The sequence below is a fragment of the Triplophysa rosa genome, linkage group LG21 (assembly GCF_024868665.1).
Source record: "Triplophysa rosa linkage group LG21, Trosa_1v2, whole genome shotgun sequence".
NCBI classification, from domain to species: domain Eukaryota; kingdom Metazoa; phylum Chordata; class Actinopteri; order Cypriniformes; family Nemacheilidae; genus Triplophysa; species Triplophysa rosa.
Window position 1 is genome coordinate 4,325,421 of NC_079910.1, and position 140,967 is coordinate 4,466,387.

Below are 140,967 nucleotides of genomic sequence, written 5' to 3' on the forward strand. Positions count from 1 at the left end.
GTGTAATACACACTGTGTATAGATTTGCTATTCATTGTAATCATGTATATTCTCTAAAAGAGATAAATCCTGAAGGAATATGCAAATATCTAAACGTTTCTTACTTCGTGAGGGTGTGTCTGTCTATGTTTCACACTGTATGAATACATAACAGTACAGTTTGTGTTTTTGTACAGTTATGCGCTGGCTTGTTTGTGGTTCTGGGCGTTTGCTGGTTCTTCCTAAAGCTTTCGTTATTCACTGGCTTTGGTTAAAAAAAAACATAAACCTCAAAGTGAAGACACACCTTAACTGGCTCCCCTCTGACGGTGCCATCTCAGAGTCACGTAGATGGTACATCTGGTTCGACACTGGGTCTGGATGAGAGATAAAAAACAATGAAAACGAATGAAATCAAAAGGAACACAGTGGCACTAAGTTATATGTACAGTTTGACGATAGTCTAATGTCTTAACGGGTTAGTTCCATATGAAACAAGTCCAAACACACAGCGCACTAAAGTCCCATTCAGGTTGTATTGGCTACCCATAGGTAATAAAAAATAAGTTATTCTCATGGGAAAAGAGAAAGTAGCCACAGATGTCTCAGAGTTTTAGAATAGATATCTCAAGGCTGCAACTACACATCAATGTTATCTGAATTATTTCTTTTTTCAGCTTTATCCTGAGACAGCACTGATAGTTTAATGCAATTGACAACTCCATTATGTCTCCTAACCTGTGAAGAAGCAACCTTTGAGGTCCTTTGGGTAAAAAACAACACTTATTAAACATTTTGAATTAAAAAAATCTTTGACAGTACATTTATTCATTTGGCAGACGCTTTTATACAAAGCGACTTACAAGTAGGAGAGCATACAAACATTTTGTCAACACGCTAAACGGTACTGAAGCACATGTCAGGTATGTGTAGCACAGAATGCCTCAGTAGGGCTGGCATTAGATCTCAATACAAGTCAACAGGAAGTGGTTTGTGTTGCCACACACACACAACCCTACATCATATCATAAAAACATGCTAATTGTCGGTCCAAAGCTCGAAGCTACATATTTCAAATATTGCTCTTTTGCACTAAATCTACTTTAATAAGGCTGAGAGCTACATTCATTTGTTATTTATTTCTTATTGTGTCATTACAGCACATAATTTCAAATAAGATTACAGTACATACTGTCATTCCCTGTATGTGTGTGTGTGTCCGAGTGAGTAGGTGTCTGTATGTCAGTAGCAGCAGACAGGTCAGAGGTCAGCAGTGTTTGTGTTTCATTGTCAGTGAAGTGTGTTGGGGGTTGAGATTTATGATCTCTGTGTTGGGAGACTGCAGAGTGGAAGATAATGAAGACAGATCAGACCGCTATCTTTCTCTCACTCGCTTTCTCTCCTTCCTTCTCTTTCCCTCCGTCTCTCGCTCAGTCTCTCACTCTCTTCCTCTTTTCTTTTACACTACCTGAGTAGTGTCTCTCGTTCTCCCACAACATTTCACTTTCAAAATTTTCCGCATTTATACTCTTTCTCGCCCGCCCCACCGTTGCCCCTCCCCTTTCACCCCTAATGGTTTCTTCATCACAACAATTTCATTTGTCACACTTTGCTATGACATCATAAGTCATTCTAAGGGCCTCTGACATCATCCATTATCTCCCTTTGTCTTTTTTTCACCCGTTTTTGACTTTCATACATGACATGCTTTTCCCCTGTATTAATTCTCACAACTGTATGTATGAATTAACGTAAGAAGAATCAAAATTCCACTATGAAGTGTATTTCCTTCTGCCAGGGCCTGGATGGAAAAGGCAAAAAGGAGCAGAGAGAGACAGAGAGAGGCTGGTGGCCACGGCAGGTTTTAATCAGCAACAAGATGTCTGTAATGAGATCACTATTTCCTTGCATGCAGATTGATGTCATGTGAAGTTTTGTGCTACAGTGAGACGTGCAGAGCGCAAGGCGGACATGTGCATACACACACCTCTCACTCACACACGGCACACAAACAAAAACAGAAACGCATTTACTCAGTTCTGGTCATGCACACGCAAACACGGACTCGAGGTTACAGGCATACACAAACACTCACGCCTACATAAAGTCGCATACGTAAACACGCAGTCACGCACACACGGAAAGCATACGTCTTGGCTTTCAAAGTTTAACGCACGGCCCGGCCCATGAAGGGCTCATTCATTCAGCCTGGCAAAACGTACACATTTGGACTCCAACTGACATGAAGAAATAACACACACTGGGAAAAACAACACGGAGGGTGTATCTGGAAATAGCTGGAAGAAAGGGTCTAGTTACGATGTATATTTTTTGCATGAATGTTCATTTGCACAAAGCCACATGTCGTATTTAATCTGTGGTTGCAGGCGTGTACTTATTTTTGTATGTTTATGCGTGTGTGTCAAAGAAGGGAAGGTCGGAGCAGAGCGTCCAAACAGAGTGCCAATAAGCTCATGCAAATGAGCACACTGCCTACCCTCCAACATATGTGTCCAATGAGAGGTGAATGGCCCTCCTGTCTATACTTCCCTCACAATCAGCCATGATGTCACCGTGAACCCTCTCTGAACCGACCTCTCTGTCAAAAAAGCCTCTCTTCTTATTTTCCACCTTTTCCTATTCCACTCACCATGCTGCCTCCAAGTCCAAATTCTTTTGGTAAAGCCGCATTTTTTCTTTCTTCTTTTCACCCCCCACCCCAACTCTCTCTCTCTCTCTCTCTGAGGCGCATTATGTGCCTGGCTGTCTCGCTCTAATTGAATCAGCACAAGTAAAGCCCACTGCCAAAAGTACCAGGATGTTCTGATTAAGACAGACTTTGTTTAAGAAGTGGCCTTTCAAAAATTGTTCACAGGGTACGGAAAGAAAGTTTAGGTGGAAAAAAGTACGGATAGAAAGTCGGCAGAAGTCAGGGAAGGAAGTTACTTAAAGACAGGGAGTTAGGAGAGGGAACGCTGTGAGAAGAAGAAGAAGGGTTGGTGGGGGCAGCGGGAGAAGCTGTCTGATCCACATATGGAAGCAATTCTGTAATTGCAGCAAAGCTTTGTGCTCAGAAGGAAAGGTCTCCTCAATGCTTTCGCCTCACCAAATAAAACTACCATTGTGTCCGAATGGCATATGTTCTAACACCATTCAAAAACAGCATGTGACACTACACCATTATATAATTGTATGGGTATCAAAGTAGAGTGGCTCTTTGTTCTTTGTTAGAAAACCAAAACTCTGGCATGGCAAAATAGCTAAAGTGGCACATGATGTACTTTTAAAATGCTACAAATTGTGCAAAGAGGGTCTCCATAATGCAACTGAAACTAAGTTTTCAAATGTTTTTACATTGTTTCGGAACTTTCCACCGCTAGATCTACTCCACCGCACTCCCAGCGCCTTTCGCAGGGAGCTGGGTATAAACTTGTTAAATTGCTCATCAGCCTTAGAGAATTTGGCACGACTTCACATGCACAATCTTTCAATAAAGGAGTGATAGAGTTCGAGCAGGTAAGTGTTGGTGGGCAGGAGGGAGAAACAGATAGATGACAGACACTGATGGCTGTCTGCCTAGCCCGAGGCACAAGGTGTTTCTACAGCGAGCGTGTTGGCAACAGGCCCCGTTCAGTTCCCAAACACTCCACTCTGCCTCTGTAATTATCAGCGTGCCATGCCATAACATGTTCCTCGGTGCGCGACTTGCCCACAGTTATGGGTTCATAGCTGCAGAACAGAGCTCCAAATTTAACACAGCCAATTAACCCTGGCAACTGTCAAAACAGCACAGAAACAGGGTTTATGTAAGGCGCCGCATTCTGTTCGAATTATCTCTATCTGGTGCAAAATGTATCATTTCAATCAACGTGTCAAGAGCACAAGCTGTAATCAGGCTTTGTTATGGTTTCACAAAAAATGAAAGCGAGCATGAAAGTGCATGTCTTAAAGGAGATAGGCTACCTCTAATGTGGCTATGTACAACTCGAGATCATTTGTTACTTTATAGACGTAAACAACGCTGGTTCAACGCTGGTCCAGACGCACCCCAAAATACAACCAACAGAACATTTATAACCAAAACAAAATGATAATATCTTTAAGATTTAATCATAAATGAAAGATAAAAAATAACTATATTAAATAAATAAAAATCATAACCCGATGTGCTTCTGGACCGGTGTTTACATCTTGCGAAGCGGTCTATATTTGTATACAGACTTGGCTATAATAGTGAGGGCCAAATGAACGATATATTAATATAATTGTGTAAACAGGATTCCAGCACAATGAGGGGGACCTACACAATGAGGGGGTTTCTCGAGTATTACATTAGGAATTGTGGTTTTGGACTTAGTATAGACGGTAAAAATGAAACATTCTACTCTGTATGTTTGCATTTATAAGTAAGTTGACAGGCCACTTTTTGCATTATTGTGGCCTCTAGTGGTAAACAATAGAACTGCAATGCAAAGCCATAATAGATGCTTGACTTTAAAGAGGTCATATGACTCGGCTAAAACGAATATTATCGTTTGTTTTAGATGTAAAGCAATGTGTATACACGATTTAAGGTTCAAAAACGCTGTATTTTCCACATACGCTTGTATCTCCTCTTTGCCCCGCCTCTCTGAAATGCGCAGATTTTTACAAAGCTCATCGCTCTGAAAAGCGAGGTGTGCTATGATTGGCCAGTTAACCAGTGTGTAGTGATTGGTCGAATACTGCAAGGGTGTGACGGAAATGGAACGCCTCTTACCATATTTGGAACATCAGGTCTTAGTCAAATCGAACGTAGATTTGTGGGGGTGTGGTTCCACGAGGTGTTTCAAGCAGGTCTGGGTGAGCATTCGCTTTTAGATAGAATACATCTTTTGTTCCGACACTTTAATTTTTGGAACTTTATGTGTCTAAAACATGCATGGGCAACTTATTACACACCAATACACAGAAAAACACGTATTCACGCCATATGACACCTTTAATGCTGACTTGTTAATTCATCAAGCAGCGTGTTGATTTACTGTATAGTATTTTGGTAGCACAAATTATTACATTTTAAATATATTATTGCTAAACAACTATTTATATATTTTGCCATAACCCTAAATCTGATGCAACCAAGAGCAATTACATCAACAATAGCCATCAACAATAAAGACTGTAGAAAGTGATATCAAATCTTTTCACTTTATGCAATGTATCAAGTGCATTGAAGTGTCTGGTTGACACAGTTTTACATGATAACCCAGATTTTATTCTCAATCTAAAAGAAGAGTTGCAATGTCCTTCTAATAGTCACCAGAGGTCGCTGTTTCACCATTATTTCCGTTAAAACGGGAAACATCACACCCCACACCCCAAATATCAGTTGCGAATCACAGCTCTAAACATCATCTACAAAGTAGACGGGGAAATCATTTGTATAATCTATGCATTTTCACACATCGTTTCAACACGGCTTTCATCTTAAGTGCAGGTATTCAACAAAAAGTACAATTGAATAACTACTCCAAGGTACGTCACAACAACAACAATCTATTCGCATTTCGGGGCAATTGGGAACGAGCATATTTATCATCTTGTTATGCATAAGCAGCAAACCGCATTGTCACTTACTTAGTATATATGTATACAGACACTGCGTCTGTTTTCCATGGTGCGCACATGTCGGTGGGGATTTTAAAACAACCGCGCCAAAAAAGTCACGCAGAGCCCCGCCCCGTCCATGTGCATGCCGCTCATGTCTTCTCGTCTCACGCTGCGTTTTGAATAAAATGTGTGTCAGTAGGACAGCGCTTTCCACTGCACATGCAGAGGGCACATGCAGTGTGGCTTTACCAGCGCATATCACGCTCGAATAAGCGCATCCAGCGCAGCGCTTACACACCCGCCAATGAGAACGCACGCCGGGATAAAGAGGAAATAGAAACCAAGGAGATAGTGGGGCACGTAGAGTGCGATAAATCACCGTCAAAGAGAACAACAACAGAGGTTGACGACGCCCACTAAATCCAGTCACATTTGCCAATGAGTCACCTGAAAACGTGATAGAAGTGGGTGTGTACGGGTGTGAGCATAGTCAGTACGAGTGAGTTTGACAGCCCCACAGTGATGCTATGGTACTCCAGTGAGACATCATCACAGCATAGCTAATGCGTCTTTCATACTAGATAGAAAGCAGAGTGTTCAGGTAGCTCGCGCTGAAGGTGCAACTGTACACCTGTGACCGTGTCGGACGTGACAGTTACGCGAGTGTATTTTTACCCACTATTTGGCTGGACTGCCAAATGCTCTGAGAGATACTGTCTTGCCTCTTTTGGGCTGCACGCTGTATGCGCAGGTATTTCTTGACTTTTTCACCTTTTTTCATTCGACTTTTGCTTCCACGTACTGAGACACGGAGATTTTTTTGAAGACAGAGACTCTGAAACATATCAAGGATGGACAGCAGTCCTGGTAAGTAACTGCGAGTGAATGCTTTTGCATATTAATAATGATGTTATTTGTATATTGTTGTTATAAACAGAATCATATTATTGATCATGTTTATGTTGTACTTAATTATATCTAAAAATGATCACTGTAATAATTTTTGTATTCAATGCAGATTTGCGCATTTATAGACTGTTTTTGACTTGTTTTGAGTTATTTGCCTGTAAACGCACAATGCAATTCATAGACTCATTATCTTGGATGTGTCATATGATGTTTTGATGATTTTTTTACAGTCCTTCATTACCTGTACTCATAGCGAGCCTATTAAACACTATTACAATTGTTGATATAATGCAGACTGGTGTCTAATGGATCATCTATACTGGGCATATGCATTGTCATGCATGATTGCGCGCTGTTGACTCATATCAATCTGTTTAAGGTCCATCTATTTATAGTCTCGGCGTGAATCATAAATGAAGGCTATACAGTAACGTACTTGAGTAATTGTTGATATCTGTTCTGTCATAAACTCCGTGCGATTGCTTTCGTGGAATCTGCTTAGAAACCACCATATGCGTGCGCGCGCCTGCGCTAACAACTTCCTGTTCCAAGCGATGAAAACAAACTCACGTGTAGATAGTCCAAGCTAGAGATAAGACCGCTGTCAAAATAGCCTCAGGCATATCAGCACAGTTTACCAATGTAAACTATAGTGTGATCATTAATCTTATAGCCTAAGTTAGTAAAAGAAAATGATAATGCAGCCGTTGTTTAAATAAAGCAACGCGCAGTCGAGAGACGTTACAGTCTTATGCTGGAAATATTCGACCGACACGGGAATTAATGCATATGAATGCAATAACTTTGTTTATTTTGTCATACATTTCGTCTGTATCTGTACTCGTGCTTGCTTCAGCTTTCATCGAATGAGGTTAACCGGCTAAGCGGATTTAGGGAAGTGGACTGGGGTTAGCCAAGGGCCACTCACATGCTGGTTCAGTCAACCAAGTCCAGTTCAATGTTAATTGACGTCTGATTCGTATACAAAAGCTGAAGTCACGTTTCGGGACAGGTGATGAAAACAACGTCTCGTGCTTGGCGCACCCTCTCAACTGTATGCATTTGACAGAAAGCTTAGTATGTGAAAGGAAAAATCTAAATGACGCGACACGCCTCAACAGAAGATGACTTACGGAAATAATAACATTTCACGTGACTTTTAAACGATAGAGTATATGTATTAATAAATGGATACATTAAATAAACGTTGCGAGTTTATCGGGGATATCAGATTCTAGAGATAGGCAAACCAAGACTGAAATTTAATTTGATAAAATATTGCATTTGTTTATTTTTGACACCTGACATTCCCTGGCATTTAAGTTGCTTACACCTTACATTCCTGGCATTTAAGTTGCTTACTGTCACTTGTTTTCGAAACAAAGAAGCTGTGTCCTAAAAAAAGAGTATTGTCTACTTTTAATATATGCTCATTCAGCCTACAGGAAACGTGGTACAAATGGATGCCAATTTCCCCCAGTTTCTATTTCTATGGTATAGTGGTGTGGAGCTTTTCAAATGAAAACGATAGCCTGACATTTAGCCTACCTATTAGCCTATACACCTTCAAACTGACAGGAAAATCATTATGCAAAACCTTTGTGAACTATTGGAATTATGGTCTGGTTTACTAACCTACTGACATAGACGCTGTAGAAAAAAACACATATGAAGGTTTTTTTGATAATTGTATAACAAAATGACCTTAAATTATGGAAGGAGGTTGTATAACATGCTGGCCAAGAGTTTTTAATGTGTAACATGCTGTTAAGCAGCCTTTATTTTTGTATATACAGAATGCTATTATCTGGTCAGCTTTATTTTTATACTTCCTGAAAAACAATACTGTGCCTTTTATGGGGCTTTTGGATAAAGTCCAAGAGATGAAATGCACGTAACCAGGGGCATTATTGACACAACACTGTGCACATACTACAATAAATCCAGAGCAAGCGAGGTGAGCGCGCTTCAACATTCTACATAGCAGCATGCTCTATTTTACAGCGATTTTCAATTATAGCGGAGGCGCGGAGTTTCATTGGGGCGCTCCAGGGCTTCGCCCGCGTCTGCTTCTTCCCACGGAATGTATCCTCGCGCCTACAATCGTCCTCACGTGCATGCGCTCGCTCAGCCGCGTGCGGCGCGTGATTACACTCGCCCACCCCTCGGTTGCTTTCACTGACTCTGTTTTGATGCAGATTGCGCGGCGGAAAGGGGGAGGTTGGTCAGTGGGTCAGCGATTTCATGCAGTCAATGTAGAGCCTCATCACGTTTTCCTGCCTCATGCAACTTTTTCTTTGGAGCCTTTTACATAAACACAGCCTCATGCCAGCATTGCATGCACAAAATCCTCTATTCACTTGTATGTTTTAGTGTTTGCTTTTTGCAATTTTGAGGTCAGGACTTTATAAATGAAACAAATTTGAATATGCTTTTTTGCTTTATATCTCAATCTCAGCTCAGGTGGTGTGATCATGCGCTTTTAGTACCAAATCACTTTTGTCAAGTAACCACGTGCTTCATGTACTGCACACACACAGGTGTTATTTTATATATAATTACATTTCACAAATTTCATGCATCTCCTGCCACTGAAATGTAAGGCAAAGGCATTCAAGGATAACTATGTCAGGTCTTGTTTCTGTAGGGAGGGAGTGAGACAAGGGCAGCGTTTGAGACCAGAGTTCAAGGAATTACTGTCCCTGTAAAGTCCTCACGTTTCTATGCCCTCCGTTAGTCCACCAGCAGATTAGCGTTCGCATGGGCAGCATAAGCTCACAATGAGCTACCAAGACTGGCTGATTCTTCAATTAATGCTGTGTTTCCACTGACCTCAGTTTATACTTGCTTGCAAAAATGTCTCTTCAGTTAGTTTATTGAAACAGTACTGTACAATTGTGGTATTATTGTTCCACACAGAGTAAAGCAAGCTGGTTATCTTAATTATGGACAAATTCCTTATCACACCTTTTTTGGATAAATATAATTATAATTAATGTTTTTGATTATTTTATATAACCATGCCGGAGAAGGAACTCAAAAACAGCCGCGCCTTAGAAACTACCATTTTCTGTTTTTAATTAAGGCATTTATTGTTATTCATAATGCCATGCTTGTTTTAACCTCTGCGGACTCACATGCGTGTCCAGGTGTGAGTATTTGTGTGTGTTTGGGTGGGGTACTAAGCTGGGCAGGTCTAAGTAACATGCTCAGGTAGGGCTCTTTATCACAAGGATGTAAAATCCAGCACTGTAGTATGTCAATAATAAATCCTGCTGCACGTGCCAGTTGAGGGATCACAAAAACACTCGAGCTAAGTAAATACCATGTGCCGGCATGAGAAAACACAAGCGGAGGAGTAAGGAAATAGGCGGAAGTTTGAACTTGTTTACCACAGAATGGTTACTCATGGTATGTTAAAAGGAAATGACAGATTCACGTGGAGGACGGTGAAAGAAAAACTGTTTATGCAAATTGACAAATTGAGACTGTGTTAATGCTTTTTAGTAGCCTAGTAGACTTTAGTGTGGGCCAGTGTTGTACATAAAAATCATCCCACAGATTTAAATTACCATAGATTCCCATAATCTAAAAAAATGTTTTTTTTTTCTGACCCATGGCTGTAAGCAGCCAAAGCACACCCCCAAACTCTCTAGGGACATTTAAGCAATGTATTAGCATCCACTGGGAAATATATCAGGTCAACTTCGGGGATATGACAGAGACTTAAATGATCAAGTGCTACTCAGATTTTATTTACTTTTTCACATCAGGCAGATGCTTTTACCCAAAGTGCATTTCACTGCATTCTTATGCTATGCTTTATTAGTTTTAGACCCTGAAACCCGAACCCACAACCTGTGCATTGCTAGCACAAGGAAAAATTCATAGCCTACATATGGCTTGGTTTAAAGTGGCCTGTTGGTGTGTGTGTGCGACTTAACCGCACGTCCCTGGCCCAGTCCTCAGGTTGTTTAAAAAGTCAAACCAAAGCCACCGTGCACATTCTACCGAAACGTGACTCTGAGTTGCCCCTCTCTCACAGGAAACGCGCGCGTGTGCGCTGGAACCGTAACATCATCTCAAAGGCGACACACGGCATCCTGCGGTGCGCGCGCTCCCCGTGATCGATTGTTGTCGATGTTTACACGGGACTGCGGATTTGGTTTTGGGAAGGAACGGTGTCAGGAATCCATGTGAGGTGGCGGTCAGGTGTTGTGCAGTTGGCTGGGGCACTATGCCAGCGGAGCCATGCAGAGCTAGCTATTATTGGAGTGGAGAGGCGGGAGAGCGCGCGAACACGTGAGACCGTGCCTCAACTCATCCTGAGCGCATGACCGGAGAGGATGCGATAGGATGGTGAAACCCAGAGGGAGAGAAAAAGAAACCAGCGGGGGGGGATGAACATCAAACACGCACATAGTGTAGGGATGCTTAGAGAAACCATAGGCTACAACACATCTAGGGCTATTTCTACGGTTGTTTCAAATGGGGGAAATGGGATCATGTCATTCTATATGTGAATGTACATATCACATCATCGATACATTGCATTACCCCTTGCACAGATATACACAGATTTTTTTAAATTGTATATCCATAGAATACATTTGTACAATTTACATTTTTAATTTTGTTTTAATTTTAATACATTTATTACGTAAGCATTATGTTTTTTTTTTGTCATTTTCTGTTAGTATGTGTGTTCCCTGGAAATCAAACCCACAAACGTTTGAGCAATTGAGCTACATGAAATTTGTATTTTTCAACATGTTTTGTTTCCGTCTAAAAAAAGTTGTGTCTATTGCATTTAGAGCAACGAGGCAACTCCCCTGAAAGAGCAGAGCTCACTTACATCATTACATCACCTTCAACTTGACCAGTCTTGCAACATCAAGCTCAATCAAATCTGTATGATCAGTTATAAGTACATTTCGACTTCTATATCTCTAAAAACAATCCTTCACTCATTCGGTCATTGACTTGGGGAATTACCTTGTAAAAAGTTACCAGCTTCCAAAAATTCATCATAATTATAAACTTGATTTAATTATAAATGTAATTCAGTGTTGCATAACACGGTTTTGTAAATGAACAAACAAACTGTGATTATGTAACATAATTACGTTTATACTCATTAAATTATTCTTTCAGACTGGCAGATAATGATAGGAATGAATCATTGCTATAACATTTTTGTGCGTTAATGATCCAGTGTATGAAATTTAGCGGCTCACTCCACCGCTTCCTTTTCGAAGAACCACGGTGGCCGACACAGAACTAAGATCACAAAATGTAGTCACATTTTCACTTGTTTACCGAAGGAGATAACGTATTTATGAAACTCTCTCTAGAGCAGTTTGTCCGTTTAGGGCTACTGTAGAAACAACATGGCGAATTCCATGTAAGTGGACCCGTGCTGTATGTAGATAGAAATAGCTCATTCTAAGGTCATAAAAACATAACGCTACATTATGTAAGGTCTTTATGTACCTCTGAAGACATAGTTGTGAATATTATATTGCATTTTTGTCAATAGATCCTCCAAAAAATTACACATTGGACCTTTTACAGATTTAACTAATTATTGTAACCTTTAATATTTAAATGTCATTTTGAAAAAATGATCATTCATTTAAGTGTTTGGTTCTGCCTCAAGTGTCTTTACACGCCTTCTATTTCTGTTTCTACAGGGAGTGTGATACTGTATGCTGGTTCCAATGGTAGTCCCAGCCCAAGCCCGGGAAGCCCTTCTAGTGGTTATCAAACCCAATCTCCCTCCTCTCACTCCCAGCCCTCCTCCCCAGAAGAGGTCACCTTCACTGAGATCGGGGCCCTCAAGCGGCAGAGAGGTACTCCATCTTCTCCAAAACTGGTCTTTCAGTTTCCTGATGTCTACAACAACTCCTCAGCAAACTCAAACCAGCACAACTACTCCCATCCCATCGCTGGCAAAAGGCCTTGTGGGTTCACCGGGACGTTCACCAGTAAGTGACCTCCATTTTTGGTTTACCTGTAATATGGAAAAACATCATCATCTTTGTTACTCGGAAAGCGTGTGCATTCATGTCCTGACCTCTGTATCTCTCTTTCTGTGAACAGAGACGGGAGGCATGGTGCTCTTATGTAAAGTGTGTGGAGATATTGCCTCAGGATTTCACTATGGTGTGCATGCATGCGAAGGATGCAAGGTAAGAAAAACCCCAAAAGCAAAAAAAGGATTTTCTGTCAAAGCATGGATCATCATATGACGTTTGTGTTGTTGTTGTTGCAGGGGTTTTTCCGGCGAAGCATTCAGCAGAACATAAACTACAAGATGTGCGTGAAGAACGAAAACTGCATGATCATGCGCATGAACCGAAACCGTTGCCAACACTGCCGCTTCAAGAAATGCCTGTCTGTCGGCATGTCCCGTGATGGTAAGGATTCTGAAAGGTTTCGCATTGATACGTGAGAAATAACGAAAAGCCGTACTGTCGCCCAGCGGCACGCCATGCCCTCTCAACCTACTTTCCTCTTTTAGTCCTGCACCGTAGGTAACTTTCAAGAGAGCCAGTTTCTTTTAGTTCTGCTGTGGGCTCCTTTCACCCCCCCGCACGTTCCCGAAGCTCAGCCTCCCGATCCCTCCTAAAGACAGTGATTTATGAGGGATGGAGTCGTGCGGTCCCTGAAGCTATCTGTCATCTGGAAAACTGCAGCAAATACAGGAATTATTTTGAGAAATTGGAACGAGGGCGACTTGATTTCTACGCGCGTGCCCTTATAACATCCTCAGCAATTAATATAGCGCTGCGGCGAAAATTAAGCAAGAGATGCAGAAAAGCCAAGTACGGGAGCTCATTCGGCCGTCGGTAGAACCGTATCGCAGCGTTAAGAGAACATCGAGGCGAATAACTTTGATGAATGGAGGACGTTTTTGGAAGACCCAAATAACTGACACCCATATTGTACTCGTACATTGTGACCTATTTAAGCTGGGTTTGACTTTAGCGTCAGATTCTCTGCATTTCTCGTGCTGTTACTGGTGCACCAGTGAAAACAGATCTGAGTGTAAGCTCATGGTGGGCTGTGTTGGCGGATTGCACTGATGTTGCTCTAAGAGGGCACCACCAGCAGAAATGAGTCCACTGGGTGCACAGCAAACAGTCATTTTAACCGTGGTTCCTGAAAATGTTAGGGCCCGCAACCTAGAAACCTCTTTCTTTGACGGGTCTTATTGCACAAACAGGAAAACCTCATGTAACTGCCTCAAAACCACAATAAAGCAGATGCCCCGATTTCACTGCAGTCAAAGGTGTAATTATGGTTGTGATACAAACAAATGTTTGGTTTGACACGATGGCATGCTTTCACTTCCGACATCGTTTGGTAGACGAGTTCCTTTGATCTGTTTGTGATTAACTTTATAGATGCTGTGAAATTCATACCAACAACTGACCGAATTCTAGTTCAGGTCAAATGCAAAGGTTGCAGGTCAGCAATGCAAAATATTTGAGAGAAGATGCTGAACGTGCTGAAGACGTGTCCCTCATGTTCTAGGCTTATCTCAGATGCAGGTGCTATAGGACGTAGATGATATATGGGGCAGCGCTGCTGTCTCTCTTCCTTCCATTTGCGTCTTGTATACCAGCACCACAAACCTCACTGTCACCCTGAATCGTAAAATGATGTATTGTTCTCCTCTCTTTTCCTCTCCTCTCCCTCTTACCACACTTATTAGTTTCTCTCCTAATTACAGTGGCATTGTCATGACGTTCAGCCTGACCCACTGCCCTACTTACAGCTGGAGTTAGAGGGAGAGGAAAGGGATGAAGAGAGGAGGGGGAGGTAGTGATTGAGAGAGAGATGAAGAGTGGGGGGACATATAGTACCATAGATGCTATTTTTAAACTCAACAGCTGACAGGTTTTTAGAGGAGGGGGTTTGGGATGGAGAAGAGAGTGCAGAGAAGTTATCTAAGCAGCATATTTTATATTCATCCATATTTTGAACAAAAGTTGTGCCTTGCAGAGCCGCTGTGCTATTTGCGTTTTTCCCACCTCTAGAAAACAAGATTTTATTTATTTTATGTGCTAGGTTATTTCTGATACTCCCAAGTGTTTTGTTATGAAAAAAGCCATTTGTCTCACGCTTCATGAAAATGTTGATGACAGGTCGGCTAGATTATTATAAATTACTAAAACTATTAAAACAAGTCTGTTAATTGAAATCAAATAAAATATCCACATAAATATTATTTGAAAGACTTAAAAGAGAATTAGACATTAAAGTCACTAAAATTAGTCACTAAAATATTAACTGAAAAATACATGAAAACTAAACTAAAACTGAAAATAAATTCCACTTAACAAAAAAAATAAAAATAATAATAAATAATAAAATTGCCAAACTAAAATTAACATGAAAACTACAAATATAATACTAAAAGCTAATTACAAATAGTAATACTTTTAATATTAGAAATATTAAAACTATTAGTAACTAAAATAAGTTGATAAAATTCTTAAATGAAAATGCATGAAAACTAAACTAAAAAGGAAATTAAAATAAATTAAACTTATAGAAAACATAAAAAAAATTAAATGACAAAAGTGCATAATAAAATTGATCAAAATAAAATTAACATCAAATTAATGTATTAGTTCATTTTAATATTATAAATATGAAAAATTTGAGGTTGCATGTCAGAAGGATCTTGATTCTCTAGTTTATCTTTGATTGTAATGGTAAAACTAATCCTTTTATATTGTGTTTTTGTCACTCATGAATTAAGACCAAGGATAATAATTATGAAACTAAGTAGTGTGAGCCGTGATTTCATGTTGTCTTTCTTATCTCTTTTTGACCCCCAGCTGTCCGTTTCGGCCGCATCCCTAAGCGAGAAAAGCAACGTCTGTTGGATGAGATGCAGAGCTACATGAACAGCCTCAACGAATCATCCACCATGAACATGGAAACCTCTCCACCACAGGAGCCGCCCACCAGCCCTAATGAGAGCCAATCCAAAGAGGCCATTGGTGCCTTATCCCGAGCCTACCAGGACATCTTCACAACCACACAGGACCGCATGAACAAAAGAGCTGGCAACATCAACACTAGCAGCAGATCAAGCACCTTTCAGAACAATCCTTCTCAGGACGTCAACTACCCTCACGCTGACCCTCTTCTGGGGTACCACTTGGCCCCTCCCACCGAGAGCAAGTGTCCAGTACTAATGGACAACAATCGGTATAGCTACGCTTCTTCGTTCAATCAAAATCACCAATCTAGCTCGCCCCCGGCCCCGCAACCCACTCAGGCTAACTACAACAGCTACCCGGTTGGCGAGACCAAAAGCCAGACTTGCCCGTTCAAGCTACCTGCCGGCTCCAAAGTGCTGGTGAGAAATGTTTTGAGATGCCTCTCACGATGCTGTTTCATTATATACAGCAGTAATATTACCTTTAAGGGGCCCTGTGTGGGGTCATATGAAGCGAATGCAATTTAAGATCGTAATTAAGGAATAGTGAGCACGTGAGCCCGTTACGGTGTGGTAATACAAATCTCTCTCTTGTAGGCCTGTCCGTTGAACGCGTGCCCTGTGTCAGCACCTGGCATCTCCAGTCAGCAGGTGTGGGAATCTTTCTCACAGTGCTTCACCCCAGCTGTGCGTGAAGTGGTGGAGTTTGCAAAGGGCATACCAGGGTTCCAAGAGCTTTGCCAGCATGACCAAGTCATGCTGCTGAAGGCGGGAACTTTCCAGGTGACTACACAACTCTCATCACACTCCACCCCTTTTAGTATAAGAATGACATTAGTTCAGCCAAAAAACAAAAATTCTGTCATTATTTATTCATCCCCATGTCATTCTAAACCTGAGAAATGTCTTAGTGGGTTTGTGTCCATACAATGGAAGTCAATGGGGGACAATGTTGTTTGGTTACCAGCATTCTTCAAAATATCATCTTTTGTGTTCTGTAGAAGAAGTAAAGTCATACAGGTTGGTAATGACGTGGGGGAGTGAATAATAAAATAATTTTCATTTTTAGGTAAAAATGAACTAATGTGATGGTTATGGATGGTTGTAACTGTTATCTGTTGACTTTTATTGTATGGAAAAGACAAACACTCTAAAACATTTTTTTCTCATCCTCTGAAAAAAAGAGAAAATGGTGAGGAAACGAATGTCACATTGTTTCTTAACTTTTTTCTTGCAGGTGCTTATGGTGAGATTTTGCTCACTTTTCAACTACAAGGAAAGAACAGTCACTTTTCTAAATGGGCAGACATACCCACTGGCGACTCTCAGGGGACTGGGCATGGGCTCCTTGCTAGATGCCATGTTTGAGTTCAGTTCGAAGCTGTGCTCTCTTGGTCTGGAGTCGGATGAGATGGCACTTTTTATGGCTGTGGTGCTGGTTTCTGCAGGTAAGGAAAACACATTTCAAATAATTGCAACGCAACCATCTAACAACCATCTAATAACCACTTAGCAACATGCTAAAATGAACTCTGAACACCTTAAAGGTCCAGTGTATGAAATTTAGCAGCCTCTAGCGGTGAGGTTGCGAATTGCAACCAACGGCTCACTTCACCGCTCTCCCCTCCCTTACGAAGCACTACGGTGGCTGACACAGAACAGCAGTTACACATTAGATCAGATTCTAGAGTCAGGAAATTTTTCAGGTTTAGGTATCAGCTGTGGCATGTCTGCACATTAGACTGCATTCATGATACATTTGTTACTTGATTTACAGATTGCCCTGGCATTTCGGACACAGTGGCTGTCGAACAGTTACAGGAGAGCCTCATCCGGGCGCTGCGCACCTTAGTGACCCGTCGTCGTCCTGACGACAGCTCCCTCTTTCCTAAGCTGCTCCTGCGCCTGCCAGATCTGCGCACCCTCAACAGCCTTCACTCTGACAAGCTGCTGGCCTTCCGCATCGACCCCTGAGCTATTGATATTGGTCGATGCAACCGCCGCTCAACCAAAAGCTGCAACCGGCCAATAACAGCTTACCTACTTTTATGAAGAGGAAGAATGAGCATTTAGATGAAAAGCAAGTTTCCATAGGAACCATTCGTTACGAATTTTGTTAATAAGGAACACGATGAACAGACGCTCTCAGCGAGATCTAAAGAAGACTGTATCTCCATTTAAGCTTTTACTGATCGTTTGCATTGGACATGAATCCTCTGGCCTTCTGTTCGGCTAGCCTCAAAAACATTGTTGTTTATATTTTTCCCAGGGGAAGGGTTGCCAGTCATATCATCATGAATAAACTTACCACTGAACTTTTACAGACCAAAAACGGGTCATTCCTTTGTACTTCCTGCAATGAAAGTACACAGGGTTTTTAGTTAGCAAGTACACAATGTATGCAGTAATTTTAGGGACCATTCTAAGCCAGGTGAGTGTGTGTGCCTATGTGTTTGAGAAAGGGACAGAAATACTATGTATATAAGACGTAGATATCCCTTATGATCACAGATTTCAGTTTCATTAAATTAAAGCGTACATGTATCACCCGTGATAGTATGGAACATTTCATGACACAAATGTACTGTGTCTACGGAATTGCTATATAGTTATCATTTAAGTTGAATATGATAAATAAACCGGTTTTAAATGTCATTTCACGTTTGAAATTTGATGTCATATTTGTTAATTTGCATTTTATATCACCGTCAAGCTAAAAACTGTATGTCAAGTATATATAACCATCGGTTCTTCCCTATGAGTATATCTGAAGCTAAAAATACAAAACCAGCAAACATTCTCCAACGCATGTCATGTTTTAGTTTCTTCCTGCTGTTTTATTACTGTAAATATTACAAAATGACAGATCTGGCTAATGTATCTGTAAGATCAGAGAATGAGGGATATGAAGTTGTGTTGTTGTGCGTTTGACTGAGATGGTGCATGTGGTGCCTTGTAAGCAGTGGACTAATGTTGTGGGAAAAGGCCCCTGAACGTCTGGCACCAGCAGAGTATCTTCACAGCCTTTACTGACATCACTGAGCATGTCAGGAAGACTGGATGATTTTATTGAGAAGCTAATGATTATGTTTGTTAAAATAATGTTATTCAATCATACAACAATGTATATTTTGTAAATTGTTTTCTTCTGTAGAAGCAATATACATATGAGATTATCTATCTTGTGTCCTTTTGTTTTTGTTTTTCAATAACTTGTCCATTAAATCTTTTGACGAGGCTTTATAGGGCACGATCCAAAAGCCAAAAATCACATAGAATATCTGAGTGTTTTTGTTTGAGCCAGGAAATAAACGATTAGATAAACCGAATGTAAAAATATCAAACAAAAATGGCTTAATATTTAAGATATTGCATTATTTATTTCTAGGCAGATCTGTGACATTGACCACAAGGTGTTACGTGAATAACGAATGTAACATTGAATCAATGTTAAATTGGTTATCAATGTAATTCAACATTCGATTATCTTCTTAATCAGGGATACGAACTAACTTATGTGTTGAAATATTGTGCATATGTTGGTATTTTAATATATGATTTACCCCCTCTAAAGATAAGCCACCAAGTATCCAAACCATTCGGGCTTTCCTGCTTTTTCTCAGATTTTGTCTGAAGCTTCTCGGAGTGACGCAGAAATAATTGTAAATGGCCTGAAACTGTCAGTCACGTTTAGGTTGTGAAACAGACTCTGTTTATCAGTTTCAATTTACTGGACAAGCGGGAAATGTAATCGTTCTTTACAGCAGAATGATGAAAATCGCACGAAAATACACAAAGTGATTAAAATGTTTGTATTGTAAAATATAAGTTGAAACTATAACATTATCGCGCTAGTGTTTTGTACAGCTAGTGCGCTTCGTCTCTGCATTACATTGCAAATGGCATTACAGTGACATCCTGTGGGCACTCGTGGTGGCGCAGTTACAATCCTAAAATAGCAGACCTACCTTCTAAATATTAATTTAGTCATGCCGACGTTGCATTTAAATGCGTACCTTTATTGGTTTTGCCGACGTTCTTATCCAAATCTACTTACAAATATATAAAAACAACAGCAGAACGATTATTTCAACGTTGTTTGGTTACCTTTGTTAAGGAGCGTCTTCGCGGCAGAGAGTAGCTCAATCAACATTCATGAGGAAATGCCTCGCGGTGTCTGCCGTATACCAATCAAATTAGGCGTACTCTGTAAATGTCACCGTGCGTAATTAATATTCATAAGCAAGTACAAAACGTCCTACATGGTTTTGCGTCATTACGTTTGAGTAACCCGGAAACGCACACGGATGTTGTAGAGCATATGAGCAAATTTTGCAGGTTTTCTGCTTTATAATCGTCTGAAGTGATGAAATGGAAGTGTTGTGCTCCAAAAACCAGCGACGACTTGAAATGAAGAGAATGAATGAGTGAGGTGTGTGAAATTCAAGTCTTTTAAACGTAGAGTATCGACATTTTGAAGCTTTGCCAACATCACCTAACGAATTAAGTTAAATTTGAAAACGACACTTATTAATTATACATTTTATATCGTATAGAATTATTATAAACATGAATAAAAATAAATAAATAAAATATATATGTATATTCAGGGCTCGACATTAACGCTTGTCCGGGACAAGTGAATGTTTTGTATGGGCAAGTGAGAGAGAATTTTACTTGCCCGACCGGACAAATAACTTGAAAAAAAAACAGTGCGACACATATGTAGAATAATAAGAATATGTGCATTAGACAGAGCTGCGTGTTTGTGCTTGTTTGTGTGTGATAATAATCAATGCGCACCGCACTGAGTCCACGCGGACGCGGAATCCTGTTATTTCAATGTCATCTGGCTGTTCTGAGTGAATTATGTGCACAGTTTAACATACAACACGAGTGATGGTCGAGGATTTATCTGCGTCTGCACTGTATGAGGATATGTACACATGAACTTCATCTCCAGAGTTGCTCTGGGAGTTTATTCTATGATCGTTTTACTGTTTGAGTGAAGCTTTCCACAAACAAGCGTCTTCCCGAAGACCCGTCAAAATAAAAGTCCCGTTAAATCGAACACTAAACTAAAAATACTGTAGTGTACTATAGAATTTGCTATTGAAAATTGAAGTGCCCTTGTAGTAAATTGATAAACACTGTATACTATAGTAAAGTTCAAAAACAATATAGTAAGAATTTGACTGCAGTTTACTATAGTAAATACTATAGTATACTACAGTAATTTATGTGGACAAATATACCACTATTGTATAGTAAAAAAGGAAAAACACAGAACTTAGAAATATTAAAACAGTTTACTATAGTAAAAACTATAGTCTATTTTTATAACCTGTCCCAATATTCAGAAGTAGCATAATTTATATTTTCTGGTTAATGTCCCTTTTGGTTGTATATTTGTTTTGGCGAGACATTTTCATATTTCATATTATGCCATTTCTGATATTTATTTTATCTTTGCAGATGAACCATACATGTGATCGGAGCATTTTGTAATTGGAGTAAAGGAAGATGATGGATCATTGAGGATTAAATAAGAGCTCTCCGATCACTAATGCACAACTGAAGACATCTTTGTCCATCATGTTTGTGACGGCATATCTGGCATTTATCGTATTGGTGGGACTGGTTGTGGCTCTAGAAATCACAGCTCGTCGACTCGCCTCATCCCAAACCACACAGACAGCTGTCGCCAACCCCGCATTTCGACGTTTCCAGAACCTCTTTCTAAAGGTGTATCTGCTGGCCCTCTGGGCAGACTGGTTACAGGGACCTTACCTTTATAAACTCTATCGGCACTATAACTTCCTGGAATCTCAGATTGCCATCCTGTATGTGTGTGGCCTCGGTTCTTCTGTGCTCTTTTCTCCAGTGGCCGGGTGGCTACCTCAGTTTTTGGGTCGACGACAGACCTGCGTCCTCTTCTGTGTGGCTTATTCTATCTGCTGCTTAACTAAATTATCACAGGAATATTTTATGCTCATACTAGGACGTGTTTTGGGAGGGCTGTCCACTTCCCTTCTGACCACCACCTTTGAGTCCTGGTACGTGCATGGTCACATTGAGGTCAATGACTTTCCCAAAGAATGGATCCCTGTTACTTTTAGTAAAGTTGCAAACTGGAATCACGGGCTGGCGGTTGCCGCCGGGCTAGTGGCGAACCTGTTTGCAGAATGGCTGGGGCTGGGACCAGTAGCTCCGTTTCTTTTGGCTATTCCAAGCCTTGCTGTCTGCGCCTGGTTTGTGATTTTCGAATGGGGTCGAGAAAACTCGGAAGGCTCACATGGAGACAAAAACGGGCCCCTTTTAAACCCTTTTAATGCGGCTAAGTTGCAAACAACAGCGCGGGCACGTTTCTGGCGGAGCTGTTTGGATGGCCTACGCTGCTTGCTGTCGGACCGCCGCGTTATGCTGTTGGGTGGCGTGCAGGCGCTCTTCGAAAGCGTCCTTTACATTTTTGTCTTTCTATGGACCCCCGTGCTGGACCCACACGGTCCTCCTCTCGGCATCGTGTTCTCCAGTTTGATGGCGGCCAGCATGGCTGGTTCCACACTTTTTCGGCTAGCCACATCACCTCCTTATCGACTCCAACCCGGTCACCTGCTCTGCTTGGCGGTTCTACTGGCTTTCTTTTCCTTCTTCATGCTGACGTTCTCCACCGTGCCCGGCCAACCCCGTCCCAGGGAATCTCTACTTGCATTTCTCCTGCTTGAGCTGGCCTGCGGGCTTTATTTCCCAGCAGTGAGTTTTCTCCAGGGTCGTGTGATCCCCGTGGAGCGCAGAGCCGTGGTGCTGGCCTGGTTTCGTTTGCCTCTTCACCTCCTGGCTTGCCTGGGGCTGCTGGCTCTGCACGGGGAGGTTTCTGGGACGGGTGCGGGCGAGGCCGGCAGTGGCACCAGACACATGTTTATAGGCTGTGCGACGATGATGTTGGCTGCTCTGCTTGCTGTGGTCAGCCTTTTCACTGTGGGCAGGAATGATGCAGACTTGAGACTAGAGGGGACCAGATTAGAGGGAGAGCTGGAGATATGAGTATAGCAGAGATGGACACTGGATTTCAAATTAATCACAGTAAATAAGACTTTGTATGTGCTTGGTATATATTGTTTTTCTCTTTAAAAGATGACATAAGTGGATTTATGTTTTTCCCTTATTTCAATGTTAATGAACCAACCAAAGTTCTTTTAATTTGTTGCTCAACATTTTGAGTCTAAGCCAAAACTGCAAGAACTTTCACATAGGGACATGAAATCGATTATGTTTCAAACAATGAATTTTTTAGACAATGTTAAGGAAACAATTTTGCTTTCAGCTATTAGCATTCCAGCCAGCCACAAAAGACCAGATGCTTGAAATTAAAATAAATATTAAATTAGGTGGAAATTCTTCATATGTATGTACACCAAATCAATTAAATATACCGTATTGTTGTAATTATGGCTTGGGTGTGTGTTTTAATAAACACTTGATAGGTACGTTTCATGCAAACGCTGTAGTTTTTGTAATAAATAACACAATTGCTATATCTTCTGCAACAGACCATACATTCAGGTTACTGTAAGCATTGTCTTTTATTGAAATTGATGGCAACTGAATAGATTAAGGCTCATGAGCAAACATTTAAAAGCATTGTTAATAAATGTGTCTTATAGAATATAAAAATAAAAAATACAAAACGAAACAATCTATTGTGAAGTCTAATGACCGCAGACTAAATTTTTCATGTATTAACCTCCAGTTTTTCTGTTTTAGAAAAACGCAGAGGGAAGCTCACCCAACAGTCTTTCTACATCAGATTTCTCTCATGTCACGAGATGTATTGAAATATTCACCTCAGACGTTTGATTGTATATTTGTTGTAGTTATTGAAAATGATGACATGAACAGAAGTATGTAAAATTAATTCAGAGTATAGCATTAATACATCTATTAAGCTGTATATGGCTTGTATGTGAGGTGGTAGAACGTTTATATATAATTGTTTAGTTATATTCTACTGACAAACATTTAATGGTTTCTCACAGTCTTTTGTAAGTCAAAATAAGATAAATCTACATAAACTCTCGTTTTCCCTCGGAGCAGAGTTGGAAAACCACAAAAACACCCCCTGCAATAAAATAACTTCAACTCTTTAGTGGCATGCTCGAAACAAAATAGATTACTAGTGTAGACAGACATTTGCTTCTTAATATGGACCTTCTATAGTTTTTATTGAATTTGAGGTGTATTTGATTTCATCTTTTACACTCAGAACTGGAACTTTACCACCACCTCCATTTGAAGAAAGTACAACCTGTGGCTCAGTACACTTTGCTTGTGGTATTAAAAGATAAAAACATACAATTTCACAGAATTCTGGGGAAACAAAAAACAGTACAATAAAAGCTCAGATTGGCAGTCTTGAGGAAGTGTGACATATAAAAAAATAAAAAGCACATATGTTAAGTGTTTTTAAAAACCTGTGTCAGATTCTAGACTCTGTGTGAGTTTCTTAAAACCTTTGCGTATCAAAAATGTTTGGATGAAAGCCTTCAATGGCAGAAAGGTCAAAAGAAAATGCATAGGAATTGAAACTATAAAAATAATTCTTTTTAGGCTTTAAATTTATAATATACTTTAATTTTGGCAATTGTGCTATACCACAAAATCAATCGACCGGTGTTCTATATGGCAAAAACAACAAAACATTATAAATCAATAAAATAAAGTCATGACCAGAGAAGGTGCTGTTAAGTAGAATTCCTAATCTTGGAATGTTCTTATATATTATTTTTATTATTCACCCAAGTACGTAATGGTGTTTATCTCTGTACGCTTCCTTGTTCTCCTGCTCTCGTAAAACAGTGTTACCAAAATCTCCAAACATCACACAGATACACGGACACAAAATACTACAAGAGCACATTCACTACATGTATTTCTTTTTTAAAAACCAATAGGCAAAATAGCCCATCCCCCCGAGAGAGCCCATTAGGAAAGACGCGCCAAAGAATGACGGAGGCTTCTTTTTTACCATTCGGAAGGCATTGGGTAGAACTGCAGAGAGCAGGGTCGTGTGGACGTCCCCCAATACCTTACGGAAAGCGTAGCGCTTCTGCACGCTTTCAAAAAACGTCTGGATGTTCGGCCGGCTCCCGTCTTCCCAGTATTTCTTTGAGAGTCCCAAGAACTTGAGCCTGTGCAATGTGGCTCCGAGATAAACATCAGCTAGTGTAAAAGTAGGTCCACAAAGCCATAATTCACACTTTTGACCTGCAAAAAAAAAAAAAAAATTCAATGTAGTTATTCTGAAAAAAAGATTTAACATATATTTGAATAAAAAAATACATTAAATTAATTTCAAAATTCTAACAACTTCCAACTACTGTTACTTTAATAAATATGTAGAGTGTAAAAAAACTATTTAATATGAAGTTTAATAATTAATGCATTTTCTAGTTTTCTAAAATTATTTTAATTTAATTAGAACATTTTAATTATATACTCTGACATTTTTTATTTTGAAAACCAAAATAGTTTTGAAGAGCAAAACATTTTTAAAGTCCCCGTGAACCGGAAGTTGCGATAGTTTTTACTTCCGTATTCTGACGCATTTCTGAGTGAAACAGAATTTATACAGAAAAATACACTCAAGAAAAATAGTGGGCGTGACTTGTGTTTTCACTGCGAATTGATTGGATGTATAAAAACAGCCGTTACATTTTGAAATGGAACTGGGAGCAGACGCAGAGTCATTGAGAGAGAGAGTTGCGACAACTCCATTGACTCCAATGGAACAGTTTTTTCACAGCAATGGCGGTTCATGGAGCCTCTCAATAGTTCCCAGAAGTTACTAGTAACGCATGGAGATGCGGCTAAACAGACCAATTGAGGTAAACTTTTAACCTATTTATTGACGCAAGTCACTTAACGATTAAAAAAATGAAAGAAATAAAGCATTTAAAGAGAAAACATAACTTCCTGGAACTATCTGAAGGCTCCATGAATCGCGTGACATGCTGAAAATTTGAACTTCAGTTGTGGCGACTCGACGGCTCTGAGCAGACTGACAGTTGAAGGAGAGGAGTTAACGGATGCTCCACCCAAGCTGTCTAACATACGTCATTTATGATGGATAGTCACTAGAGGGCGTAGATGCATTTTCAGATTTGAATTGAAGATTATGAGGGCACATGAATTTTAAAAAGAGAATGACTCACACTGGTAAGCTATTTACAACAAACGCTGCAATATTTCATGAAAAATAGGAATTGTAATGTTTAATTTCACTGGGACTTTAAGAGAAAACGTACCTTGATATTCCAACTTTCTTTTCTCCAGCTCTGCTTCTACTTGGTCTAGTACCATGACCAACTCACCAAGGATTTTCTTCAGGTAGTTCACATTGTCATGGTCCAAGATCTTTGCCTACAAACATAAAGATATTTAAGATAAGGAAGGAAATCCACATTTTATTACATTTATACATTGGGTATACTATGCATGACCCATGACCACAAACCCATGACCTTTGTGATGCAAATGCAATATTCCATCAATTGAGCTACAGTAACATAATCTCTTTATTTGATATCTAACTCCAAAATCAACTTCATGCAAATAACGAGTATAATACAGTTGGCTTTACTGCTGGCTTACCATGAGTTTTTTCTGCTTGGAGAGGTATGGTTCTGTCAGCTGTGGTTCTTCATGGTCGAGTTTCATCAGTTCAGAAGCAGCATTGGCCAAATGCCCTGATAGAAACAACCCAAACAGACTCCTTCATCTGCATTGCATATTCACATTGTAAAACCCCAGACATCTGTGTGGTAATCTGAATCTTGTAGCTTTAGCAGTTCCATCATTATGAGTTATGAGTACATAATATTGTAGGGAACAGGCACTATTTCTATTATATATAACAGGCACTATACATCGTTTTAATGTTCCTGACAACTAATAAGATTCCACACATAAAATCAAAGTGACTTTGATAAACATCACCTATCAAAGGAATTTCTTCCAAGTTATGCACCGTAAAAGAGATTTACTGTATATGTAATTATGCTGAATTTCCATTACATCATTTATTCTCCTGCTATACTTTGGCTGCATCAACTCATTGCGTTGGTTTTCTCTGGACTGGCACGTTGCGTAATAGGTGAGCAGTGAGGTTTACAGCTATTCGCTGGATTTATTTATCAATGAACTGTATGAATAGGCCAGTGCTTGAGCGTTTTAGTGTGACAAGGATTTACCGTCAACATTTGAGACAACAACCTGCATTTCAGTGTCAAATGTTTAAAGAAATAAAGAGATTGTCAGACTAAGCAGGTTATTGCGAAGAATCAAATGTTGTATTTTTTACATCCCACGAAGAAAAATATTTTCGTAAGTTGTGCAATATACATAAGGGGAGACCGGGGCTAGTTGTCACATGGGTAGGTTTTCACAAGGGTTATATCACAGAATGTTTTTGACTTTGTAAGTGATTTTGGATGTTTTTTTTTTATTACCATTGAAACAGATTGTGTTACCTTTTTCGCAGTTTAGTTTTGTGCTTTACTGTTTCAATTGACTGAAAACTATAAATAGACTGTTAAATAGGTTTTTACAGTGACAACTTACCCCATATACATATACCCCTGGTCTCCCCCGTATATACTGTATTTTTATTTCTCTAGTATAATAAATGGTGATCCTCAGAGATGCACTTACTACGTATTTCAGCTGTGGCATACTTTGGGATCATGGAGTCGGTTGTCAGTTCGGGATGAAGGATGCATCCGTGTGTGTAAGCATCCATGGGCAGCCCATCTAGCAGTTCACGGTACTGCTGTATCCTTGCATACATGGGAGTGCCCTCATCCGCGATCAGCTGAGGTACTGTGTCTAAAAGAAAAATAAACACAGAAAGACAGTACTGTTTTCAAAATCACCTCCTTATCCTTATATAGTGCACTGTTGTGGGTGTCCGACATTTTGGACAAAAGTGGAGAATATCTAGTGCACGCATTCATTCTCATAATCCCTCCTGATTAAGAGCGTGTACCCTCAATGACTGGTGAATACCCATAATGCACTGTGAAGGTCATGTCAAACGAATTCTAGTGGCACGGCTGAAGATGACTTCCGCAGAAACTTGCTCACTCCTTTATAATGAAGAGGGTAATATGTCATCTGATATTAAAGGTACGGTTCACCCAAAAGTACAAATTGTGTCATCATTAAAACCTGTATGACTTTCTTTCTTCTGTGGAACACAAAAGAATATAGCTTGAGAAATGTCTCAATGGTTTTTTGTTCATACAATAAAAATCAATGGGCACCAATGATGTTTGGTTACCAATGTTCTTCAAAATATCTTCTGCAGAAGAAAGAAAGTCATACAGGTTTGGAATGACATGAGCGCGACTAAATGAAAACATTTTCATATTTGGGTGAACTATCCCTTTAAGGGACTAATGAATGAAGACATATACACATTACTCTTCAACATCCTCTAAGATTGATTTATGACTAGTCATAACATAAACGTGCCTGTCCATTTATTTACCAAGTGCTCAGTCAATGTTTCATGCAAAAAACAAATATAGGAGGAAGCCACGGAAAATAAAAAATATTATCATAACACTAGAAATTAGATGTCAAAATTCACTTAGAGACTCAGGACCAGACTAAAGAAGTCATTACAGTCAGATGAAGTGAATCACTTTGTGTCAACAGCACTGACAAAGTGAGATGAAGCTGCCATGCCGGGTAATAACAGACCTGGTGCTTTTGTTATTCAGAAAATGCTTCCATAATACACTGCATCTGTGGAGGACAGGGCAGCATCTGGCTGACCTCCAACATGCTGACTAATCAGTTATTGGGCCAAAGGCTGACCTGCATCTCTTACTGTAGCCTACCAAGATCAATTTATCCAATAAATGCAGTGTCTCCATTATCCAAACACACAACCAGCTAAAAACAGGCCCACAGACTACACACACAACACTGGATGCCTGTTTCTGATAATCATCTGATAGAGCATGGCGCTTGCAACTCAAGGGTCAGGGTTTGATTCCTTGGGAATGTGTGACGTGAGAAACATACCAATTGTAACTGTACTGACTTTTTCATTACTCTTATTATAAGCATTTATATACACGTCTTTACGGTGCCTAGCGACTAACAGTTAATCTCGACAGACAGCAAGACACAATGCCAAGACAACCACGAAGCAGCTCCAATGCTGCATTTCAATGACACCGAAAATAAATGCCTGAAACCTGAGCTCAATCTGACATCTTTTTTTTTTTTAATTGATAATATGTTACACAATTTGTATTACTAAAAAATGTAAGTCCGAATGTAAAATACAGTTCAGAATGGTCAGACTAGAATTCTTGAGACATGCTGGTCGCGCTCAGCTTTCATCACTTCAATAGACGCGAGCTTGGATCAAAAGCAGAGTTTAAATGGATCAGTGAAAACACTTCACCTCCCACACTCAAACTGTGCACACATTACAAACAACACATAGTAGCTGTTTGAGAGAATATATATTAGTCCACAGCAGTGATTTATGCTCATAGTGGTTACAAAGGACTCTGGGAAAGCGATGAAAGTGAGACAGACTTTTAATTGCTACACAGTTTCCTTTGAGCACACTTAACCGTGAACAATCAAGTGTTTTGTCAAAGGGAACAATGGTGCTTGTTTAGGAAACTAATTACCTGAAAAACTGTCTTAAAGGCACAGGTCACGTTTTAATTCTATTGTTTCTCACTGTCATGTTATTTCAAACCCATATGACTTTCTAACTTCTGATGAACACTCAAGGCAAAATTTGGGACTGACAACTTCAGTCGCCATTTACTTCCATTGTGTTTTTCCCATCCAATGGAAGTGAATGGAGACTGAGCTTGTCAGTATACAACATTCCGTCAAAAACCCCTTTCTGTGTTGTACTGAAGACAGGATGTTTGGAACAAGAAGAGGGTGAGTAAATGATTCGATCATTTTTTATGTCTGTCGAACTACTTTACTTTAAGAAAACAAAGCAATGTATTATGAGTTATACCTCCTACAAAGTTGGTCTCTATGTAGTCAATAATTTGATTGTAGTCACTGATGATAGTGTCTCCGTGGATGAAAACAGGCACTTCCTCCCCTAGGTTGAGCCTCATGAACCAAGGCTCCTTGTGCTCTGTGAGTGGCATACTGACATCTCGTTCTTCACACAGTAGCCCTTTCTCATTGATCACCAGACGCACCTGCAAAAAAACAAAAACAGGTGACATCAATATGACATCACCAAACACAGAATGAGAAGGTGCTCCTGGTGCACGAAGAATGCATTAGGTAAACAAAAAATATAAAAGGTGACAGAGATACCAAAATGACAAAGGAGATCAAAGGAATCTGAATATAACTTATAACAGATTGACTGGATACCAGGTTTTGTTTGTGATGAGATTTTGTACTCTATTTATAGTTTCATATTTTTATTTATTAAGAATGAATTGTTTTAGGAATCAAAATATGTAACAACGCAAAGCAGATTAAACTAAATATTTTCTTTTGTAGATCTAATATCTTTTTTACATTGACAGACCATGTGACACGATATAAGGGCTGTCGAACGATTAATCACATTCAGAATAAAGGTTTGTGTTTACATAATATATGTCTGTGTACTGTGCATATTAATTTTGTATTTATGAACACATACACATATTTAGGAAATATGTATTTATTTATATTTACCAGTCATTTAAATTATATATAAACATTTCTTAATTTTTATATTATATATATTTTTTTTTAATGTATGCATGTGCTTTTTAAAAATACAAAATTAACATGCACAGACATATATTATGTAAACACAAACTTTTATTCTGGATGCGATTAATCATTTGACAGCTCTACAAGATATTAAGATGTGAACAAAAAACCTCACAAGAATACGCATGCAACGTTTAAAATGCATGTGTGTACTCTTCATAAACAGATTATGAGGCACCATAAAGTGGCCCTCCAAACTTCCCTTAACTAACTGGATTAAAAAAAAAACTTTACTAAAGTCATAGTTAGACAGGTTTGTAACCTTATTTTAAGTTACACTTGCATTGAAGCGACGATAAAAAAAGAAACAATGATTAAAGGTCTCCTTAAATCAACATGGATTCGTGGACAGGAATGATCCTATTTTCTTCCAGATTGAAAGGATATAATCCTGTCGCATACTATTAATCCAGGGTAATCGATCAAGATAAGGCAATGAGCGCAGACTGATGAGTGACAAGCGTATCAATCAGCAGGCTGAGGAAAAGAATGTCAGCATGCATTCAACATCCTCTGTGCTGAGGCCATAAAATGTGTTACACATTAGACACATCTAATGAAGTATTTAACATCAACTGTGCAATGTCACCAAATAATCTACACTCTGCCAACATGCAAAATTTTACAATAACATAAATGAACCAAACCTAAAATCCCCCATGCTTTGGAAAAAACAAACAAACAAAGGCCCTGTCAGTAAAATGAAACACTAATCTGTACTAACGCTAAATGTCGGTCAAGAGAATAATTTCTCAGGAGCATTGAGAGAGAGAAGCACACACTGGTGCAGAGCTTTGCCATGTTTATCTCTCGGTTCTCTGCTGAGTGAATGGGAGAGGGATTTTGGCAGACCATTGGTTTTCTGCTCAGCTTTCCATACAAGCCTGTAAATACTGTAATCAGCATTGAGATTTCAGCCTCACGAATGTTCAATATAATGTTGTTGTGAGGAGTCGGGTTTAGCTTGAGATAAAACGTGACATTCATTCAGATCATTCTAGCAGACTGAGCAGTGCACAGTAGCCTAACGATACACCTGCTTCAAATGTGCACGAAACAGCTGACAGCAGAATCTAAATTCTCCCTTTGTTTTTTTCACAAAGCTTCCTCGTTTCAATAAATAATTTAGACCGCATCCAGAGCACGAGGACCAATAAACCAATACAAAAGCTTAAATTTACGCTTTTGTTTCGTGTTTACAAACAAATCACACACATATGCATGTAACTGATGCGGTTGACTTTGAGCCTAGTAAGTGAAAATGAACAGCATCTCCTCAGGTTTACCAATTCATAAAGGACGCGATAGACAGGTAGGCCGATATAATGCACATGAACCAACAGAAAACGCAATACTAAACTCTCCTGTCCAACGGCACTGCACTGAATAGACTCCTATACATTCAACCGGAGCTCCACCATTTTCAAGCTGTCATGTTTTTTACCTTTTGAGAGCTGAAGGACTGAGTCCAGTGGTACAGAACGAGCCTGTCTTTTGAGTATGGCTTATGTTCTATCGTCGACTCGTTGCTTTCCTCTCCGTCTGTGATTTTGCCATCTTCGTCCATGGCTGATATGGGCCACCAGCTACAGTTGGTGGGAGTAACATTGTTGGAAGACGCCATGACAGAGGATTTTGTGCGTGTGAGAGGGTAACTGAGAGAGGGAGAGAGAGCGCGGGAGGGAGGGGGAGATGGAGAGCGCGCGGGGGGATTTCAGCACCACGAACAGCGGTATCAACAACACGACTGTTTTAATAATGGTTATTTGTGTGTGCGTGTATGGACATTTATCAAAGAAACCCATATCGTGCAAACAAACAAAATATTGGGCTATTCCTATTTCATCAGAGAAGGAGGCGAGGCATCCATGCAGCATCTGAAGCGGCATTTAAGGGAAGGTCACAGTCAGTCCAGACGCCCTGGAAGTTACACTTTAGCAAGGATGTCAACATATTATTCATGTAGCCTATATCGTTTACAGTATTTTTGATCTTTGCATTATAATGCGTAAATGCATAGGCAATCAATTATTGCACATATTATAGCTGTATTTAAAGGATCAAAATACATTGATAATGTAAACTTGTTTATGTGGTTCGCTTTAAGATGTATTAATCTGACCTAAAGAATTTTGATATGACCAAAGGGCAAAAAACGCAATGGCTAATTGTTGCCACCAGAGGACGCACTTTAACCTCGACTCATATATATCGAATAAAGCACTTCTGTCAGTGTGTTATCAGCTCATGGACAGAGATCAAGTAGACGTTGGTCACTATTTAACAATCCACTGATTTCAAGAGTGCCAGATCATTACAGAAAAAGATCTATGGATATTTGCTTATTTATTTATTGACTTAACAAAGTTCCACATGTCCAACTTGCTCATTAGACAGCAGCCAGTGTGCCAGGCTCACTTTTCGTCTCTTATCTGTCAAATGTCTTCCTCTCCTTCCCTTATCTCTTTCACTTCGTCCCTATGTTATTTACTCTCAAACAAAACACTTTTCTGAAAGTTAGTGAGCACTCCAGAAAAGGGTGCGATTGCAGGCTCATGAACAGTTTCCAGAATTCTGACTTTTCTAGCCCTGAAAACACACACGCACATAGAAAAACGCAAACTCAACCGACCCCCGATATGGACATCCAGTCCAAACCCTATCCTGCAAGTGATCTGGCAGCGCTTTTTGGTGCCGAGGGGCGATTGGGCTGTATTTTTGGAACAGCGTTGGGATCTGGTAGCCTTGTTGGGACTGCTAAAACATATCCAGCAGCACCAAGTGCAAAGAGGGGAGGCAGGGAGAGGGGAGAGGGGTCGAAGGCCATGAAAGACCACTGGCTCGACGATTCAAATAAATAGTTAACTGGGAAAAACATGTAACTTAAAAAAGCAATAATCCCTCTCCCAAGCAATTTAAACAACGACACGTTTTAAATGAAGTGTATTAATTTACGATACAATAATAATAACTAAAGCAAAAGAAGATTTTAACATTGTCAAGGATATACTTCTCAACAAACGATGCGCGAATACTACGCCTTTGTAAGTTCAACACAAGTGAAAGCTTTTTCAAATTACGCATTTATGGAAAAATATTTAATTCTCTATTATGATCTTAACGCAGGGGTTCAGTTCCTCTTTCTAAGTCGTCAGTGTTCATTTTTACATTTTAAATCGTAAAGTTCGTGGCAATTTCACTGAAGAGTGATGAGTGGAGGTCGCTTTGAATTTGATGATGGCGGAGCGTATTGTGGCGGATGGGAGGGAGGTAAAGCGCACGGGCACGGGATCTGTACCGGACCTAAAGGACAAGGAGAGTTCTCCGGATCCTGGAATTACGGGTTCGAGGTGGTGGGAGTCTACACCTGGCCGAGTGGAAACACCTTCGAGGGGTACTGGTCGCAGGGAAAACGCCACGGTTTAGGTGTGGAGACCAAGGGACATTGGGTTTACAAGGGAGAGTGGACCCACGGATTTAAAGGGAGGTACGGAACGCGTTTTAGCCAAGGCAGCGGTGCCAAATACGAGGGCACTTGGAATAACGGATTGCAGGACGGTTATGGCACGGAGACATATGCGGATGGCGGTAAGTCTGGAAAATTATCTTGAATAAGTGTTTTTCCAGCAGTGTGTGAACTCGCATTTTAAAACTTGGATTATGTGAGACTTAAAGCATGTTATTACGCACGCTTTAAGGATTCTTGTAAACGTGTCTTTTCTTTAGAAAATCGGTTTTTATTCAATGTAATTATCATTGATTCACGAGTGTACTTTAGTCGTGTAAATTTATGGCTTACAATCACGGAACCCTGGTGTTGCCACAGATGGTCTTTTGGGCACATGCCCATTGCTAAGCAACATTGGCCAGTGGAGGGTGGGTGGTTACAAATTCGTGCCCGGTTTCACAGACTAAAATGAATGTTTGACCTGTCTAAACTGAAAATAACTTGCCCTGACATATCTGAAAATATGTTTATGTTTTTTCTGCGGCATTTTTATAAAAGTGCCTTAAATATCCTAATTTAACTAAGGTCTAGTCCTGGTTTAAGCTAAGCCTTGTCTGTGAAACCGGGCCTAGGTGTCGCAAATCCTTTTCTTTTTGAATGTGTGAACGTAAAAGAACCCATTCACAAGTGGCAATTATGTCCTTAGTGTATCCTCATGCTTCCATTTCTCTTCAATTTCCAGACTTGCTTTTGTTCTTTCAGGCATTAAGTGTCAGTTTAGTCACTCTCTTGCGTTTCTTTCTAATACGCATTTTTTACATACAGATAAACATTAGCATGCAGAACTTCAAAAAGCAAACAAAACAATAAATCTGCCTGCGTCAGAATTCACATACTTTTATGTAACGCTTTTAAGTAACGCTGCCTTCATTTACTCATCCTCGAGTTGTTCCATATCTGATCTGTATATTTTTCCTACTATGGTAGTCAATGATGGCTAAGAATTGTTTGGTTACAAGCATTCTTCAAATATCTTTCTCTGTGTTTATCAGAACAAAGAAATTTATACAGATTTGGAACTCGAGGGTAAATAAATGATAACAGAAGTTGTATTTTTTGGTGAACTGTCTCTTTATGGGTGTGCCAATAGTGTATGTCTTCTGTATATTGTGTCTATTGACCTGGTAGCTGAGTCATCACAGTTAGCTATGTGATTAAGGCACAATAATAGCCGGCCTGTCCCTTAGGACTAATGGAGCTCAGACATGTGTTGCATGACAGGGCCGGACCCACAAGCCCCTATGACATAAATAACTGCACGTGGTTTATTTCCCCAGACAAAGATAAGAATAAGATGGTTTGCCAGTTGTACTGCCGTAAATACCACCATCTCACCATGTCTAAAGTTACATGTACAGTAAGTTTAAAAGTAGTTTAGAATTTTTTTAAAGGGCATTTGAGTAATGCAAGAAGAAGTGCTCTCGTGAACACACGCCATACACTGACAAGAAAGAGGAGAATATATTGATTAAAGTTGGTATTTTGGTTTGTTTTTCGCACATAAAGTATTCTCGTCGCTTCAAAAAATTCAACTGAGCCACTATGCGCGGACGGACCAATTTAACAATGTCTTTAGTACTTTTCTGGACCTTGGCAAAAACTGACACCATAATGTCTATGAGGAGGCCTGGAAATCTCTCGGATGTCACCTAAATATCTCTATTTGTGCTCCGAAGATGCCGGAAGTTCTCTAAACATGTTTAACGTCATGTGGGTGAGAAAAAAATCACACAAAGTTGATTTTTGGGTGAACTTCCACTTTAAGAGCTTGTTGCATCATGCAAGTTCCTGTTTACTAAACATCATTGTTTCTTATAAGTCATCTGCTGTCTTCAAATATTGGTTAATGTCTAACATACATTGGTTATTGTCTCTGCAGGAACCTTCCAGGGCCAGTTTACAGGTGGCATGCGACATGGCTACGGCGTACGCCAGAGCGTCCCTTACGGCATGGCCGCCGTGGTGCAGTCTCCTTTCCGAAACTCTCTAAGCTCCCTGAGAAGTGAACACAGCAATGGCACACTACTGCAACAGGACATACCGGTCATCACCACCACAAATGCATCCGGCCAGGAAGCCTTGGTCAACACGCCCCTTGGGCCATCCCGTGGTGGCTTTGCCCTCACCCTTCACGTTGACCCCGACGCTGTCAAGCCAAAGAAAAGAGGCCTGTTCCAGCGTGGCTCGCTGCTGGGCAAGCTGAAGAAATCTGACTCGAGAACATCTCTGTCCAGTCAGAAGAGCAAGATCAGCTTTTTACGCAGCGAGTCGGCCCTCAGTTCCGCCGCCAGCGATGCCAATTCAACCATTAGTCTGGGCGAAAGTGAAGGGGAGGGCGAGGGTCATGAGTTTCCCCCCGTTGAGTCGGATATCGACGCCACCACCACTGAAGTCTACATGGGCGAATGGAAGAATGACAAGCGCTCGGGTTATGGGATCAGCGAACGCTCGAGCGGGCTCAAATATGAGGGCGAGTGGATGAACAACCAGCGTCATGGGTATGGATGCACCACGTTCGCGGAGGGCGGAAAAGAAGAGGGCAAGTATGTTAACAACATGCTGGTGAAGTTGGTGAAGAAGAAGGTCATTCAGTTGAAGGGCACCAAGATAAAGCAGAAGGTGGAGCGAAGTCTGGAGGGAGCTCAGAGGGCGGCTGCCATAGCCAAGCAGAAGGCAGAAATCGCCAACTCAAGGTGAGGAGTAAATCTGTAGATTGGAATGGTCAAAGCTGGTTTGTTAACACTTGAGAGCAAGCTGCGTCTGTAACCGTAGATAGATGGACGTATGAATATCAAATGTTACTGTACTGTTGTGTAGACCCAAACATAATAATTGCAAAAGTAATACAATACAACAAGACTGTTGCTAACACAGTTACCATAGTTTTAAAACTTGTCATATTGAGTTAATACAACAAATAAAAACACAAACCTAGACATTCTCTCTTGTGAAAGGTTATCCCATTTCTTCAGGATTTTAAATCTCTACAATTTTTGCCACCAGAGGCTGCGCAATGTTGTACTATTCTGGAAAATTCATTGACAGCAAGAAATGTTGACCTTTCCAAGATGGCAGACATGTCAAATGTAGCATTTATGTGATATGTATTCATATCTGTATAAATCCTTTGACTCTGACCTCGTGTCAGAGGCTCAAGTATAAGTGATGTGAACTACACAACACTGTAATACTAAAAAGGATTTTGCTATTTATCTGACATTTTTGTTTAAAATGTACCTTACATGGCTCTTTACACACCCTCCAATGGAAGCTTAAACTGTTATGTGTGTCAAATGTTCCATCTGAGCTTTGTCTAGTTTGTAGAATGTTCTCATCCATTCAACACATACAGTACATTACCCAAAAGCAACTCTGGATATTTTTGTGCGTTTTCTTCTTCTAAACTAAACTACAGTTTGACTACTCCTGAGTTTGACTAAGTTGTAGAAATGTTCATTACCGTTAACCATTTAGCAACAGTTGGAAAAAGGAATTTGTGTTTCTGCTCTTTGTGTCTACTGTTGTGGTGTGTCGCAACTGTACTGTCATGTTTGTTGATGTTTTGGTGTTGATTTTTCTCTCTCCTCACTGTCTGGCTTGGTGTCAGGAGTTTTTTTGTCTTTATTTGTCTTAGCCCATAATGCTAAGATCAGATTTCTGTCTACAAAAAAATGTCTGGTTTTAGGTAAAACTTTTGAAATATGACATTGATGTGTTTAGGAACAATAGGCCCTTTATTTGAACAACGTTTATGCAACCCTCCAAATGTATGCTACTTTTTTGTTATGCTGATGTTTTGGTTATTTATTTGGGATGAGAACAATGAAGCCTTTTTCAAGGTTATCATGTGCAATCTGATTTAAGTCCGCTGTCAGGATGTCATCTTTAATAACGCACAAAATCATTTTAATGGGACGAGCACCAACACATCGGCGTGCGTCTAATGCCTGAGAGAACCCAGGGCTGTTTGTCTTTGGTTTGTGCATCTCCTTACAAGGAGGAAAGATTTTATCAAAGTCACCGCACCTGAAATTGCCCCGCTGTTTATACGAGTGAGCATACAAAGGATAAACTGCAGATGCTGTCAGGAGCGTGTGGAAATCTAAATATTTTTTCATGGAGGCAAGCAGTATTATTAGCGTCAGTGTCTTAGACTCTTCTTCATGATATGTGGAGCCGGGACCAGCCATAAAGACGCCATGAATAGAAAAGACATTCGTGGCATGTGCTCTTCTAAGAGTCTGTTTGTTTTTGCATTTGGAAGAACATTCTGGAGACTAACAGTGAGGTGGCATGATGTTGATTTTTCACACCACGTCTCTGCTCTGGCTGGCAAATCCATGTTGTGTTGACATTAGTTTTTTGGCGATTCAGTAAGGCCTGATGTGAAATTTGGTTTGCAGGGTATTCTTAACATGATTGCGCAAAACGTGTCTTTTTCACCTTCACCGAAGTTTAACGTGTAATCCAAGAGTCTTTTGTTCATCTCACATTATTGTTAGTACGGTATGCCAGGAATGTGCATTGATGCTGGATAATAGTTGTCATAATAACAAAACTACAGAACAAACATGATATATAATATTTTATGAATTTTGAGATTGACATTTTGTATGCAAAACTGTACCACGGTTTTACTGTAATGGTGCTTGAGGTTACATTTACCTTACATAATGTGAAACCCCCTGTCTGTACCTTAATGGCCTCCCGTTCCCAGTTCCACCAATGTGGTGAGATCAAAGTTAAAAATAGTGGACGGCGTGCGGTTTGTTCATTGGGGTCCAGAAGCAGGTTAACTTCTTTGCTCTATCATGGTGTATTTAGAACCGCAGAGGGTCCTGTGTGGAAGTCGAGGCTCCTCGGGGGCCGCGGCACTGGGTGTAAATGACGCACTTGGGTCTGGTGTCAGAAAGGAGGCCTGCCTAAAAAAGGACAGGCACTGTTGCTATATCACAATCACAGAGGAATGCGACAGCTGATAGGTCCCTTCTGTCCTCAGCTTCTTAGACAGTAACACAGACATGCCTCATTCTTCAGTTTAAAAACTCGCTAGATGACGAAACATGGCTGGATTAGATACATATCTGTGCATGATTTTATTTAGTATTGACTTCAATAAGAAAATCAATACTGTTGGTGAGAAGCAGACTTAAAGAGTAACATATTCTGCTATAAGTATTAGTAATTTGATTGCTTTTCTTAAAAAATGTAAAATAAAAATGAATCATGGTTATTTTAATCTTTTTTTGGATGTTGTTTGTTTTATAGGTTTAACAAAACAAAATCTTTTCCCCTAAAATCTGTAAGATGCTTTACCATTATTGCATTATGTAATAATTGATATGAGTAAACCCTCCGGTTTTCATTTGAGCTTGTCTGGGTAATGAACTTTGACTGAGATGTGCGTCAGCAATGGTGTCAGATCATTTTGAGGATATAAATATTGTCCAGCCGCAAATAAGTGAGAAGGTATATAAGTGTACAACACCCTTGCGTAGTTTTTCAGCTCAGGCATTCAACACTGAGAGCAAATGGTAGCCAGTTGCATAAAGCGATTAGAACGCGATTTTGAAGAAGCATGCTTTCTATGTGTTTTTATATGGATTTACATGGGGATTTTGACATAAAGATGAAGTTAATGCTTTAGATTAGAGAAGTGGTTCTCAAACTGGGGCCTCGCCATCTATTTTGTGGCATTTTGTGAATTATAGAAATCTATCATACATTTTATGCAATCAAACGTCAGAAAAATGAGACTGCCAACCAAAAGAATTGATGTTACAGAATTGTATAACTAAAAATGTTTTTTGTTTAATTAAAATTCCAAGTTTAAGATTAGAAGTCTTTATTTTGGGGGATGCAAAGCGGTTCACCCTACACAAAGAGGGCCTTACAACAGTTTGAGAACCACCACACTGGTGGTGTGTGAAAGTGGCCAACATTGTGTAGGTTTATCTAGTAAAAAAGATAAGACATGTCAGTGGGTGGATTCAGGTTAAAGGAGCAATGTGAAGCTTTTAGCGGCATCTAGCGGTGAGGTTGCAAATTGCAGCCAACGTCTCACTGCACCCCTCCCTTTCGAAGCACCAAGGCAACTGAAACAGGACAAAGATGTCGGCACGTTTTTCGCTTCTTTGCTTAATGAGATAACATATTTACGAAACGCGTTCTGTAGAGCAGTTTGTCCATTTAGAGCTACTGTAGAAACAACATGGTGAACTTCATGCATGGGGACCCGCGGTGTATGTAGATATACAGTAACTCATTCTAAGGTAATAAAAACAAAACGCTTCATTATGTAAGGTCTTTATACACATCTGAAGACATAGTTATGTATATTATATTGCATTACTCTCAGTAGATCCTCCAAAAAATTACACACTGGACCTTTAAACAATATCTTGTATTATCATTCAAGGTACAGCTTCGGTGCGGTCAGTGATGTGATTCTGCTCAGCTTGATTTAATGTTAAAGACTGTGCAAACAGATTATAGCAGTCACATAATGTTTACTTTCATTTGGGGAGGGAACAAATATGCTGTTTTTTGTGAAGAGAGAGTCGCGTCAACTCCGTTGACTCCAATGGAACAGTTTTTTCACAGCAATGGCGGTTCATGGAGGCTCTCAATAGTTCCTCAAAGTTACTAGTAACGCATACCTTTACTGAGGTAAACAAGTCATTTAATGAATAAAAAATGAAAGAAATTTTAAAGAGCATTTAAAGAGAAAACATAACTTACAGGAACGATCTGAAGGCTCCATTAATTACGTGACACGCAAAAATTTTGAACTTCCGTTGGCGCAACTCTCTCTCTCAAAGGCCCCGGTTGTGAACTTAGCCAGTGATTTACAAGATATCTGTCTTCCCCCATTCAAGGAGATAGGACTTGGTCTTGTATGACTGAAATAGCTGCCTAGACTAGAGGCATTGCAGAGATGTCCACTGAGTGTCTGAAAGATTTTGAGGGTACATAATAGAACAAAATATATGTTCTACTTTTTCTAGTCTACTACTATAATACTAAAGTATATTACTATTATACTAAATATACTGTATATTGTTAGATGTTTTTGATGGTTGTGCACATTATACTTGCAAGTCAAAACGACTGATTTTCATGTATGAATTTGTAACTCTCTTATCTAGTCTTTCGATCACATAATTTTCGCTCTGCAGTAAATCGAGATGTGTATTAGATTAGGTTCTGCACGAATAAAGCAACGCACGGCAACAGTCTGTCTAGTGAATGCTATCCATCAAAAAAAAAGAATACTAACGGTATAGAGTATAGACCGATACATCTGTGCACATAACTAGGCTTCACAATTTATTCCAAGCTTATTTTTAGATATTGATATTTAATATTGATAGTAGTAACTTGTGAGTGCTTTTAATCAATTAAATCAAAATCTTTGTTTGCTGATTTGGGTATAGCAAAGTGTTTCACATTTATAATACTGACTATACAGTACTTGCTTGTCTAGACTGTAAGCTAGTTGTGGATGCACCTGTTTGATTCAACACTCGTTCCTTTGAGAACCACGTTCAGTACAGTGTCTGTAAGTGGTCACGCTATTTTAGACGCAGGGTAACATTACATTACAGTATGGAAAATAACACCGGGTAAATACCGGTGCACCGAAAAATAAATAGGGGGTTTCTCTTATATATTCGTTGAATGAGCAAATGTGTGAACATCACAATACACAGAAATCGTTTTTTGTTACATAGACAATAATTTTAATCATTTATGGCAGTTATTTTTTTGTGCCATATCTGGAAAGATATGGGTAAATATGAAGAAACGGCTAATATTTATTGATCTGCTGTGTGGTTTTGTACTGAGGTACTTTTTCTTTGGCATCAACAGCATATGACATACATAATTTACCATAGCTCGTGAATAATTTTGTACTTGTAAATGCATGCAGTGTGTGCGGTAGAGAATATAGCGTGGCTTTCCTTAAAGTGGCAATGTGTCCTAGCACAGCAGTATTCGTATCTCTCTGTGAGGTGCTGGGTGTTAAAAGAGCGATTTATTTTAGTTCCTGCTCAATGGGAGAAGAGGACACCCTCTTCTGCTTTAAATAACTCCAGGCCATACGACCCTCGCCACACGTCTTCCTCCAGGAGTTGTTTCAAACAAACTGCAAGTAACAAACTCCTTGGTTCGGTGCTTGGTTTCTCTTGAATGTTTTCATGTCTTTCCAGTACTGGAATGGTTAATGCATAGGCTTCTTCGAGGGGATATTAATGTTGCTTTCGTTTAGTGCAGACAACTGCTAACCCCTCTCTCCAAATAAAGACGAGGCAGGAATGTCTCAAAGTGCTCTGGGAAACATTATTCCAGATGCCATAAAGCAAATACTCTGATGTCTTATATCGAATCAACAATACAGTTGGACTGCGTCAGACCTGCTGGTGTCTTTGTCATCATGGGACATTATTGTTGTCACTAAATCAAATGTCAGAAATAAACACAGCTTTCTGTTCTTAGCGTGGCACTGAAGCGCTGCCAGAATGGGTTATGTTTGTATCTGTTGTTGGTCACATTACATGTTTCTTGATTTCTATTTTGGTTTTATTGATGCTACATGAACTGGTATAAAACCTCAATCACAGAGCGTGGTGCTGGCAACCCCAGTGTCATGGGTTCAAAGACTTTTTGGAACTGTTGGTCTTTTTTCCTACGCACCTATCCATTAACTACAGGTGTGCAAGATTAACTGTTAATTTACTAATTCAATATATACCATGATTGTATTATATACAATTTTTGTACTTTTGTACGTCACATATAAAAGTGTAGACCGAGATTTATATGAACGTGTCTTTCAAGTTTGTTTAAATTCTTAGGAAAACATAATTTGTCAATGCGCTCCTATCCTAGTTAAATGTGAGAAATCATTAAGTCATTCGTAGTGACGAACTTCCGATGTTGTCAGAAGTCGGGATATCAGTTTCCGGATTAATTTCTAAAACGACTTAACATACCCAAACGGGGAAACAACATTTCTGTCAAAATGTACTTTTAATAAACACTAGCCACTAAAAAAACGAGCTCTTATTCCATGGATAAAGTGAATAATCTCACGTTGAGCATTTTCTCCCACATGAGTCCATTAGGCTATACTGTAAGGAAGAGAAGGCTTTACGTTCCTGAACAACGACAAATTATTTTTTTTATCACCGATAACAAACATAAGCATGATATCAGAAAAATGTCATGTTCTCAGTTTGAAATCTTAAAAAAGATTGACTTTGGATTGCAGACTTGGCAACACTGAGCTCAGTTAGGGGTATTGTTGAAGCAGGACACTTGAGCAGAAATTTCCATTTGCTGTCCATTTAATCTCATTTATGTCTACAAGAAATATTAAAGAGATGGGTTTGATTAAAAAACCAGTTTAGATCTGCAGGCACATTACATTTACTCAAAACTACAAAATGAACCATATTTTCACAGTATTTGAGTAAATATCAACATTGAGAATAACTATACATGACTTTATCTCATTTCACAGAACGGCTCATGCCAAAACCAAAGGAGACGCCGCAGAACAATCCGCGCAAGCAGCCAACAACGAATCTAGCATTGCCCGCGTGGTTGCCAGAGAGCTTTCTCCATCTTTTTATCAACCAGGTAGGTAGAAGACTCTTAGTGTAGCAGGTACAAACGTTGATCCAGGAGAAAGGTCAGATTTACAGTACGGCAGCTGAACAGACACTGCTGTTTATGGCCTCATAGCTTGTGCTCCCACAGGCCGCATGTAAACATCGTGTCCCGTAGCGGTTCACTGTGTTACTGGGTCTTTTTCAAATTAAAGGCACTGCTAAGCTCTTGACAGGTTTATTTTGGCTTAATCGAGTGTCTGTAACAGGTTATGAAACTGCTTTTTTGCAGGGACAGCACCAACCCGGCAATTGAAAAATAATTTTCAATCTCCAAATTGTTCAGTTGTCAGCAGCCGTATGTCGTTCACATTCCTGGTAAAATAAAATAGATGTGATAAGGTGACAGATTCAGACAGACAGATGACAAATTTAAGTACAAACCTTCAATTACATTTCTGCATGCACTAATAATATCTCATTATTGTCAGCATTTAAAGAATTTTAACAAAAACCTTAAATAAAATAATGTAGTGCAAAATGCCTTTAATAGCTCACATCTGCTGTGACGTAAAATATATTTTTTAATTTTTTATCATGTTTGAGCATTTAATCGGAGACACATCATATTAAAGCCAATAGGAACTTCAGAATAACACAGGTGTATTGAGCTTGTATTCTAATGCATGTGTCACATCGTGTCTCAGGTCCAGAGTATCTGAAAAAGCGAGCCCTGCAGGAAGTGGCCGAGAGTAATGAAAACGCTGACACAGGGATGCACGAGCCCTTGTCAGCCGAAGATTCCGCACCAACACCCCCGGACAGCCCATTCATGGATAAGAATGAAAGCCTGAGACCAGGCTCCGCCCCTGCGCGCACCCCCTCGCCGACTCCCGCCATCGTCCCTCAGGCCTCCAGCAAGGAAGCTCCAAACCTACTGAGTCCTGGTAGCTGGAACGGAGACAAGACCAGCAGAGGCAGCAGTCGAACAGGTAGCAGGCCGAGCAGCAGACCCAGCACACCGTCCTCCAACCATGCCGCTCCACCTGCCCTCGCCCCCGAGGACCGGGTCCCGTCCCGTCCCCCCAGCCGCCAGAGCACCAAAGCCGAGCAGGGATCCGACATGGAAATCAAAGCCCTGCAGAAACTGAAGATGGAGTCAAAAGCGGCGGAAGCCGCCCCTGCCGCCACACCGGTAAGAACCAGCCTCGTCGTTTCTACCAACGACGAAGAACCGCCTCGCCCCGCCTCCAAGCCACCGCCTAAAGCGGTCACTCCTGAGATGAAGCCAACTGAAGTCAAAAGCAGGGCTGAAACAAAGGAGCTCGTATATGAGCTTCCGGCCTCTGTGATGGAAAGCAAGCCACAGTCCAGGACAGAGGTCAGGGAGGAGAAGAAAGCAACCAACAAATTAGAGTCGAAACCTTCACCGAAACGAGAACCAAGCCCTGCCCCTAAAGCTGCTCCGAAGCCTGAGCCCAAGCCAGAGCCTAAACCAGAATCTAAACCTGTTCTCAAGCCGGTTGCGAAACCAGTTGGCAAGGTGGAGGCCAGGAATGAAATGAGGCAGAGGTCAATGGTGAAAGCCCCCAGTGAAACGACACAGGAGTCGATGGAGCTGGATGAGGTATGGCAAACAAGTCGAAATGCTTTAGTATTATTTGGGGTTACAAATGAGGTCTCATGTGGGTATTTAAAGTGTCCATGGACATGGAGGGTAGTTCAGTCCTGACTACAAACATGTTCTGAATTTTTATCATATTGGTAAAAAAATCACACTGTTCATCCAGATAAAAATGTTTCTCTTTAGATTTCTTTCAAATGATAGCGTCCATATTTTTAATATTTTTATTCATTGCCCATTTAAAGGGATAGTCCTCCCAAAAATGAAAATTTTGTCAACATTTACTCACCCTCTTGTCATTTTAAACCTGTGTGACTTTCTTCTGCAGAACACAAAGAAGATATTTTAAAGAATGTTGGTAAACGGCACCCATTCACTTGCATTGGTTTTGTGTCCATACATAGAAGTGAATAGGTGCCATCGCTGTTTGGTTACCATCATTCTTCAAAATATCTTCTTTTGTGTTCTGCGGAAGAAAGAAAGTCATACAGGTTTGAAATGACAAGAGGGTGAGTAAATGATGATAGAATATTGCATATTCACTCCATGCCCCGTTTAAAGTCTGAAACATTAAATTATGATTCACACTCAACTATATCCCTTTAAGACTCATAATCTATACATTTATATTACGGTATATACAAACTTAGAATGTGCATCTTTGAAATAACCATGGTGCAATTTGCTTTCATTAATGACTGAATGTCGATTCAGCGTACAATGGCCATTCTGTGTTAGCATCAGCTGTCCTCCCAACGGGCCGTGTTATGAGAGAACCCATTCTTCTTAACTGAAAAGCAGACTGGAACATGTCTGCTCTGGCAACCACAGCTGAGAACGACAGATTGTGTTTCTTGACATTCAGCCCTGGCTCTAGTCCGTCGGCCGCATTTTTCACAATCTATGCAAGGCTGAGCCTCAAAATGACAAATTCTCACCTTGAGAAAGTCCGTTGTGTTCCTTAGAAACCCAATATCGCTTTGCATCGCAGTGACATCTTGTGGCTAAGCATACATTCTGGTCAGCTGTTGTCCGTATAGAACACTCAGTGTGCACATAAAATCAGGGTGATCTTACAGCGATTGGTTTAAACAGGTTTTTGTTTTACTATAAATGTTTATTATCAGTCATTTCTACAGTATTATTTATGATACTTGAAATAAAGAACACTAACAGACATTTTTTTCTCAGGGGCCGAACACGATTATGATCTGCATGGTTATATTCCTGAACATTGGTTTGGCCATTTTGTTTGTTCACATTTTGTCTTGAGGCAACAAAGCCTAAGGTAAGCTTCGTTCCTCACATTTAAGCAGTACAACAATAATATAGGTACATGTATTTTGGAAAAGTTCTAAATATATATATATATATTAGAATGGTGTCTCGATTTTTTCCACAGCTTTAGAAATGTTCAATGCACTGATAGACCCTCCGATTTCATTCTAAGAATAATGCTTAAAAAATAGTGTTGTCTGATCTACCTTGTGACTTTATGGGTATCATTACACCTTTTTCCAGCCAAAACCACCCAGGTGAAAGAATGTAGCGTGTGGAGCTGTGAGGATGCGGCGCGCTGCATTAGCAGCTCTGTTGTTGTGATATCGAGTTTCAGAAAGGCCCTCCTGAGCTGCTCTAAAGATGGCCGCCATCTGCAGTTGGACTGAGTTGTGCGTCTCCGTGTCTGACCGTGAGAGAGAAAAGCATTTGTACACATTTGCTTCGAAGGACACCGCTGCATTTAACAGTTCTGTGGAAGTCCAACTCCATTTGCTTGTCGGTAGAGAAACATAAAATTAAGGAATAATCTGTTGTAAGGGCTACTTTGTATTGTGTACATTTTAAAAATCGCATATCTAATAGGATTTCACTTGGCATTTAATATTCATATTTGGAGAATAAACATAAATACAGTTATGACATAAAATGGGTCAATCCTGTTTTTTATCCTTGAATTTTAGTGTAAAACTTGCCAGTACACCATTATACCAACGTTTCATACTGTTTGGTTTTGAAATTCTATATGGAAATGCACATTTGATAAAATGTCTTAAAATCCCCCCTCCATAATAAAGAGCAACATGACTGTAAAATAAAAGTGTACCATTAAAACCTGCAAGTATTTTCACAGTGAAAGAACAAATAGTTGTACAGTATTCATTGATATGGATACTTTGATCAACTTTGCTTATGAACTATATCATGAAATGCTTACAAAAATGCTGTGGGAAAGTTCTACTGAAAGAAAGGTATAATTAAGACAAACACCATGAAGGTATCATACTTTCTGCAACCGTCCTCTACAGATCTAATGGGTCTCCAATAGTTGGTCTGAGACGTTGAACAAGCATCTAAAAAATACAACCTTTTACTGAATGGAACATGACAAAGTGTGTTACTGTGAATTTGTGACACTTGTAAAGATGGTGTCAGTTTGTGCTTGAAGTTCTTCCGCATTTTTCTGCCTGTATTAGAAATAAAATAGTATGCAACAATGTTTAAACCGGGCTGTGCAACAAACTCAGTGAAAATGTATGTGTCCTAAATTTTATATGCATGTGCGCACATTTGTGTTTTTGTACATTTCTTAATTATTAACTTTCCATCAGCACATTTGTTCTGGAAATGCAAATTTCATAGTTTTATATTGTAGTTTAACCAACACAGAATAGCAAATAATACATCGCACGTGTGAAGAGATTATATTTAATGAAACTCGAGGTCTTACAGATAGTAAGAACTCTCCAACAAAATGTTATTTGTTTAATAAATAAAGGGATATAAATGTATCTATCTAAACTCAGTATTAGGTCAAATCTTTTTTGTTTATTCTATAGAGCTCAAGTTACAAATATAGGTTTTTCGATTAAACATCCCCAGCGAAATATACGTTGCTGTACAGTATGTACTAGCTTTAATATCATTAGACTGTTTTAGTGTTATTTTATTCATATTGTTTCAAGATGTTCTAACAAAAAGCTCATGTATAAAGTAAAAAGAGAATTGTAGACGCACAATCATATTGCAATAACCATTTCACTTCAAACATCAAATTCAAATAAATGTTTTTCATCTGCAAAGCCGTCATTTTCTTGACTTTTCTTTTTTTACAACTTGACATTGTTTCAACGCATCTCTGAATTGTCTGCAGTTTGAATTTTCCTTTTGACCATTCAAACCCTTGAGACTTGACTACCGTCAACGTTGTATCTTCTTATATCCAAGGAGAGGCAAACAAGGGAGAACAAAGAATATATATTTAAACTCCACCTGTCCAATAGTTTGACATATCCTCCCCTGACAGGGTCTGAATGCCAAGACCAATTTTAGATTAGGGTGGTGGACTGGTCACTCTTCACGTCTCTTACCCTGGAACAAGGTAAGTACATTTCCCATTCACTTGGATAAACCTAGTGCTCTTTTGCCAAGACTGTAGTATTAACTGTTTGCCTAAACAGTAGTATTAAGTAATGTTATAAGCAATAGACAGCCTACACCAGAGACTGGATGAGAACTGACATTTACACTGCAACACTGCCCCCTGCATGAAACACTTCAAAACAGACAAAACTGAACTGTGATGTGGGGCATTTCCAAGCTTAACTATTTTAAACAGTTAATGAAATAATATTTCTAGGTTAGACTCCTGTATGAGCCTAGAAACAATTAGGGAACAACAAATGTTAAATAAATACCTAAAACTAGAGGCCAGTTGCATATTCACTCCATGTCCCATTTGAAGTCTGAAATCTTAAATTATGATTCACACTCAAAATTCTTGTGTTTCAATTACATACAACTAGTATTGAACGAGTTGGGCAAAGTTTTGCTTGAGTAGTCTGTTGTCTTCAATCCAATCATTGGGTTTTTAGTCATATTATAGTGATAATTCTCCTAAAACCAAAGTAATGACAACAAGACACATTACAAGCTTAATTTATTAGGATTTAAGTGGAATTGACCTTTTAGTTAAGTTCAGAACTGAAAGGAGAGTAAAGAACATACAAAAGTGAAAGACAGGAAACATTAAGAAGCAAAAGAAGAAAACCTAATATTCTTCCCCCTCATCCTCCCCTTCCACAGTATCAGCGCCAACCTCCTCATAATCTTTCTCCAGGGCAGCCATGTCCTCTCTGGCCTCTGAGAACTCGCCCTCCTCCATACCCTCGCCCACATACCAGTGCACAAAGGCACGCTTAGCGTACATCAGATCAAACTTATGGTCGAGACGGGCCCAGGCCTCAGCGATAGCTGTGGTGTTGCTCAGCATGCACACGGCCCTCTGAACCTTGGCCAGGTCACCACCTGGAACCACAGTGGGGGGCTGGTAGTTGATACCAACTTTAAAACCAGTGGGGCACCAGTCCACAAACTGGATGGTGCGCTTGGTCTTGATGGTGGCAATTGCAGCATTCACATCTTTGGGCACCACGTCACCACGGTACAGCAGACAGCAAGCCATGTACTTGCCGTGACGTGGGTCACATTTCACCATCTGATTGGCTGGCTCGAAGCAAGCGTTGGTGATTTCAGACACAGAGAGCTGCTCATGGTAAGCCTTCTCTGCTGAGATCACTGGGGCATATGTAGCCAATGGGAAGTGGATACGAGGGTAGGGCACCAAGTTGGTCTGGAACTCAGTAAGATCGACATTGAGGGCACCATCAAACCTGAGAGAGGCCGTGATGGAGGACACAATCTGACTGATCAACCTGTTGAGGTTGGTGTAAGAAGGACGCTCGATGTCGAGGTTCCTACGGCAGATATCGTAAATGGCCTCATTGTCTACCATGAAGGCACAGTCAGAGTGCTCTAGGGTGGTGTGGGTGGTCAGAATGGAGTTGTAGGGCTCTACCACAGCAGTAGAGACTTGAGGGGCAGGGTAGATGGAGAACTCAAGCTTGGACTTCTTGCCATAGTCAACAGACAGACGCTCCATCAGCAGAGAGGTGAAGCCGGAACCGGTTCCACCACCAAAGCTGTGGAAGACCAAGAAACCCTGGAGGCCTGTGCACTGGTCAGCCTGCAAGAGATCAATTGGATCATCAATCCAAAAATGTATATACATTTATTTTTAAATATATTATTTCATTAATATATAGGCACTGCTTGCTACTGCTACCTACCAGTTTGCGAATCCTGTCCAGCACCAGATCAATGATTTCTTTGCCGATGGTGTAGTGACCTCGAGCGTAGTTGTTAGCAGCATCTTCTTTTCCTGTGATGAGCTGCTCGGGGTGGAACAGCTGACGGTAAGTTCCAGTACGTACCTCGTCTGGATGAACGGATCATAAAAAATGTTCAGATAAACTGACCTCAGTGATAGAACTTAAATGATATTAGAAATAAAATTAAATGCAGTGCTCTTACCAATGACAGTGGGCTCCAGATCCACAAACACAGCCCTGGGAACGTGCTTTCCTGCTCCGGTCTCACTGAAGAATGTGTTGAAAGAATCATCACCTCTACCAATGGTCTTGTCACTGGGCATCTGCCCATCCGGCTGAATGCCGTGCTCAAGACAATAGAGCTCCCAGCATGCATTGCCGATCTGGACACCAGCCTGACCAACGTGGACTGAGATACACTCACGCTGTGGAGAAAAAGGGCACAGCTTTAAATCAAAAAGCACTCGCACTAGAAAGAGATGAAAAGATTTACACAATACTTATTTGTACTGTATTTACACAATGATGACTAATGTCTTACCCGTGCAAATGATTAAGCTCTACAAAGCTAACAACAGGCTCTTTGAAGTGCATGTCATTATGTACATTTATAAAAAAATAAAAAAACACACACCTTTTGTATTAAGGAAGCAGGCATAGAAAAATGTCTTTGATGCAAATCAGAAACTGCTGTAGATGCAAAAACCCTGACCACACAAACAGCTGATGAAACAGATCAGGCCTTATTTCAAAGGGGCGCCTCTATTCTATCGTTTCACTAATGCATTGAATTGTAAAACCAGGCGCACACAGGCAGTGTAACATGATGTTATCTGTCATTAAAATAAGATCCCCGATTACTCCTAAAAACGAATTTCTTGTTATACACTTAAGTTAAGGTGAAACATAACCACACTTGTTCATGACAGGTTTTGTAAGGTACACTGTTAAACTTATTAATTACCAGTCCGAACAAAGTGATGACATGAGTCTTAAAATGAGGAGGTTGGGTAGGGTGCATCAAAGCCAAGTTCAACTGATTATCCAAACCTGAATTGGTAAAAAATATATCTCGCAGCTTTAGACTGGTCACACTAATGGACAAACTGACCAGACCCATGCTAAGTCATGAGGAACATGTTAAGCCCACTTAAACCATATGACACAACAGCGCAAGAATTTCGAGAGAATTTCATCAAGTTTCACCCGACCCCACGTGCGCCTGACTCACTTCCGGTGCCGGACTCACTTCTGGCGCATCACGATAGAGAAGTGACTTCGCATAATCGTTGGAACAAAGGAGGATATTTCTACAGTTGCACATCCTCTTCACGTTAGACGTTTGCGTTTTATCTATATTTTTCGATCGAGGAAAAAAACGGGATATTTTCCACAAGCTTCGTCTATATTTCCTTTTAATGATGAGACTTTTTTCCCCTTAAATGTTTAACCGGCAAAACTCGTAAAAGCAGTCATTTGTGAAAATAATGATAAAAATCAAGTCACGAGTTACAGTGTCTAGCCAACTGAAAATAATGACATCAAGCTGTTTTATATTTAAACGTACAAAAACAAAATACCACTTATAGTAATTAAATATTGGTAAAATACTGAACTTAAAAAGCAGTTAAAAACATTTTTCTTAATAACGACAGCTCATGACATCACTTTTAAAAGCTAACGTTACATAAATAACTAAGACAGATTTCTTACCATTTTCAAGATTGGAGTATTGGCTCAAGGAAGAAGATAAAATAGGTTTTCTGTTATGAATACTCTCACAGGTTGACTTTTATGAGTCGGATGAGAGAAAGAAGTACCCAAAAAATGTGGGGTGGGAGTATTTGTACCGTTCCAGTCTGTCGTCACTAGGCGGAGCGCGTGAAGGGACGTTTTGCTTCCCGTCGCATGTCTATTGGTCCATTTGCGATTTTGCACCTCCCCATTGGCAGATTCTGCCTTTTGAAAGATAACCTCATTTGTGAAGATTGTAAGAGGAGGGACGAAGCTGAGTAAAAACGGTTGTTAGTCATATGACAATTTAACTATGATTAAAATTCATGAAAATTGAGATAATGGGTTTCTTTTGTTGTTCTTTTACGGCCAATTAAAAGTCTTTTTTGTCTTTAATGTGTATAATGTTGGGTGTGATGCACTTTACAATTACAAGCATTTAGCAATCTTTTTAACCGTTCTATTAAAATACATTTATTGTACAGTATTTGTTAAGCAAGTCTTTATATCATTTAGTAACATAAAAAAATATTTTTTACAAGCATTGATGTCATTACTTACACATTTGGTGTGAGAACACTGTGACAGCCTGTAAATTTAATCTTCATAAATAAATAATATATGTGCCACCCCTATATTTTTCTTGTGAAAAAGGTAACATAACGATTCTTTCATAACATTTGCATGAAATGTTATATCTATGTACCACACGCTTACAAAGACTGTATTGTTCAAATGAAATGTTACGGTAGAGATCTTATCTGTTTTACACGAAATCATCATCAGGCTACATTGTAACTTTTATTATTAAATGCTTTTATTACATATGGTTGTCATTTACTATAAGAAAGCTTAAAATGTCATTTTATTTTTAAGACTAATGTTATAAAATGATTGGTTTGTTTATAAAACATCTTACCTTTAATTTTTCTGGTGTTTAAAACAACATTGTTTATACAGGCAAAATGAAACATTAAGTATATATAACCTAGAGCAGGGGTCTCCAACCTTTTTGTAAGCGAGGGCCACCTGAAGAGATAGAATCATCTAGAGGGCTACTTGCTGATAAAATACCTTCAAACTTTAAATATGTGACCCTGGACGACAAAACCAGTCTTAAGGGTCAATTTTTCAAAATTGAGATTTTTACATCATCTGAAAGCTGAAGAAATAAGCTTTCTATTGATATATGGTTTGTTAGGATAGGATACTATCTGGCGGAACAACAACTATTTACAAAGCTGGAATCTGAGGGTGCAAAAAATCAAAATATTGAGAAAATTGCCTTTGAAGTTGTTAATCTGAGGCACTGTAGCAGACCATCCACTCACAAAAATAGTTTTTATACATATACAGTAGGAAATTTACAAAATATCTTCATGGAACATGATCTTTACTTAATATCCTAATGATTTTTGGCAAAAAGAAAAATCGTTAATTTTTACCCATACCATGTATTTTTGCCGATTACTAAAAATGTTCCCGTACTACTTAAGACTGGTTTTGTTGTCCAGGGTCACAATATGTGATCCATTGTTTTTCGGCTCATAGGATCAAATTGAGTTTTCTTTCACATATTTTTGCACTTGAATATATTAAAAATTAAAACGTGCTAATAATAACATTTCATGACGATGTAGCACTTGGTTGATCGGTATAGTCACAGATTCGTCAACTGTCCTGAGCATTATTGTTGAGCCCTGTGTTTGGCGGGCACCTTATAGAATTCATGAGGGCCACCAGGTGACCACTGAAATAGAGTCTAGAAATTCTAAGTATAGGGCCTATATTGTTTTGTGTGTGTAGATATACTGTATATACATATACAACAATTTAAAAAATGACACAAATTGGTTCGTTTGAAAAGGAGATTTATTTTTTCAGAGATGTAACAATGCCATTATTTGTTCTGGTGTTTACTGCTTGACCTCCTCAAATCATGATTTCAAACTTCATTTTTTAATATTCCTCTCCCTCCTCCTCTCCTTCGCCCTCAACAGAATCAACACCAACCTCCTCATAATCTTTCTCCAGGGCAGCCATGTCCTCTCTGGCCTCTGAGAACTCGCCCTCCTCCATACCCTCGCCCACATACCAGTGCACAAAGGCACGCTTAGCGTACATCAGATCAAACTTATGGTCGAGACGGGCCCAGGCCTCAGCGATAGCTGTGGTGTTGCTCAGCATGCACACGGCCCTCTGAACCTTGGCCAGGTCACCACCTGGAACCACAGTGGGGGGCTGGTAGTTGATACCAACTTTAAAACCAGTGGGGCACCAGTCCACAAACTGGATGGTGCGCTTGGTCTTTATTTTGGCAATTGCAGCATTCACATCTTTGGGCACCACGTCACCACGGTACAGCAGACAGCAAGCCATGTACTTGCCGTGACGTGGGTCACATTTCACCATCTGATTGGCTGGCTCGAAGCAAGCGTTGGTGATTTCAGTCACAGTGAGCTGCTCATGGTAAGCCTTCTCTGCTGAGATCACTGGGGCATATGTAGCCAATGGGAAGTGGATACGAGGGTAGGGCACCAAGTTGGTCTGGAATTCAGTAAGATCGACATTGAGGGCACCATCAAACCTGAGAGAGGCTGTGATGGAGGACACAATTTGTCTGATTATCCTGTTGAGGTTGGTGTAAGAAGGACGTTCAATGTCGAGGTTCCTACGGCAGATATCGTAAATGGCCTCATTGTCTACCATGAAGGCACAGTCAGAGTGCTCTAGGGTGGTGTGGGTGGTCAGAATGGAGTTGTAGGGCTCTACCACAGCAGTAGAGACTTGAGGGGCGGGGTAGATGGAGAACTCAAGCTTGGACTTCTTGCCATAGTCAACAGACAGACGCTCCATCAGCAGAGAGGTGAAGCCGGAACCGGTTCCACCACCAAAGCTGTGGAAGACCAAGAAACCTTGGAGGCCTGTGCACTGGTCAGCCTGCAAAAGAAAACATTTTGCTCAGTTCCTCAAAATATATACAAATTCTAATAAAATATATCTATATTCCAAATTATATAAATGTATTTATTATGGAACATTTTTATTGTATACTACTGTACTGTTACCTACCAGTTTGCGAATCCTGTCCAGCACCAGATCAATGATTTCTTTGCCGATGGTGTAGTGACCTCGAGCGTAGTTGTTAGCAGCATCTTCCTTTCCTGTGATGAGCTGCTCGGGGTGGAACAGCTGACGGTAAGTTCCAGAGCGAACCTCATCTGTACACATGATATAAATGTAAAAAACCTAACTTGAGTGATAGAATCTTAAATTATATTTTAAGAAAATTAAGTGCCCTCCTCTTACCAATGACAGTGGGCTCCAGGTCTACAAACACAGCTCTGGGAACGTGCTTTCCTGCTCCGGTCTCACTGAAGAATGTGTTGAAAGAATCATCACCTCCACCAATGGTCTTGTCACTGGGCATCTGCCCATCCGGCTGAATGCCGTGCTCAAGACAATAGAGCTCCCAGCATGCATTGCCGATCTGGACACCAGCCTGACCAACGTGGATAGAGATGCACTCACGCTGTGGAGAAAAGGGCACAAGTTTAAAATGCACTGTGTAAATAAGGGTCACTCTAAACATTCAATGGTGTTTTAGTTCCAGGACGCATTTCCACTGGAGTTCCATTTCATTTTGCGTTAGTGCATTGTAGTGAGATATTGTGACAGAGGAAGTGATCACATAACACCCACAACTGACCCACAGACGTTTACTGGTATTGAGCATCAGCTGCATTAGGGATGCAGCCTACACCACCATGAATATTTAACAGCGTCACCCACAGCCCTGAAATGCGATACGACTTCTAGATATTTCCCAGTTCTTCCCCTCGATTTTAAATGAATTAGACACGATAAAACTGAATTGACGACAGACGAAAAAAATTACCACATCCTCTGGGAGGCGCTGGATCTCATTTTTTCCAACGATTCAATGTGACACTGACTGTACCGGACGGCGAGGAGTCGGTTACACCCAGATATTTATGCGGTCCCTTTGTTGTTACGCTCCTTCGTGCATCACATCTCTAAAAACTTCTTGGGTTGAAAATGATGCATAACGTCAATTATCTACTTACATTAGTTTAGATGTGTGCAATTTTATGCGCCATGAATCATCTCACGCCATTGATGCCATTTCAACCACGTCACATCTGAGTAATTTACGACAGCAAAGGGGCATTTAAAAATGATGAATATATACAGAAGTGTCTAAATATATATTTTCCAATATTACTTTTTTTAACCACCCGAAACGAGAATGAATATTCCACACTTATAAAAAATGGTTATCTGTATAAATAAGCAACATTTAGAATGAGTTTCAGCTTACCATTGTTACTGGTTATTTAGCTTGGCCGGGTGAGAGAAATGTCTTCGCGGTGAGATCTTACAGTTCGACAACGAGGGGTCGATGATGTAAGAAGAATAACGTTATAATGGTCTGACCTCACTTTATATATGCGCGTTGCCCTGGCGACTACGTTTCCCACATTTTATTGGTCAAATGTGGGAAGATCTGCCTAGTACGGAAAACTGGGACCATTTTTATTGGCTGTAAGGAAGATCGGGGTGGGTTAGCCACCTCCCAAAACCTCACCCAGTCACACCGAATAACGTTTTGCAGGCATTTTCATTCAAGATGTTTAAATCTGGAATCATATATTTTGTTCAACACCAGCTACTACATTAATGTTATTTTAACATCTGACAGAAAGGACAAAGCTATAACTTTGCCAAATGTTGTTTTACCTAAGCGTTTATCGTTTTCATTAATCCTGCCATAAAACAGAATTAATATCATAATACAATTTTCCAAACTGTTTTTAGATACATATGTTGAAGATAAAAAGCATTACAGAAAACAGGTTATGCACCTGCATCCTTGTGTAACTTGATCAACCCATTCTCCATCTGTTCTCTTTGATACCTTCTAAGAGTTTAGCCTGAGGTAAATTAAGATCTTATTCATCTTATATTCTTTTCCAGTTTTTGACATTTGTACCTTTGTGCTAAAAATCACTATAATAAGAAGAGAACAATGTGTTAGTGCGACACGGTAAGTTCTTCCTTATGAAGAAATACAATGCAAATTTCTGTTAAGTCATAAATGTAGGCCTATGGGGTGAAAGGCCCAGCATCGATGTGGAGGTATATAGACCAGGGACTAACAGACACCAAACCCCCAAGTCCTCCTTCCAGGCTCCATCCGTTGCTAGGCGATGAATAATGGAGTTGCTTGGATACTAACCAGTATCCTGGAGATAATACACAAACCCACATTAACTGCCATTATCTATAGATCACGTGACCCAGCATAAATAGCAGAACTCAGGGGGAGGATGCAGCTGCCCCAGCAGGGAATAAGGGAAGGACCTTTTTTTTAACACCCTCTCCTCCATCTGTTATCCCAGTACATTCGGTCATCCAGCATATCTCGGAGATATAATTGTCAACAGAGCTGTGATTCAGGTCGTTTTTACATTGCTTGTAGGGTGCAAGCAAGACATATGACAGTATGCATGGGTATTTAGTACATATATAACATTTAACATTGATATAATCTGTGATATAATCAATGTTAGGCTACATGCTTCTCTAAAATCATTGTAAACTTTGATTCCATATATATTTTGTTGATGAATGAACTCTGTACAACAGTCACATTTATCAGAGCATAAAAATACACGAAAGAATGTGAGATTTAAATACTGCAGATTCTTGTTGAGTTTTTTTTTTAATTTAATTTCTAACTTTTGTATATATTAACATGACTTGTTTATATAACATGAAATATTATTTTATTCTCTTAGTCACACGGCCATTATGTAGCCTTTGAAAGATGATTCTGACTCGGGGATGTAGGTTTACTCCACCATGGTTAATTGCTTTGTTTCTGTCACCATACATTTTAAATTACAAGCAAGCACAAATAGTATGAGTTATGTTTACGTATAGAATAAATATTTTAGAAAGCTATTTGGTGCTGTTATGCAGGATTATAACAAACAATATAACATATCAAAATCTTTACTGATTACCTTTTAAAACATAGATCCTTTCTAAAACAAAAGACTATCACACTTCCAAAATACTTTACCAAAATACATTTGGTATTCACTGGCTATATTACAATTAATAAATCAATTGATTTATCACAGCTTGGGCAATACCACTGCACCATTCTCACTGTCCTTCCCATTCTCTATTCCCATTTTCTCTCTTCATTTAACTCATTTTCATATGTTTTTTTTACGGTTATTTATGTTGTTGATAACAGGAGTGAAAACAATAAGACTGCAGGGCACACAGAACTTCTTGTATGTTGTGAATAATATTTCTGTCCTTCCATGCACTGTAGCTCATTCTTTCAATTTCCATATGTTTTTAATATGCATTTTCTTATTTTAAAGGGGTCATATGACACAGCAAAAATGAACATTATCGTTTGTTTTAGATGTAATGCAATGTGTATACACGATTTAAGGTTCAAAAACGCTGTATTTTCCACATACCGTGCATGTTTTATCTCCTCTTTGCCCCGCCTCTCTGAAATACGCAGATTTTTTACAAAGCTCATCTGAAAAGTGAGGTGTGCTATGATTGGCCAGTTAACCAGTGCGTAGTGATTGGTCGAATACTGCAAGCGTGTGACGGAAATGTAACACCTCTTACCATATTTGGAACATCAGGTTCCAAAGCAATTGTACTGACAGTCTTAGTCAAATCATACCACGAACGTAGATTTGTAGATTTACACGAGGCGTTTCAGGCAGGTCTGGGTGAGCATTCGCTTTTAGATAGAATGCATCTTTTGTTCTGACACTTTAATTTTTGCAATTTTAAGTGTCTAATACATGCATGGGGAACTTATAACACACCACAGCCACAGAAAAACATGTATTCGCACCATATGACCCCTTTAAGAAACGTTCATTATTGTTTATATTTATTTATTTGTTAAATGTAAGAAACTGGCAATAATGCCCTTATACATTTGGCCCTGTTACTGTATGTTGCAGCCTTAATGTCAATCACACTCTAAAAAAATCTGTAAAAATAGGGCACAATATACTGTATTAATATGAAGGAATTTTCCGTATTCATTTTTTACAGTTGTTTTACCTGTATTTTACATTTTGCACTGCAAATTACATTTGAGCATTAACGGAAATGTCTGTAAATTAAAGGAAAATGTACTGGTAATTTTCTATCCGTTTTTTTACTGATTTAGTTATTACAGTGAATGCATTCTGAGATAGGCAGTATTTCTGTTGCTTTATAAGCATAGTCTCAGATTCGGTTTACTGCAGTGCACAACTCATTAAGTCAAGGACTAAAAATCAATATTGCCAATAAGTCAGGCCTTAAAAACACCAGCTGCTGGACAAGATGAAACAACATCAAGTCAAAACATAACTGTGTTTGATATGCACATGTCAATGCATGTAGCTTATAAAAGATAAAGAGAATAAAATGATGTTGAAATGACCTTCATGTTTACCTTCGCACCCCCACATTTTCCCTTTGAGGGTTCCAAAGAGTAGTATTACATTATTTACCTGCACTTATAAAGGGAGAGACAAGGAAACACAAGTTACATGTAGCTTATGCTAAAATTGGTAGACACGGATGCAACTGAAATCCTGTTTTATTCACCCAACGGCACTCTTTCTGTGCAGCTAGACTGTATTCGCAGACGACTGCATTTAGCCCAAAAGCTATTAGTTAGGTCCTGTAGTTTCTGTTCAATGTTTGCTCACCAATGGCAACTGCACACAGCTCTGTCCCACCCATCCTATTCTCATAATAGCAGCTTCATAGCAGAATTCCCTGCAGAGTTCCAGCCACTCACACACTTCAGAACAGAGTTCTGTTCACGTGACATCGGCCTACAACAGTGTTTCTCAAACTTTTTCTGCCATTCCCCACTTTGGAGGTAGGGAAGGGTTCCGAGCCCCACCTGTCCCCAATCGCCCCAAACGAAATAGTAATAAACTTTAGGTCCTCTGTCTGTCTGTTTTGTCTGCTGGTGCCAAATTTCCAGTTCTATTTTCATTTCATGTCACAAACTTATCCATTGCAAACTTTTATAACCCCTACCGCCTCACCACATTAAAGTTTTTGTTCCGCCTCAATTAACATTCTGACGTGAAATCATTCTCGTAGTGAGAATGGTTCCACGTGATATATTCTTCGCAGTCTGATGTTGTTTTAAGTAAGGCTTATATTTAAATATGCCGTTGTTTTGTTTTGAGTGTACGGTCAATAAATAAAGGAATTAATAGAGGGCAAAAAAATGACCAAATTTCCTCCGGTTTGTCGCGCCCCACCTGTCTGTCATGTCTCTATTCCCCACCAGTGGGGCCCGCCCCCACACTTTGAGAAACGCTGGCCTATAATAAGAGAGAAAGAGAGAGAGAGAGAGTTCTGTTCACGTGACATCGGCCTATAATATGACATCATCCAACAAAATCTAGGACAGAGAGGGAGGAGAGACTGCAAACAGGACAGTGGGATGGCCGTGGTACCATGAAACACTGAGCCTAATTGATTGATAGCATCTACAGTGTGATTGCATTTACATTCAGCTGTTTTACATGTAAACTGTAACATATTGTTTGTTTGGTAGAATCTACAACTATTTGTCAAAAATCATGTTATCATTTTATATGGCTATATTTACTTTGCAAAAATATTTTGCCCTAACAAAAGTCATTTTCAAGCCTTCTGTTTGGTGAAAAATAGCATTTAGCCTTTAACAGTAAACATTAAGTTAATAATACGATTCTTTGTTGTCATTGCTGTTGTTTCTCATTTCCTATTATCTCCTCCTAAACCTTAAACCTAAACATACTTTCAAAAACAGAAAAAATCTGTTATCTATTTCATGCATGGGAAAGGACCTCAAATTTTCCCACTGCATGCCAAAACCATGAGACACAGGACACAGCACAACGACTTGATCTCCTGCTGTATGACTGACATGCACATGTGATAAGTAATTATTTTTAGTCTTTGGGGTATCCCTATCCCAATATGAATGACATGAATAACAAAACAACAAACGTACCAAACACTAAAGCAATTTTCAATGGGCATTTCGCTGATTTACATACCGGTCAGCACAGGCTGGCAGTGTCTTTTTAATCTCCAGTTGATCCTTCCTCATTCTGACGTCATGATCCTTTCCCTCCTCCGTTCAATGGCTCCTCCCCCTCAGCATCAATCTTGAATACTCTCAGTATTCTCAACAATAAATAAATTTCCTGCCACTTGATACTCGCCTCATCGCTTCATCCCCTCCAGAAAAATGGTGAGTATGTTTTTTCATCTTAGAAATTCGAAAGATGGTACAATAACATCGCGCAGTTATTTTCGCCTGTAAATTTGCATATGGTTTAATCCTCTTTTGCTGATTTTCAAAGCGGCTCAAGGCTTTTTCATTGTCATTCCTTAAAATGGAGGAAAGGCGCGCGACTTTGCGGCGTAGTGACGCCGTGCAAAGATTTCTAATTATGAATATTAAAATATATGGCACAAAATGTTACGTAAAAATGTTTGTGGTCACACGGGGTTTAGTTTGTAAAAGCATTTGCAAATGCGTACCAGATCACGCACATCCACCCATTCATAACGGCGCCATGGGAATAAGATCTCATTTACGCGTAGGCGTTATTATCGGTTATAATGTTGTGATTAAAATAAGCGTTCGTTTTTTTACTATGCATATACACCTTTTATGTACGCAGAAATTGTTTAACAGTGATATATTTCACATTTAACTTTCATCCTTTAGTACGTAACGCTACACCTGTTTTATTACGTGCATCCCCGACAGTCACACTCGTATCTCACATAATGCAATGACAATGTAAAAATATGTAATGATATGTTTTATTGTCATACGAACTAAATGCAAAAAAGAAAACAGTGTGTAATGCGAATGACTTAATGTTATTTATGTGGTCTGCGCAAGTTTTTCGTTTGCATTTCCAACGTTGTGATAAATCACCGCGTTTTATAATGAACAATTTTGATATAACGTAATGTTAAGGAAATTGCACAAAGATATTGCAAAATGAATCCTTTGTCGGAGATTGAGCGAGAATTTTCTTGACATTTGCATCCTCCCCTCCTCCCATGCGCAGTGGGAGTAAACTGGGTGGGGACTGCAGCTGTCTGCAGAAACTCATGGCTGGCCTGCAGCAAATGACTGCATTTCTATTCCTGTTCAGATTTTCAGCTGTCTCCATTGCAATTTACATTTAATTATATCATGCATTTTATCATTTTGTTGAGATTGTATATCAAATACATATTATATTCCAAAAATCATATTTGACATAATGCTGTTGAGATGGAAAATAAATGAGAAAAGATGTATAAATGCGGGAAGAATTAAGTAGAGGAATTCTGTCAAAATGTGTATTGTTCTTGTATAATGTTGATTAAGACACGATCAAGCAAGCTGGTACGGTATTGGTGGGGAATTTGCTCTATTCCGCTGTCTCCCTTGAATAGAGAGAACTGGCTCCTTTGTTCTTCCTTTTTGGTGACCTACAAGGACTTTCCCTCTTGTATGCTTAACCTTAAAGTAAATAAATATAGTTCATGGTTGTTGAAGCAGTTGATTACATTGCATTCTTCATTTAAAAAGGAGGCGTTAAGACATTTACAGCACATTTTTGATTCAAGGGAATCTCAGTCAGATGTCTATTGTTGTGCCCAAATGCATGCGGATGTCAATAGAGTGAGGGTACAAAAGAAGCAGGTGTCTTTGTGAGCATCTTGAAAACCGTCAACTGGCAGATCATGTTCTTAACAATAGAAACTGACAATACTTTACCTTTTCTTTTCACAGCGTGAGTGCATCTCCATCCACGTTGGTCAGGCTGGTGTACAGATCGGCAATGCATGCTGGGAGCTCTATTGTCTTGAGCACGGCATTCAGCCGGATGGGCAGATGCCCAGTGACAAGACCATTGGTGGAGGTGATGATTCTTTCAACACATTCTTCAGTGAGACCGGAGCAGGAAAGCACGTTCCCAGGGCTGTGTTTGTGGATCTGGAGCCCACTGTCATTGGTAAGAGCACTGCATTTAATTTTATTTCTAATATCATTTAAGTTCTATCACTGAGGTCAGTTTATCTGAACATTTTTTATGATCCGTTCATCCAGACGAGGTACGTACTGGAACTTACCGTCAGCTGTTCCACCCCGAGCAGCTCATCACAGGAAAAGAAGATGCTGCTAACAACTACGCTCGAGGTCACTACACCATCGGCAAAGAAATCATTGATCTGGTGCTGGACAGGATTCGCAAACTGGTAGGTAGCAGTAGCAAGCAGTGCCTATATATTAATGAAATAATATATTTAAAAATAAATGTATATACATTTTTGGATTGATGATCCAATTGATCTCTTGCAGGCTGACCAGTGCACAGGCCTCCAGGGTTTCTTGGTCTTCCACAGCTTTGGTGGTGGAACCGGTTCCGGCTTCACCTCTCTGCTGATGGAGCGTCTGTCTGTTGACTATGGCAAGAAGTCCAAGCTTGAGTTCTCCATCTACCCTGCCCCTCAAGTCTCTACTGCTGTGGTAGAGCCCTACAACTCCATTCTGACCACCCACACCACCCTAGAGCACTCTGACTGTGCCTTCATGGTAGACAATGAGGCCATTTACGATATCTGCCGTAGGAACCTCGACATCGAGCGTCCTTCTTACACCAACCTCAACAGGTTGATCAGTCAGATTGTGTCCTCCATCACGGCCTCTCTCAGGTTTGATGGTGCCCTCAATGTCGATCTTACTGAGTTCCAGACCAACTTGGTGCCCTACCCTCGTATCCACTTCCCATTGGCTACATATGCCCCAGTGATCTCAGCAGAGAAGGCTTACCATGAGCAGCTCTCTGTGTCTGAAATCACCAACGCTTGCTTCGAGCCAGCCAATCAGATGGTGAAATGTGACCCACGTCATGGCAAGTACATGGCTTGCTGTCTGCTGTACCGTGGTGACGTGGTGCCCAAAGATGTGAATGCTGCAATTGCCATTATTAAGACCAAGCGCACCATCCAGTTTGTGGACTGGTGCCCCACTGGTTTTAAAGTTGGTATCAACTACCAGCCCCCCACTGTGGTTCCAGGTGGTGACCTGGCCAAGGTTCAGAGGGCCGTGTGCATGCTGAGCAACACCACAGCTATCGCTGAGGCCTGGGCCCGTCTCGATCATAAGTTTGATCTGATGTACGCTAAGCGTGCCTTTGTGCACTGGTATGTGGGCGAGGGTATGGAGGAGGGCGAGTTCTCAGAGGCCAGAGAGGACATGGCTGCCCTGGAGAAAGATTATGAGGAGGTTGGTGTTGATTCTGTTGAGGGCGAAGGAGAGGAGGAGGGAGAGGAATATTAAAATGTTGAGTAAATGTCTGAAACTGAAGACAGTAGACCGTTAATTTACACACGATATACATAAGGTATTAAGTGTAAAGTCTACTCTTAAATGTTAGAGACAAATTCTTGATCAGTTGTTGTGTTATCATGGCCAGTATGATTATATTTATGGAATTTGCTTGCCAAATTTTTAATTGTGACTGAATAAAGTGAAGGTAATGTTAAAAATCTTTGTGTGCTGTTTTTTTTAAATCTTTGACGTGAATAGTGAATTCGACTAGGTTTTTGCTTTAAGGAATTCTGGTAATCTGCTTAATAAACAATTTTAAGAGTGCACTTCATGACCTTTGACAGGTTTGGCTCTTAAACACTCGGGATGAAGGAGAAGTAGATTAGTGGTCACACAGCAGACGGTATTAAGGCCAGTATGGGTTTCTGGAGAGGTGTATGTGAGTTACAGCAGGAATAACAGTCAATTTTATTTCAATGAATGAATTAAAACAGGTCATTTTAAAACACTTCATTATAGAAAACATTTCTAAATTATTGTAAATGTATTCATAATGAAATTACAGGAGTGTTTCTGACATGAATATGTGACAAAATGAAAGACAGTATTGTATATTTTGTCATATGTTATTCAATTGCGTTACAAAAATTGAATGGCTGCAGTTTCAGAGCCAGTGCAAACCTGTTAATTCCATCTTGGTTTTTCTTAGCTTGTATAAGATTCTAGATTAAAGAATATTACGATAAAATTTGTATAAAAATACAAAAATCTAGTAATGGCTTCAAGAGAAAAAAATGTACAAAAGTAATAAATGCATCTGACTACATAATCAATACCTATAAAATAATACTAATGTTACATTTCTTTAAATCTTCAGAGTAACCTAACACTATTTTTGAAGTACATTTCACACCATTCCTCATTTATGACGCGGTGTCTGCTGGTTCAACAGGCCCCAGAACAGGGCTGGCACAGAACTCATACCGGCACTGTTAGACTGGCACGCAGCTGGGGTTTCGATCAGCTTTCGATAGCCATTAAGACACCTGGAATAGTGAAAAAAATGAGGCCAGTTAATGTTCACACTGCTTTGCTTACTTATTAAATCCTAAAAACCCCAAAGGAACAGGTTGAATAATCGAATGATTTAATATTATTCTGAAAGATACGCATGCGTCAACTAAATCAGTTTAAATTCACATACTTGTATGCATAGGCCACCGAGCCCAGCACTGATGCGATAGTCAAGATTCCCAACATGACAGCAATCATGCCTGCAGATGTAAACCTGGAACCTGCGGAATATAACAGTAATTGAGACATTGATTTATGATGATTTAGCAACACAATAAGATGCATCCTCCATGTTTCTATAACAAACTAGTAATGGTTTATTTTGAATAGCATACACAAATGCACACTTTAAAGCGAACATACATATGTTAATATTAACCCTGGCATTTGCGACAGCCAGACTGTCATCATTGGTCATCGATACATTGATACAGAAGATCCCAGAGTCATTGAAAGAGTGCCTGAGGATGAGCTGGCAGTCTGCGGAGGGGCTCACGGCATTGCAGATGGTCATAAATGGCACATGACAGTCTGCATCTGACACCACAGTGCACACTTCAGTGGGGGGGCTGAACAGAAAGAGGTCATGCGATCTGCATTAGGGCTCAATCGTGTGGTTTCAACTACACGTTTAAGAAAAGAACTTTGTATTGCATTAAAGTCCCTCCTGGAATAAGCGGACCCCTTTAGAATCTTGTAAGATGACGTTTTCTTTTTAAATCCTTGTAAAAATGCACATTTCATTCGGGTCAAATGCTTTCTCACCTTCCTTGGCAGGTAATGGTGAAATCAACAATGTTACGCTCCATCTCCGTCAGCGAAAAACCATCGGCTACGGCCACATGAACAATCTGCACACTCTCGATGCCCTCTGAGCATATTAACATACATCATTTATCAAAGAGAAACTCTAATACATCTCCTAAAGTATAAAACATGAAAGAAATCTGACCGATTATTTCAATCTCAGTTGAGAAATATCCGTAGCGGTAAATCACACAGCCATCTGTGTTTGCTGCCTGCCGCTTTAATACGACTCGTGCCTGATCTTCAACTGAGTCTTCTTCCAACATCATCTCGGTGACTGATGCTTTTAAAGTAAATATATATTTATTCAAAAAAAGTCAAAAGTTACTTCATTTTATCTACAGAAACTAAAAACATGAAATTCACCGGTTGTCCATATTTCAGGCATATCATCAACACTGGCTATCGGGTTGGCTTCAGTTGGCTGCTTTGGTGCACAGGATAGATCTGGTATGGCTGCTTGAATGACAATTCGGGGCCTGAAGGTACCAGATGTAACGTAAGTGTGCGTGACCGTGAGTTCTCTGGAGATAACAGTCCCGCTGCGGTCTCCAAAGTCCCAGTTAAAGGTGACGTCTGATTGGCTCAGGTATTGGCTGGGGTCGTGAAGGGTGATGCTGAAGGCCACAGCTCTATTCTGGATGAATTTCTGGTCTTTTTCGTCTTTGTCATTCACTTGCGTCAGGGACACAGAGAAGGGAATCTGATCTAGAAACACACAGAGTTTGGATCTTATAATAAGTTGCTCAAATGTACATTCAACATTTAGTAAACACACAAATGACGAAAACCTACAGCCACGGAAAAATGAAGAGGCCATCCATATTTTTATTTCATAATCGCCATTTCTAGATGTATTGTGGCCATTCCAGTCCAGTGTCTGTTGAATTTTAACAAAATCAAAACTCAGGAGTGACATAAAGTCATCCAACAGCTATGTGAAAGACTGACAGCATGACAAGACACATGAAAACTGTGATAAAAATCCAGGTTATCACTTAAAAAACCATGTACAAATATTACTGTTGTATTGCATAAAAGTGAATATGAACTTGTTTTCTTTGCAGTATTTGAGGTCTGAAAAAATACAATCTTTTCTGTTATTTTGACCTGTTTCTCCAGTGTTCATTTTCTGCAAATAAATGCAAATAGAAACAACATTTTTATTTAAGATTTGGGAGAAATATTGTAAGTAGTTCACAGGATGAAACAAAAACTATAATTTACCTAAACACATACATATAAATAGTAAATTCAGAAAAACTGAAAATAATTTATCTTTTTTTACTTTTTTTACTGGCTGTGTGTGTGTGTGTGTGTATATATATATATATAAATATATATATATATATATATATAAATTTAATTGTGAAAAATATCTTTGGAAATGCTTTCAAGTAAATACAATGAAATTAGAATTCTTTACTTGATGGTTCACATAATCATTTTTTATACTCATATCTCTGTTTTTTAAAGAAATGGTATAATCATTTTCCCAAAATGTACAAACAAACATAAAAACATTACATTTGTTTTAGGTCATTTAGGACGGACAAAGATATTCATATCATTATCTAAGAGGAAATATTGTCAAAGACAGATCAGTGTTCACCTGTGATACTGAACTGTGTGGAGGCATATCCGATAGGAATAAATTTCTCTCTCTTCCTGTAGTGATAGATGACAACATCCATCGTATAAGAGCCAACAGGAACATCATCTGTGCCGATAGTCAGTGATGAGGAAGGGCCGTCACACACCTGCCAGTACTTCCCTGTGAGACACAATAAACAATAGTCAGGTGAGACAAAACCAGGTAACATGAAGTCTATCCGTAAATGTAGTGTTTGTTCCTACCCCAGGTTTTCCACACAAAGACGTAGGGAGGTTTCTTATCCCGGAGATCGTGTAGAGGAGTGTGAGGGAACGCATCTACAAAATTCCTTTCAGGATAGACAGGTTCACCCTCATGGAACTGCGTGCCTAGATCGATTATCAGAAAATCCTTTTTTAAGAGTAAAACAAAAACAGTTTTATCGCTGGTCAAAATATTTACATTTTATACAAAGCATTCATTTGGAATCCAACTCATGACCTTGGCGACAAGTTGAGCTGTGAAGCCCTGAACATACATTGTCAACTTTGTAAACAGGATGAACCATTATGTTTCTATGTTTATTGTTTACATTTCATTAACATTTCTGAAAAGTTTACAGATTGCAGAAACATACCATTGATTGTGCCGTTTTCAGCCCAAACCACTCGTCCGACAGGCCGGAGTTTTTGGTTGCGAGGGAACACGATGTCAATTGTAAAGGTGATTTTGGCACCGGTCAAGGTGGGTGCATCATTACTCACATCAAACTTCAGTTCTCCACCTGTAGACATAAGTGTAAAAAGATGGAATAAAAACAACAATAAACAACAGTCTTGGAGCGGAAATGACTTTTTTGTCTCTATTATACCTGTCCAGCTGGTTTTGTATCGTGGATCTCCGTATTTCCACACAGGAAACTGTTTTGTATTCCATATCTGATATGGGTTGAATCTGGAATTTGTGTTGGTCCTGTCAACATGTCCTTGTGCAACAAGAAACGATATCAATATTTAAAATGATGTGAGCCCTTAAAGGCGGGGTAACCGATTTCCGAATTACGCTTTAGACAACTGAGTCGGGCCGAGTACCAAAACAACCTTGTAGCCAATCAGCAGTAAGGTGCACAGTGCACAGGACAGACATTAGCCGAGCCGAGCGCTGACAAAAGCGACAGATGGGGGTAAGAGAAATCGGACACCCCGCCTTTAAATCTCCCCCAAAGGACCAGTGACCTACAATTGTACAATTGGTGGAGGAAGACAGAGGCGAGGGAGTTTGACCGGATAAAGATTTTCTGCAGCGTTACCCCAAATCCTATGCATGTGATGCTTAGCTGCGCATGTGACCATACTTCTGGCATTACTGCGTAAGGCAGGGGTTTACTTTTTGAAGCACACAGGCATAATAAAAGATAGAACGCAGTGCAAGAATTTTCGCATCATAAGACAAAAGGTTTTATGCTGCTTTAGTCAAATCCTTGAGTTTGGGTATCATGTATTTGGATTATTAATACGCTAAAACAGAGCAATCCTTTACGTACTCTGTCATGTTAACGCGTTTAAATAATTTAACTAATTTCAAACGTTATATGAAATGCAACTAGATTTTTTAAGTCAGTTTAAAATATTTAATTGAGATGACTTGTAAAGCCAATTTGGCAGCTATTGAAGTTGATATAAGTGGAATTTTTTAGTGTAATATTTTTAAGTCATTTCATCCATTCTTTAAAAACATATTTAACTTTTCATAAATTATTCTAACCGGAAAAGGTCTGATGGCTGATCTGCATAATGTCTACAGATGAATGTCAGAAGGTCGGGGAGATAAGGACATTGCGGTGAACCCTTAAATCTGCCTGTAGGCCTTAAATGAAACACAAGAGTGTTTTAAACTCAAAAGCTGTCCTACACAGAACAGCTTTCTGCAATTTCACGTCCAATAGACGTTTTATCTTTTTTAAATGACTTTGACTCATAATACACTTTTAATGTGGTAAATTCAATGGTCTACACTGATAAATATTATCAATATAAATCAGACAAAATTCACGATTACTTCATGGTCCTCTTGCTGCTATTCTTTCAACAGAACACTACATCGAGTATCGTTATAGCCACAATGACAAATACATGTGATATAATATACATAATGTTTATAGATAAAAACACACGTTTACTTACTTGTTAGGGTCACGGAAAAGCAGGACAACAGCAAAAGTCTTGAAAGCAGCTTCATTTTCAACCTTATTGTTGGCGCCTTCTGCAAAGTCTTCCACAGGGGCTTCACTCTTTATATAGCAAAGCCCAACATCTCTGAATGAATAGCCACTCCCAACCCCCTAAAACCACACACACACATACATATACACTTATGCAGAATTTATGACATTGGAGTTATCAAATGATCAATTAAGATTTGTTTAATCTAACATGATGTAAAAACATTTAATAGGTTTAAAATACATCTGACGTTTTGGGGATTACATTTTGATGGTCACATTAAGATACATTTTTAATACTAACAAATGCAATAAAACGAGTTTTGCCGCAGATTGTTGCTAAAGTTAATTATATGTGTACATGTGTTAATTTTGAGATAACACGAGGAATGTTGTTTAATGAAAACATATTACAAGAGTTTAAAGCTTGGAGGTTTGCCAGAACTTTTATGAATGACTTTTACAGCAACCGAATCATGTGAGATGACTGACTCGAAGAACAATGAGCCCTGTTCAGATCTGTACTCTCATTCACTGTGCATACTGCATAACACCCTCAATACAACACTAACTCAGAGGTTCACTAAAGAGAAATCAAGACATTTCTTTCTGACATAAAAACACAAATAATAATGAATTAATAATAAAAGACAAAACATTTTCATCAACATACCTACGGCTGTAATTTGGAATGTCTGTATTAACATGTGAATCAAACAATAAGTTACACATAATAGCTAGACCAGTGGTTCTCAAACTGGGGGCCGTGGCCCCCTGGGGAGCCCCAAGATGGATCCAGGGGGGCCACAGATTTTGTGGCATTTTATGAAATATAGAAATTTATCATAGATTTTATGCAATCAAACATCAGAAAAATGACACCACCAACCAAACGAATTGAGGTTCCAGCATTGTATAACTGAATGTTTTTGGTTTAATTAAAATTCTAAGTTTAAGATTATACGTCTTTATATGGGGGGCCGCAAAGCGATGCACTTAAAACAAAGGGGGCCTTACAACGAAAAAGTTTGAGAACCACTGAGCTAGACAAATATGCCAGGAATGTAAAATTCATCAGGATTACACAAACTCTTGTGGCTTCTTGCTTTACTCAGATTTTCAGTATCAAAAAAATGAATCAGGTTTTAATGTTTAGCATTCCTTGTGTTCTCATATCTCTTTATTCCAGCACTGAATTCAAAGGCAAACCACTAAGGTATTGACATCAGGTGGAAGCAAAAGTGTAGTTGTATAAAAATCAGTCATGTGAACATACTGTAAGAAGCATGAGCAGAATGTGTCACATTATAATATTTCATTTTTTTATAAAGACATCAACAAGTATGTTTCTCATAAAGCATTCATTTACAGAGTATATCAACCACATTTATAAAAGGAGTTCACAAAAATGCAAACCTTTACTTCTGACAAGAAACACCCTAACAATTCAATTCAAAACCTGAGTTCATGTGGTACCACTATTACACAGAAAACAGTATGTACATTTGATAAAACGCTATCTTCCGAGAGAGATACACAGAAAATACAGTGGTGACATGAATTGCATTAGACCCACACAAATGCCTTCTCTTGCAACTAAATTGGTTAACATGCTGTTAAATCTCTCATTTTGACTATAAGCATCAGAAAGGTCAATGAGAAGTGCATTATATATAAGGAAATATATGCCAAGATTATGGAAAACGACATCTTTTATAGCTTAAAGTGTTTCATAGAATTTCACAAATGGCAACATTGGGAAAAAGACATTATTGAGGAATCCCTGCTACAATCTTAATCAAAGAACGCAACATTTATTCAATCGACTCTCACAGTAGAAATTCCATGCTTCACGTTTTGTCTGCAAATTCAGCAATGAAGAGGCATGCCATGAAATCCACGCGATGAAAACAATTACGTAGTATCACAGGATCCATACTGTGATCTGCATTGTTGTGCTATTAACTGCATACAATTACATATTTGCTGGACATGATTTAAGATATGAAGACAGTCAGATTGATTGCTTTGAAACATGTTCACACCCGGCTTTAATGCATACTGTGGATTCACGAATGATTCCATGAATCATGGCTTACGGCTCTCTTTCCCACATGCAAAAATGACGTTGAGTGTTGTAATACCTTCCTTTTTGTAACATGATCACAATTAAACAAACACACATTTCATGTTAAGCGTGCACTACATTCACTCGACCAGTGTCAATGAGCTATTAGCTAAAGATGAATGACAAACATTCAAACACAGGCTAAAATACACTACAAGACTTTTGCTCAGATCTTCAGTCTGGACCTGTTGCAGAAAGTCTGTGCCAGCCTGAAGATTTGATCAGTTAGTGTGTTTCTATCCGAAACTTTCAAAAAGTCTGCAAGTGTATGTCTAGTTAAAAAAAATCTGTTCAGATTTCAAAAGTCTTGTAGTGTATTCCAGCCATTAGGAGATCTTACAGTAGTAGATGGCCTATTTAATTTGATGGGAGACAAAAAATAAAGCTATAATTCATAAAAAAGCGTGACAGATTTTTGTGCCATCCGTTCATAAAAATATTCAGGCGTAAATATGGTTAGAATGTTTAAGAATAGTTTTGCTCTGTGTTTCATGTATAACACTTTTGTTGTTAGCTGATCAATTCATTAAAAAGGTGCAATAAAAAAAACTGACAGCATTGAACAGGCTATATTTCTAGAAATGCACCGATACTAAATTTCTCCACCGATACCAATTATTCAGAGTTATATCTGCAGATTCTGATAGTTTGGTTATATTAACTCACATTAACTACATTCTTTCTGAATGTTATTATTCATATAACGACTATTAATAATAAACATCAAATTGGTGATGTTTCTAAACAATTTGTATACGGAGCACAAATTCATTGCATTTTTCTGTCCTCTTTTCGATCTCATCCCTGATCATCTACTGTTTTTAAACTATTGGTCGATATTGTGAAAAAAACCCCCCGCTTTTATGGACCAATTATTGCCAGATATATTGGTGCATCTCTATATATTTCTTCATCCCATTTGTTTTAGTCAAATTAAATATGTAAATTCTGAATAAAGTACATATAGCAACTCCCTCCTTAAACTATTTTAAAACATCTCCAAACCGACCCCATTTGGGTTTTTGTGAAAACTAAGTAAAACACAACAAAATGAAACAGGCATAAGCAGGACATACTGTTTTAGTGTAAAATGAATGAGTGATTTTCTACAACCATTTAAAACAATGACTGCATTTGAGAATCCTAGATCAATCAGACATACTTGCTAAATTAGGCATATTCTTGTTTTTGGAAAAATGTAAAAATAGGTCGTGTCGATTTCAGTCATTTACAGAATACAATAAAGTTACAAAAAAAGACCACAAATATTTACCAAACAGAATAATAACATTACTTCAGTAACTACTCATATATTAGGAACATACACTTTGATGCAAACGTGGGGATTTGTATGTCCATTTTTTTGTTTTAAATACAAGACTTGTCAAGTAAATGCAGACGGGGAAGCAGGTTATACAGTACAGTATAAAAATAAATCCAGATATCGTCTGAGATGCATTCAACCAACGACTGCTAATAACTACTGCTTTAAAAGGCTAATAATAAATACCATAGTCGATAAAAAAAGACACATTGTTAGCAAGACTTAAATTCATGTGTAAAACAAAAAAACATGTATTTTCCTTTTTGCGTTCAAAGTTCTACTCATTTTAAAGAGGACGTGTCCCTCTCATTCAGTTATACATACCCTTAATCCATTATGCATTTCAGTTATATAGCACTGTTATAAAACTGAGCGACATCAAAAATAGTATGTACATTTTTTTTTTAATAAATAACATTTTACTTCTTTTTTTGCAATATTTTGTTCTATTTGAACATTATTGCCACAGATGGGTTTTGTGAACACTCACACGGGGGATAGGGGGAAAGTCAGACATATAAAAGGCTGAGATGGAAGGTACACATTACCTTGCTGTCAAACTGAGCATCACAGAAAATGAGACGCACAAGAGGAACGCAGAAGGACGACTGATTTGATCAGCGCATGTGGACGGATGGCGTGAGCAGTGGAATTTATTTGGGTAGCGGTGGCAAGGGGGGAGGCGGTTCTGATGGGAGGGGTGGGGGATGGGTTCCTCCACGAGCGCTACTGCTGTATCGGTACTCTCCGTACTGAGAGCGATAGTCAAAAATTTGAGGTTGTGCCGGTTGCACCCCCTGCGCGCTGAGCAGCGAGTTTAACATGTCAAACGTGTCCTGGTAATCGTTGGACTGGCCGCCCGCGTTGTGGCCGTTGGTGTCCGCCTTTTCCGCCTTGGAGTGCGAGTAGTTTCCCTGATGGTGCGACAGGCTCAGCGAGGGGAGGATATCTGCCCCGTGACCCAGCGAGTGGGAGGGCATGCTGGGAAGGGGCGGGAGCTGAAATGAGTTTCTGGAGGATTTGCTAACTTTCGACGGATGGGTGCCTGCCGAAGGCTCAGTCACGTGAGTCCTTTTTCTGGATGAAGAGCTGATTCGCACTGAGTCACCTGAGACCTTTTTGCTACTTGTACTGGTAGAACTTGAATGTTTATGTGCCGAGGACGAAGATAAAGAACTGCTGGAGGACGAGTGGTGGTGATGATGGTGGTGATGATGGTGGTTGGAACGCTCTCTGGGTTTCTCTCGACTTTTACAGTCTTCTCCTGATCCACCTCGCCTTTCTGGAACTCGTATTCGCACCCTAATGTCGTGCTCGGAACCTCGGCCACTGTGCCCCCCGCTTCCCGACTGGCCGGGCACGGGGAAGCGCATCGACCGCTCCTCCACCGGGATCTTCAGGACAATCGGTGAGGGGTTGCCAGAGTCAGAGGAACTAGAGGTGGACTGTTGTTGTTGTTGGTGATGGTGGTGCTTTTCCTTTCTTTGCTGGTTCATGAGAGCCTGGGCGGCTGTGGCGTATCCCTGCTTTACGCTGGCCTCCATGTTCACTAGGTTACGCTTCTGCGCTGCCAGCTCGTCCGCGTGTTTGGCCCGGTACTCACTCAGAGAGACTTTCGCAGGTGCGTGGAGCTCGTTGGAGGTTGCCGGCTCCTTGCCAGGAGGCTGCCACTGTTGGGATGACGCTCCGATGTTGAGATCATCTGCTGAGGAAGTCGAATCTGAGCGAGAGGCAGAGAGGCTCATCAGCCCAACCAGCGAGGTGTCAGATGATGCCATGGAGATCATGTTCATAATGGCTTCTGATTGGTCACCATCTTGCGCTTTTGACTTTTTGGCAGTTTGACTTGCCGCCTGATTCACAAGAATCAAGAGAAAATTTAAACGATGCAGTTTAAAGTCAGAATACAAAAAATGGTTAAAAGACCAAAAATAGCATGGTGTAAATTCAGGGCAAAACTCATACATACACCGTGTATACACCGGACGCGTCCGCGCAGCATCTTGTGTGGACAAAATTTTAACTTATAATGGGTTCTAATGCGTTCTATTGTCTCTTGTCGCGTCTGGTGTAGACACAGTGTTACTGTAAAATGTATAAATATCATTAAAGGGGTCATATGGCGCAAATATGTGTTTTTCTGTGTCTTTGGTGTGTTGCCCATGCATGTATTAGACACGTAAAATTGCAAAAATTAAAGTGTCGGAACAAAAGATGCATTCTATCTAAAAGCGGATGCTCACCCAGACCTGCATGAAATGCCTCGTGTAACCACACCCCCACAAATCTACATCAGTTCGTGGTATGATTTGACTAAGACCACCCAAATGTATACGCAAGTAAGGTCAGTCAGTACAATTGCTTTGGAGCCTGATGTTCCAAATATGGTAAGAGGCCTTACATTTCCGTCTAGGGATGTAACGATTCACCGTGAGCCGGTTGAAAATCGATTATAATGTGTGACGATTCAAATCGGTGAGGCGTGAACTGAATCGCAATACATTTTTTGAACAGCAGGGGCCGCAAACCTAAACGTGGACATGCTGATATTTCTTAAATGCAAAAAAATCCAAGAAAAGCACAGAGAGTATAAGTTTGTTTATATTAAAGAGACTTTTTCTATTATTAATTTGGTATAAAATTGCAGTTTAGTTTTGTTATTTGAAATAAAACAATTTTATTATACAAAGAATCGTGAAGCATTTAAGAAATAATGCAAGGGAAGCTGTTCATTTCTAATTTGTTTCAACTCATTTTGTAAAAATAAATAGTGAGTAAATCGTGAATAAATCGCATCGTGAGATCAGAATCGTGAATCGCATCACGAGCTGAATGAATCGTTACATCCCTATTTCCGTCACATGCTTGCAGTATTCGACCAATCACTACGCACTGGTTAACTGGCCAATCATAGCACACCTCGCTTTTCAGAGCGATGAGCTTTGTAAAAAATCTGTGTGCGTTTCCGAGAGGCGGGGCAAAGAGGAGATACAAACATGCACGGTATGTGGAAAATGCAGCATTTTTTTTTACCTTAAATCGTGTATAAACATTGCATTGCCTCCAAGGGCCTACTGACATTGTCCCAATTGAACCGCACACCCGGGCGCGTTTGACCCATAAAGCCTGGTTCGATTGACTAGTGTGAGTCTCCTGGCCTGGTTGGAAGAGGTGGGCTGGAGAGCGGTTTGGTTTGGAAAGGGGGCAGTATGAGCTCAAATCGTGCCGGAGCGCGGAACTGAAAGCATGACTTAAATTATGTGACTGTCAATTCCTCAGAGATTCAGCTGTCACTGTAAAAAAACATCTGATATACAGCACACTACACGTGCAGGCGTGTCAAAACTACTTCAGATATTAGGTTTGTCAAACATAATGCAATGCTGTGTGTAACGACCGGCTTTATGATAATAAAGTATATGAGGGTGATTTAAAAGCATAATGAGCCGTTTAGTCTCGTATCGCTTTCGTATGACAATGACATCATTTAAGCAGATATGACCCCTTTAAATAAAATGTTTAACTAAGCGAAACGGAGAAAAATTCATCGTTTTGAAACATTTTATTAAAGGAGTCATATGACGCGATTTCGTGTTTTCCTGTATCTGTGGTGTGTTACAAGTTGTTCATGCATATATTCGACATGTAAAATCGCAAAAATTGAAGTCTCAAACCAAAAAAGATGTTTTATTTAAAAGCGGAGGCTCATCCAAACCTGCCTAAAACGCCTCGTTTAAACACACCCCCACGTCAGTTTGTGAGAAGCGTTGAAGAACACCGCCCAAAATGTATACGCAAAGAAAGGCGGCGCGTCTTTTCCCGCTGTAGTGTTGTGGTTGCTGCCGCCATGTCGTGGAGACACTGTGTGTTTCATTACAAAAGAAAAACTACCAAGTTGGGTCTTCCAAACGAGGACACAATTAGAAATCAGTGGTTAAGTTTTATTTACAACTCCAAAATCTGAGTGTGTGCAGCACATTAACACCTGGTTGTGCACAAAGGCTGTTTCTAAAAAGTGGGGTAAATCCAACTTTGTAAGGACAATCTGCCGCTTCTCACTAACAGCCCAAGTACATTATTAAAGAATTTGCAACTGACTATTCAAACGTAAGCTGTGTGTCGGTCCTACAATCACAAATGCAGAAATTGCTTTACGAGGCTGAATCCATCGGGATCCATTCGGCCAATCACAATGCACTGGGTAGCTGGCCAATCAGAGCACACAGCGGTTTTCACAGCGATGAGCTTTGTTAAAAATCGAGGCGTTTCAGAAAGGCGGGGCACAGAGGAGCGACAGAAATGCACGGTATGTGAAAACTAATATGTTTTTTAAACCGTAAACCGCGTAAACACACTATTACACCAAATACACACAATAATGTTCGTTTTAGCCATCCATTATGACCCCTTTACACTGTGCTCTAGGTTTAAAAAGTTACAACAGTAGATGCATTGTTCAAAAATGAAAACAAAACGCTTGTCAAACACTTAGTTATAGGGTAAATGTGAATTTTTTACATTTAGATGACAAAATTTAACATGACAAAAATGCAGTCAAACAGACTTACTTTCCAGTTTCTAATGCGTTTTAAGCGGCTGGGTGTCTTCTCCAGGATCTGAAGAAACTCACTAGTGAGATCTGTTGAATTATTATCAAAATCTTTAAATCATGTGATAAAAACACAATTTGAAGTTCAAAGATGTTTTCTCTTATACACTCAATAACAATCGGTAGTTACAAAATCAGTGTTAAAGCCCCACTGCAATGCCTTGGAACGCGCAACATTATTTGATGTGTTGACGTAATTTCAACTAAAAAATGCAGAGAGCATGAGACATATCGAGTGGCCCCGCCCCTTTTAAAACAACCAATAGCATTTTGTTTACGGCACAGTCAACCTGTGCCTTTTTTGAGCGCACGCGCCAGAGTGTCAGTTTTGAACGCTTATATCTTCTAAATGGGAATGTTGTCAGCGTGTAGGCGCATATCAGTTTACTGACATCCTTACGGCTAACATATTTTTAATAAAAGGAAACAAACTTTCATTGTGATTTCACTGGGGATTTAACAGAAGTAAACTGTTAAAGTACACAACAAACGCAAGAAAATCTATCCCATAGCCAGCCACATCTGTAGCATTCAACTTTCTTACAGAACGGGCTCCATTTACATACCATCCAACAGCTCAAGGGTCACTGTAGGGTCAACATATTCCCACCAGTGTTTGCTGTCTGTGGAAACTGGAATCTCCCAGTTGGACCATTTGCAGGCCAGATGAATACAAATGCAGGCTACGATGGGTGGGCTGTACTGCAAACAGAACGTAGTCAAGTGGAGACTGCGGCGATGAGATCCCCAACGATAACCGAAAACACACAAAAAACACAACATCTGAGAAATCATGACTGAAATGCATAACTCATCCGCAAGTAAAAGCAAACACAACCTTATTGTCTTTGTAAGGTGGCCTCAATTATTTCAAGCATTGTACACTAGTTGTATACCCTAAGTTAAGTCAAGATATTCAACGCATAGAAATGTGCATACATTGCAAAATTATCATGTTAAAGATAAATACAGTATACCTATTAAAAGAATAACATACCTGTTTGTTGCCATGAAATATGACGTCTGAGCCAAATCCTTACTCGCTGTTACCACGCCAACAAAACAATAAAAAATGACAAAATGAAACAACAAATTCTACACCAATGTCTAATATTTCCAAATGAATGTTTGCGTTTAAACACTTATGCTAAATATCAAAATAATGTAGTTCACGGCAAAAGGGCCTTACCTCGGACAAGCTGGGTGCACTTGACAACATGTGTGTGGGGATGATCAATGGTGATCTCAAATGCTAGAGAGAAAAGAGCAGATAAGACGACTTTAGTTTAGGATTGAACTTTAGGTGAAACGTCTACAGCTATATACATGAATGAGTGAGTGAATCACAAACACAGGTGTTCCTGTGCTCGAACGGTGAAACACGGTTTGAGTCGAACTCCATGCAAGTGCCTGTGGGCAATTTGGTTACAGTCAAAATCTTACAAACAAATGACCAAAATGGCACCAGAAGAGAACGGCACGTCACTCAAACTGCTGGATATCAAAGCAAAACAGTGGCAATCGTGTTCTTAAAATTATTTTTTAAAAATACACAAAAATTGCTCAAGTTAGGGCTGGGCAGTATGACAGTTTATACACCACAAGAATGCATGTGTTATATCGTTTACACAGTGGATATATTTGCAAGGCTATTAGTTGGCAGAATTGCTTTGTTATTGGCACTTAAGAGGTACGGATGAAAATACAGAGCGGGTCAGATGTGCCCTATTTAGGTCAAAATGTGGAACATGCAATTACATACCATAAAGTTATGTCGAACTTATAATGCGTTTGATTCAATCAAAACATACACCTGGAACCATTCATTTTTCAATGCTAGTCCTACCGTATAAGAGATCTGATTATATTGTGATGTACGTGCTGTAAAAATTTGATCATACCACCCATCCTTAGTTGACATCGTAAAAAAAAAACAGAAGAATTACATTGTCCAGTTGACAGGAAAATGACAAAGGCGAGACAATAACAATGACTCCTTAAATTGTCTTGTTGACTCCTGGGAATGTGCAGTGAATGTGGTTATTTGGTGCATTTCTCTAATATGGTGATTCACTGACCCATTCTCACCCTTCCAAACTTACCCAGGGTCTGGAGTATAATGCTCTCAAGAATGACCAGGTCCTGGGCTTGTTGCAGGTATGTCTGAGATTGAGAGGACAGGCAGATTACTCACATGGTCTCTTGGTCATGGGCTACACGCTCACTCCCTCCCATCAAAATATCATGACCCTCTTTGAGCAACAAGCCATTCAGCACCTTATCACACTAAATATGGCAGCATGAGAAACCCATATAATGCTACTGAAGGATCTTAGTACCAACTCAACAGGAAAAGACAGAAGATTATAAATATGCAACCTAAGAGGAAAAAATAAGTTTCAGCACAAGTACAGAAATATTCTTCCTCAGACTATGTGGGTTACACGACCTGTTAAAAAAAGCGACGTTATGACTCATGACATTAAAAAGTCAAATTTGATCTAAGCGTATAGACACGCATGCCCTGAAATTTAGAGAATCAAAAAGCGAGCGTGAAATAAAAAAATGCACCACTCAACAAAGAACCTACAAAAAAAGGCATTAAAAAGTCAATTAACAACCAAAATCACATAAAATACCTGCATGGTTTTAAATCGACTAGCTCAGCATAGTAACAGTGCAATACTTACATCACTTCTGGTGTCTGGCGGTGGGTCCTGAGGATTGAGACACGCATGAGTCACCTTGATCACATGCTCCAGCTTTCGGGGCTGTTCCTCCACCTTCGCTGCTAAAAACAGAGCTGCAGGGGCAATCACCTGTGAACCATGTGACATTAAAGGGGTGATTTAAGGCCGTTTCATGCAATCTGACTTCTTTGTTAAACGTGCCGTCTTCCCATGCTTAACACGGTCAACTTGTCAAAAAACGAGTTGGACGTATTACGTAGTATTTCTGTGCTCGATACACTCCCTTCAAGGTTCGTATAGGTTTTAGAAAGTTTTCTTCGAACATGAAAAACCGTTACGTGACAACTCTTCTTAGTCCCTTATTGGGCAATTCTCCCAGAAAAACACACCCAAGGCAAGGCGAAAGAAATAGTCCGCCCACGCGTCAACCGACGAGCGATAGGAAGACCTGCTTACCATCAAGATTGGCTGCGCTGTGGGCCTGTAGCTGCAGCTCGTTACTCTTGCGATAGTGAGAGAAGTTGAGGTGTTTGTTGGTTCACAACATTTCAGTGATGGATGTTATATAAACGGTGGAAGCAACGCTGGATTAGCACATCGTTTGAAACTGATAGATGGAGCGGTCCCCTCGCTAAAAGATGCCGGACATGGACCACAGTCATTTGTCTGTGTTTTGTTGGCAATCGGCGCATAATGTAAACAACACGAATTGATAGTGAATCAACAGTTATGCAGGGATAATGCGATGATGTATTGTGAGCTCGTGATTTAGTTCCTCCCCCCGCACACCTCCAGGAGGTGGTCTGTTTTCGGAAAAAACGGTACAGCTGTATCTATCTTTTATAAATGTGATCAAACTAAATTAGAAGATACAAAGTATGCAATACTACTCTATAGATTCTCAAGATTAATATGACCTTTAAGTTATAATACAGACCAGCAAACACTGAGAAAAAACACCTACAAATAAGAAAACTTACATTTCGATGGAAGCGGGTGAAGGACTGAATCATGTAGAATCGATGCATATACACAATGGCAGTGTTAATTGTGAGTTGCGACCTGTTAATCTCAAATTAAGGATTATAGTGGTCTTGACAGTTCAGTATTGAAAAACAATAACATGGAAAAGTGAAACCTATGATATTTCAAAGACATCTTAATTCACATTATAAATACCGCAATCTAGAAAATAGCTTCAAGAATAACTTGCATAAAAAATATAAGAAGGTGTAAAAGACAGTGGACCAAAGTCTTACAAGAAATATTAAATTCCTTAACTAAGGGCAAAGCAAGATCATCAAGACCCTAAAAACAAAGCTGCACCCCTCATTTGGTCTCCTACAATGGCAATAAATAATGGGCAAATAAAGCTATGTCAAAACATAATATTAACCAGCATATGCATGGATTAGTATAGATAACATACAGTCAAGTAATGAAATGCAAACAAATCATAAAAGACCTAAACAGTGTCAAAATAACCGTGGGAACAAAAGTGACACCGGCAGCGCTATTGTTTGGTAGGAAACACCAGTTAGGCCTCGAGGCCTAAACTAAGCCAAAAAATACAAACTAGGAAGCAAAATTGCGTTTTACAGGTTCTACTTAACTAATTACGCAATAAATATGCGTATTAAACGTTCCCAGAAATGTTTTAAGTCATAATAATGGAGAAACACAACACCACCCATGCCGCCCAAACCGGCTTCAGTTTCGAAATGAAGCGACGAAATGAGAAAGATACACGTTGAGTCGCTGTCCCATGTCCTGCAGCAGGTTCGCGGCTTGCTGTCGGTACGAGAGCTCTTTGTCGGGATCAAGTCCCGATCGGCGAGAGGGACTGTTTTCGATTTGTTCGCGTGTGAAGTACCATTTATTGTTATTTACCGAAGGCGAAGGGAACGAAGCCGCCATTACTGAGAAGGACGATGTTTTAAAATCTCACTGCGTCACAGGATGCACGTCATCGAGGGGTCGCTGGAACGCGAACGCGACGTGATTTGACATTGAAGTTCCTGTGTAGAAAAACAAATAAATATTTTTAAAGGATTTTTCTAACATTTGTTTTAGTATTTACATTGTTTTTATAGCTGGTTGTAACTAATGTAAATCATAAGAATAAGAATCCTACATTTCCACCAAGACTCTGGAATAAAAGCCCACGCTTATGCTGAAATATGTTTTTAATGCGCCGTTTTCTGTACGAATATGATAACTGCAAGATTAGTACTTTTTATTTTGAGGGTTATGGCTACTCACAACAAAAAAAGTAAACCACTCACAACAAACTTATAAAGCAGTCCACATACAATAGAAGAACTTCGGAGAACTTATATTTTGGAGAAAAAAAAACGTAGCACCGTTACTCCTTTAGGCTGTAATTAATTTCTGAATTACAGTACAATTTAGTACCACCATTTTGAAAACACTGAAAACTTTTGTAAAACATTAAATATTTATTATTTCAAATAATATTTTTGAAGAGCACAATAGCGCCATCCACTGAAAAACATTAGAAAAAACACGAGAGAAAAAATAACCTGTGACGAATGCGGAAGCGTTTGTGCATTTTGTTGAGCTGCTAATACACTGGCGTACAATTAAATAAAATGACCGAGCCAAAAGTTAAGAATACCAGTTCTATTCCAATTGATGGATACAGCAATGTCCGTATTACATCAGTGTGGACTTTTCTGCAGTCTGTAAGTTTAAAGCAACGTGACATTCTTTGTTTCGGGGTTTAGAAAAGGCTAACGTTACATATCCATCTTGTCTTTCGGGATAGCTAACGTTTAATACAGGGGGAAGGCAGCATTTTTTTCTATTTGCTAAGAACAACAATTAGATGTTTCTTTTTAGGTTGACTGGTCTGAGTCCTGGCTGATAGGTCTTCTGGCGTTTCATGTCATTTGTTTTGCTGTGACCATCCTGTGCCGCAAGTACTATCGCCTTCAGATCTGCCAGTTTCTTGTGATGGGTGAGTTGTTACTGTACTTTGTTACACACAATACCAGTAAAAGATTTCATTACCATGCTTTATCACGGTATCTGTTACACGTAATGGGAACTACTCAAATATTTGGCTGAGTAAAGATTACAGTTGCACAAATGACTCGTGTATGGTCAGATTGCATGGCCCAAATATAAAATCTTTTTAAGAGTCACTTTAGATTATGTTCCTTTAAACAAACATTTAACATGTTATTCTCTCTTTCTGCAGTTGCTATGGTTTACAGTGCAGAATATCTGAATGAACTGGCAGCAATGAATTGGAGGTGAGTGTCCACCGAATACAAGGTTGAGGGTCACATTGTTTTGTTGTTATTGAATGAGTCTGTTTTTCTGTTTCTAGGTTTTTTTCAAGGTTCCAATATTTTGATTCGAAAGGAATGTTCATATCGCTTGTATACTCCATCCCGCTTTTGCTCAACACAGTTATTATTGTGGTAAGCATTTAAACTTTCCATTTACAATGATCATGTCGTACTATTAGATGTTTTTTTATATAACAGTGCCAATATTTAAATTCAACAGAAATTATAAAGTGATTTTCTGTGTTTTAGGCTTTGTGGGTATGTAGGACGTTTTCAACCATGGTTGAACTGAAGACTGTGCAATTAAATAAAAAAGCTGCCAGAGAGAAGCAAAGGAAAACTCAGTAGAAGACATGCAGAGAGACGGGACATGAACTGGACATATCCCAGTGGTGGAGGGAACATGTGGCACTCTCATTGAGATTTATATTGCTGATGGACAATTTCTCCACCTGCTAACAGGCACAGCATTAAAGATAAGACCTTATCAAAGGCAATATTAAAGAAGGCCACAGATTATATTATACAACTGCTTTTTGTGTATATATACCATTTCAGTTATGTTTGCATTGAATTTTTAAAACATCCTTGTCTTTAACCATGGTCGCAGTGAAGTTGAGAATGTAAGTTGTATATTTATGTCAATAAACAAGAATGCGTTTTTTTAGACATCATTGTGGTGGGAAATTTTCTGACACATAATTCTTGTTAGATTTTCTTTTTAATTTCTCAAGCTTTTGGAGTCAATTGTACGTGAAATAACTTCCTTTAACCAGTAGAGGGGGGTAATGTGCCAATTCCCCAGGGTTTGACGTAGAATATCGCAGTGCACCCTATATGGTGAGTCAAAAGCATGCATATGTTATTATAAGTATCATAAGTAATATCGAACAGCTCAGGAGTGAACAGTGTATTTAGGCAAATATGTCTTTGATAGTTTAGAGTTTCTGACCTAAAATATATAATATAGGATATTTGAACTATAGCCAACATTGGCAGAACGTACAAGTCCGTACTGGCCTCTGAGACCACTTCTGTCTTCTCCCAAAAGGTAAATAAAAGCACTGATGCCTATCCACCTGCAAGTTTAAAGACCGATTCTGTATTTTTATAGTTATGATGTGTGTTACATGACTTTCTTTCCTGGACTTGTCAGATTTCACGCTAACAATCTTCCCCAAGGTCCTGACATTGTGCCAACAATTTTCTAATTTACCTTTTCTTATAACCCCTGAATACATGTAATCACAATGATATCAAACTAAATTCCCCACCACCCTTTTCTCTGATGTCTGTGCAGCTGTGGATCTCGCACACATCATCTGCAAACCATCCGCCTTACAAACTCCATGTTGCCAAAGAGTCCAGTTAAAACAACAAGGAATGGACAAATATGCTCGTATATCTCCTTCATGTCACTTAACCTCCACCTCCCCATAGAGACAATAGATGGTTTTGAAACTGCACATCACAGATAAATTATGAGTTTTTAACGTTCCACAATATCAGGCTATCAGATAAAACGGGTGTAAAAATTCCAGTTACACTGATTACAGCGAGTGACCTTGAGAACTTATCTGCTGTATCTCGGCTGGTCTGATAACCTTTCCATTTGCTTGCATGTGATGTAAATATCAGCATCCATTATTCCATCTATTTATCAGTTGTTTTAGTCATCAAAGTAAAAGAAATATCTATTTTCTGGGACGTCAACGAGTATTTGTAATCAACGTCATCATTTCCACTAAATGAACATATCCCTTACATTACGATAAGTGCTGTGGGGCAGCGCAGTTCCGGTTAGCGTCACGGTACTTCCTGGATTATCGCTGGAGATCTGGCTGGATATTCTGACAGGCGTCAAAAGCTTGAGAGCTGACATACATGTTTTTAATCAATTAATTCCTCAATATAAGGTATTAATTATGCTTTCAAGGAAACATTAAAGGGACAGTGCACCTAAAAAGGTTAAAACATTTAATCAGCCACTCTCCCAAACCTTTATTTTGATTTACCTAGGAATAAAGGACTGACTTTCTTTCGTGGAACACAGAGATATAATCGTACAAGGATATTGGACAAAATGATCGAGTCCGACCGCCTCAGTCACCATTCACTTTCATTGTATGGAATGCAATGCAATGAAAGTGAATGGTGACTGAGGTGGCGAAGCCCTAGCATTCTGCCTTTTGAACTCCAATGAAGATAGAAAGTCATTCAGCTTTGAAATACCATGACAGTATTTACAGTAAATGGTGACAGAATTTTTATTTGTAGGTGAGCTATCCCTTTAACAGAGGTTTTCTAACTTCTCAGCTGTATACGAGTGTGTGTCTGTGCCATCTCCAGTTTGTCTGAAGGAATCACTGCGCTCTGATGGGAACCGTAGCGTCTGGATCACATGACTGGATAAAAGTGTGATGCAGTCAACGTTGGGGATGCTGGGAAGGCAGAGAGACCTGATTAGCTCTTAGCGGCTGCCGAATGGCGTTACTGCCCTACTGTGCTGATAGCCTTCAAATAAAGCATCCCACAAGCGATCAATAGCTGTGATACGTTTACAGTAAACCACGCTGAGCGTAGAGAGCACAGAGAGGCATGCTGACAGAAAGCATGAGACAGGTTTATCCTCTGTTGAGTGAAAGAGATCAAGTGCAGGTGTTACTGAAGGAGGGCAGTCATGCATCTGTCATAGCCAAATCTATACAACAAGTGAATGTGTAGACACCAGAAGCTACTCTGAGAACCATGCTTAGAATTGATTTTTTTAATAATTTCAATACTGGCACTTAATTTATGAATCATGTCATGTTATTTCATGCCAGTACTTTGAAACTGAAAAATGTAAGCGACGGAGTTAAAGGTCCAGTGTATGAAATTTAGCGGCATCTAGCTGTGAGGTTGCACATTGCAATGAACGGCTCACTCCACCCCTCCCCCTCCCTTTCAAAGCACTACGGTGGCTGACACAGGAATAAGATGTCGTCACGTTTTCATTTCTTTCCCGGAAGAGATAACATATTTACGAAACGCGGTCTGTACAGCAGTTTGTCCGTATAGGGCTACTGTAGAAACAACATGGCGAATTCCATATAAGGGGACCCGTGATGTATGTAGACAGAAATAGCTCATTCTAAGGTAATAAAAACATTTCATTATGTAAGGTCTTTATACATCTCTGGAGACATAGTTATATTATGTTGCATTTCTGTCAATAAATCTTCCAAAAAAGTTACACATTGGACCTTTAAGTGTATGTTCATTCATAATATGCAGTCTGAAGTCTGGGTTAGTGCTGGTTTTTATCGGTATGTGGGGTAATACAGATACTCTGCCACTGCCAGGCCTAAATGATGGAAAACAGATAGCTAGATGCAAACATGCAAGCTGCCTAAAGCAAGAAATAGTAATTTTTGTGCTGGAAACATTTAAATCTTAAGCAAATTTATTTGAGAAAAAAATCATTAAAATTCACAATCGAGATACTCATTTCTATAGACAATTGTATTGAAAGTGTAAACACTAGTGTGGAGAATATGTACAAGATGGAAATAAAATATTAAAGGACCAAAAATAACAGAGATTTGAGGTTGTGCTCTTTTGATTTGGGCATAGCAACCCCTTAGCAACTGCATAGCAACGCCTGGGCAACTTTCCACAACACATTTTATTCATGTCTGCGTTGTGGGACAAATTGTGTGGGAATAACCAAACATTATATGTCCCTTGCATGAAAGATTAATTTAGCCCTTGTGCTAAATGCAGAAGTGATGTTGAAGCTTCAGTTGATCTGGGTTGTGTCTCATCCACATTTGTTTTTATTACCAAATCCAATAGGTCATTACACTTACTTATGGCTTGTGTGATCTGTACGCCAAGAACTTTATCAACGTCTGTGTGAGAAAAAATAATTCTCGTCCTCTGCAAATCTGATTCTGGGAGCCCAGAAAGTCTAGAGAGGAGAGGCTCTCATGTTTCATCCGTTTTGTCCTTTTGCTCTCCTGAAGTTTAACCTTTATTTAGACTTTATTATTTGGGAGAGGCTATATAACGATTTATTTTCTTTCGGGGAGGAAGAAACAGAACATTCCAGAACCAAACAGATATGTACCAGTCACTTTTCTCCGGGTTGGTTCTTTGGCCCGAGCAAAGTTTTTTTCTATCTGGACAAGATGTGGTTGAAATGGACGTGTGAACAATCACAAATTGTTTTTCTTAGACAGCAGTGTGATTAAATAAAGACTTTAATGCCTCCTGAGTTTTTCCCAGATTTTCTTCTGAGAAAAGGAAATCTCACACGCGTCTTTTCTAAACAATATCTCAAGTCTACATCAAATGTTGGAGATTTTAATATAAAACATTTCTCATTCAATTGTCATCCACAAATTTAAAGCTCAATTCTCACTTTTTCAGAGATTCTTCTGGGAAATGTCCTCTACTTTCCATCAGAAGGGGATGAGGTGGGTGTGTCTGTCTGTTTCCTCAGATCTGACCACTCAACGGCCCACAGTTTGACCTTCTCTTCTACTCCCTACCATCTAATCTCTTTCTGTCCTGCGTCATGTTAGAAGGACTTTCCTCCATAGAGCATCATTAGAGATTATTAAGGGTTCTCTATGACTGAATATCGTTGTGTAGGCTGACTGCATATGACATCTTTGAGAACGGGTTTAAGACGGGACAGCAATTACACCCCTTCGGTTTGACAACACACACGGACACGCGTTTTTTGTTCGACCCACATGTACTGCTTTTGCCAGTGTAACAGATGGCCTTTATATACAGGGAGGAGGGAATTCTGAATGAAAATAATAAGGGAAGAGAGATGCTGGGAGAGAAAATGAGACAGATATGAGAAACGAGAGTCATCTATGACTGTGGGTGATGCCGGATTATCAGACCTCAAACCCTCAATAAGACAATACATTTTAATGAATGTTTTTCTTGACTGCTGGTTTGTCAGAGATTGTATTTTCAGATTTGAGGGGAAACATGCCTTGTCATCTTTCTGAATGTGTCATCTATTGAGTGAAACCCTATAGAGTGAATGTTTAGATTTCATCTCATATTTCTCTGGACCTGAGCTTTCTTGTGGATGAAGAGATCTCAAAATCATTTTACTGCTCAGAAGTTATCAATACCATATGAGGTAATATTTTGGTAATGCAGAAACACACTGAAACTCTTTTAAACAAGAATAATCTTTTGATAAATCATCGTCTGTAATTGTAAAAAAGGCAATAAATCCACATTTCTGTACGCTATCAAATCTAGCCGGTTGACATTTTCAGTAGCTCCCCACATCTGATTGGTCAACCAATTTGTCTAACAATGACATCATTACGATTGTGAGGTAGACACACAAATTTCATCAAAGCCATCGGACGCATCACCAGGTTTGTACATGATGTACATCTTCATTACTCACAACTTGAAGCATATTTTGGGGATGGGCGGAGCCATGTCCTAACTGGCTAGCTGACCGTGTCACAGTTTGTTATGACAGAAGCAGGCTGTGTTGATGCAGAAATAAAACAAGATGTTAATTAATGTGAAACCAGAGGTGAAAACTAAAACAATGGCTCAGGAAGTAGGGTAAATGTTAAGAGAGCATAAAGACAGATGAAATAATGCCCATAGATGTTGGTTTTCATCTGAAGAATGTGTCAGATCACAATAGCTTTCCTATACATATATACATTTACATTTAGTCATTTAGCAGACGCTTTTATCCGAAGCGACTTACAGAGAGTTCAGGGAGCAATAAAGCGATATGTCATACAGGAGCAATAATACAATAGGTGCTAATACAAAGTTACTAGTTTCAACAAAAGCCAGAACAATACCTTGGTGGTGTATTGCGTTGTGTCATAGTTGAGTTTCAGTTTACGTGCTGTTGTTGATGTCATCACAGTTTTTCTATGTCATTCACATAAAACATTCAGTGAGGGCAGTACATAAAGGTCAGCGTTCCCTCAATAACCTGAGTCACCGATGGACAAATCAGAGAAGTTTGCAAAAAGGGAATCAAATCAATAGTTCTCTCCTGAAGTTCATGTTCATGCTTGTAAAATTAGCTTCTGATGGTTTTGGAAGTAACGCAGGATCTCAATGTCCGAGCCAATTTACTTACTATTTAGTCTGTTGCTACATATTATGTAATGCAATACAATAATAGTTCCCAGTTCTGATAAGTATTTATTTACAGACTAAATAATCAAATTCTATCAAATTAAATTATTAACGCGTGTCATTGAAACAAAATTGTTAAATGTTTTTTTATTTGTTTATAGACAGACTGTGCGTCTCCAAACTCTCTCCAACTCTCTCCAATGTAACCAAACATTGCTGAGTTAAGTGAGTCACTCCATACGTTAATAATAATCATTCTTTTGAAGTCTTTTATTCAAAATTCCATTATTTTGTGAATATTTCTTTTTAATAAAAGAGTGTTGTGGGAGAAAGGTGTAAACAAAAGGATGTTTGTTGTTTGGAGGGGATTTTGGAAACAATGCAGAAAGAAATCCCCTTTAATTTATTATGTATCATCTACATTTTTTTCTAAAGTTTGCTGCATAAAGGTAGACAAGACAACTTTCAGATGGTTATAATATTTTAAGGGGGTCTCTGTCTAATGGAAATCCCATTACATGTGGCAACCCATGTTTGTCTGAAGGAGTCTTCCGGAAGAGTCTGTGTTTGAGGACGTGTCTCAGCAACAAAGCGGATGGGAATCTCTTCAAACAGACCCGATGACGCAGGAAAGAGCCAAACAGCCAGATCAATTCAGTCAGAGAAGAGGAAGACATGAAAAGAGGAGAGGTGATTTCCAATTTTAAACATGTCACACTCAGCATCAAGGAAAGAAGATAATTACACAAAATTGCCTCCCTGTTTGGGTCAAAGAAACCCATTACTTTAGACAAACACATTTACAAGTTTAATGTCGCATGATCTCTTGTTTTTTCCCTGACGTTCCTCTATGAATCTGGTAAACAGGCTGATAGTGATAGAAGATCTGGCAGCTGGTCATTATTAGAACATAAAGCCGAGTACGGTGATGATGTCATCAAAAAGGCCTGATGACTGTACATTATGCTTTTTAAACAACTACCAAACAAATAAATCAAATTTTGATTTGATTTTATATTATTTGAGAAGAGACTGCAGAGTTAAATGAGAGGAATGAAACCAATAGTATTTAGGGAAAATGGTGAATTATAAAGTTTGGCAGACTTTTGTGTTCATATGTAAGTCAATGGTAGACAAAGCTGTTTGGTTACCAACATATCTTGTTTTGTGTTTTGCAGAAGAAAGTCATACATGGAAAAAAGAAATTGGGGGGTGAACTATCTTTTTTAAGAAGGTAAGTTTGTGTGTGTGTGTGAGTGCGCGCGTGTGTCCACTTAACTGTATTTTGGGCACATATTTGTTCCAAAACCAGACAAATCCGAGCAATACCTCATTTTGGGGACATCCTTATTTGTAAAAACATTGTAAAACTATAGCAAAATGTTTAAAAAAATTGCTAAACTGCAAAAAGTTTTAGGGTTAGAGTTGGAATGCGCTTACAGTTTTTATGACGAACTGTGTATAAAAACAAAAACAATAGAATTCTATAGATGGTCCTCATTTAAATAGATAAGTAAACGTGTCCATGCATGTGAATTTTTGGGTATGTTCAGTTTGTATTTTCAGTCTCAAAAAAGCAGTGAATCAAAGTTTTCAAGTGTATTGCCTGCTTGTACTTGTGGGTCCTTTTGTGTGTTTATGTGCACTGTGTGATTTAGAAGATATACTGACTGAGGCGATGAGTGACAGAACTTGTCCTGATCTGAAGACTGGTCAGACCAGCTTAAACCAGCACATGACCAGCTTAAACCAGCACAAACCAGCTACCATGCTTCAAAACCTACCTAACCAGCGTTTCTTCAACAGTGATGGTTGTGCAAACCATCATCATTGTCTATTTAAAATCTTTTCTAAGTGATGAGATATATATTAAAGGGGTCATATGACACGGCTAAAATGAATATTATCGTTTGTTTTAGATGTAAAGCAATGTTTATACACGATTTAAGGTTCAAAAACGCTGTATTCTCCACATACCATGCATGTTTATATCGCCTCTTTGTCCCACCTCTCTGGAACGCACAGATTTTTTACAAAGCCCATCGCTCTGAAAAGCGAGGTGTGCTATGATTGGCCAGTTAACCAGTGTGTAGTGATTGGTCGAATACTGCAAGCGTGTGACAGAAATGTAACACCTCTTACCATATTTGGAACATCAGGTTCCAAAGCAATTGTACTGACCACCTTACTTGCGTATACATTTGGGCGGTCTTAGTCAAATCATACCACGAACTGACGTAGATTTGTGGGGGTGTGGTTACACGAGGTGTTTCAGGCAGGTCTGGGTGAGCATTCGCTTTTAGATAGAATGCAGCTTTTGTTCCCACACTTTAGTTTTTGCAATTTTACGTGTCTAATACATGCATGGGCAACTTATAACACACCAAAGACACAGAAAAACACCTATTCGCGTCATATGACCCCTTTAAGTATTGACTCGATATTTGCAGCAACATTGTGATTATTTTAACATGTTTTACTGGTCCATTAATTAAAAAATGCTTATTAATATTTTTGCTTATTGTATTCACAAGGTAAATGGTGACAATTTTACCAGTCATCAAAATCTACTGTGCTGTTGAAGTGCTTTTGAAATGTCATCTCTCTGTTTCGTTCAACAGAAGCGTAATGATGTCATAAGTTTTTTTAATTGTGTCTCATCATCACAGTGTTTCAATCATGAGCGTTATCGTTCTCATCCACGTCACTGACATCCTCATGAGTATCCTTCCAGCGACAGTAAACCATGATTATAATGGATGATTGTGATGTCTTTATTAGTGGATTCAGCATTAAATGGCGAGCGTTTATTTGATTGTAGCATGTGTACGTGATAAATGTTGTGTGCCAGTAGGAGAACGCTGAGTGAGGTTTGGCTGGACTCAGCGCTGATAGTGTTTTAATGACATGGGGGAAGCCCCATTTCAACACATTACTGATGTCTAAACATTTACATGCAGCATTACACAAAGACAGCACAGACATACGTGTTTAAAAAGATAGTTTACCCAAAAATGAAAATTCTGTCATCATAAGAGTTATGGCGCGATATGGTTAAAGAATTCCAAAACCTGGGGTCATTAGCACTAAATGACCTTCCACCTGCAGTGGACAGTCTAAACTTGGGAATGCTAAGAAGCCCCAAATCAGATGATCTAAGAGACAGAGTTGGTATGCATGAGTGAATTAGGTCTTTGATAAAGCCTTAAATGTCAACAGGAGAATCTTAAACTGAATGCGTGAGGAAACAGGTAGCCGGTGAAGACTGTGAAGAACTGGAGTAATGTGAGCACTGCACCTGGTCAAGGGAAGTACCCTAGCAGCAGCATTCTGGACATACTGCAACCTTTAAATATGTTTCCCTGGCAAACCGATAAACAGAGCATTGCAATAATCTAGCCGTGATGTATTTAGAGCATGCACTAGGATTTCTGTATCAGCCAGATTAAGAGAAGAGCGAAGACGTGCAATATTGCGCAGATAGAAAGAACTTTTAACCACTGCAACAATATGAGAGCTGAGTGAAAGAGATGTGTCAATCAGGACACCAAGAGTTTGAACAGAGGTTGAAGGTTTAAGAAGAGCCCCATCAATGTCAAAATATAAATCTTCTTTTGTATGTGATGCAGCGGATCCAATCAGCATTATTTCAGTTTTGCTACTATTTAATTTAAGGAAATTTAGTGACATCCAGTGTTTGATTTCTGCGGTGAAATCCATAAGTGTAGCAAGAAAAGTTGATTTTTCAGAGGCAGTGGTTAAGTAAATCTGGATATAATCAGTATAGAAATGAAAATGTAGACCATATTTACGAACTATGTCACCTAGTGGCTGTATATAGATAATGAAAAGTAATGGACCGAGAACAGATCCCTGTGGAACACCTTGAGTGAGTGAAACGGTGGCAGACCTTAGCCTTGCATGGCAATAAAGTATTTTGTGTGGTTGAGACATGATCTGAACCAAGAAAGAACAGTGCCCTTGATGCCAAGTTCTGATAGACGAGAAATGAGAATGTGATGACAGACAGTATCAAATCAAATGCTGAACTTAAGTCTAGTAAAATTAAGATGGTAGAACACCCAGAATCCATCAATAGTAGAATATCATTCATTGCACGAACAAGTGCTGTTTCTGTGCTGTGCGATGGGCGAAAGCCAGACTGGAAAGGTTCAAAGAAATCATGTGCACTTAGATAATTTGGTGAATTATCCTTTTAATAACGGCAATACTTTTTGAGATTCTGAGATATTAAAGTTTATATGAAAGATATTATTCCTGTTTGTGCCGGTGGACCACAATATTACACCTGATTATTTATAAAGTATTTATTTTCTGATTAAACTATTTTTAATAAATAAATAAATATAGAATATTTTAACAATATTAAAATATTGTGTTTTTGTATTGCAAAAGTCATTGATTTGATTCCCAGGGAACGTACTGAATAAATGTATACCTTGAATGTCCTGTTTGCCGCTTTGGATAAAAATGTCAGCCAAATGGCTAAAAGTGAAGTAAACTTTTTATTTAAATCAATTATGTTCAAATATTAAGATAAATCTTACTTCTTTTTTATTTTTAAACTGGGCCAGTTTTGAAAATGCCAAATAGGAGTTGCTGAAAAATAGATTTATAGATTTGACTTTAGAAGCATAAGAAAATGGTTTGGCGTTAGGCCCTCAGGTCATGGTAGTAAAGTTTTCCCTTTACTTTTTTTGAGTGTTAGTGCTGTTGCTATGGTGATGAGGGAGGGTGGTCATTAATAACTAACAGGATGAAATGGAACTTGTCTAGATAACTGTTCTCGCATGGGAACTAACTTGGGCTGCGGACAGGACATTATGAATTTCTTTTTTCCTTTCACATCCACCCCCCTTAAAGATGAAGATTGTCTGGGCAGATAATGAGAATGTCAGATATTATTTTTCTTTTTCTGGCGTCTGAAACTCTTTCATCTACTTTGCGGCTTTAATGAATGGAATTGTGAAGTATAGGCCACGGGCTGATGAAGTCGGATTGGATGAAATAGCGTGGGAGTAGAAAGAAACAGTCTGATTGGATGAAGCAAGACTTAGGGAATGATTCAGATGGAGCGTATGAAGGTGATGAGTGACTTTAGAGATGTTCAGACATGAATAACCACTCAGATGAACGACAGACCTTGCCGGCGTTAGGATGAGCTTGTATCGGCTACAGCGCTATATGGTTAGGAAATCCTTGCCAATGTCATAAATATGATTTTTGTTTTGCAGAACACAAAAGAAGATGTTGAAGAACCCAAACTTTTACCCCCATTGACTTCCATTGTAAAAACCACTGAGACATTTCTCAAAATATATACAGGATATACAGGATTTGAACGACATGAGGATGAATAAATGATGACAGATTTTTTTTGAGTGAGCTATCCCTTTAGCTCATCATGTGCCAAATGAGATGTCAAATTGGCTTTTGTTAAGTAAATAAGTTGGCCTGTAGCTAGGACCTGTAACATCACAAGTGGAACTGTAAGAATGATAGTCTGATCCGAACTTAGGTACATGACGTGTATAATTCAAATCAAGGACACCCAAACCACCTGCCAAAGAAAACTTCAGAAAACATTAGTCACGACTAAAAAAGTTTCCTCTGTGGAAAATTGACCATCATACGTTTATCTAAGATGTGCAAATTGATTTCAGATTGTTCATCATTCATTTTTTGATTAAAGCATATACAAAATAAAATGTTGTGGCAAATAACATATTTTATGAATTTTTGCAGGTATCAAATACAAAACTCTCATTACTTCACACCTTTAACCAATTGGATTAAAATGAAAATAAATAGCTGTTCAACAAACCAACGTGACCACCACGCAGCAGGGTCTTTGATGAACCAACCTGATGTAGAAAGAATATGTTTGGAAAAAAAACTAAAGGCTCAGAGGACGTGAAAGGTATAACTGAAGCCAACCTGTCACATAAACTTTAATTAGAAAAGATGTAGAAAATGAGATGGATGGTGATGTTCACACCAAAGGACAGAGAATGTCATTGTGAGTCATAGTCTGACCATTGAGGTCTAAAGGTAATGACACATTTTTGAGTGATGAGAACATGATGTTTACCTGTCTTGGCTAGCTGATCCCGAATCAGTGTAAATGTGCTTAGCATTAAGGGAAATAAAACAATTTGAATTGTCTCACTTTGTTCTCACCTGGTGCTCATCATGTAAAATACTGACTCGTGTAACTTTGCTCTCACGTGTTATTTGTCTCGCTAGGAATGTAGAAAACAGAAACATTAGGATGCAATATTAAATATGATTTATTGTTATCTGCTTGACCACTGTCAGATCAAATGTTTAGCTGGAGGCTAAATTAAAAACATATGTAAATAGTTGTGGATTACAGGCTGTGATGACAGTCTCACGTGGATTAGGTGAGGATGGTGAGGATTATAGTCTTCAGTGAACATCCTTGTTGGTCATGGAACAACATTTATGGTCAAAATTATATTGCCACTTTTCGTATAATACATTCTTTTTTCTTTAGAAAAAACACCACTGATTGAACTAAAACAATTTATCCTTGTTTGGCTTAGTTTATAACTTTTCAGTTGAAATTAAATGTCAAGGAAATGGACATGTAGAGAGCATGCAGCACGGTTTACATACATTATGCACATTATATGATACTTATTATTATTTACATTTGCATAATCATAATGTTAATGGTATTTGTTGGAAATTGTTTTTTATTCATTTAGGTTTATTCATTAATTTTAAACATGTTCATTTACTAAGACAAATTTTTAACTGTATGCTTAGTTTACATAACATCTAGCTCAACAAATAAAACAGATCCAGGATTATATTTTACTCGGCAATCTCAGTCACCCGACAGGCGTCGTCTCAGGAGAGTTTGTCTGTGTCTGTGAATCGTCTGGTGCGCCGGCGTATTGATTGCGTCTTCGGCTGACGTCAGGAGTTAACCCCTGACGAGTTCACAGACCTTCCAGAGGCCATTCAGAGAAAATGAATAACCAAGGTGTCACTTAGTCAGTGGCAGTGTTTCCAAAATTTGGTTCAGGGAGACCCCCTGAATATTTGGACTGCAACTCACATATTAGATGACAAATGTGTCTGGAGCGAAACATTCACTGGATCCTTTTCAATGGATGGAATTTTACTGCACTCACATTTACCTCCCCAAGAGCACTTGCATCACATTAAATTTATTTGCATCACTATGGACAAATGTGAAATGAATGTTGAGTAAAGTTCAAGGTAGTTATCTTATAAATATTTAAGCAATATGGAGACTGACTGGGCTTTAAGTTTTCTTGTAAATCTTCAACCATTATGAGCAAAATTCCACTAAGTCCACATTTGGATTGCCTGTATATTTATTATGATAGGGGTGTGATCTTGTTTAAGAAGCAATGTTAGGCAATATTCCATATATCTTTTTAAATTTAGACAAATGTAAAGTCTGGAGAGCAGTTGAAATAACATAAACTTAAGATTTTCCTTAGTGGTCCAAAAAATTCACAAACTCTAGATTGCAATGTGAGGTAAAACAGAGGCAGCCATTTTGTTAACGAGCACATTTTGAATCACTTTTGAGTTATGCAAAAACAATCGGAAAGCGAGTGGCATGTTTATACAATTGAACCAAAGTCGAGCTGTTTTACCTAAATGCAAAGCAACGAAAGGCAGAAGCACATGAACCTGAGAGTATCAAAGAGAACCATCCCCCCTTCTAAAGTTTTCTGGTGGAATAGACAAAACATAACCCAAACTATAACCCAAGCATTGTATCTAGGGTTATGGGATGTGAAAACAAAAGCAAGAGGCATCAAGTAGCCCAGAGTTGTGAAAAAAAACAGTGTTGCTTTTAGTTTTAATAGAGACAGACAGTTTCAACAGTACAAAATTAGTCAAACTGATGGTAGAATGGACGATTAACCTCATCTTGTGTTAAATCTGAATGTGTGTTTAATTGGTGTTACTGTAAATGTTTAACCCTACATCAGAACTGTGGCTTGTGGTGGATGAGACACAAGCATTCCCTGTTATTTCTGCCATGTTTATTTTTTCCGTAACTTGTGCTTGTAATGCAAATAACCAAAAACTGAAGTGATGCCACAAATGCTTTATTTAGATTTCTGATTGCCTATAATCAAACTACAATTGCATGAGAGAAGTTCTCGCTCAGATGTTACACCTCCACGTGCCTCATCTTCAGAAAAACACACCAAAGACCTCAAAATCTCTCTTTCTTTTTTTCTGTGTCTCAACAAATCTGCAAACTCACGCACTCTTATGAGGACCACCAACACACCAATAACTCCAACCGACGTTCCTTAAATGACACACCCATAACCGCTCAACACAGTGACCCGAAAAACATTAGCCCCTCCTGTTTCGACAGCTCGAATGGTGGTCATAGGACATTCTCATTAGTTTCACCAGAGAACATTTACTCAGAAGAGAAATAGAGCCGTGACATTGGGCGTTAGAGATGAATCCCGTGCAGAGATTCGTGTCCGATGAGTTCATCACTATTGATGTAATGAGTCCAACAGCAAGGGCCACAGATACATCAGATCAAATGCTTTAGGTCATTACCGACACACACGTGTGCGGTCTCTCACTCACATACCAGACACGCAATCAAAAATATACAAAGTAGCACATGCCCACGCACATGAAACACAAATACAGAACCTTGTTTGACTTCAGTGTTCTTTAAGGAACAGTTCACCCAAAAATAAAAATTCTGTCATCATTAACTTACCCAGACGTCGGTTCAAACCTAGATAATTTTTTATTGTGCTGAACACAAAGAAAGATATTTAGAGGAATGTTTGTAACCAAACAGTTCTGGGGCACCATAGTAGGAAGAAGAAAAACTACTCTGGTGCCCCAGAATTGTTTCCACAGTCTAAAATATCTACTGTTGTCTTCAACAGAAAAAATACATTTATATAGCTTTGGAACACCTTCAGGGTGTAATTGATGACAGAATGTTTTGGGGGGGACGAACTGGTCCTTTAACTGAGAGTTTCATCAGAAATAAACAATTGCAAGAACTAAAAAAACAATTTCACAATTGTATGCAAAATAACAACAAATATATAAATAACGATAAATAAACAAACATTATGAAAGTGTGATGTTCTTAATCACCCAGAACACTATGGCAACCGCATAGCAATGCACTAAAAACACTTTAAATATCTTAGCAACCACATAGCAACGACCTGGCAACCACTCATTTCACCCTAGCACTTTGTCGGGCAGTTTTGCATGAGCCATCAGCACTCACCTATTTACACGCCATTTATTTACATATATGAAGCCTAAATACAGCCACACAAGAGTGACTCTCATAAACACGTGTTCACAGCAGGTTGCCAAATTGACGTGTAGTTCTGTTCAGGTTAACAGTGTTAAAACAGCAGCAAAATCTGGCAACACTTCATGTTCACTTAAATTAGGTTCGTGTTTAAAGCCTTTGCTTTGTTTTTGAAGAGAAATTAACAAGTTGTCCTGCATTTTTTTCTCTGACAGAATTTGGCTTTTAGTGTTGATTGTTTGTTTGTTAACAGTCCTGCTTGCCTGCTATGTGTTTATTCTTGAAAAACATCTTGAATCATCATGTCTCACAATTATGGAGTCACAAAGACAAACAAACCTCTTTCACCACTAACATCCTGCATTAAATGACTGTTGAGCATCACATACATTCAGTGAAATTCAGTAATACATGTGGCGGACACATTTAAATGACAGTGTGTTCAAGGTTTACATTTAATTACAAACTTTATTCCAGTGCTATATGCTCACAACATTTTTATAATTCATTTTTTTATTCATAATATTTGTGTGGAGATTATTAAGATCATATGGGAGATGTTGACTTTTCTTTTCAAACATATGAAACAAAAATATTTGGGCCTGCAATGCTTTAAAAAAGTAACAAGACACGTGATGTGCATGTACGTGAGATGGGGAAGACGTGCGAGAGAGACCGATATGCCTGAGATCTGCTCATCTTCTTCACTTCTCCTCCGCAGGTGGCTCTCTGAAACTCTTCCATCATGCCAGCTGATTTTGGCTCGGTGAGGTTGTTTTTTGTTGACTTACAAAAAGAGAGAGAAACGTCTCCAGCACCTCCTGATGCTTCCTGTGATGAGTGTGACTGCTGCTTCTCATTCTTACAGCGAGCGCTCAGCGAGAGCGTGTAAACAAGACCTCTACTCTCGGTTCCATCATTTCCTATTAAAACTGTTTTCCTTCTGATGTGTTTTACCCTCCCCTGAAGTTCAGTCCCGCTGGAAATCATGCACACACACATTTCACTCAACACATTTTGAACTCTGTTACAAAAACCTGATGTGTTGTAATTTGCGATCTCTCATTTTTTCCATCTTTCATCTTGTGGCTGTGCACCACCGAAAACAATGCGGATAATAAAGTCTGATGGTAGTATTGTCCAGCAATCTTCCTTTAAAATCAAAGAAAAAGAAGACTTTCATAAAAACGCAACAAACGTTGCTTTTTTGGGCTGATGTCAAGCCTGCGTATTTTTCGACCCCTCACCTCCAAGCACCTGTTGCCTCTCTGGATCCAAACGATTCCCAATAGATAACATCTCCAGACCATTCTTTTTGAACATCTTGTTTCGCTCAAAAATTCATCCCATTGTGGGAATATAATGGGTTTTGAATGCCAATTCATATTGACTTCAAACACCTTTTCTCTCCGAGTGGTCACACCCACGGGCACTTTGCACAGATCTAAAATCCATTTGCAAATAAGATTAGTAAAGGCAATATACCAACATTTGAAGCGTTTGTAGTTGATTAAACTGTGTTTGTTTTTTATATAAATTGAACAAAGCATTTGTTCTTTCCGGGTAACACAGTTTCCAGGTGGTTTTAAAATAACTTATACGCAATGGAAGGGAGTAATCTGTCTTGTTTAAGGCAGGAGTATAGATTTCATTTCAGTGTATTTTACCTTGGTTATGTCCTTTCATTTAATAAACAAACAAGCAACGTATAAACCCCAAATTTTCACCATTATCCTGAATATAGCCTGATTTGTCTTGTGAATACATTTTTCGAAGAGCTGCCAATAGTATTCGGGCTTTGTCTACTTATATTTGCCTTTCTTTAAGAAACTAAAAGCAAAATGGGAAGGACTAGACATTTTAATATGTCTCGTTTCAAAACACTGACCATCAAGCCCCCGACAATTTTCTCGATTTCAAGCAGGCAGAAAAATGACAAATGAAGTCTCTCTAACATCTCGGTTGTTTTCTCCAGTCACCAATAAGATTAAACGAGGAGCAAATTTAGATTTATCCCCTGATAAAAACTGTAGTCTCACATTTGAGATTTCAATCATAACTCAATCTGTCCATAATGCATGTAATCAAACGACATAAATTTCAATATAAAGATATATAAAAATATCGCTAAATTAATCCAAAATCTGGGTTACAATCTGGATTATGCCACCCACATTATGAGTATCTCTTACTGTGTGTCAGCCATCGTCTCATTTGTTTCTGTTTAATTTTTAGTCATTTAGAAGACAGATGCCCGGTTTCACAGACGAGGTTTAAGGCTAATCCCAGACTAAAATGAATGTTTGAGCAGTCTTAACTGAAAATAACTCACTTTAAAACATCTTAAAGTATGTCAGCGCCATTGTTTTGTATCAAGATGCACACATGTAATGTTTTTTACTGGGCATTTCTATAAAAATATCTTAAATATGCTAATTTAACTAAGGGTTAGTCCGGGTTTAAACTAAGCCCTGTCTGTGAAACCAGGCCAGAATGTCACACAGGTTTGAAGCAACGTGAGGATGAGCAAACGAAAACAATGTTCATTTCTCATAGAGTTCATGAGGTTAACACCCATGACCTTTCAGACACCAGCCCAGATCACGTAATAAAAGAAATTTATTGAAATTGCAGAATCCTCCAGCGGCCACATAAAATTATCAAATACTTGACATCTCTGTGCTGGCAGAGGATGAAAACCAGAATGAGGCTATTTTATGTGCATACTGCAATGCATTCACATTTTGATTAGAGAATGTCATATTCAGTTTTAATTCATATGTAATTCAACTTTTCAATTTTACGAGATGCATTTCTTTTTTCCATGCTTTGTGAGGCCTTGTGTTTTTTTCGGGTTAAAACTCTTTCACCCTTTGAGCTGTCACGTTTGAATCAAAAGTTTCCGAATTTATTTTAGTATTTGTTACAGATCAAGACAAGATAACACTTCAAGATGTCAGTGAGCCATCACTTAGCTGGCGTGACCATGCCTGTGAAGTTGCTTAGGCTATTCTTAACCTTTCTTTTTGATATTTAACTAAATCGTCTATATAAAGTCACCCGCATGACACCCGAGACTGTCATTCTTTTAGTTCTCGCTGTACAGAAAAGGGTTTTATGATCACCTTATCGCGCACAGGGTTGCTATCCTCTGGATGTCGTGCTGAAACCCTCGGCGGCTGCTTTTATGAGCACTTCACCTCACTGATAAGATAACCAAACGTGTTAACCTGTTTCCATGTAAACCGCACCAAACAGTTTGGAGTTTAACAAAGACCTGGCATGTTGTTATATGTTATAGAAAGCCGCTTGAGCGCATGCACCAGTTGTGACTGGGATGGGAGCCAGAGAAATGAAGCCAATAGCTCCACTTCTCCTTTGCTTTAAGGGAGTGGTATGAGTGAAAGCAAACACAAACTAATCCTGAGAACAGGAGTACGGGACTCTGCATGGCTGAACGTTGCTCTTCTGCTAATATTACCATTACGCAGAATAATTACATCAGCGGTGGTCACTTCCAGGCATTGATCCGTAACTCGAATCAATCCTCTGGAGATCAGAGGAGATGAAATGCTGATGTATGTGATGGAGTGTGAGGGGAAAACCTGACTTTTAGTCACTATGGGTGTTCCAGTCTGTGGGACAGTTCCTGGTATAGCCGCATCTCTTCCTACAGCTTTCTGAGTGCTCTAATGACATAGAGGAAAAGGATGCTGCGCGTGAGGAACGGGAATCCTAAGATGCGTTGCGCGTGTAACGCGTTTCTAATTAAAGACGCGGCGATGTAACCCCAGGAGGGACGAGTCCTCCCGTCCGCGAGACGCAATAAATTGGCGTGACTCTACGGCGAGTGTTTCGAGACGAGCGCGAGGAGCTTTGAGGAGTTTTCGCAAGTACCGACAACATCAGGAAGGAGACTGACCGCTGACACGTGCCACGCTTGAGTATATTAAAGGACTATTTTCTTGGAACGCACACTCTTTCTCTTTCTCGTCGTATCCTCGCGTGGGGTTATATAGACACCGAGACTCGACAAATACATCGCGCGCTCAGGACACCTCGAGCTGTCAGATTGACGGAAACCAACGACTCGATACGAGCGTCCACAGGTAGGTCTGGACACTTGCTATTACTTCACCAAGCTTTTTTTTTTACCAAAACCTGCAAATATTGGGAAATATTAACGTTTTTTAGGCATGGGAGAGTCTTAGTGAAGTCTACGAACATGTAGCCGAAGCTCTTTATCATTGTCTCGAAACAATTATCACATAAAAAGTCGTTTAAATCAATAGACCAGTTACATTTTTTTGCGAACCCTGTTAGCTTACACTTACATTTCTATATTAAATTGCGATGATTTAATTGTACATCCGGCGATAATCAATGCACTTATATGGGCTGAGAGAAAGTGCATTTCCGTTTACAGTTTCGTGTTTAATTTAACCAGAAATCCCTGATAAGGACAAACACTGACAACTAACCCTAACTTTTTTTTATTGAAAGTGAAACGTTTTATTGAAATGAATGTTTGAACTCTGTCACCAGTCATCTGGAGGATTTTGGCTGCGCGCACTCTGGTTGCAGGAGCGATGCGCGCGCTGCGGGCTCCAGTTCTGGTCATGGGGCTCGTGTTGTTCATCTGCACTACAGTGCACAGCTATCCCAGCATAAACAAGGGCGAAAAAGACGAGAAAACCTGGTTCAGACGGATAATGGACATCATGAGGAAAGTGGAAAACAGTGTTGGTGACGGGAGCGCGCATTCCACGTCAAAGGACCGCCATAATCTCAAAACGAAGACAGGGGAAACAATTTTAGGTAAACTGAAGTTGTGGACAGTAAATGTTAAGCAACAGTTACCAATGTATCAACGTCATTGCATTAAATAACAAAAAAAGTTATTAAATATTAGTTTTAAACAATAGTGTTCAAAATTTATGCAAAATATTTGGACATGCTTTGGTTGTCAAAGATAAATGCAATATCTGTAATGATCTACACCTGTGCTTATTCTGCTAGGACACCAGTGTGAACTTGGCAACCACCTTCATAAATCCACTAAAAAATACTTGTGAACCTCTTGGTTAAGGTTTTTAAAACTTTAGCTTTGAGAAACCACAACTGGCTTGATATTTGCAGTCAAATGCGAAGACATTAATTCATTTGTAACTCTAGCTGAAGTGTTGAAATACATGGAGCGTCTGTTTCTCTGACCTACATTTTCGAGATACGAGTCTTGACCACAAGGGCACAAGTCAAAGTCGTAACTACCAGAGCATTAACTGCAGTAGTTTTGCATTTCACCTGTTCTGGGCACACGCACATGAGTCATTCTGGGGTCACACATCTTCATTTGTGTTCTACGGAAAGAAACTCATACAGGTTTGAAATGACATGATAGTGAGTGAATGATAATAATAATTCATTTTATTTATAACGCACTTTAAATGAACAAGAATCCCAAAGTGCTACAAATTCAAAACAAAAGAAGCAAACGAAAAAAGAAACAATAAGTTCAAATCAATTAAAAACTTGTCTAAAAGGTTTTAAGGCCACATTTGAAAGCACCCAGTGACTGTGGTGTCCTCAGATGGTCAGGGAGAGCATTCCATTGAATTATTGGTTTATTTTCAACACATTTTACCATATCAAAGTTCATTCTGAAGACTTTCACCCAAAATCAGGGCTGAAAATACAAATATATGGTGCAGAATATTTGCAGATTATGTTTCATTCAACAGTTGATCTGATGTGGTTATGTAACGGCATAAGAGAAAAGCAGACCTCTGTGCAAATGTGTACTGCATATTTGGCTAAACACCTATAGTGTGTTGAATGAAGTGTTGAAATGGTGACATGGGAGTGTTTAACACTAGGTACAGGTGATCATAATCTGAGCACTGGGGCATATAAACCGCTGCTGTTAAAAAGCTTAAAGCATTCTCATTGCTGGGGAATGTTAAGCGGAGTGATTTGTCTGAGGTTCAGAATCAACCCTTTCAAAGGTTGAGCGGATATCCAAGATTTGACCTTTGAAGGACTGTTTCTTTCTCTTGGCAGAAATCTTTCCCAGAGACCTCCGAAAAAAGCAGAGGATTATACATCATTTAACAGGTGAGAGGCGACTGTTTACTGCATGACCTTAGAAGAATACAGGAAAGTAGGGACGTCAAACTTTAACCTGCTTGTTTTTCCTTCCGTAGGTCCCCTGTATTTCAGTGCAAAATGCAAAAAGCATGTCTACAGACTGTATCACAACACAAGAGATTGCACCATCCCTGCATGTGAGTACACTCACCTCAGAGACCCCCCTTACAGAGTTACACAGAGTCACAGATATGCCTCGGCACATGGTCTTTTAACACAGAAAATGTAGTCTACAAATTCATCCAGATTTGACTTTTGTCCCCAGACTATAAGAGGTGCGCGCGGCTCCTGACGCGACTAGCAGAGAGTCCAAGGTGTCAAGAGGTTTAACTCCACCAGGTAAGGCATTTAAAGAATGAAAGTGAGCCTAAATCTTTGAACTGTATTATGCCGGTCACAAGTTATAGAACACTTGAGTGAAATGTTTCTTAATATAAACTTTTGATCTGGAGGTGTATGTCTGAAATGAGTTTCGTAGACAAAAATAGCATTTTTCAAGCATACATTATTTTTATTACAAAACTAACACTTTATTTAATGATCAAATTAATGTCGAAATAAAGAAAATGAGCAGCCAATAAGGGCTTAGAATTGATGGGAACTCTTTAAATATCGTTTAAAAAGCATCTTCAAGAATCCTCAAGAAGCTGCTTGATAAAATGACAAGAAAACATTTCTGAAAATTCTTGGCAAAAGGTGACTATACTAAAGAAAATACTAGAGCGTTCTTTTATGTTTGTATTTTTTTTTTGTTACAGCATAATTCTCATAGTGTCCTTGTTTCATCTCATAATTTTGATATCATTATTTTAAGTTATGTTTTATTCTAAAATGTTGAAAAATATGAATAAGTGTCCTAAAATTTTTAACCGGTAGTGTATATATTGGATTTGCCATGTCAAATATGTCATATTTAAATATTAAATATGAATAACTAAATTATAGATTTGATAAACTGGTGCACAATAGAGAATTTAAGGTATTCCACCCATTTAAAGGGGACACGTGCCGTTGAAGGTTTTACAACTGAGATTCATACCAGGATTAAATCATGATTACAGATACACCTGCGTGCCATCTCTGTATATGATTTAAGCAAGTGCATGATGTCACAAAAGTCTGAACTCGATGTATTTCATTTCATTGCTTTTTTAAAAGCACCGTGGGAGAAGTACTATGTAACAAATCCGTTTCAATTTTTCACGATAATGTTGTAAGAAACACATTTTTTGATGCGTCCAACAGAACACATGTATTTAAACCTGGCCAAGTCTGAAACGGCACTAAATTTCACTTCCTTTATCAAGCAGGTTGAAGCCAAACCAGAGTGATCCAGAAAAAAGCAAAGTGCCTTTTGGACAAGAGAAAAGAATTTAAACCAACACGCAACATTCCAACAAATCAGCACATTGCGTCCAAAACACAGCTCTGTCTCTAGAGAACAGATCTAGAAAAGAATCGAGTCATAAACAGGCAAAAAAAAAAAGGGGATGCACTTGCCTGAGGACATAACGGTGGACTCGACTCTCCAAGGGAAACCTGCAAGACGTCAGAGAGCGAGGAAAGCATCTGGCTTAATAGGTTCTGAACCCTTTTGCCAAGAAAGAAAAACATTTCACCACGAAAAAGGGACCGTCTTGGTTTTGCATTCTGTTAGCATCAGACAATGAGATTTCAGTGCTGATCGGCAGGGGTTACACGTCAAATTTGACGACAAATACTACAGCGAGAGAGCTTTCGTTTTGTCTGTGCTAGCACTGGAAACCTGCACGAACGATTTATTTTGCTTCTGTTCGCAAGCAGCACATTAATGAGACTGGTTGATCTTTGCCGTAAATCTGTGACCAAAAGCTTTTCGTATTTTGTGCAAGAGTGTACGACAATATAGTCAGTATATTTTGATGTATAGAGACCAACAAAAAGTTGCTATGTAAATATTGTACAAACGAGACCTATTACAAACATATAAGCATCTGACGTGCGATGGGTTCGTTAGGATGTGTATATTTAAGAGAAAATATATTTAAATAAATTATGATTGTTTACGCGTTGGGGTCCTGAATCAGTACTGTGAAAGTATTCCTAGATCTCCTCCACAATATGTCAGCATCTCCTAATAGTTTATCTTTCTCAGAATCTGAAAAGATATTTTAGGGGGGTTCAAATGATGTTATCGCTCACAGCAGATGCTTTTTTGAATTTCTATTTGGCAACAGCACAGACAGTTGGAGAAATTGTTGCCAAATGTCTCAGTGATAGTATATAGTGAACATGTATCAAACCATTAATAGACCGAAAGACGGAAGGATAAACAGAGGAACTGGCTTAGAAGAATGTGAGTTTTGTAGTATCTCTTCTTATCTGAAAAAAAAGGATATAACAATAGCAATAACATAACCACAATCCTTCTCAGAAATGACTGTGCATCAGTATAAAGATATTCTAAAATGATGAAATATAATAAGTTTATTTGTCCGTTTCAGTTAAACAGGTTTATAAGAGTATACTGCGTGTTTGTGTGAGGTGCGAAAAGAGTTCAGATTTTCCTGATTTCAGAACATTTAATTTAGTTTATTTGGGTGAATTTCCTCTCCTCAGTTTAACAGATTCTACAGTCAACAAAATCAGTTCATAGTTGTCAAACCTGCATATTACAACTTATTTTACAATTAAGACAAAAACATTGCCAGTGTTTGGTCTGTGTGTTTTCCAAACAGAAAAACTTCAGCATCATTTAGATTAAAGTACTACTAGCATTTTATGTTCAGGTGGGACCGCTGCTGGGAACGTGCACACGTGTTATGAGTGCTGCTCCAGAAAAGCTTTGCAGCATCTCACACACTGTTCATACACCCTCTCAAAGTCTTTATCACTCCCCTGCAAACAAAAAGAAACAAAAAAGTAAAAACATTGTAAAAAGGAGCACTCTAACTTACAGAAGCTGATTTAACCTTAATGAAAAGGTTAACAGAGACCCAAAAGTATACAGATTATGGATATGAAACAAAAAGAAAAATAAGAAAGAAAATAAGAAATCCAATGGGAGGCATGGACCACCAGCATCACCACACACAGTATTCAATAGCAAATCTCAGCTGTCTGGATGGTAAGAGCCACCGCAAGAATGTGGCTGGTGTCGTCACAACAACACAACAATATGAAATGTCCAACTTGCACCCGCTAAACCTCATAGCACGTAAAAGATTTGTATCTTCTATAACATCAGTGTGATTGTGGCCAACACGTGTAACCCAAAACGTGTCCTTGTTGACCTCCATAGATGTCTCTTGGAGAAATGGTGATTTGAGGGATGTACTTTCTACGGGTGGAGTAATTCTCAGTTAGGGTGGCCGTTTAGGTTCTTTCCATTTTATTTTCTCAAGATATAAAACATACTCCCTATTATATGTCTCCTTCGCTCCATCATGTTTGCGGTTTCATATGTTAGCTAATCCAAATCAACTGTGCAATATACTTGCTTTGTGATACTGCATATTCTGCCATCATTTACTAACATTTTTATTCCAAACCTGCATGACTGCAACAACATCTGGATTAGTAAATGCCAGTATTTTCACTTTTAGGTGACCTCTAACTTTAAAAAAGTGTAATAGTTTTACGTTGACTTGTTTTTACAACCAGACACATCAACTCACAATACACGCAGTCAGAGACTGAACCCAAGTTTTCTAGACCTACAGAACAGAACCAAGCAGAATCCCATTTCCAAAAAGTTATCCGATTCTCCATTCTGTCTATAATCAACAGACAGCCGATGCAGTTAAACTCCCTATCCTCTCTAAACCGGCATGCAATAAACCTAACTAACAATGCAATGTAACACTGAAATTGTCACACAAGAATAACCAAACAATCATCAGAATTAAACATAACAGGAGCGGCATTTGAAGTGGTAATTCTGCGGTTCTTTAATAATGAAGGGGACAGTGTTTGGGGCTGGACTAACTCTGAGTCTCTGTGTGCAAGTGTGTGTTTGTGTCCTGGTAAACCCTTTTGACCTTATGGGTACATTTTTGGTCCTCATAAGACAAATATCTTATTACTCAAACTAAATGATCAGATGTTTATATGAAAATGTAAAATGCAGAGGTTTTCTGGTTGCGTTCAGGGGCAGGGTGAGGATTAAGGAACAGTACAAAAACATTATGTCTATGGAAAGACCCCCAAAAACACAGAAACCCAACAGACATGTATGTGTGTGTGTGTTTGTAGACTTACATAGTACGGGTCTTGAATTATCAGTTGTTTTTCAGGGTCATAGTTGCCAAGCAGCTCAATTTTGGCTTTAGATTGCTTCACGCTGTTTGCCTTCTTATTCAGATCCCTATTTAAAAAACAACCACACATGAGATTCCTGGCTGACACTCCAACACAGTATTAAAATAATAACACAATTGGACCAGAAAAGTAATGTGACCAAGAACTCTCATGCTAATTCCCTAAATGTATCATGGTATCTATATTATATACAGTTTATATTACTACTAATTCAAGAATGTGATCTTGGAAACAGTCAATGATATTTAACATGCCCCAGGATTACAACACTCATTCCAACATACACACAGACGATAACTAAAGAAATCGCAACACACCCCTGGTGACTGACAGCTTTTGTAAGTGATCATGAATGAATACAAACAGAAAGAAATTAAATGAATACAAAAATATAATGCACTGCCATTATACCAAATTGATACTGATAGTTCTACTGAAATGGATGCTGGGATTGTGAGATAGTTATTCATATGCCAGCTTCGGACAAAAGCTGAGACCCAGGACCGCAGAGCAAAGATGAGGAATCTAAAGAACTCAGTAATCTGCTTAAAAAGCACTGGATGGAGCAGTAACATGTGATTCTAACAATATCCACCTCTCACCAAAAGACTATACGGCCCCCACTGCACTCGCTCTTCAGACTTCACTTTTTCTTTTTTTCTTGCACCTTTTATCAATGAAGGTGTGGAGGCCAAAGCAAGCGATTGTGTACGAGCTTGTCTATAGTGCATGGGGATGATACGTGAGGGTGCCAGGACCGCCCTTAAGAGGTAGACATGCATTTTGCGAGTGGAACACAAAAGAAGACATTTTCTCAGTGGTTTTGTGTCCATTCATTGGAAGTCAATGGGGGCCAATGTTGTTTGGTTACTAACATTCTGCAAAATATCTTCTTTTGTTTTCTGCAGAAGTGAGAAAGTCATACAGGTGATGACAGAATGTTCAATTTTGGGTGAACTGTTCCTTTAAGCATCAGTCAAAATAAAGGCGTCAGGTGGGAATTAGTCAGGATAGTTAAGACTCCCAAAAGTCTTATAGCTGCTTATCACTTTAAAGTCCTGAGAACTTTTCAACTGTTTTCCCTCTGAGAACAAAATAATCAAATAAAAAAGCCACTTTCAGAAACACAGTCACGCCAGAACTACATACCTCAAGTTGCTCTCGTCCATGCAGAGAATATGATCGAACGTCATGAAGTCATCGTTAGTGATCTAACAAAGAGAAAACCACACACGGTAATTAATACATGCAATTCAATAAATTTCTCATTGCCACTGAACACGGGTCAACGATTCTCGAAACCACATGTAGCTTATTTTCCTCTCTTAATTCTCCCTGTCTTTCACTGAAAGCGGCGATTTTACAGCATGAAACGCTTGGACGAGATCCAGCGAACTTGTGCAAAGACGGCACGTCTGTTCGAACATTCGCTTCCCTCGCCCAAGACACAGGGTTATGAAACAGATCAAAACACATCTGTAGCTGCGTGTGTATGTGTTTATATGTTGAGCAAAAACCAACATTATTCATCTGGGATGCACTGCTGGGAGTCAATCATGGTAGGAAGGTACTTTGCCAATTTAAACCGAAACGAAACATGAACAATACATATGCATGAAATGCATTATTAATGCATACGATTTTATATAACAATTATGAACATGTTTTCTTGCGTAATTGCAAACTTAGCTTTGCACAGCCTTGTATAAATCTGACCTATAAAGGCCGAGGTAAAGCCTGTCCACATGACTGGAATATTTGACTGACGGCTTGAATTTGTGGGAGGAAAGCACACCAGTTAGGAGTTTTACAGTCAGAAGCCAAAGCATGTATATGTCAGGACTGGAACGGTGACGGCTAACCACGAGTTTCATGATGTTTCAGTATTCTTGTTTACACCCTGTAAGTTGTTTGAAATTCAATCATCATTTATTCACCCTCATGTAGTTCCAAACCTGTATGACTTGCTTTCTTCTGTAGAACACAAAAGAAGATATTTTGAAGAATGTTGGTAACCAAACAACACTGGACCCCATTGACTTACATAGTGTGGACACAAAACCACGGAGACATTTTCTCAAAACAGAAGTAGTCATACACAGGTTTTGTGGGTGAATAAACAACGACAGAATGTTTTTTTGGGTGAACTATTCCTTTGTTGTAATCAATAAATGAATCAATTACGCATAACTGGATGGTCATGTGCCTTAAAAAGATTTTAGACCACTTTACAGCTTGAACGACACATTTTTGTTTCAAATAAGCACTTTAACACAAACACAAGCTTCAAATTTCTGTTTTTAAACTCCACAGAACGTCTTCCCCATATAGGCTACTTTCATTCTGGTGCTTTCACAAACAGATGGGTTAGTCAAAATTATTGTAACCAACATAACTTAACTTGTTAGGACCCCAGAAAATCCTTTAATATGGTACAGGTGGTGGCTCTATGATGCAAGTCTAGTAGCAGCAGCTATGAATGATGCATTACAGAAAGCGATTCAAAACATCAAGCTCTCTATGGAACTTCATCAGGAAGCGCATGATAAAAAAGCGCTTGGGGAGAATGAGAGGTCAAAGACAGCCTGGATGTCTGTCGAAATCAATTTATTTGCAAGAAATGTATAGGAATAAAGATACATATCTATGTCCAGTGTGTGACAAAAATGAAGTTTCTGACTGTAAATTAGGATTAGATAACCTCCCGTGCCAAACTTGGCTTTATTTCGCGCTCGTTTTTATGAGCGAGAGTGACTGAAGTTACGGTTTCTGAAATGCTTGCTGTAACCTAGGGATGATTAAATGCGGGTTCGCACTGTGTCTGTTGATACATCAATGAAAAATTGGACTCGTTCCTCTCCTTCTCTTACACAAACACACGCACATCTGCAGTACCTGTCTTGCCCTGTGATCTGTCTCTATGCCATGTTTCCTGAGGCAGGCCAGACCACGGGTGTCAGGAGCGCTGCCAGTATTCCAATCTGACGTGGCACCAGAGTCTATAACCCACTGCAAACACAAAAAACACTGTTCTAGCGTTAAGCGCTAATGCTAATCAGGACCCCACCTGCCGCGCCACGTGCCTCATGGACACGTCGTGTCTCTTCATGCAGGCTTGGCCGCGGTGATCCGGGGGGTTTCCGATCTCATAAGTGGATGTTGCTGCACTGTCTATTCTCCACTGAAGACACACATATACACATACAGAATTGATGATAAAAGCAACTCTGTGGCACATTATACACACAAACAAAAGAGCAGAATGGCATTTGGTTAGATAGAAGTGAGGTTTGGAGCATCCACAGGTCTGATAAGTCTTCATTACTGGACTCAGTTGAAGAATCAGGCCTGAAACATTCTCTATGCAAATATGCAAACGCTTAAATCTATGCAAGACCTTGTGTTTCCAAGTTTGATTTTCAGTTGTTTTCAGTTTAGGATTCAGTGCAGGTACCTGTATACGACTCTTTCTTCTGTGGAACACAAAAGAAGATATTTTGAGAAATGCCTCTGTGGTTTTGTGTCTATACAATGGAAGTCAATGAGAAACAATGTTTGGTTATCAATGTTCTTCAAAATACTTTCTTTTTAGTTTTGCAGAAGGCACACAGGTTTGGAATAACATAAGGGTGAGTAAATTCATATTTAGGTGAACTACCCCTTTAAAGGCTGAGTAGGCAATCCTGTCCAGAAACGTTTTTTGTCATGCTGGTTGGAAGTCTCTAACATCCTGATAGCAATCAATAAGTAAAGCGAAACATTGGTATTTTTACAATTATATATCTTCTGTGAAAGGCATAGGGTCAAAAACGTTGGACCAATTACTGCCAATGATACATCATGTGTACATTTTCAGTCAGTGTATTTTGCATCCCACTGCGCACCCTGTTCACGCATACATCATACGTCATCAGCGCGCTCATGTGCGATGTGCAGGCAGCGGGACAACGGCGGACAAAGAGCAGGTACCTGGAGATGTTCGTTATTGTAGTAATGTAATTAACTTTGTACTGTAATGTTTTCTCACCGGTGAATGTGACATGACTTCACTGGAACCGATCCAACAGCTACTGGTCTGTGCGCGCGCTCATGTGTTTTGGAGGAGGCGTGGCTTTGAATGGTGATTCACGAGAGGGAGGGATCGTATGATTGCACTGCTAGCAGGCAAACGTTAGCATTTTCCAAATGATCTACTCTGCCTTTAAGGCCACGGACATTTGGAGGGTACCTCTATTTCCCCCTTGAGGTTTTTAGAGCCACAGTAACACAAGAATGCATGTAATATATAACAGGATTAAGGACTGAAATTGTGTTTGCATATTTGTATATAGTATGTTTCTAGCCTAAACTTTAAGGCTGGATGTTGACACATTAACTTTGTACTTTGGTGGATGAGGCAACAGTTTAATCCTGTTTGTCAAACAAATAAAGAACATTCTCTCATCATTATAACAGCTGTAATAGAAGACTTCAATGATGCTCGATCCTAAAAGAGAGAAAGCAAAGTTGCTGCTGACCCACAGGATCCTGCCAATTGCATTTTCCAGTCCTTTCCTTCAGGGATAAGATTCAAACAAACAAAACAACAACAATCTTTTCAATCTGTCACTGTACTTAACAAACCCACCATAGCACCTAAACGTATTTAAAAGCATTTAGTGTAATACATTGTGTAAATTTACATTAGTGTTTTCTTCAGTAATGCCAAAATCTGTATTGATTCTTTGTTTAAAATATTCCAGTAGTCAGCATTCCAGTTGTCATATTTGGGCAAGTTTAGCAACCAATAAAAATCTAAATAACATAATTTGATAATGGCACCTTAAATAAGATGCAAGATCAACACAACATGTGGTCACATTCTGTTTAAGTATGAATCATTTTAAGATGTATGCATATTGATAGTGCGGCACCACTTACCTTGTCCACCACTCCAGTGTCTGTAACCATTTTCCTGAAAACAGCCTCACCTATTGGGGATCTGCAGATATTCCCTGGATTATTGGGTAAAGAATAATCGATGCAGTGTTTTAAATACTACTTTCATGTGTTTCGATGAGGCTTCTGTTAGCTTAGATCAAACTCAAAATGCTGACATTATCAAGACTAAACTACATAAAAAAATCAAGTTCACCAAATAGGGAGACAACTTGGGTTAACTTGGCATTAGACACTGACAGTGAAACTAAAGACCAGAGATAAACTGAGTGATCAATACAGAAAAAGGAAATTACGCTCTACTATTTTTAAGGTCTACGGGTGGGTTGCACCAACAAGGACTAAAGTAAATAGAGTTTAGAGCTAATCTAGGGTTTGTTGATCCTAGGGATGGGCAATATGGCCCCAAAACGCTATCGCGATATTTTCTGGTATTTGATGCGATAAAAATGACAATATAACTATAACACCATCCACCTGTGTTTTTTGCTACAAGTGATAGTAGCTGCATGTAGTAAAGAGCCCCAGAAATACCCCAAATCATACAAGCTCCTAAAATATACCTACAGTATTTTTGTAAATATAAAATATAATTGTGACATTCGACTAGGGATGGGCGATATGGCCCAGCTATATGGTCCTATATGGTCCTCGGACGTGTTCTGGGGCTGTTTGCGGCAGCACCTCCGGCTGAGGTGCGCCTGTTCGGGACGGGACCACAATTTAGACAGGGCGCCCACAATACCGGTGTCCCTGGTCACTGGTGCCGCTAAAATAACTACTCTTCTCGGGATGTCGGTCTTTTCCCTTTAATCACAGAAGCTGCGTCTGAATTCGCTCATTCACTATTCCCTATATAGCGAATGCTACATAGTCCACTATATGGGGAAGAAGTGAATGAAAATGAGTGAACAATTTCGGACACTGACGTAACGTTTATTGTATTAGGTTTTAATAAAGAGAACAAAACAAATGTTCGACACGTTTATTTACTATTACATTTGTTACGTTCAATAAAATTACTTAATATATTTAAAATAAAACACTGCTATGTATAACATTCATTTAATCTGTTTATTTTCAAAAGTAGAAAATAACTGTCAACAAGAACAAACACAAGTGTATAAACGCACATTCGTGGCATTAACGGTCACTCTCTTCCAGCTGATTCTAATCAGACGGTTGATTCGCATTGTATCATGGGAAATATGAGTGAGCGGATGTACACTCAAAATCAGAATGCATTGTGTGTAAAAAATAGTGAACAAGTGTAGGGAATGAGATGTTTACTCAGAATTCAGAAACAGATATAGTGCACAATATAGGAGATAGGAGGCGAATTGAGACACAGCTAGACTTTGTGCTTGTATGTATTGCTTAAGAAAGCAGGGCATCTTGAACTTGACGCTTCACAGCCGACCACCCAGTTAATGAAACCGCCGTGTACTCACCGCCGTGCTGAGGTGTTTCATTTATTTCCATTTGTATTTCCAAAAAACACATCACTGAAGCATGACATGACGCTTATGTATCTGTTTCTGATCCTTTTCCCGCACATTTTATTATAGATGTGTGTTTTTTATGATTTAAACCACCTCAGCAGCAAGTTTAAAGGTGCCATGAATTAAAATCACAATTTTAACGCGAGCTTTTGTTATATAAGAGGGAATCGTATTCACCCGAACATCATGTAAGTGTCAGAACTGAAAACGCCCTTGTTACTGAGATTACATCTGTTATTGACACCAGGCCCAGCGAATATGGAGGACTAAACCTGCAAAAATTATAAATAAATGAATGTATAAATAAATATATAAACGAATAAATGTAATAATATGAAAATAAATACAGGAATGAATGGTTTGATAAAACAAAATAATTCGTTTTAGCTATTATTGATCTTAGCTTTAACTTTTCTTTTCATTTTTTAAATTAATTTATTTTTTTTTGTGTCCATTTTTAATTATTTTTAATTATTATTATTTTTTATTTTTAGATTATTTTATTTATCCTTTCCTTTTATTTTTACATTTATTTATTTATACGTTTATTTATTTTTATATTTATTTATTATCGCATGTATTTATTTCCACTTTTATTTATTTATTCTTGTATTTATTCTTACTTTTCTGTGTCTTGTATGATAATTAGATGGGTTGGTCTTGCCTACTATTGGTTCAGCGTAGATTGAAGCGTTTGATCGATTACTCTTGACTTGTTTTGGACTAACGTCACGTCACTCACTGATCGTTTGCTTCGTGTATAACGTTTATGGCGTGCGCACAATTAGCTAGAGAGTTACAGCATTTAGCCAATGAAGTCGATAACCATGCATCAAATGACTATGTGTCATTCAGATTAGATGCACTTATTGAGGATTTATTACAGATTGACGGAGAGATAAATGACAAAGTTCTTCAAAATCTGTGCGAGTCAGGGGGTGCTAAGGTGGTGACCAAGTTCCGGTTACAGGTCCTCTGCCAAAGAGGTGCATGAACGACCTCAGCAGATTCGTCGATTCTGAAAGCACAAGACGACTTGATATTAAGATGTCTAATAAACACAGACTTTCTTGTTACATGATTTTGACATTCTTGTTAAGATTGCAAATTATTGGTATGATCGCCCGTAACGGCTGAAGCGAGGTGAAAAAATAAATAAAGCGATTTGACACGGGATTCGTACCCATACAATAAAGTGAGGCAGCGTGTCACTACGGTAACAATCACACTAAGCTATTTCGCAATGCTAGCTGCTGCGGATCTTTGCAATAATATCAAGATGTCACACAACAATATGCAGCTGGATGAATCAAGGGAATATGCCCGTTTTAACTTGTGACCTCTGTGTTATTTATCTCTTATGGAATGTAGTTTACGAGTACCGTTTAGTAACCACGTCTTTTTAGAAGGAATGGTTTCCATTTGATGGCCCCTGTAGTGAAAGAACGATGCTCATTACTACCGTGTTAACTTGTGACTTAAGTTCACTATGTCTCAATTCATTTACATTATGTTACATCATGTTACATTAAATCTTTACGCTTTTTCTAACCGAAAGGCTGCTTATAACTATCACTTTGACAAAGCGTTAGCTTGCGACTTCGGTTTACAAGCTCATCTGTGTAGTTAAACCTTATTACATTTTGTGCTTTATGATTTTCACCAGTTGAACTGTAACGCCACCATAGCATAGCACCCTCTGACTCGCACAGACTTTGAATGTGCTGCAAAGAGGCTAACAACCGAGGGAGAACTTTGTCATTTATCTCGCCGTCAATCTGTAATAAATCCTCAATAAGTGCATCTAATCTGAATGACACATAGTCATTTGATGCATGGTTATCGACTTCATTGGCTAAATGCTGTAACTCTCTAGCTAATTGTGCGCACGCCATAAACGTTATACACGAAGCAAACGATCAGTGAGTGACGTGACGTTAGTCCAAAACAAGTCAAGAGTAATCGATCAAACGCTTCAATCTACGCTGAACCAATAGTAGGCAAGACCAACCCATCTAATTATCATACAAGACACAGAAAAGTAAGAATAAATACAAGAATAAATAAATAAAAGTGGAAATAAATACATGCGATAATAAATAAATATAAAAATAAATAAACGTATAAATAAATAAATGTAAAAATAAAAGGAAATGATAAATAAAATAATCTAAAAATAAAAAATAATAATAATTAAAAATAATTAAAAATGGACACAAAAAATAATAAATCAATTTAAAAAATGAAAAGAAAAGTTAAAGCTAAGATCAATAACAGCTAAAACGAATTATTTTGTTTTATCAAACCATTCATTCCTGTATTTATTTTCATATTATTACATTTATTCGTTTATATATTTATTTATTTATACATTTATTTATTTATAATTTTTGCAGGTTTAGTCCTCCATAAGCGAACCTCAGGTTCTGTAATGCACCTGTCATTGATAGGTTGAACACCGCCTCCACAGGAGAATATCAACGACTACTTCTCTAGCCCCGCCCACTGGTTCGCGCATGACAGTACTTAAGTAACAAGTGGCGCAGAACCAGATAGAGCGAGCAAGCAATAAACAAGATCGCAAAATATTGTGGAGTCAGTGCCTGGTTGTGGAAGAACACAGTCGCTGCATAACCTTCCTTCGGATTCCCACATTAGTAATGCGTGGTTGAAGTTTATTTTTAAAGGCGTTCCAGCTCACGTGGGTAAAACATTACCGCGGATTACTTTGTGAACAAGGCAGAGGTCGACGATGGATTTGCGGAGAGACTAAAATTAAAAAGCAGTGCTGTGCCGTCAATATTGGATCCGATAGGAATGGCGCAGTAATCTTATGCGAGTACAACATTTTTGTACTATGCGTCACTATTGCTTTGTTAGAGATCGCTTGATATGCCCTGTGTAACCTAACGTTATGTCTCTAACCAAATTCACAGAAGGCTCCAACTAAGTTTACTACGCAAAGTGCTATCCAATCATAGCAGTGGGCGTTTACTTCCAAGTCTTCATGGCGGAACGCCCATTCAAACCGATCGTTTGTCGAGCCGGCCTCAAAACCCGGGAAGAAAATAGCCTATTAGTTATTGACTTCGATGTTTTTGAATGTAAAAACCACGCGAACATCATAAGTAGACCTCATACGACAGTATAAAACAATAAACAAGCCCAGTTCATCACACCTTTAAAGTTAATCCCTAACTGAGAGATAAATCAGAGTTTCAAATAATGGAGCAACAGAATTAAAGTTAATCTAGGTTTAATGTAGAATTAAAACCTGGATCAAATGATAGCTTAAATATAAACCTGATTATTTTTAAACATTGGTTTACAGTTTGGTGCAACAGAATGATTAAATAAACCTTGATTTAAGACTAATCCTTGTTGGTGCAAACCAACCTACGTTTAATAAAACGTCAGTATCATCTGAGGTGATTTCATTTATACCGGTTTATTGAAGCTTTTATTTAGCGATATAGCCTGCGGTTTGGCTGTCTAGTCCAGCTCTAATGTTGCCTTATGTTTTACCCGTCTAAAAATGACATAAACGTTGATAAAAGTTACTACGTTGGTTATAAACTCTCTTACCCAAGCACACGAATAATATCGACTTTCCACTGGAAGCCGCCATGTTGATATGTAAAAGACATCCGCGTGAGCGCTGCGGACTGCCCACCTGTTTGCCTGATGTAAATTCAACATGCTAAAATAAAAAAGCAAATGTTTAAATGCTATTACGGAATAAACGTGATTATTAAGCATTATTATCAAAAGCTATTATTAGGTTTACTTTGTTGGAGAATACACTCCAATCTGATTACTATCTTTACATTATAAATTTCAGAATACGACTTTAGATTTTGCCCTGTAAGGCAGAACATAAGATGTGTATAATCAATTATATAACATTTATTCACACTATTTTAATTGTTGTAAGGAGTATGTAAACACCATAGACACACAGGAATCACTCTCCCCCCAAAAAAATCTGGACTGGAAATTAGGAAAAATAACCTGCCTTTTCTTTTTGGAAAGTAACACATGATACGTCTGCTTTGTGTTGCATTCCTATTTACATGAAAAAGACAACACAGACAGGCAGAAGACAAACCAATGCCGTTTGCAATGTTTCAGCCTGCTATCACTAAAATTGTAAATCATAGCAGAAAGAACATATCCTGACAACTGAGAATGTTACTGTCAGACGAGGTTCCCCTTGGTTCTATTAAGCAAAAAGGCCAGGCATTCAAACCAATACTTTGTAAACCATGGACAGTGCTAACCCCCATAACACTGTGCTTTACCTCTTTTAGTATGCCATCTTCTGGTTTCACAGAGATACTGCACTGAAAAAAAATCTGTTGGATTAACATGAAAAAATTAGGTACATCGGTTGCACATAATAAAGTTATGTTTACTCAGCATAATTTGATTATGTTCAAATTGCCAAATTTATGTTTGTTAAACAAACATGATTTTTATATGTTAACGTTTCATATTTTAATTTAACGTTCTCAACATAAGTGTTTTTAGTTAATGTGACATAACATTTTCTTTTATCTCTAACAAGATTTTAAATCAACCAAGCTTAACAGAAATTCAAATTAAAATATGTAACCGCCCACCACCTAAGCAAAGGCAACGTTTTTCTAAACAATGGTAACCACAAAACTTAAAAATATAACAAACTCTTCTAAATCTCAAAGATAAATGAACATTAAACCCTAACAAGTGTTTCTCTTTACTGAAAAACACCTAAAACAACACTTAATTAAGAAAATAACTCTCAAAATGTAGTCTTATGCAAAGCATGCTGGGAAATATATATCCTCTGCCTAGTTGTAACAATTATGTTAACACAACACAAATAATTTATGTAGTGTCAACATGGATGGATTAAGTTACATAACTGAACATGAAAAAAATCATGTTGTGACAAAATTGTAAAAAAAATATGTTGATTTAACTTATTTAAATTAATCAAATTGTACAAGCAGCAAAAAAACATTTTTTTCAGTGTGCATTTATTAAAGATTACCTAACATGAGATCATGAAAATTACATTTCAGGCAGTGTGTAATGTTGCCGTGTTTGAAAGTAAGCATTCTGCCAAGTTGTAAATCCGAAGGTGAATGAATAACAAAGTTATTGGCTTGGAAAAGGTAGTCGACTCTGAATCGCGCAAACGAGTCGTCCCTAGTCCGATTCGCGAACCGCCGCGGATTTACGTTACTACATATAGTGCGCCCCTACGTTTTGCTAGGACTGCCTGCAAAAAACTCATTCTTCTCCCCCAAACACTGTAGCTCGTGAGCCTCATTCGCGGTAGACCAATCACAGCAGACTAGACCATCTGACCAATCACAGCAGACTAGACCATCTGACCAATCACATCAGACTAGGCTAGCGGAAAGGAGGGGATTAGACAGATGAATCGCGGAACGAATCATCTGAGAGTCAGTCAATATGTAAGGTAAGAATAACTGCCTATTATTACGAAATAATAGTGTTTTTACACCTTCTATGTACATAAACTTGTTGTTGGACACTCCATAAACCAAAGTAGGACCTTAAAAATTCCTAGTTATGTACTCTTTAATAGCACCTTTAAACCTGTATGCAATAAATCAGTGTTATCCATCTTCATGTTTTTGATTCTAGTAGGAGTCAAAACTGCACTGCTTATTGCAATATGTATAGGCCTATGTACTGTATATCAGAAATCAGTTCCTCTTATACAACCAGTTTTATCATTATATCCATTTCTTCACCAGTTCAAGCTTAAATGTAGCTATTTTTCATTTTGGTTAATAAGTATCCCTATTGTGACTATCTTTCTTAAAAATAATGCAATGGCATATTTTAAACCGTGGCTTGTCCAAATACCCTTTGGGGCAACTTGTATCCTCTTACCACATATCTTTTCAAAGTATATGTCCTACATCTCCAGTGTCAGAACTTGTGCTGTCTCAACCTGTTAGTGGGTGGAGAAATAGGTGAGTATATGAACAGGTAAGGGTATGCGTCAGACTCAGCTCTATCAGAAGGCTCAACATTGCAACATGTTTTGATATGCTTCTACAAAGCAGCACTTGGATGTAACAAGTTATACGGATTGTACGCATTTGTTAACCTAGACCAGATAAATGCTTAAGAAAACGCAAGGATCGGCCGACGTGGACGCGTCGCGCATTCTTGGGAAGGGTCCTGAGTTCCTGAGGAAACAGATTGAACGCGAAAACGAGGGGAATATGGGACGCGTCAGCGCTGTGGAGAGACTGGCGGCCAGTAAACCGCAATACGTTAAAAGTCAACAGGTAGCCAGTTCTCCCCAAGAGCCCGTCAGCCTCGGGTGTGCGCTCGCGAGCAGTCAAAGGTCCTCAAACGGGCACGGTTTCGTTAGGAAAACCACCAGCGTTGATGTTGAGAATGAACCGAAGCGTCAAGAAGAGACCAATGTGGTGAGACGGATCAGCTCGAAAAAACGCGATTCGATTCTGTTGTACAGACAGAAGTGTGAACTCTTGCGAGGGTCCCCCGGCGGAATAAAACAACTGATTAAAAAGTCAATCAAAGGCAAGACAAACGCGTTTTCCGAAGCGCAAAGTGACAGTTTGAATTGTGAGACTGCGCTTGGCACCACGCGTGAAGACTGCGTTCAAGAGTCTTCGTTCACTTCGCTCGTCTTAAACGGGTCAACCAAGTTGGACCCGCAATCACGTGGGACAGAAGACCCACCAAGAGCGCCTTGTCACCGGAGAGTGGCCGAAACGCAGGAGCAGGAGCGCAAGAGCCGAAGAGGGGTGGCGCGCTCAAGCTCCGACATCAGTTCGCGCTACTCGAAAAACTTTGTGGATTTCGACGCCTTCTTCGTGTACTGTGGCCTCGAGGGAGACGTCATTGAGTCCATGGGCAAAGAAAACTTCTACGCGCGCTCGGACGACCTCGGCTGCAGAATTCGGAGTGTCAGCGTTGCGACGTCGGAAGAGGCGTTTTCGAACAGCAGCGGGCACAGCGACGGACTTCAGGAGGACGAGCTTCAGGAGAAAGTGCGCCAAGGGTTATCCGTCGTGGAGCGCAACGCGCGCATCATCAAGTGGCTCTACAGCTGCAGAAATGCAGTGGAGGCTGGAAAGACACTGAGAGTTTTGGATTGAATATTTTTAGCGGTTTTGTTCAGTTCCACCAGATTCCCGTCAGATTTCTGACCCTGTTTAGTGTTTACATAAACTTGGATGATGTCAGTTGGTTAAGACATTTCTCCACAATAGGCTAGATTCTGCTGGAACCGTGTTTCCATTGGATGTCATGTTACTTGATTTTATTGAATATTTATGTCCAGAGTTTTATATCATTGCATAGCCTGCTATCTAGGTCTGGAGTTGAGACTTTTCCCGCATGATTTAGATCCAACCCCCAAACTCACCTGCCTTTAACTTCATAGCTTGTTCATGTGTTTAATCTGGGTTGGAGGAAAGTGGGCCCCGAGGGCCAGAGTTCTTTTGCATTCTACCTGTATTTCAGTGTTATGTTAAAAGTGGGTTGCAAATTGATTTTTACTTTCATGATAGTTTACAAAGACATTTAAAAGTTTACACCAAACAGGCCATCATATATGCCTTTCAGCAATGGAATCTGCCCTTGAGATATGGATTAACATGGCCTTAAACAAACACTTGACTTCAGTTCGTTGTGTAACAGGAAAGAGTGAAGAAAAATTGTTGCGTTCACACCCTGTTTGGGTGTGTATAATTTGTGCCACTGTCACATAGGTTATAGGATCAGGTGGCTGTTTATCCTGGGTCCTGACTGTCTCGTCATATCTTCCTGACTCAGTACTGTGAAAATTCACATAGTCGCTTAATTTTTAAAGGAACACAATAAGGTGCAAACATTCATACAACCTGGCACGCTATATGGAAATGCTATGTAAACTACAAATGCAGCTGTAAAACATTTGAATAAAAAGTTTCTCTGCAAACTATTTCTGTACTTTTGTATGCTCTCTTGAGGTTATAGCTCTCGTAACAACATTAAAATCGAGACAATCACTGAATATTGTTCATAAAGCAGACAATGAACAAGTATTTAAGACTATAAATGTATAATTATTGTATGTCTAATAATTCAAATTAATTTATTTTTAAATGTCTGTAGAGCACAGAAAGTAACCCCTCTGGCATGTAGACTTTTGGGCAGGTTTGATCTTGCAGTGGGAGTGTTTTTGGCCTTTGCACTACTTTAAAGATCGGGTATCATGCTATGTCATGCATTCTGACTTCTTTACACTGTTAAACGTGCTGGCTTCTCATGCTTAACATGGTCAACTTGTTAAAAAACGAGATGGACGCATGAAGTAGTATTCCTGTACTTGATACACTCCCTCAAGCACTCCAAATTGTTTCGGAAAGTTTTTTCTAATTCTGGATCCCTGTGTCGTCAAAGCGATCCTATTCCTTTTATTGGCCACTCTCCCGGAAAAGCACGGCAAGGGAAAAGAAAGAGCCCGCCCACGAGCCAACCGACAAGCGAGACCCGCTTACCATCAAGATTATCTGCACTGCGTCAAGATGGGCTGCGCTGCAGCTCGTTACTATGGCGATACTGAAGTTTAGGTGTGTCTGTTTGTTCACGGCATTTCAGTGACGGATGTTATAAAAACGTGGACTAACGCTGGATTTGGAGTTCGTTTGAAACTGATAGATGGTTCGGTCCCAGTGCTAAAAGATGCCGGACATGAACTGCACGCGGTAAGTCAAACTAAGTCATACGTCTGTGTTTTGTTGGCAATCGGCGTGTACGTGCATAATGTACAAAATATGAAGGGATTAATGTGATGATGTGTTGCTTGCTCGTGCTGTAGTTCCATCCCACTCTCCCCACTAGTCCCATCTCTTGCAGCTCGTGTTTTTCCGGAAATAATCGTACAGCTGTATCTCTCTTTTATAAATTTGATCAAACTAAATACTCTTCGAAGATGCGACGTATGCAATACTGTATAGGCACTCAAGATTAATATTAGATTGGTAGAAACTGCCTGATACGCGATCTTTAAATTACAATATAACTTTTTTAGAACTTCAGGATTCAAGAAGGTTGGCAGAATAGTTTCTTGGCAATAGTAAGGGTTTTACATGAGTTTAAATTTGTTGTGTGCAAACATTGTAGAGACCAGAGAGGATTATTGCATAAGGAAGTTGATTCAGTAAATGCTTTGAGTCAAAAGTCCAATTCCATGAAGGCTTACATGCTATTCCATTTTTGCTCTTTTATAATTCATTTTGTGTCTGATAATTGTTTTAATTTGATAAATTCATGCTGACAAGCATTCATGTAGTACTGTACATTATGCAATGAAAATACCACTAAAAAGTTTACCTTCATTCATTTAACAGACGGAAATGAGTTGGGGGGCATTTAACATTTTGCATTTAGAGTTAGCAGTAAGCACTTTATGATATAAAAAATGTACATGGAAAACATGGAAAGTTTAGCTTTTCAGTCAAATGTCTATGCAGATATGTACTTGATAACCACAGTCTAAGAAATATTGTCTGCAACTAAAATAGTTAAGTCCATCCCAGTCCGTTTTTATTTTATTTTAACTGTAAATCTTTGCGATTGGGGGCTTATTGTTGATATTAATGGTGTGTAAAAGACTAGAAATGCACATTTTTAGTACTCCTAAAAAAAAAGTCATTTTTTATTAATTTTGTGATGTTATTATCCATCTTATTCCGTGGTTCATTCTCTCCATTGCCCTTCCCCCATCGCAAAATCAAAACACGACAACATGTGCAGAGTCCGTGTCACGTGCAAGAAGCGGCCTTTACTGAAAGCTCGGGATAAATCGCAGAGTGATCGACGGGACACAGAACCAATCAGCTTGGGAATTCCGGGTAGCAACAAAATAAATACAAACGCTTTGACCAATCACAGACGACAGGGGGCGTGCCGTACATTCCGCTGTTCTGACTGTTTACTTCCGTCAATATTCAAAGACAAGCAGAAAATTATCAACACAACAAAGGAACCGCTGTAGGTAAAGTGAAATATACACGCGTTATCAATTCAGATACAGGGTTATGCGGGTAAAATAACGATAGAGGTTGAGATTTGTGCTGTCTTTGACGTTTTGTCGACGGTTAGTGAGATAAGATTTCTGGCAGGCTTTTCTTTTGACTAAATTTATTGCCTGTAGATGTAACGTTAGATAGTCAGCAAGACAAATCTACAGCGAGACACATAAAAAAAAGGTTCTTTTACAACCATTGTTTAAAAACAAGAAGCAATTTGTTTTTTAATAAACAATGATGGTAAAAGAAACAACAATTTGTCACAATAACAGTCGTTGGGAGTTATATGATCTTATCATGATGACACTGTTTCAGATTTTGACCTTTGATCTGTCTTATAGTATTTGTTAGATAAGGGTCTGTGGTATTCAGGTCTCTGGAGCAGGTGGAAGAAGATGCCTTTCTTGGGTCAAGACTGGAGATCCCCAGGCTGGAGCTGGATCAAAACCGAGGATGGATGGAAACGCTTTGAATATTTCGGCCACAACTTGGGAGATAACATCAATGAACTTGACTTGGATGAGTAAGAAATGCTTTAAATTATTACAATACTTGTGTCAGAAACCTTATAGGATCTTTTTAGTAATTTACATTCAGTTTCAGAACTTATTCTCCAGAGTAGCCAGAGGTTAAAGGGGGTACAGGGTACAATACTGATCATCCCTTCTCGGATTCAAACCTAAAAGCTTTGATTACCAGCCTAGATCTTTGACCATTAGACTGTACTATATATAGCACTCCTAGGTATTTTTGTTTTGTAAGTGACGGAATGCATTATTTGAAGGAAGAGACAAAAGAGGAAGTGTGTATGTGGCATGTGGGAAGTCTGGTATCTGTGTTTAGAACTGGTGTGTGACAGCGTTGGTGATTCTTTTTTGGAGCAGCGCAGAAATGACGACAGCACACTGGTTTTGTATTTATATATGTTGTATTTATATTTATTGAGCCAAAAACACCTATTCTTAGACAGACATACATTCGCACACACACACACGTCTGGTTTACTATCTCCGTGGGGACAGTCCATAGGCGTAATGTTTTTTATACTGTACAAACTGTATATTTTATCCCCTACCCCTAACCCTGCCCCTAAACCTAAAGATCATAGAAAACTTTTTGCATTTTTAGATTTTTAAAAAATATTGTTCTTTATTTATAAGCTTTTTTGCCCATGAGGACCTCAATTTTGGTCCCCACGGTGACACAAGTCCCCTTGTGTTGGTGTGCATTCAGGTTTAGGTCCCCACCGGGATATAAAACATGTCCACACACACACACACACACACACACACACACTGCAGTAATACGTCACACACACACACACACACACACACACACACACACACACACACACACACACACACACACACACACACACACACACACACACACACACACACACACACTCTTTGCTCTTTCTGTGTGTTGTGCAGTCAAATGATCCAAATTTACTTCATAGAGTGGTAATCAACTTTCATATTATATACTTTCTAGGTTGGACAATGATAACAAGGAGAATGTCTTTGTGGGAGGCGTTTGTGAAGTAGCTGCCAAGAAAAGAAAAAAGGACTTTTTCAACAACAACACAAAATCACAATGTAAAATTGCATTACATTATGTGCTTGTATTAATGTGCTATAATTAAATATACTCATAATAGCGTACTATATATTTATACTAAATTATCATCATAACCAAGATGACAAGTATTAAAGTTACTGCTAGGTGTCTAAATGTTAAACAAACGTTCATTTTAAGCAGTGCTGTATTAAACAGGCCTACGTGTAGACCACCAACTAATAAAATGATTCTCAACTAATTGATGCGAATAATTTAATAGAACCAAATGTTTATACTTATTTAATTAAAAATGTTCTAGTATGAAACAAATTGTTCCTGTTGTAACTTCTGTTTTATTGTTTCTCTCAGTTTTGTTCCAAGAGAAATGGATTTATGTTCAGAAGGAGAGTACGAGAGAGGTGAGGAATTGCATCATAATGCCAACATATGACATCTTGGACACCTAGTACAATCCAGAGATGGGCACTGGAGTTAGTGACTCAGACTCAAGTCGCATTTTAAAAGACTTCAGACTCGACCTGAAATGACTTCAGACTTGACTCGACTCGACAAAAAGGACTCGTGAATATTGAAAAAAAAACGAGTCTTTTATCCTTGACTGATATGGTAAGGAAAGAATGTGTATAGCGGAAAATAGAACTTTTATCATAGAATTTCATGACGTATTCCGCGTAAACTTGAATCCGCGTCACATGAAACATGGAGGGAGCCACGGCACCATATGTTCTCACGTTCGGTTTTATTAATTTGTCAGAATCAGGAACTATTTTCGTAGAATGTGAATGTGACTTTTTCTTAGTGAGTTGTATGAGAGATAAAGAAAGATATTAATGCGTACAGTTTGTCCCGTATTTTTGTATCTTTCTTCATATGTAGACCTGTAAAAGGCAGACACGTTCTGCTAGAATCTTAGTAGTGTCCCTGGTTTTCCAAACATCATAAGTTTTCTCTATATAAAACAACTTTGTAAATAGGATTTTTGAGTATGAGACTTTTTTCAATAAGGCATGAAATGACTTGACTCTGACTCTAGCTGAAAGACTTCAGACTTGACTCAGACTCTAGCTGAATGACTCCAGACTTGACTCGGACTCTAGCTGAAAGACTCCAGACTTGACTCAGACTCTAGCTGAAAGACTTCAGACTTGACTCAGACTCTAGCTGAATGACTCCAGACTTGACTCGGACTCTAGCTGAAAGACTCCAGACTTGACTCAGACTCTAGCTGAAAGACTCCAGACTTGACTCAGACTCTAGCTGAAAGACTCCAGACTTGACTCAGACTCTAGCTGAAAGACTCCAGACTTGACTCAGACTCTAGCTGAAAGACTCCAGACTTGACTCAGACTCTAGCTGAAAGACTCCAGACTTGACTCAGACTCTAGCTGAAAGACTCCAGACATGACTCAGACTCTAGCTGAAAGACTCCAGACTTGACTCAGACTCTAGCTGAAAGACTCCAGACTTTGACTCGGACTCTAGCTGAAAGACTTCAGACTGACTCGACTCTAGCTGAAAGACTCCAGACTTGACTCAGACTCTAGCTGAAAGACTCCAGACTTGACTCAGACTCTAGCTGAAAGACTCCAGACTTGACTCAGACTCTAGCTGAAAGACTCCAGACTTGACTCAGACTCTAGCTGAAAGACTCCAGACTTGACTCAGACTCTAGCTGAAAGACTCCAGACATTGACTCAGACTCTAGCTGAAAGACTCCAGACTTGACTCAGACTCTAGCTGAAAGACTCCAGACTTGACTCAGACTCTAGCTGAAAGACTACAGACTTGACTCGGACTCTAGCTGAAAGACTTCAGACTTGACTTGGACTCTAGCTGAAAGACTCCAGACTTGACTCAGACTCTAGCTGAAAGACTCCAGACTTGACTCAGACTCTAGCTGAAAGACTCCAGACTTGACTCAGACTCTAGCTGAAAGACTCCAGACTTGACTCAGACTCTAGCTGAAAGACTCCAGACTTGACTCAGACTCTAGCTGAAAGACTCCAGACTTGACTCAGACTCTAGCTGAAAGACTCCAGACATGACTCAGACTCTAGCTGAAAGACTCCAGACTTGACTCAGACTCTAGCTGAAAGACTCCAGACTTGACTCAGACTCTAGCTGAAAGACTACAGACTTGACTCGGACTCTAGCTGAAAGACTTCAGACTTGACTCGGACTCTAGCTGAAAGACTTCAGACTTGACTCGGACTCTAGCGATAAAGACTCCAGACTTGACTCGAACTCTAGCTGAAAGACTCCAGACTTGACTCAGACTCTAGCTGAAAGACTCCAGACTTGACTCAGACTCTAGCTGAAAGACTCCAGACTTGACTCAGACTCTAGCTGAAAGACTCCAGACTTGACTCAGACTCTAGCTGAAAGACTCCAGACTTGACTCAGACTCTAGCTGAAAGACTCCAGACTTGACTCAGACTCTAGCTGAAAGACTCCAGACTTGACTCAGACTCTAGCTGAAAGACTCCAGACATGACTCAGACTCTAGCTGAAAGACTCCAGACTTGACTCAGACTCTAGCTGAAAGACTCCAGACTTGACTCAGACTCTAGCTGAAAGACTACAGACTTGACTCGGACTCTAGCTGAAAGACTTCAGACTTGACTCGGACTCTAGCTGAAAGACTTGTGAACATCTCTGGTACAATCTAGTCAATATCAGACTTTTTTCTGGTTGAATATCCATGTTATATATTCATAAACAGAGCCAATAATGGAATCAAATGTGTTGCTCACAAATGACAATAAATTAGCGTAATTGTTTACTTTGTTATAGTTCTTCCTTCATTTGTTATACATTTTAGGTCATTTTGGAAGGTGTGTTTTGAAACAAGCGTTTGTGTTGTTGCAGAGACACGGGTACTGTACACTTGGCGAGGCTTTTAATCGTCTAGATTTTTCCAGTGCCATTCAGGACGTGCGCAGATTCAACTATGTGGTCAAAGTAAGATGTTCTGTGTTGCTGTACAAGTCCTCTCATTCCAGAGACGCTGGTGCCCATTCCTCTATGACTCACTGTTCTATGACTTCTCCGTATACTCTCTCACTTTACTGTTTATTCTCATGTCGTAGCTTCTGCAGTTGATCGCGAAGTCACAGCTGACGTCTCTGAGCGGAGCTGCACAGAAGAACTATTTTAACGTCCTTGAAAAGATTGTGAGGAAAGGTGAGAGAGGGCTTAAGTCAAAAAAATGTTTTCAAAAAAAGTTGTCTGTGCTTGAAAACAGACTAGTTGCTGTAGCCAAGCAGCCAATAAATGTAGAACACATAGTGGCTGAAAACAAACTAAACAAATGAAAATCTGAGATTAAAAATCTAATTTAAACACTAAAATAACATTTGTAAGAAGTGAAAATAAAAATTAAGAAATGTCATAAAAATGAATAAGACATTCTGCACATTTACTAAACAAAAGTCGCTAAACAAATAAATAGATTTGTTCCATTTATCAGTTTAATTCTTCTTTGTTTGAAATGTCACATTTTTGTTTTATATTTTATTTCAATTTACAGTTCTGGATGATCATCAGAACCCACGACTGATCAAGGCGTTGCTGCAGGATCTCAGCTCCACCCTCTGCATCCTCATCCGAGAGGTCGGGAGGTCTGTGCTGGTCGGCAACATCAACATTTGGGCCTGCCGTTTAGAAACTATCCTTAACTGGCAGCAGCAGCTCAACAATTTACAAATTCCAAAGGTAGCCTTTTAACCGTGTTTATATCGGTTTGTGTGTTTCTCTGTCTGTGACTGCGTTTTCAACTGAACTGAACTGAAAGTAACGTATTATTATTAAAGTAATGATGTCATACAAATGTTTTTTGGCAGAATGTTTCTAAAGGGATGACACTCAGCGATCTCCCTCTGCACATGCAAAACAACATCCTGTACAAGTTTACTGATGCCTGTGACATCATCAACCTGGGACAAGCCACACCAACGCTGCTCATGCTCAGTGAGGACATGCTACTGTGGAAGAAACTGTGCCAGTTTCATTTTGCTGAGAAACAGGTGGGACGATAAAATAATATTTGAAATGAATTGATCTTAATTTAATTGATCTCAAATGGTTCAATGGAAAATTCCCATTTGTATGTGGATTTCAAATACAAATTGAATTACTCAAAAAATAGAAATATTTCAAATGCAATATTATATTAAAAACACCGCTTTCAAGCCAAAGGCTGCTTTAACAAGTAGGACATGAAGTCAATGGCCTAAATTAACCTCAAGATGGCAGCACAGGAGCCTTATGCACACAGGCCCTTCAGAGGTCCAACAACAGAGCCAAAACTAAAACCAGCATAAACTGGGAGTTTGTAAGAAGTCTCTGTTCCTTAACTGCACTCACAGAGGTCTCTGTGTTTGTGTGTATTTAGTTCTGCAGGCACTTGATTCTATCAGAGAAGGGCCATGTGGACTGGAAGCTGATGTTTTTCTCACTTCAGAAATACTACCCTCAGAAAGAACATTATGGGGACACTCTGCAGTTCTGTAAGCACTGTAGCATCCTATTCTGGAAGGTACGGTATATGCCTCGATCTTGTTTAGACGTGTTCCAAGCTCACTTGGCTTTCTTTCATCAATATTACACAGTAAATGAGGACTGGGGCTCGAAGTTAAAAAAGGACAAAGAAAAAATAATGAAATATCATAAAAGCAGTCTAAATGATTCAATGTAGTGTTGTACTCGAACTGATAGCATGGCGTAAGGAACGCTCTGAACTTTACGTTGATATTCAACAAAAAAACATGCTTTGTTTGAATATACAATAGTTTAAACATAATTATGGACTAGTTTTTGGATATTTGAAGCTTGACAGCATTTATCCGAATTTACTTTCATTGTATAGAAAATCATACCGGCTTGAAATGACAGAAATGTAGAATTTTACATTTGTGTACTTTTTAAAAAAACTACTTTTTCAAAGTCACCTGCAAAAGTTTAATTCCAATAGTTTAAGATTCCCTCTTCTATAATATCAGCCATCTTCCTGAACCCTTTAACGTTTGGCCTTTTTCCCTTTCCTGTTCTCCTCCTGGTTCCTTGTCTCCTAAAGGACAGACAACTGGCTTTGATCTTTAAGGTACATACCAAACCATATATCAACATGCCAGCAATTTTAGTTTCTATCCATGTCATTGTTTTATTTGATAAGCGAATATTTTTTTCTCTTTACCTTCATTGTCTCCTTTTCATACTTCCTTGCACTCTCAGTCCAGATCAACTTGATCCATCATGTTCGTGTTGTTTATCTTTGAGTGGACATAGCTTTATGAATGTCTTCTGTATTTAACTGCTGTCTTTTCTTTTAATATGTGTTCCATGGGTTCCACATCATGATTGAAAACTAACGCTTACAAATAGAACCGTTTTTCAAGGCAAACATTCGGATATCTAAAATGTCTTTTTTATGTTGCATGCACATTCTTTTTTTTTTTTTAAGCCAACAGTCTTTTGATTGTCATTTGGCAGGATGATAAAATGGGTAAAAATTCCAAATACTTAGATTGAAGAATGAATCCCGGCCAAACTGTATCTAGGGTACAGAATTTTATTTTGGACTTGTTAGTGAGCTCATTTGACTTAAACCAGTCAGTGTACCACCACCAAGAACACCCTGGCATTGTGTTCATGTTATTCCAAAAATTATATTACTTAAGTAAAATTTTTCCTTTCATTACAGGACTCGGGACATCCTTGCACAGCCAACGATCCAGACAGCTGCCTAACCCCCGTCTCACCGCAGCATTTCATAGACCTCTTCAAGTTCTGAAATTCTGAATGTTCTTGGAACACTTGCAAACAGAACCTCTAACCAAGACTATGAACTTGATTAAACATTCAACCTTCAAATCCATATTTCCTTATTCCACCGGTTAAGATCATGTCTATCATCTCTCCTCCATTCCGATCCGATGTTTTTGTGCTTCAAAGGCCTGAGAGGTTTTTGACAATGTAACGAATGATAGAATTTCTTGTACACCCTAACTTTAAGGGCTTTCAAAGAAGATGTCATGATTTTAGCGTTTTAGTGTTGTCCTCTATTTTTGTTAACTCGCTGTTTCCTCAAATTATTAAACTGTTTTTCGAGCACAGGTGGATTGGAGATGAAGGACAAAAAGAATAAGAAAGGTTGCTTGTTAAAAAAAGCACAACAAACTTCAGAATGAAAACGTCTGGGAGAATCCAAGCAGAGACTGTTGTCTTCATGTATGCTTTTTTGTTTCGGTAGCAATGGAATGCACGTTAAAGGTAGCTGTCGTTCAATGTTTACGTGAAGTCTCGTGTCGTTTTGTTCTGCTGTGCGTATATATTTGAGGTGTCGACACTAAAGTATACATTTGCATTGCATTTGCTGCACAAAACAACTTTATACGAAACACTTTTGCCAAATCTGTCATGAGGGCAGATGAAAAATATAACGTAAGCTTTGCTATTTATAAACAAATGTATTTTATATCCTTTCTCTAAACTTTGTAATATTCCTTTACTTTTCCAGTACTATAAATGTCATTGGAATGGCTAAACTGTAGGATGTGTTTGGTACTATCAAACCTTTAAACAGTTACATAAAAGGATCAAAACGTTTGGGAACAAATGTCTTTTGTTTTAAAGTATTTTGATTGGTTTATTTTTAACCATTACATCTAGTTTTTCATGTCCAAAAGGACAAAGATGCATAGCTGGTTCAGCGAGTAGAAAAGATGAATAAACATCTTGCAAGTCTTGACAACAGTAAGCACAGGATATTGATTAAAAACATCAAGACATGAGAATAAGATAATGCTTTTTATTCAGATTTTCGAGAAAACTACAACAGCGTAATCTATGCAAAATCATATAATTCATTCAGTAGTAAAAGATCAAAACACTGTTGCAAAGGCACCAAATGGAAAGAGGAAAATGCCAACTAACAAGTCGTACTTGCTTTAAAAATACATGTTACTATGACAACAGCTAAAAGCAGCAAACCCACTTACTTAAACATTATACAAAAAAATTCTACGAAAAAAATCAGGCATGTCTAGCATGCCAAACATGTTTCACCTAGGTTAACAGATTTCATGTAAGACTGATTGTCATTTTCCTCATGTCGAGTGTTTAGAAAGAACAGATAACTGGAAACTTCTCGAGATCACATTTTCCCTGGTTGCTTTAAGACACTATAATCAAGACAACATGACTTGTTGAGGCACAGCAAACCATTAAAACCAAAATGCACTTCATGATAAGACAGCACAGCACTCCGGGTCGTAGGAAAGGGTTTAAAGGGGATTTTTAAGACGGTGACCTCTGGGCACATAAAACAGGTGTGCTCACTTCATTCCTCAAGTTCCACTGTAATGCAGTTCATTTCAACCCGATTTGAATTGTGATTTTATCAAATCGCATGGTTCAGATTGTTTGACCAGAGCTAGAGCACTTCATCTCCAGTGACAGGACTGAGAACCTTCACATACAATTCACACCTTTATCTTCCTTTTGGCCTAGACATTTCACTGAACACTTTTGTTGGCACAATTGATTTAGGCTATTTGGAATAACAGTGATTGCATAGAGAAAAACATCTACAGTACATTATGATTGTAGCAGTTATGTTAAATCAGCAGGCAGAAGCGACTATACATGCGTCACAGCATTTCTACATCATTTCACATTTACGCTTTAAAACTACATAACGGAATAAATTAATCAACTAAATATAAAGACATAACCTTTGGATATGAACCTTAGACACTCACTGCCCCTGTCTGTGAGCCTGGGTATTGCAGGTTTAATTCATTGCGCTCACAATGATTATCAAGCTAAATGCCTGTGTCAATAAATGGAAAACAAACAAGTGTAGTATGTAAAGGCCAAAGTTTATATTTTAAAGTAATCTATGAGAGATTACTTTCATTGGTCACTATCAGGGGTCAGCTGTGTTTCAAGGTTTGGTCGATTTTGTTTACAAAACTACAAAAAAATGAATCATCCAAACCGGCATCATCACCTCTTACTAAGGCACTGGCTGTCCCATCACAGTTGGCACATGAGGGCCGTGGCTTATCACACAAATATTTTTTCATACAAATCACTTAAGCCCCTCCCACGCGCCCTCCGAGAGGCTGGCCGGGCTTCGCCGTCGAACGGCGGCCAGCTTATCCCGAGCGCGAGCCGCCCACTGGGCGGGGCCTCCCTGAGTCTGTGACTCCGTCAGACTGGCGTAGCGAGATGAGTCCTCCTCCAAACCCAGCCCCACCCAGGACGGCAAACCCAGAGAATGTGGGAGAGACAGAGAGAGAGGAGAGGACAGAGGGGAGGAATCCATCTTTTTGTCAGACTCTTGCTTTTCTTCCTCCGTTCTGTTGGTCATCTGAGGAGGTTCCCAGCCCTCCATCTTGTCCAGCTTCCTTGTCGGTGTGATCTGCTTCATCGTCATGGTGATGTTGTCCCACAGACAGTGAGCTTTGTGTTCGGGGTTTGCTTTGCTCTTATCGTCGTCCCATCCTTTCTTGGCAGACCTGAGAGAGATAGAGAGAGAATAAATTCAAGAATGTATTTCTTATTTTCTACAAATGAAACATATGTAGCTTAAAGGAGTAGTTCACTTTCAAAATAAATTTTCATGATAATTTAGTAATAATAGTATTTGTTTCTTTAGTCGAAAAGAAATTGAGGTTTTTGATGAAAACCTTCCAGGATTTTTCTCCATATAGTGGACTTCAATGGACTCCAAACGGTTGAAGGTCAAAATTACAGTGTCAGTGCAGCTTCAAAAGGGCTTTAAACGATACCGGACGATGAATAAGGGTCTTATCTTATCTAACGAAACGATCTGTCATTTAAAAAAAATGTAAATTTGACCTTCAACCGTTTGGAGTCCATTGAAGTCCACTATATGGAGAAGAATGCTGGAATGTTTTTATCAAAAACCTTCATTTCTTTTCGACTAAAGAAACAGATACATAAACATCTTGGATGACATGGGGGTGAGTAAATTATCATGAAAATTTACTTTGAAAGTGAACTACTCCTTTAATTAGAAAAAATATATATATATAAAATATATGTATTTATCAATATGATCAAATTAATTAATTTGAAGTTTTATTCCAAAAATGTTTAAAACATAATTTTCACTAATATCATTTTATCCCCTACCTTTCACAAAAATGACCAACTTATACCAAATTCCGATACATAGGTTGAATATTGTTAGCAGAGAAACTAAATAGACTGGCGAGTTCATGAAAACTGTGTTTCGAAACATCCACAGGGTCAAATGTGCCCACAGAAGAGCCAAAAATGTTCTATCCAAACACTTTATTGGCACACTTACTGCAAATGAATTACTCTAAACAAATTCCAAGATAGTTCAGAGAGCGGGCATGAAATATAATCTCTAGGGATGTAACGATTCACTCAGCTCACGATGCGATGCGAGTCACGATTCTGATCTCACGATGCGATTTATTCACGATTTACTCACGATTTATTTTTACAAAATGAGTTGAAACAAATTAGAAATGAACAAATTCCCTTGCATTATTTCTTAAATGCTTCACGTTTCTTTGTATAATAAAATAATGTTTTACTTCAAATAACAAAACTAAACTGCAATTTTATAACAAATTAATAATAGAAAAAGTCTCTTTAATATAAACAAACTAATACTGTCTGAGCTTTTCTTGGATTTTTTTGCATTTAAGAAATATCAGCATGTCCACGTTTAGATTTACAGTGAAAATAGCGGCCCCTGCTGTTCAAAAAATGTATTGCGATTCAGTTCACACCTCAACCGATTTGAATCGTCACTCATTATAACCGATTTTCAACCGGCTCAAGGTGAATCGTTACATCCCTAATAATCTCCATTTATGTCTTCGATGAAGTTTAGCATTAATGAAAGGGTACAAGCTAGACGTGCAGTTCATTATAGCGTCTGCACAATGTTTGGGCATGAAGTTGTAAATGGCACGAAGCAGCCACACACGCTGCAACCGTTGGGCACTGGGTGCGGTTTCCATGTCAACAACACACTTGATGGTCGCGTGGCTTATTTAGAGGTACACTGTGTTTAAAGCCGTACATACACATGGAGCTTTACCACTGCTGTGTAAAGACATCTTTAACTTTCGATCATGTATGCATGTTAATTTTTGCATTTGATAAAAACGCTTTCTTCAATTGAACCTTTATTTGCAGAAGGAGCTACAGTGTATCAAAGCAACAACATAAACAAACGTTACAGAGCATGCACTCTTTTGTTTACTTCCGGTACACATCCGCAAAGAATAGAGTCCCTGTAGATTATTTCTGATAACCAGCAAAATAAATAACAAGGAAATTACATTAGCAAGTTAAAAGTATGTCTAGTCAGTATTATTTTGGGTTACAAGTAAAAGAACCGTTACTTGGCAAAACTTAAATGTGACAAAGTTACACAACCCATTCAACAAATTGTTTATTTAATAAAATTATTACTACACAATAAAATAATAATATAAATTAATATGAATATAAATTAAATAAAACATTAATAGTTATATTATTAGCCACTAGCCAGACCGATAAACAAACACAGACCGGAAGTTAACTTCGGGCCAGGTGTGTGCGTCCGATGAAACCGTCTATAAGTAAACAATTTATAGCTTGATTTTGCGTACACATTGTGAATCTGTGGTGCTTAAAACATTGCTTTTATTTGAGAGGCCCAACATTCAAGAGTTTAGGGGCGGGAGGCTGCCTGTTTGTCCAAACAAAGGAAGACAACGGGGAAAATGTAAGAATCCTTTTGAGAACACTTTAAAACATGTACTTGTATATGTATAATTATCTGGAAGGTATTGTATTCTATTTTAGGAATCTCTTTATTCACAAATGTCTGATAAATATCATAAAAAGATCATACCTTCAACGTCACAAAATTTCAATCTAAACATGTTAGTGTTTGTTCTGCGGTTCACAATACATTCACTAGACCTTGTGAGAAAACGATGCTCGTCTTACCCTTTTCTGGGAGAGAGAGTGACTCCTGTTAGCAAAATGTGTTCATCATCCTGAGATGGAAACAACTTCTTATCTCCTCTTTCTCGCTTAGATTTAACCTTCTTTAACTTTGAATCCTACAAAAGAGATCAACAACAAAGTCAAACAAACCACAGAAAATGAGTTCACATTGTTATTGGTGTAAAGCTTATATCTTATGAGGATCTAGATTCTCAGTGAGCGTAAACTACGGTTAGTTTAGATATAGCACTAAATCACACTAGACATAGACGGTGAATCCATCAGAAAGTCGTATGTGAATGACAGAGTGCACAACAGTAAAAACAGGAAAGGCCTCCGTTGATTATACGGATATCTCAGTTTACGTGTGTGTGTGTGGGTGGGGGGTCATTTGGCGAGCTGACACATTCCTTCATATTCACTCCCGCCTGGGTTCAGTATGACCCTCAGGATTTTAAATACCGGCCCGGCTTTGCAGCTTATTATATAAAATAGAACCTTTGACACAATTTCTCGCACCCTTTCATAAACTGTTCATTCTCCGGGGTTGGCTTTATTTAGTGAGTCCTTCCCTTGATTCCTGCTCGAGTGAAAAACAAAAGGTCTAATCTTATGAAAATGTGCAGGTCATATTTCATTTCAAAATCAGAAGGGAACAATTTCATACTGACTGTTAACTGACATGCAAGTACAGCCTGTACCAGGGCTGCGTAATCTGTGATAACGCTAAATAATGTCACACGATAATGCTTAAAGTTTGTCAAATCAATTAAAATGATAATAAAATATCATTAAAAACTAGAAACGATCAAACTAACATACGTTTCACATTCTTAGAAAACAAAGCTCCCCTGCTGAAAAACAACAATGATAGAAAGCCAATAGAAACCATCACAGAAATTGTGATGGTTTCCATTAAAATTATGAACCATTAGCTTTTTCCATTAAAACCAAAAATTGGGCATTATTCGAATAGGATTTAACATCCCACCAACAGAATCCATCACAGTAGATATCATTATAGTTTCCACTGAAACCAATACAATTCCCATTACAACCATTAAATCAATTACATTTCCTATTGTGTTTTGGGCGGGGTTCTATAGTTTTTTCGGAAGGGACGACTTTGTCTCTCGTCTCTCTGCCACCTGCATTTATTTAAAACGGACTATACATAACTATGAAAATCGCAAACCACTGCAATATGCATATTGTGTTATTTTGATAACTTATATGTCATATATTAATAACAATATATCTTGCTTCCCTAGCCTGTACATTTTGTACAACTTCACAAACATAACCAACAGCATCTTCTTTCAAATTGCATTTATATTTGTTGATGAAGGGTTTACATGTAGCTGCAGAAGTAGCTGTTGCTGCATGCCTGCATCAGACCACAAATGTTCCAAACATTAGATAGGGTATTTTTTTTTGGCACTCCCTGCTTCGTTTCAAACCCAAGACCTTTGTGCTCAGTCACTCCTTGATACTAAGAATGTGTGCATGAATGAATGACGTGTTTTGTATATTCGAGATCAAGCACATGATGATTATTTATGAGCATTTTGTGGATTAGGGCACATACATCATTCTGTGATAAACAGACGCTCATCTTTGACTCATCTCTGACCTCAGATTAAGTCAGAAACTGCATATTACCCTGCGTTCCGTCTCTTGGTCTCTGCCTATGTCCTAATCTGTCTTGTCCCCCTCCTTCCCTCGGTTCGGTTAAACATGCAGCAGAAATAAACAGCCGCCACTAGAACTTAAAGTCCCACAGCTGGAGGACGGAGCAGAACTCTAATCTGTGAACTCTCAGCGTCTTTAAAGTGATTCATATCATG

General features: G+C 39.0%; 15 protein-coding genes and 1 long non-coding RNA gene across 27 annotated transcripts in view; 8 read left to right on the forward strand and 8 right to left on the reverse strand.

The window, feature by feature from the left end:
- The first annotated feature begins 5,915 nt into the window (after positions 1-5,915).
- Positions 5,916-17,754, forward strand: nr1d4a (nuclear receptor subfamily 1, group D, member 4a). 2 transcript variants are annotated; one of them, XM_057320012.1, is made up of 8 exons: positions 5,916-6,438; positions 12,174-12,467; positions 12,583-12,671; positions 12,755-12,899; positions 15,333-15,859; positions 16,037-16,222; positions 16,677-16,887; positions 17,217-17,754. In XM_057320012.1, the coding sequence occupies exons 1-8, from the start codon at positions 6,423-6,425 to the stop codon at positions 17,411-17,413; spliced, it is 1,665 nt and encodes a 554-aa protein (XP_057175995.1). In that variant the 5' UTR covers positions 5,916-6,422; the 3' UTR covers positions 17,414-17,754. The 2 variants fall into 2 exon arrangements, with proteins under 2 accessions (XP_057175995.1, XP_057175994.1); XM_057320011.1 differs by lacking the exon at positions 5,916-6,438 and having other exon boundaries at positions 10,301-12,467.
- LOC130545490 (uncharacterized) lies at positions 12,385-19,590 on the reverse strand. Its single transcript, XR_008961657.1, has 5 exons — positions 19,547-19,590; positions 17,748-17,792; positions 17,287-17,482; positions 16,752-16,881; positions 12,385-12,493 (listed from the first exon to the last, which is right to left on the reverse strand). It is a non-coding gene; the product is annotated as an uncharacterized LOC130545490 (long non-coding RNA).
- A 141-nt stretch (positions 19,591-19,731) lies between these two features.
- Positions 19,732-22,499, forward strand: mfsd5 (major facilitator superfamily domain containing 5). The gene is made up of 2 exons (XM_057319938.1): positions 19,732-19,871; positions 20,915-22,499. Exon 2 carries the CDS (start codon positions 21,035-21,037, stop codon positions 22,481-22,483), a length of 1,449 nt encoding a protein of 482 aa, XP_057175921.1. The 5' UTR covers positions 19,732-19,871; positions 20,915-21,034; the 3' UTR covers positions 22,484-22,499.
- A 1,860-nt stretch (positions 22,500-24,359) lies between these two features.
- gdap1l1 (ganglioside induced differentiation associated protein 1-like 1) lies at positions 24,360-31,948 on the reverse strand. Its single transcript, XM_057319940.1, has 6 exons — positions 31,710-31,948; positions 29,499-29,691; positions 27,149-27,322; positions 26,090-26,184; positions 25,744-25,858; positions 24,360-24,703 (listed from the first exon to the last, which is right to left on the reverse strand). The coding sequence occupies exons 1-6, from the start codon at positions 31,887-31,889 to the stop codon at positions 24,360-24,362; spliced, it is 1,101 nt and encodes a 366-aa protein (XP_057175923.1). The 5' UTR covers positions 31,890-31,948.
- A 1,072-nt stretch (positions 31,949-33,020) lies between these two features.
- jph2 (junctophilin 2) lies at positions 33,021-49,059 on the forward strand. Its single transcript, XM_057319871.1, has 7 exons — positions 33,021-33,309; positions 33,392-33,853; positions 35,653-36,466; positions 43,300-43,418; positions 44,095-45,014; positions 46,203-46,299; positions 46,533-49,059. The coding sequence occupies exons 2-6, from the start codon at positions 33,475-33,477 to the stop codon at positions 46,281-46,283; spliced, it is 2,313 nt and encodes a 770-aa protein (XP_057175854.1). The 5' UTR covers positions 33,021-33,309; positions 33,392-33,474; the 3' UTR covers positions 46,284-46,299; positions 46,533-49,059.
- LOC130545410 (tubulin alpha-1C chain) lies at positions 48,932-52,019 on the reverse strand. Its single transcript, XM_057319873.1, has 4 exons — positions 51,893-52,019; positions 50,382-50,604; positions 50,138-50,286; positions 48,932-50,034 (listed from the first exon to the last, which is right to left on the reverse strand). Exons 1-4 carry the CDS (start codon positions 51,893-51,895, stop codon positions 49,060-49,062), a joined length of 1,350 nt encoding a protein of 449 aa, XP_057175856.1. The 5' UTR covers positions 51,896-52,019; the 3' UTR covers positions 48,932-49,059.
- A 1,748-nt stretch (positions 52,020-53,767) lies between these two features.
- LOC130545409 (tubulin alpha-1A chain-like) lies at positions 53,768-56,390 on the reverse strand. The gene is made up of 4 exons (XM_057319872.1): positions 56,256-56,390; positions 55,223-55,445; positions 54,986-55,134; positions 53,768-54,853 (listed from the first exon to the last, which is right to left on the reverse strand). The coding sequence occupies exons 1-4, from the start codon at positions 56,256-56,258 to the stop codon at positions 53,873-53,875; spliced, it is 1,356 nt and encodes a 451-aa protein (XP_057175855.1). The 5' UTR covers positions 56,259-56,390; the 3' UTR covers positions 53,768-53,872.
- A 4,715-nt stretch (positions 56,391-61,105) lies between these two features.
- tuba1c (tubulin, alpha 1c) lies at positions 61,106-64,546 on the forward strand. Its single transcript, XM_057319065.1, has 4 exons — positions 61,106-61,238; positions 62,787-63,009; positions 63,105-63,253; positions 63,357-64,546. Exons 1-4 carry the CDS (start codon positions 61,236-61,238, stop codon positions 64,335-64,337), a joined length of 1,356 nt encoding a protein of 451 aa, XP_057175048.1. The 5' UTR covers positions 61,106-61,235; the 3' UTR covers positions 64,338-64,546.
- Positions 64,547-64,777: 231 nt separating this feature from the next.
- On the reverse strand, positions 64,778-70,101 carry pmelb (premelanosome protein b). Of its 3 annotated transcripts, none has more exons than XM_057319626.1 (11): positions 69,987-70,101; positions 68,675-68,788; positions 68,441-68,587; positions 68,067-68,192; positions 67,822-67,983; positions 66,576-66,917; positions 66,355-66,486; positions 66,168-66,273; positions 65,766-65,971; positions 65,533-65,623; positions 64,778-65,374 (listed from the first exon to the last, which is right to left on the reverse strand). In XM_057319626.1, the coding sequence occupies exons 1-11, from the start codon at positions 70,039-70,041 to the stop codon at positions 65,248-65,250; spliced, it is 1,608 nt and encodes a 535-aa protein (XP_057175609.1). In that variant the 5' UTR covers positions 70,042-70,101; the 3' UTR covers positions 64,778-65,247. The 3 variants fall into 3 exon arrangements, with proteins under 3 accessions (XP_057175609.1, XP_057175608.1, XP_057175610.1); XM_057319625.1 differs by having other exon boundaries at positions 66,355-66,492; positions 69,987-70,100; XM_057319627.1 differs by lacking the exon at positions 65,766-65,971 and having other exon boundaries at positions 65,261-65,374; positions 66,355-66,492; positions 69,987-70,100.
- A 3,113-nt stretch (positions 70,102-73,214) lies between these two features.
- ccnt1 (cyclin T1) lies at positions 73,215-82,723 on the reverse strand. 2 transcript variants are annotated; one of them, XM_057319515.1, is made up of 9 exons: positions 82,523-82,723; positions 81,756-81,837; positions 80,776-80,904; positions 80,188-80,248; positions 79,275-79,337; positions 79,083-79,128; positions 78,652-78,815; positions 78,045-78,115; positions 73,215-75,329 (listed from the first exon to the last, which is right to left on the reverse strand). In XM_057319515.1, the coding sequence occupies exons 1-9, from the start codon at positions 82,690-82,692 to the stop codon at positions 74,130-74,132; spliced, it is 1,986 nt and encodes a 661-aa protein (XP_057175498.1). In that variant the 5' UTR covers positions 82,693-82,723; the 3' UTR covers positions 73,215-74,129. The 2 variants fall into 2 exon arrangements, with proteins under 2 accessions (XP_057175498.1, XP_057175497.1); XM_057319514.1 differs by having other exon boundaries at positions 79,083-79,139; positions 79,274-79,337.
- Positions 82,724-83,313: 590 nt separating this feature from the next.
- Positions 83,314-84,777, forward strand: tmem18 (transmembrane protein 18). The gene is made up of 5 exons (XM_057319635.1): positions 83,314-83,480; positions 83,638-83,755; positions 83,999-84,053; positions 84,131-84,224; positions 84,342-84,777. The coding sequence occupies exons 1-5, from the start codon at positions 83,388-83,390 to the stop codon at positions 84,438-84,440; spliced, it is 459 nt and encodes a 152-aa protein (XP_057175618.1). The 5' UTR covers positions 83,314-83,387; the 3' UTR covers positions 84,441-84,777.
- Positions 84,778-102,998: 18,221 nt separating this feature from the next.
- LOC130545259 (ALK and LTK ligand 2a-like) lies at positions 102,999-106,422 on the forward strand. Of its 2 annotated transcripts, XM_057319691.1 has the most exons (5): positions 102,999-103,679; positions 104,116-104,388; positions 105,631-105,684; positions 105,774-105,854; positions 105,983-106,422. In XM_057319691.1, exons 2-5 carry the CDS (start codon positions 104,160-104,162, stop codon positions 106,045-106,047), a joined length of 429 nt encoding a protein of 142 aa, XP_057175674.1. In that variant the 5' UTR covers positions 102,999-103,679; positions 104,116-104,159; the 3' UTR covers positions 106,048-106,422. The 2 variants fall into 2 exon arrangements, with proteins under 2 accessions (XP_057175674.1, XP_057175673.1); XM_057319690.1 differs by lacking the exon at positions 105,983-106,422 and having other exon boundaries at positions 105,774-105,972.
- Positions 106,423-108,200: 1,778 nt separating this feature from the next.
- Positions 108,201-120,137, reverse strand: acp1 (acid phosphatase 1). 4 transcript variants are annotated; one of them, XM_057319928.1, is made up of 6 exons: positions 120,042-120,118; positions 114,937-114,997; positions 112,912-113,025; positions 111,166-111,227; positions 109,957-110,062; positions 108,201-108,594 (listed from the first exon to the last, which is right to left on the reverse strand). In XM_057319928.1, the coding sequence occupies exons 1-6, from the start codon at positions 120,101-120,103 to the stop codon at positions 108,517-108,519; spliced, it is 483 nt and encodes a 160-aa protein (XP_057175911.1). In that variant the 5' UTR covers positions 120,104-120,118; the 3' UTR covers positions 108,201-108,516. The 4 variants fall into 4 exon arrangements, with proteins under 4 accessions (XP_057175911.1, XP_057175910.1, XP_057175909.1 ...); XM_057319927.1 differs by lacking the exon at positions 112,912-113,025 and adding an exon at positions 113,084-113,197 and having other exon boundaries at positions 108,202-108,594; XM_057319926.1 differs by having other exon boundaries at positions 108,204-108,594; positions 114,937-115,010; positions 120,042-120,137.
- Positions 120,138-122,401: 2,264 nt separating this feature from the next.
- fam110c (family with sequence similarity 110 member C) lies at positions 122,402-124,497 on the forward strand. The gene has a single exon (XM_057319556.1). The coding sequence runs from the start codon at positions 122,600-122,602 to the stop codon at positions 123,608-123,610; it is 1,011 nt and encodes a 336-aa protein (XP_057175539.1). The 5' UTR covers positions 122,402-122,599; the 3' UTR covers positions 123,611-124,497.
- A 1,800-nt stretch (positions 124,498-126,297) lies between these two features.
- Positions 126,298-134,801, forward strand: fbxo25 (F-box protein 25). 4 transcript variants are annotated; one of them, XM_057320203.1, is made up of 11 exons: positions 126,300-126,491; positions 126,902-127,052; positions 128,024-128,127; positions 128,459-128,508; positions 130,979-131,071; positions 131,200-131,293; positions 131,640-131,824; positions 131,953-132,135; positions 132,504-132,647; positions 133,185-133,211; positions 133,812-134,800. In XM_057320203.1, the coding sequence occupies exons 2-11, from the start codon at positions 126,925-126,927 to the stop codon at positions 133,899-133,901; spliced, it is 1,098 nt and encodes a 365-aa protein (XP_057176186.1). In that variant the 5' UTR covers positions 126,300-126,491; positions 126,902-126,924; the 3' UTR covers positions 133,902-134,800. The 4 variants fall into 4 exon arrangements, with proteins under 4 accessions (XP_057176187.1, XP_057176186.1, XP_057176185.1 ...); XM_057320202.1 differs by having other exon boundaries at positions 126,301-126,495; XM_057320201.1 differs by having other exon boundaries at positions 126,302-126,495; positions 126,871-127,052.
- A 109-nt stretch (positions 134,802-134,910) lies between these two features.
- Positions 134,911-140,967, reverse strand: part of si:ch211-225h24.2 (uncharacterized protein LOC564539 homolog) — a 73,749-nt gene continuing 67,692 nt past the window's right edge. The window contains exons 3-4 of the mRNA XM_057319774.1: positions 139,121-139,236; positions 134,911-136,632 (exon numbers count right to left, since the gene is read on the reverse strand). Coding sequence (XP_057175757.1) covers positions 136,203-136,632; positions 139,121-139,236 — 546 coding nt within the window. The 3' untranslated portion in view covers positions 134,911-136,202. The remainder of the gene's footprint in view (positions 136,633-139,120; positions 139,237-140,967) is intronic.

Bases quoted from the DNA above. Each gene is read 5' to 3' on its own strand.
- nr1d4a (XM_057320011.1), top strand. From the start codon at position 12,104: ATGATCATTCATTTAAGTGTTTGGTTCTGCCTCAAGTGTCTTTACACG. The intron at 12,672-12,754 runs GTAAGAAAAACC...TTGTTGTTGCAG, and splicing joins ATGCATGCGAAGGATGCAAG to GGGTTTTTCCGGCGAAGCAT. The intron at 12,900-15,332 runs GTAAGGATTCTG...TTTGACCCCCAG, and splicing joins TGTCGGCATGTCCCGTGATG to CTGTCCGTTTCGGCCGCATC.
- mfsd5 (XM_057319938.1), top strand. From the start codon at position 21,035: ATGTTTGTGACGGCATATCTGGCATTTATCGTATTGGTGGGACTGGTT.
- gdap1l1 (XM_057319940.1), bottom strand. From the start codon at position 31,889: ATGGCGTCTTCCAACAATGTTACTCCCACCAACTGTAGCTGGTGGCCC. The intron at 29,692-31,709 runs GTAAAAAACATG...GTTTTTTTGCAG, and splicing joins AGTCCTTCAGCTCTCAAAAG to GTGCGTCTGGTGATCAATGA. The intron at 25,859-26,089 runs GTAAGCCAGCAG...TTATGTTTGTAG, and splicing joins CCAAGCAGAAAAAACTCATG to GCAAAGATCTTGGACCATGA.
- jph2 (XM_057319871.1), top strand. From the start codon at position 33,475: ATGAGTGGAGGTCGCTTTGAATTTGATGATGGCGGAGCGTATTGTGGC. The intron at 43,419-44,094 runs GTAGGTAGAAGA...ATCGTGTCTCAG, and splicing joins TCCATCTTTTTATCAACCAG to GTCCAGAGTATCTGAAAAAG. The intron at 45,015-46,202 runs GTATGGCAAACA...TTTTTTTCTCAG, and splicing joins AGTCGATGGAGCTGGATGAG to GGGCCGAACACGATTATGAT.
- LOC130545410 (XM_057319873.1), bottom strand. The intron at 50,287-50,381 runs GTAAGAGCACTG...CCGTTCATCCAG, and splicing joins TCTGGAGCCCACTGTCATTG to ACGAGGTACGTACTGGAACT. The intron at 50,035-50,137 runs GTAGGTAGCAGT...GATCTCTTGCAG, and splicing joins TGGACAGGATTCGCAAACTG to GCTGACCAGTGCACAGGCCT.
- LOC130545409 (XM_057319872.1), bottom strand. The intron at 55,135-55,222 runs GTAAGAGGAGGG...TCATGTGTACAG, and splicing joins CCTGGAGCCCACTGTCATTG to ATGAGGTTCGCTCTGGAACT. The intron at 54,854-54,985 runs GTAGGTAACAGT...TTTCTTTTGCAG, and splicing joins TGGACAGGATTCGCAAACTG to GCTGACCAGTGCACAGGCCT.
- tuba1c (XM_057319065.1), top strand. The intron at 63,010-63,104 runs GTAAGAGCACTG...CCGTTCATCCAG, and splicing joins TCTGGAGCCCACTGTCATTG to ACGAGGTACGTACTGGAACT. The intron at 63,254-63,356 runs GTAGGTAGCAGT...GATCTCTTGCAG, and splicing joins TGGACAGGATTCGCAAACTG to GCTGACCAGTGCACAGGCCT.
- pmelb (XM_057319625.1), bottom strand. From the start codon at position 70,041: ATGAAGCTGCTTTCAAGACTTTTGCTGTTGTCCTGCTTTTCCGTGACC. The intron at 65,972-66,167 runs GTGAGAAAGCAT...CTTTCTGTTCAG, and splicing joins ACCATTACCTGCCAAGGAAG to CCCCCCCACTGAAGTGTGCA. The intron at 65,624-65,765 runs GTATGTTCGCTT...TATATTCCGCAG, and splicing joins CAGGGTTAATATTAACATAT to GTTCCAGGTTTACATCTGCA.
- ccnt1 (XM_057319514.1), bottom strand. From the start codon at position 82,692: ATGGCGGCTTCGTTCCCTTCGCCTTCGGTAAATAACAATAAATGGTAC. The intron at 81,838-82,522 runs GTATCTTTCTCA...TGAGATTAACAG, and splicing joins ATGGGACAGCGACTCAACGT to GTCGCAACTCACAATTAACA. The intron at 78,816-79,082 runs GTATGTTATTCT...TCATCGCCGCAG, and splicing joins TATTTCATGGCAACAAACAG to TCTCCACTTGACTACGTTCT.
- tmem18 (XM_057319635.1), top strand. From the start codon at position 83,388: ATGACCGAGCCAAAAGTTAAGAATACCAGTTCTATTCCAATTGATGGA. The intron at 83,756-83,998 runs GTGAGTTGTTAC...CTCTTTCTGCAG, and splicing joins CTGCCAGTTTCTTGTGATGG to TTGCTATGGTTTACAGTGCA. The intron at 84,225-84,341 runs GTAAGCATTTAA...TCTGTGTTTTAG, and splicing joins TCAACACAGTTATTATTGTG to GCTTTGTGGGTATGTAGGAC.
- LOC130545259 (XM_057319690.1), top strand. From the start codon at position 104,160: ATGCGCGCGCTGCGGGCTCCAGTTCTGGTCATGGGGCTCGTGTTGTTC. The intron at 104,389-105,630 runs GTAAACTGAAGT...TTCTCTTGGCAG, and splicing joins GACAGGGGAAACAATTTTAG to AAATCTTTCCCAGAGACCTC. The intron at 105,685-105,773 runs GTGAGAGGCGAC...TTCCTTCCGTAG, and splicing joins GATTATACATCATTTAACAG to GTCCCCTGTATTTCAGTGCA.
- acp1 (XM_057319928.1), bottom strand. From the start codon at position 120,103: ATGTCTTTTACATATCAACATGGCGGCTTCCAGTGGAAAGTCGATATT. The intron at 114,998-120,041 runs GTAAGAGAGTTT...GAATATCTGCAG, and splicing joins GATATTATTCGTGTGCTTGG to ATCCCCAATAGGTGAGGCTG. The intron at 111,228-112,911 runs GTACTGCAGATG...TCTCTTTGTTAG, and splicing joins CAGATCACAGGGCAAGACAG to ATCACTAACGATGACTTCAT.
- fam110c (XM_057319556.1), top strand. From the start codon at position 122,600: ATGCTTAAGAAAACGCAAGGATCGGCCGACGTGGACGCGTCGCGCATT.
- fbxo25 (XM_057320203.1), top strand. From the start codon at position 126,925: ATGCCTTTCTTGGGTCAAGACTGGAGATCCCCAGGCTGGAGCTGGATC. The intron at 131,294-131,639 runs GTGAGAGAGGGC...TTCAATTTACAG, and splicing joins TGAAAAGATTGTGAGGAAAG to TTCTGGATGATCATCAGAAC. The intron at 131,825-131,952 runs GTAGCCTTTTAA...GTTTTTTGGCAG, and splicing joins ACAATTTACAAATTCCAAAG to AATGTTTCTAAAGGGATGAC.